Below are 144,179 nucleotides of genomic sequence, written 5' to 3' on the forward strand. Positions count from 1 at the left end.
GAGAAATACCCTATTTAACCAGGACGTGGCAGAGGCCCCGGGGAGAGGGGGTGCTTGCTGGGCACGCGGTGCTGCCCGGAGCCGTATTTAAAAGCGGAATTCCCTGGGGAAAAGGCACTTTCACCCTGGGCTGGAGAAGGAAACCAGATCCATGCAGGCGGTTCTCTTCCGTTCTGAGGAGAAATTCATTAAAAAACTGGGAAAAAAAAGAAATCCAGTGAATTCCATTCTATTTAGCTACTTCTTTTAAGGGGTTGGGGGAAAACTACGCCAGATGAGTGCTGTGAGGGGATAAATTACTTTTAATTTTGCATTGCTAACACACATTTCCAAGAAGTGAGTCCTGTAAATATTATTTAGCAGGAAATGAGTGTGGGGAAGGACAATTTTATGCTCATTTGGCCGTAAAAACGGAAGGAGTTTCTGTAAACCTCTCAAACGACTTCCTAATAGCCCGAAGAAGCACATTCCCGTGCGAGCGCCGCCCTTAGCGGTGCAGCGAGATGAGAGCGCTATTCGGAGCGGGTTTCCCCAGCGGCGCCCGCCCGGGGAGCGGGGCGCCCATGGCGGTTCCCAGCGCTCTTCCCGCGCTGCATCAGTCGCTTTCCTCCGAAAAAGTCCATCTTATCGCGACTGGCAGAGTTTTTCTCCAGCCGCGCAGGGCGTGCGAGGAGGCCCCGGGTTTCTAACCGGCGTAAAACCCATCCCAGCCACACGGGCATCGGGCTACCGGGATGCAAACTATCCCGGGAGCAATCTCGCGACTTCTTCGTGCACGGATGGCCCTTTCTGGTTAAATATGTGCTTCAGAAGTGCCGTATAAACACTTCGCGGGAGCATAACTGTGCGGGTGTAATACTTTGCATTGCCCCTCTACGCCCCGCTCGTTAGAGATGGTCCTAAACAGTAATTTTGTTCAAAATTGGTAGGCATCCCTTTTTCTTCATTTCACAGGCTCATAAACCTGGAATATACGGATTATGTTACAAGCACAGGGGGGGAAAAGCCCGGAGGGAGGGGGGAGAAGGAGGAACTCCTGCAAAATGCCAGGCAGATATCCCGGCCGGGGTCTCCGTGATAAATCAGCGCGCGCTCCCGGCTGTGCCGCCGCGGCGGGCGGCTGTTTCGGAGGCGATTCCCGCAGGAGGGCTGCCGCGCAGGGACGGGGGCAGCGAGCGGCCGAGGACGCGGCTTGCGTGGGAGCGGGAAGGGGGAGGCCGACCCCTGCCCAGGGACCCCGTCTTCCCGCGCCTCCCTGCCCCGGCAAACGCCCTCGGCTGCAGCAGCCTCAAGCCTGTTGCTTGAAATCATGCGCGTAAAAATATTCTTCCTTCTCTGTTAATTACAGCCGCTAATTGAACAAAACGTGCTTACATCTCCGGTGCTGCCGCCATTCCTGCATCGATATAATTCATGCTCGCAGCCCATGATTTTTCATTTTTATTTTTTTTTAATGTCATTACACGGTAGGGCAAAGTCTTCAGTTTTAATAAAAATACAAATGCTAAAATGAAATGGATTAATATCTAATTTTGCATCTTCATTTACATGATGTGCAAAATTATCTTAAAAATTTGTTATGGATGAAGCGGCTTTCCACCGATTTCAGCTTTTTTCATCCCGGAGAATGTTAACATAAATTGTAGCATAAATCATTGCCTTGTAGAGTACCAGAAGGTGCATATAAAAACCCATATCTTTACTGCACATATTTCCCATTAACCATAATCTATTAGTAATTGAAGTTCATTACAAATTCTTGTAGACTTTATTGCTATCATGCTGCATGACATGGTGAACCTGGCTTGCATAACAAGAAGTCCTTGCTGGGAAATATCCTATTAACAATGACAGTGCATTTGTCATTGTGATAATAAATCCAAGAGCTGCCTGTAGATTATAAATTATTGCGGCGCCATTTCCACCGTTGTAGTTTAAAAGTTTTGTCAGCACTTCCATTTTAAACCCCCGTTTTCCAGGGAGTTATAACTTGACCACAAAAGCCTGCAAAGAGCTGCAGCTCGCCTTACAAGGTCTCAGCCCCAGAGTATGTTTCCTCCCCTAATACGATTCATATTTCATCCACATTAAAACCTTAGCAGCAGAAGGTATATTCATGGCAGGTTTTTTTCTTCTGCATTTGCATAGCTTCTAATTGGAAAAAAAAAAAAAAGCCATTTGACAAGCAATTTGTCCGTAATCTGTCTAAAGATTTTGGTAGAATTTAAAACTGTAAGAAGACGGAGAGATGGGGGCGGGGGCGAGCCGAGTGCTCCGCGGTTTAGCAGTTGAAAAATCCTGACTCCTTATCTCCAGGTGCCATGGACTTCAGCGAGGCACTGGGCTAACTCTGCCGCTCTTCAAAGGAGAAACTAAAGCGCAGCGATGTTACCCATGCGCCTTGCAAAGGCGTTTTGAGGATTAATTGATAAAGCTGAAATTCTGGCATCCACTCAAGTCATCCTTCATCATGTCTATGCAATTCTTTGAGCTCTGTATAGGTCTTAAGTGTTATTAAAAGAAAATTGCCATAGAGTTGGACTTTAAGTGTTAATTATGACTCAAGATGTAAATGACATCAGGTCAAATCTTTCACAATTTAACTCCGTAATTGACTTTGGCTCGCTACGCCGGGGATATCTATCTAGCTGAATGCATTTGTCTATCATATTTCTCAAGTGCCTATAGCAATGCATCTAATTAGATGGACGTGGCCATTTATGCCTCAACTATTCCTAAATATTGCAGGATGAAGGCCGAGCCCTGCTGAAATCAGTGGCAAAGCTTTCCCATGTATCAGCAAGGCCAAAATAACCAAATTAACCACTCCTTGAAATCCCTAAAACTATCTGTATCATAGTTTCCCACCTAAATGCAATATAAGGACCTGGTATGTTTGAGACTATTAATGCTAGAAATAATACATTTTGATGGTTTTATACCAGCGTGAGTCCACAAAGGTGGCAATGAGATATCTTGTCTTTTGGTGAGGGTGAAGAGAATATTTGCCAGCAGATTTCGTTTCTTAGTTTTCTTAAAGCAAACAAAAAAAACATTTTTGGAGGCTTTCTCAAGGAAGGTTAGCATGAATCCTGGCGGAGATGAATTAGTGGCCAGCGTATAGGTGATCTTGCCAAAAATGAATAGCAATGCAATTTATCATACGCTTCTGTAATTTGTCTCATGACTATATATTAGATTAGATAAAGACAGATAGATATGTGAATTGGATGGACTGGACTAACACTGCAAACTTACTCCTATTTTTATTGAGGCTGACAGAAGGACATCTACTGCCTGCCTTGCAATCAGAATTTGGCCTCACATTTTTAATTTGCTTTGAAGCATGATCTTGTCCAACAACGAGGAAAAAGCTAACTTGACATTAAAGAGTTTGTTGATCATCTCTGGTATTTCATTATTCAATATAAAGTTCTGCCGTACATTCACATTCAATCATTTTAAAATCGTTAATATAAAAAACTGTAGGAGCTTAAAAATAACCGTAGCAAGCAGCTGTGAAACAGGTACAAACAGCCACTACATGCTGCACTGTTTTCAAGGTAACAATGCAATAGTTTATTTTGTCCACTTCCAACAAAATCCATACTTCAAAATCCACTTTTCATACCAAATCGGTCTGTCTGTAAGACAAACCGGCTGCTGCTCAGAGCGTTTACCTGCACACGGCAAAAAGATGTGCTACGCTGCCTTCAAATTCGGCAATGTCGCTAGCTACCTTCTGCAGGCTCGCTGCAGGACAGTGATGGATACCTGTTCTCCTGCACCGCTTCCCTCTCACAGCTCTCCGTCCTGCTGCTACAATCGATCACGGATTTTTCTATCAGGCTTCATGTCATATTCGAATAGCGAACACGACTCGCTGTGAGCAAACTGCTTCGGAGTGCACCGAACGAAGCTCGGCCGTGGAGCCGCTCTGAGCACGACGGGTTTGGGCACGTCTAGGGACACCGTGCGATAACGGCACGTCGGTAATATGCTTTTATGTTACGGGTTTGGATTGGGGCTCCGTGACTACGAAACCTGCCGCCGCCATCCCGGCCACGGGGGAGCTGGTGTTTTAAATAGGGAGCAGCGCCCTGCTCTTCGTATTCCCTGTTCTCAAAGAAATTGCAGGTTCGGAGCGCATGGGCGAATCCGGCAGTATTGGCACTGCTCTTCTAGCTGGGATGCGAGTTACGAAGCCGCACCTGGCTTTTGTGTTTGGCGGTTTATGCGTGCTCTCAAGAGCAAAACGGAATGAAAGAAGAGCATCCATCTCAGGTCTGCATAGAGATAAACTTTGAAGATTCACATCCTAGCCATCCTAGAAGAACCAAATTGTCAATTCCTTACTTTAAAAGCTCTTTGGGGATCACTGGTTGCTTTCGTAGCACCTAGCACAACTGAGCCCTCATCTTGGTTGGTGGTTTTTTAGGCACACCTAAATAAATAAATAGCTTTTTTTCTTTTTTTAAATGTGGAGGAAGGATCATTACTGAGAAGAGGACCATAAGCAATTTGGAGCAGCGATTGCAGATGCGGGTGCATCTTCCTGCCTTGTCAATAAATAAACAATCATGATAGTCCCACCATTTAAAGCTTGTTTTAGCCCAAGCTGAAATGGCTAGAGATGGTATATAACACACGCCAGCATATAAGTACTGTTTTCCATTTTATAGTCTAAATTTCTTCTGCCTTAATTTCATTCATTATTCCTAATGATGATTGGCACCTAAGCAAGGGCAAGCGTTAGGCTGCCGAAGGCGGTGCTGGCACAGCCCGCGGGCACGAGACCGGTGACGTCCCGCATTTAATCACGGCGCAGACACAAGCAACGGTGCGTTAGTATGATGCTTCCAAGCAAATTCTGAGTAAAAGGCTCTTTGCTCTTCATGTGTATGCAACAGGCTCTCTCAGGCTCTGTGATGGGAGGGCGGATGTTGAGATTGCTTGAAATTACAGCGCTCTGGCAAACAAACTGCAAGAAGGCTTGGGAGTCAGGAGTCACAAAGTCTTTCCCTTGGAAGCTATTACAGGATGGGGAACTTTCCCAAAATGAGACAAGTGAACTGCTGCTCGGACAGACGTTAGTTACTGTCATAGCAGAAGGCAAATTACTGTTGTAAAAATGCAAATATTGCCTGCTGGGCTGTTGTAGCACTTCTCCATAGCGCTGCATGGCTGGCACCCGGTAATAATACGGGATGGCAGAGGGGTAACAGAGTACGATGCTCAGAAAAATGCAGGGAAAGTTTGCACTGAACGTGCAGGGAAAGCTTGCACTGAACATGCAGGGAAAGCTTGCACTGAATGTGCAGGGAAAGCTTGCACTGAACGTGCAGGGAAAGCCGCACGTCTGACAAGGGTTTGCAACGCAAAGGGGTTGGGAGGCAGGACGAAAGCTGCCGCCTCCTCTGCGGTTATGCCACGAATGCACTGCAACATTTTTCAGTGCTTCTGGTTCCCGAGAGCTGGGTCCCTCCCGGCCACTCCGTCCCCTCTGCCGGCCCTGCTTGCAGACTTGAGTAGAAACCATGGGTCAACCAGGCAAACGCCCGGGGCTGGAGAAATGCGGGGGTCCCACCTCGCAGCTGGAAGGGGGCGGCCGGGCCGTGCTGCTCGCCCCGGGCACCAGCCCTCCGGGAACCGTCTGGTCCCGGCCTGGGAGCCCGCGCGGATGAAACGGGTGGCCGAAGGTGTCGCGTTGGGTGCCCGGGCCAGCGAGTCTGAAAGCCGGGATCACGACGAGCGCTGCCCTCTCCATTCCCAGCTGCCTGCACCGGCCCTTCCAGCGCCCGCTGATCGTGTCCCAGCACATGGCTCGTCTGCGCTTAGGAGCCTGTGTCAAAGCCAGCGGTTATTATGGGCTGAGCAAGCGCATTTCCGTTCGGAAGGCAGAGTTTCTCCAAGGCGGAGTTATTTCTTTCTGTTTGGCTTTTAGCTAAAGAAGGAGGCACTGTAATTTGATTTCTCACGTATATATGGCCGCATGCTCACGTTAGCAATGCATGAAAGTATTCGCTTTCTTTTGCAGTTGAAAAGGGCGGATGAAACGTTAGACATGCTGGGAAAAAGAAGAGGAATCAGTCAGAAAGGGGCTTCCTAAAGGAAACAAAGCTGGTGCTGCGTCTGCACCGCAGTATAGGAAAGGCGGCAATCCCGAGGCCTTCCCAGGAGAGGCACTGGCGGGGGAAGCGCCGCTCCCAGGGAAGGGCTTCCTCTCAGATGCTGTGAAAAGCAATTAAAACAGCCTTAAAATAGGAAGGCTGCTTCTACATTTTGTTTTTTCTGGTGCAGTGGGAGATGCCGAGCGGCCGCTGGCCAAATGTCCGACAGTCCGGCATTTAAGGTGTGCTGCCTTATGTTCATGTTACGCTACCAGGCAGCTAAGGGACTTTAGTGGAAGAAACGGGCGATTCCGGGTTTAGATGTACGGCTTCAAGCCTCTGGTGCTTTTCAGTCCCGACCCGCTGGAGGTCGAGGTCCAGCAGCGCGTACTCGCTCGGGGAGCAGAGGAAGGCGATGCAGCGTCCTTGCGCAGCGCTGGGAGAGAGCTGGAGCCGGAGCGTGTCGCTGCGGTGGTTTTAATGGAAATAACACGCAAATCCACAGGCAAGGAAGCTGCGTGGGAGGGCCGGGGCGGAGGGCGCGATGCGTTTTGGTGTTGCAAACCACCGCACTGCGCCGGCCCGGGCAGCTGCCGCGTCCCGGAGAGCGTCCCGGGGCCCGGCGGGGCTGGTGCCACCCAGGGACACACGGCCAAACCTGTCCTGGCCCCGAGAATGTGAGCAGCCGAGTTTTTAATGAGGATTTGTCCTTTATGTTCCTAGAAACCATCAAAAAGTCATGATGTGATCGAACGACTCAAGCCTACAAATTGCTTCCAATTTTATTTTTATACTTGTTGTGGCCCTCTGTTAATTTATAGCTAGTCAAACAATAAATAAAGCCAATCTTACCATTTGCATTCATCCGACCCTATAAAAGTGCTAATTTTAAAAAGGTTACCTAGAATTGGTGCGAAACTTTGATTGCTTGCATTAGCATATTTAAATCCAGCTTAGAAATGGTTTCTTTTCTGAAACATGCATTTTGTTAAAAGCTGTTTAGTGCCCATAACCATTCTGCTGATCTTCTCAAAATATGTTCTCCTTATAGGCCAGAGCTAACCTGTGCATATGGAATGAGCTCAGCTTAATGTTGTGTTAAAAGCGTTTGGTCTCTAGAGCAGTCACTCCTCTTAATAATATGTAATCATATGCCATCTATTTAGTTTTCATTTAACTTGCCCCATGAAAGCAATGAATCCAGTTTAATTAAATGTTCTTTTAAATAGCGAAATGACACTGGTTTTAAAAAAAATCTATACACCATAGTCTTAGGGCACCCTCAAGATATGAAATCCTAATAAAGAGGAGGTAAGATGTACAGCTAATAATAGAGGAAGTTTGACATTTGCTGTGTAATTTAGCGAAACAAGTGCTTCCTTGCCAGCTTCGTGTAAGATCACAGTGGCTGCAGTGCCGTTCAGTGGAAGACGAAGAGCCATTTTCGTAAAAATGCTAATAAACGGCTAATCCGAAAATTGGGCTGGCGTGTCGCAGAGGGACGTTGTGCATCTGTAACGAATTCTGCTGGGCTGCGGGTGAGAGGGGGTCAGCTCCAACCGAGCATCCTAACCTGGGGGGAGGGCAGGCTTTGAGGACCTTTTCCAAACCCCCCAGATAGCCCCTTTCACTTTTACTCCGCTCAGATAATTTAAGCCTGGTCTAACCCTGATCAGCAAGCTTTTTAACTCTTCTGTTTTCAACGGGCAGCGTGAGGTAGAAGAGGAAAACAAGGCAGAAATGTGCGGGAAATGTTAATTTCTTTCCCTTAGAAGAATCGGGACCTTTTATAAAGTAGGTATGAGAGCAAGGAAGAAATAAAGACACAATGCATCTAACCCGTTAGTTAACGAAAGTGCTTGCTAATGTATGCAGTGCACCTGGATATGCCCATTCAAGTAATTACAAAAGGGAAAAGCACCAGGGAAACAGGCAAGCATGAAGACAATAGCCATTAGAAACAATATTAAATTAAGCACGCCTTCAAGATCTACAAATTCACTGATTAAATTGTGCAGTACAAACCCTGCCTCGACTTCACTTAGCTGGAGTCCTGGAGCGAACCTGCAAAACGTGAAAAATGCCTCTTGACTCGCATCGAGCTGCAGCCAGAGCTGGTCCTAGCTTTGCTTAGTTTTGTTTTGCTTTTCAAGATGGAAAAAAAAAAACCTTCTTGGCAGATCCCGGCTTGCCGAAAGCGTCGCACTCTCCCTGTCTGAGCAAAACAAGGGCAAGAGAAGGGCACCTCACGCCGTGCCGCGTGAACCTTGGCTTTATGCCCACCAAAATCAGCCGGCACGGTCTCATTGACCGAGGAGCCCTTGCACGTGGCCTTTCGGGAACATTTGGGTGAATTTGGCCACGTTGCAGTTTCTGCCCCTTCTGGAAATTCCCGCCGCTCAGCACCGGACGGGAAGGGACTGGGCTGCCGCGGCACAGCGCTTGCTCTGCCCCCGTGATCCCCGGGGACGTGTGGCGTGGGTTCGCCTCTCGGTGGAAAGAAAGGGCAGAAGAAAGCTCAAGAAACACCCAAAAAATGTGACAAAACAGCATCCTCTCACTGAGAGAGGAGGAAGGAGTGAGGACAGGATTATTAAGAAGTTTATTGGAATACATGGTTGTTTACGACCATTTACCTATTTTTGATGAGGTTTCCGAGGCTAACGGAAACTCTCCTGCTTTCTCCTATTTTCCTAGAGATCTTCTAAATTTGATCTGAACCAGCCAATTCTGACTGATTTTGTGGTGCTAAACATTAAAAACAGCACGCAGTTTCCATATCTTCATGCTAAGAAGTGGGTTGTTGCTCGCTAAAATGACAGATTGGCTGTTGGGGGAGAATTGTGATTTAAAAATTGTTAAAAGACTCTTTTCTAGCAAAGATTTTATTGTCCCCCCACCTCCATAACCAGGGCCCCTTTCTGTTCCCAAACCACCAGCTCACTGGGAAACGCTCCCTCGCCTTGCCTTGGGTCCCTACCACTTAGAGCAGCTTTATTCCAGCTTTCAGCTTTATTTAGTGCAAAGAGAAAAAGGCCTGAACGGAGATTATGCATTTCTGCTTCTGTCCACTTGGCCGCTCTCTGCGTTTCTCTAGTGGAGGAGGTGCTTCGGCTTTGCTTGCTATTAGGGAACGCTCCTAATATCCTTCCTCCCCCCATTTCCCCAAGCATTTCCAATGAGCTAGAAGGCAACAGCGAGGGCTCTCGAGGTCAATATTTTGGGAATAAGTATATGTAGTGGAGGCCTTACCAAAAATCCAGATAGATCCCTGAGAAGCGAATTGGTGATGGCTCCATCTTGGTCATATCCTAAATGACAGACGGAGTCGCACAGAGCCTTTTCCCCTCTCTAAGCCCACAGACCTCTCACAGCCCTTTGCCATTCACATTCCCATTAACCGGTGACCCCTGCACTACAAGCTGTAGCACTGACACGCTGGTGAGGGGATAGCGGCTAGATCACGAGTGGTAGGACAAGCCCCCTTGAACGGTGGACGCTGTCAGCTGCTTCACTTAAAGGTCTTGAATACAAATGGAAAAACACCCTGAGTGAGGAACAAAAACGCTGTTCCTGCAGCGAGCACGTTCAGGAGGATAGCTTTTGTGCACCGCTTTCGGTTTTGTAATTAAGACTGCAACAGCCTATAAAGTGACACATAACATATTAAACACCTTCTGTGTCTTAGAAAGTGCAGACTGGGTTTTACGAATGGAGCCTCCTCCGGCCCAGCTGCCTCAAGCCATATGGTCACTCTGCTCATAGCCGAGCTCCCGCACACTCAGAACCGGAGCAGGACTGCAGCCGGGAGCCTGGCACGGGCAAAGGGCAACGGTGCACGCGAGGGTGAAGATGGTGCTGGTCAGACAGGCTGCTGTTAGACGTGCTTTCTCTTCTAGCATTTATGGACTTGATTCAGCTACTCAATTTGTTGCATGTAGAGCAGCCAAAATAAGCCTATACAAACTAAACAGCTGAGAACAGATGAAAATAGAGCTAATAATATAGTCATTAGGAAGAGAGCCAAAGCAGAAATTGCAGTGGCTAGTGTGAACGAAAAAGTCAGAGAAGGGATGGGACCGTCTGGGCTCTGCGCTCACAAGGAGCACAAATACTGCCCCAAATGGCAGCTCTCCGCAACGAGCGGCCGGACCTGCTGGCCTGGCACCACACATCGCCCAACAGGATCACGCTCAAGTCCTGGGCAGTTTATTCGCAGCCTTGCTTGGGGGCGGCAGCCAGGCAGCAGCGCTCTCAGTGGGTAAGTGTAGTAGGTATCTCTGGGTACAGAGCAGTAAATTCATGTCACCTCAGAAGACAGGGCACTGGCTGCTCTTACAGATGTGCAAGTCAGCGCATCTGGGAGCTGCTGATTTGCAGGCACCAAAACGGGTTGCAATTAAGAGAGTCGCAGCCGGCTGCTTGCGAGCAGCAGACTGACCATCGCAGAAGGGTCGGCGATGGAGATGGAGGAGATGGACAGTCTAGGACTGGTGTCAGCAGCGAAGCGTAGGGTGAACGGCTGCCTTGTCCAGGCGTACGGAGGTTGTAGTCCTGGAAACATAGTTCAAGCCTGGTGCATTTTATAAGGCAGCCTCAGTGGCAGAAGTGGTTAAGAACAGCAGAGCAGTCAGGGATATTTTACTGCCGTTTGCTTGATAGCCAATGTTTCTGATCCATCTAAGGTCAGACAGCGCATTTCTTTTTACCCTCAGGTGGAAGCTAATGGTAATGCGGCTCCTTGGCTTCCCATTCACAGCACTGATTTTGAAATTGTGCAAAGAGGCTGTGCACATCCTTAAGCAGAAAACTTCAAGTGCCTTTTTGTGTTGAGTGCACTAGAATTTAGATCTACCTCCAATCCAAAACTGAAGGAAAGTCCTTCCAGAGAGCAAACACAGGGCAATTAAATACATACCATGTCATGTAATAGCCTTCTGCACAACGTGATCAAACTATTCTCTTTTATACAAGCATTTCTGCTATGTTAAAAATGCTGTAGAGCAAACGATGCAAGCCCACACTTCAAAAGTATTGATCAGAATGATTTCTCTCTTCTCCTCTTGCCTTCAGCTTTCTCAGGTGGTTCCCATCCAGTCTGTTGCATTCTTAAAATGAAAAAAAAAAACCTAATTTCTTAATCACATGTTACAAAATGATTGTGATTTCCCTCAATATCTCCTTGTGCCTCTAGGGAAATATAGTCTAGGCTTCTTTCTGACATCTGTCTTCCCTAATCCCCTGTGCACACCCAGGCAGAGGATTTATTTAATGGTTTGGAAATGTCCACCTCTTCAATGATTTTTGCTTGCTTTGTTCTCTTGTTGCTGGAGGAAGAATGTTAGAAGTTTTCTGGTTTGTTTTTTTTGTTTTTGTCTTTTTAAGTAACACTGTGAACTTAAAAATCAGACTTGCTTCTGAATAACTTTTGTTTACAAGTAGCACCTAAAACTGCAATAACAGGAAGGAAAATGAACTATATTCATACTCCCTGACTTTGTTCGCTTGAAGTTGTCAGAATTTAAACCTCTGCAGTTAATTTTCCTACTTATCTGAGGCATCCATATGGCCTCCATCAGAAGTTTCTTAGCTCCTCGCAAAAGCTCCAGTTAGAGCAATAATTTTCTCCACACGGTACAGATGGGGAACAAAGATGCAGAGACTTGAACCGGATTTAAAAAACGGTTTAGGTGTCTAAAGCTGAGAGTGGAAAGTGGCAGTTCCAGGAGCTCTCAGCTATGAGCAGTCAAGAGGAGTTGGGTGCCTGTTTTCATCTTTCGCTACCTGAATGCCTGTAAACTGTAGCCCTCGCTGATGTACCAGGTTCGTCCATGAAGCCTGTGGCAGGTTGAACCTGGTCGGGCCCAAAGAGCTGGCTGAGCCCTGGTTCAATATGAGGCAAATGTTAAATATAGAGAAAAAAGACCAGAAAAGCACCCCCGCCCCAAAAAAAAAAGGCTAGGATAATTAAATAGATTTTGAGTGCAGTGTTGCTTGCGCTGCCTGTGTTACTGTGCGGGTCCAGGAGCTCTCCCTGCCTATGCAATTTATAAATAGCTAGCCTGCGGAAAGGCAGCAGAAGCGCTTTTCTAAAGAGATGCTCTCAGTGTGAGGGCTAGGTGAAAGGCGAAAGATTTCTCTCTTTCTTCTTCACTTCTGGCACTATGCAAAGCAGAAGGCTCCCATGCCAAACCGTTTCAATCCTTCTAGCTTTATTACCAGCCTTAGGGCTGCGTCATCCTGGACCTGCTGCAATCCAGTCTGGTCTCGCTAATACTTCTAATATAATATTTATAACAGCCCAGGTTGAACCAAAGGCTATTTGCACCGACAGATGCCACAAGCTATATCTTTCCATTCCGTTTTATTGTTTGGTAGCTCCTGGCAAAGAGGGAGAGGATTTGGTAATGAAATGCTCCTTCTCTGCTTTAAATGCACAGGAACATTTTGCTGTACTGCCAATTTGTTAGGGTGTAATCAAGTGGTTGCTGCTTGGTTGTCAATATATTGTAGAAGGGGTGAATATGATATGTGTCTGGTTTAATTATCAAGCTGCAAATGCATATCAACTTTCAAACTTGTAGCTTTGGGGACACGTATATTGCTGAACAAACTCATCTGAGATGCTGTGGGCAGAGGACCTTATTCTGTAATAGAGGTGTAAAGGCTTTTCTTCATAACTAAAGATAATGAGTTCTGCAGGACTATAAATAGGTGAAGAGCTGTTTTGCAAATAAAGCCTCTCTTTGATATTTTGCTACAGCAGAGCACTGGGGAATATTCTGCAGGGAACAATCTTCTCTGGGCAGATGGTTGGACCCAGACACCTACTAGATATATCCCATGTCTAGTTTTCATGATTTATATAGCATCACCCCTTGGAAAAGCAATTCTGAGAGGACATTATGATTCTATAATAAGCCAGTGTACAAGAAAAAGAAAAAAAATGCCCATATAAATAAAAATATCCTTGATGGTTGGAGCTAGCCAACTTCTTAGAACTCTTCAGCTCAAGACTTGGCTCAGTTATTCAGATTTCTTTCTTGGCTAGAACCAGACAGAGCTTTGTGTTAAGTGGCTGATTAAGCAAAATGACAAATTTCCATGGGAACATCAGTGATTTCTGGGAGAGGCGAGAAAAGCCAGAGAGAAAGAAGAGGGGCGACGAAGGAGGACAGACACCCAGGACCTGTACAGGAGGGCTCTCTGCCTGGTGCAAGAGCTGAGCTCAGTCTCTGGTATGGCAGAGTAGGTATTCAGCGTCTTCTACCCTAGATATCCGCCCTAGCCAGTGGGCTATTTATTAACTATCTCTGGGTGAGAAGGAAGTCTCCTATTTTCCAAAAATCCTGCTTTCACCCTGTCATAGAATGAGAAAAAAATGATGAAATGTCAAAGATAATAGTTAGAAGGAAAACTGAGACCATGATGAGAAATGGTTGGAGAAAGGTAGTTTTAATGTTAACAATTAATTTTAAATTGAACTAACATTTTATTTGAAATCACAGACTAAACAGAGGAAGACAGTAAACTCAGTAAATAGAGAAAAGTTCTGAAAAAAATAATATGCCACCTTCATATATATTTAAAGCTACGCTCTGTCCTCCAACCTTGATCTCTCTATATAAACACAGTCTGGAAAAAAAGCTGAGAGCTTTTCAAGCACCGTGCACAAACAGAGTGCAGAAACTTGTCTGTTTGTTGTTTGTAATCCTTCTTAATGCGTGTACAAGCCTATGATCCATTGGTAAGTCCTACCTCATACTGTGGCTCTTTGCTGCAAATGAGGTGTGCTCATCTAAGCACAGCTTAGTTTTCTTTAAGGTGAGTGTCACCTGGAGAACTGGATCCCCTCAACTTGCGCAGAGTTAACCTAAGGCCAGAGAAAGAAAAGTACATCCTGAATGCAAAGCAAATAGCAATTACCCCGATACCTCTTTATTTCAGCAGTGAACCGGAGCTGTATTTGTTCTTGGATGGTGCAACTGTTCTCACTTAAGCCATGGGAGCACGGGCTACAAAAACTAGAATTTCCTTGCCCAGTGGAATCCGCCTGGTGTATACATTACAGTGTGAACTGCTTGAGTGCCGTATGGGAAAACAGCACGTAACGCATTCTTGGTCATAGCCAGCCAGGCTGATTCACATTACCAGGAAACCAGGAAACAGAGCTTCTCTCTGACTGATTTTGGTCAACTATCATTTTTAAAAAGCCTCAGAGGTCCTAAAGAGGTCTCTCCCACTCCTTGCATTTCTCAATTTGTGTAAAACCAAATGGAAGAAAAACACGGCAGAAGGTTCATGCAGTTAAGCTCTAGATTGACTTCATCCACCTTAATGCTTTTTAATCACTCTTTGAACAAAAGATTTAGTCTTCATAATCCTCCTTTTGCTCAATTTGCTGTTCCTTACTTATATGAAATCCACTATTTGTTTAGTTTCCCTGATTTCTACCCCCCAAATGAGTTTGCAGAAGAAAAAAAATGGCTAATATCACAGGAAAAAATGAGTTTCAAGAGTACAGTAAATTCCAAATTATAGTGGTGGCTTTTGTTTTGTGGCTCTTTGTTGGAAAGGTGCACCCAAAACTACATGGAGCCCTTTTCCCTGGCTAATCACTGGTCTCTTCCTCTTCTCACGATATTTTCCTTACGCAGAAGCAACAGTACTGTGCACCTGCCTAACAGAAGCAGATGACAACCGAAGTGAATCCAAATGAGGAAAAAGGGCCAAAACTATCAAACGCTGACATTTCCCCTCTGCTGCAGGCATGCATGGGGAGAAGCTGGTTTTCGGAGCAGTTCCCCTGTGCAGCTCTCCTGCACCTTCTCCTGCAGGCATGAGACCACCTGGCTGTCGGGAAATGCCGCAGCTTGCTATGGGAAGTGGATTTATCGCGTGGAGTCCGGTTTTGCCTGGGGGTGAGGGAGAAGAGCGGATGCCACTTTAAAATGTCCTTATAAATCAATGTAAATAAGGTATTTGTTTTAAGAAGTCACCACTCCGTGGCTTTCCACTGGGAAAACGAGCCCCAGATGGCAGAAAAAGCTACGGCAATGAATTTCTACAAGTCATAAGATTTGTGTTCCTGCGGGCTGTCGCAGTTTTAACTGGAATCATTAACACCCTTACGGTTTCCTCAATGAGCCAGGAGTGCAAAGACCTTGTGTGTGTCCTGCATGAGCTGTAAAATTTCTCTGGGGTTGTAACAAGACCAGGCTAGCTACAACACGCAGCATCTCCCGACCCTTGTCGGACAGCGGCGTGCTGGCGTTACTTGCTGTGAAACTTGTCCCCCTCTTATTTCACTTGCCCCCTACCATTCCCTTCTGCATGTAAGGCTGTCCAGCCCAACGCTGCGGCCTCGTTTTGTCTCATTATTTTAATTTCTCTTGCTGGCTGAACACTGTCGCCTGTTCTCCGGGCTCTCCCGTTCCCCGGCTCAGGGCTCTCCCTCTTCCCTTCACTCCCGGCTGTCAGAAAGGCAGATCGCAGCTCTATCAAGCACTGGAGTTTTAGTTCATACGGGTTCATACAAACGTCTGTGCTGGTTTTGATCCTTTTGGGTCACGGCTTTGAAATTCGCTCCAAAAGACCGGGGGCAATCACGCGCGTCATACGGCTGCGTGTCAAACGACAAAACCCACGGCCACACGGGGCTGCAGGGAGGAACCGCACGGCAGCCCACGGTCGCTCGGCAGCACGGCATCGCTGCTCTCGGAAGCTCGGCAAATCTTTCGGCAAACTTGGGGCACCCTGCGCCCCACTGCTCGCCGCCCTCGCCCTCCTGCAGACGTGGCTTTCTCCAAGCTGCCCACAAAAACTTCAGCTGCAACTACTGGAGCAAGAATGCAATCAGACCTTCAAGGCTAACACAGCCCTTGTTGTGAAAGACCGAGACTTGTTTTCTAGAGACGTTTTTCAAAGAAATTCCTACTGGAGGCTCTGCTTCCTGGCAGCATCTGGTAGCATTAGCAATTACCACCACTTTCCAAATCTTTGAGCATATTTTAGGCTACGCGTGCTTTAGCTTGACTGCAGCAGAGCTTGCCGAATCCAGTGAAAGCAGTGGTCTGGCTAGTCCCGCACGCCATGCCTGCCTGGGGTCACCGAGCGATGCTTCAGGGGCCCTTGGCCGCTGCCGCACGGCTTGCTCTGACCACCTGCCTCCTCCCTCCTCTCCCAGGCAGACTCAGCCCTGACAAACGAGTGTTTCTTTCCTTTCCACAACGTTCATCTCTGATTCGTGGGGCCTCCAGGTAGGTTGAGGAGAAAGTCATTCAACCTCAGTATTTGGGCTCTGCAGAGGAATACGTTGATGGCTCTGATGTGGGCACCAGCTCGTTGGGCAGGAGAGCCAGAGCCCAAATCACCTCTCAGCGCTGGCCATGAGCCAAGGGGAAGACTCTGGCGGCAGCGGGCACCTGTGATGACCCGGCACAGATGCTCCTTCCCGGGTGGTGACAACTTCCCGTTGTTCCTGCTGGGCTCGGGGATGTAACTCCAGGGGCTGACAAACCTCATGAGATGCAAATCCTTCTGCTGGGCTCCTCCATCTAGTTCACAGCTATAATTATCTCACACCTTCCCTGTTTTCTATGGCAGCAATTTCACCCAAATCCTGCTCTATTCTGGATTTCAGCTGGTATGTTTTGAACAAAATGCTTTTGACTGATTTGCAATGCCCAGAGCTATCCACACTCGCACGTTTCCTCGTTTTCATGATATCTATCTCAGGTGTGCTGTAGACCTTCTTACAGGAGAATATTTGCAAAATAAAAAATTAAATGCACTTTATCTGTCTTACAATCTGCAAAGCTAAAAATATATCACATCTTCCATTAGTTCCTCATTTAAACTAAATCAAGTCAATTAAATACCACTCTTCAGATCTTATACACTATTATATACTTGAAAACATTTATTCTCTAAGCTGATCATAAATAATAATAAGTGCAAATTAATCTAAAGTACTCTGTGAAGTTTTATCTTTCAATTAAACAATTTCACTGAAGCCTCTTAAGAAAACTTATTACTGTGCTTCCTACTGCTCCCTAAGGTCGGACAGATGCAACCAAACATACATAACATGCCAGATGTACGTGAAATCCTCTCACAACCATTTTTTGCTCACGAGAAGCAAAAATTATGCCCTTAAACCATGTGAAGGAGAGAAGACCATACACCTAGATTCAAACTCTATCTAGATTCATTTGGAAAACTGGAACATGATTTCCTCTGAATAACAGACACAGAGCCCCAGGCACTTTTATATGTTCAAAATTAAACTTACAACTGGCATACATCTGGCAGTGATCCTGTACACTAAATCCATTTGGTTGGCCAGATGGCCTGAGACTTGCAGCTTTTTAATCTCACACACAAAGCACTTTAGGCTGGAAAAAATAATAAATACAACATAATACAGCATCATGACAAAATGCCTCTTTTATTGGTTTTGGAGCTATAGGTACGGGAAAATATGGGGAAAGCAAGTATTGTTTGCACAACTTACTTCCCCAAATATGTCATACTCTGCAAGTGCTTCCTTTTTTTCTTCTGTTTCTAATAGCTTGTTTGTCATCGGTGGAGGACAAGCGACTCCTTAGCTAGGAGGCTGCCTGCTGCAGGCAGAGGGTGGCATAATCTGCTGCCGCTCTCCTCCAGCGAGGAGGAGCAAGACTGTGAGATCTTCATACCTCTTTCATTCCTACCCTCCCCAGCACAAGCATCCCTTGCTGTCTTTCTGCATTAAAAACAGAAGCTGCTTTAAGATATGAATTTTTTTTTATACTGTCAATATCTTCAAACAGCCGAGGGCTAGAAAAAACAAACACTTCATTTACTTTGCTCTGAATCTGAGTTTCTTTTTTTCAAAAGCTTTTCTGTGTGTTTTTTCAGTGAAATCTCTTCCTCCCATGGAGGTAAGCAGGACCTGCAGCCTTTTTTCCTATACGTCACTGATCAATTCCCACACTGATACTTGTTTCTTTTCTCATGATCTGTATCCCATTAAAATCGATGAAAAACCTCCCACTGACTTCAGTCTATGTGAATAGACATCTACTAAGACATCATGCTATCACTTTGACTTTCACTTATCCTACAAATCAGTTAAATTTGTACTCTCAGAAAGGCAGTACCTTGCTAAGAGTTTGCCTTCATTCCTTGGGAGTTTTCTACAGTGAACGTAGCAACGTTACCCAGCTGCGTGAATGAAGCAGAAATTTGAGCTTGCTGCTTCAACCTCTCAGAATTACCCCTGTGTTCTTGCACTGACGAAGTCTACATTACCTTCAGGTGATCGCTGGCCACAGACATCCCCTTCTCTACCCTCTCTTTGGTAAGGTTAAGGGACCACCTCTTGCTTAGGCTTCTAGTATTCACTGTGCAACCGATTCACTTGGAAGAGCAGGTTTTAAGACAAACAGATGTCTTGACTCTCTGGTACGCTTCATCTTTCCAGTGATGCCTTTTTTGCTGGCAGCTTCAAAGGCATCTTAGTGGATAAACTGTCTGACCTACTAAAAGGACTACAAAGAGAATCCCCTTCTCAATTAATTCTTGTCCTCCAAATTCATACTCAGATTTGTTTCTGAGCAGCTTTCATTTCTGTTAATCAGCTAAGACAGTTTTAGTTCCCTTGAGTTGTTGCTTGGCTGCAAATCTCCTGTACTGTACTTTTCCCTATTATTTTAGGAAATGTTGCTACTGAAAAGACCGAGGCCTGGACCTCAGGTGGAGTGAACCAGCGTATCTCCACTGAAGGAAATTCTTCTGAATTCACTAAAGTTGAGGAAAGCAGATCTATGTCACCCAAAGCACCAGTCCTTCAGTGTTGCAGAGATAGCATGCATGTGTCTTATGGCCTAAGCACCTAGTCCGAACGTTGGTTTACACTCTTAAATTCCCTACCATTTTATGAATAAAACTAGCTTGAGGAAGAAAATTGCTCTACACTTTCATACCCAAGTTCACACAGGAAATCAGGACAGAAAGTAGCTGAATATAATCAGAGATGTTTACAGCGTACATGGACGTTGAGCATCGCCATCGCTGCCTTACAGATGAGAAAGCAGAAGCCGAGAGATGGTTTCACCCAAGGCCATGAAGGGAATTAAAACTGGAGGTAGGAGAAGAGGTTAGTGGTCTCTCCTGCCCAATTCTCCACACAGAGCACTGGACTGGGCCATGAAAGGAAGAGGTGTGGTTCAAAGTTGAGATCTGTGGCTTTGTTACACGAAAACACACTAAAAATATACCGCAATCGGGCCACTACCTGGAGTGCTTACCTGGACCATCTAAGGCCTGTGGATAAAGATGTGAGCTCAGAAACAAAACCACTAAATAAAGGCTGCCTCTTGTCCGAGGTATCCCCAAAACCCACCTGCAGCGTCTCACTCACGGACAGTCTCTTCAGCCAGGTCGGCCGACACTCAGCGCATCGGGAAACAGAAGACTTTAATCTGGATGCCTAACTGCTAATTTCTAAGCCTAACTTTAGCCAAGCAAGTTTGACAATCCTGGCCTCTGCCTTTAACACCGTTAGTATTCTGGAGGGTCTATTGATGATTTCATGCCAAATCAATTTTGGCACATTAAAGTAATTTGTCCGAGATCCAGCACAAGAGCTTTCCTAATAAGTCAGCTCTCAGGCTCTGCAGTGCTGGCAGGAAGGTAATATGTGCCTGCACAGGTGCCCTCAATCTGCTTTAAAATCTTCAGAAAGATTTTGCTGGAATTAAAAGGATTTTAAAACATACACTTTCTTTTGAACCTTTGCCATTTATTTTAACTCCGAGCTCTTTGTTGTTTGTTTCAAGGTAATTTTCAAATAAAAAATTAAAATTGGCATGAAGAAAAAACGTTTCATCTTGGAATTAAAACCTGCCTCCATAATTTTGCATATACCTGTATTTGTGCTCGTGAAATTGCACATTACGCTGTCAAAATGTACACTTGCAGAATAATTTTGGACTACTTGATGTTAGTAAGGCAATGTGCTTGTCTGAACACTGACAGTGCACAAAAAGGCAAGAACCACCAAAGCATTCATCAGCGTCCCTTGTGTACAGCACATACCACCTACTTCCAAAATATTCTAACATTTCACCCCACATGCTGATTCACGTAAATGTGCCGACCCCTCCCTCTTATGTTTGTAAATTATAAATCTGTGAGATGAAGGATCGTATTAGCTGACCTTACGGAAAATGTTATTTACACTTTATTCAAGCTGTGAAAACTTGCAGTGTGAAGTACAATGTTTCTCCCACCTTTGTGTTTTAGGTGATATGGGAAGTGTCTGGTTTTGGGGAAAAACAGGTTCAGAGGTCTGGTAAGTACTGACAATTGCCAGTTCTAAAGAGTGCAAGAGTTTAGTTGCTCTCTGGGTTTGATACGTATATTTTAGCAGTCACTGATATTTTTTTCATTGCAGGATAACAGATATTTCAGTTAGGAAAGAAATAGCCAGTGATGCTAAATTGCTTGAAACAGGAAGCAATCAGCTCCTTAACTGCTAGCTCTTTAAACGAGCGTGTGAGTTAATATTTTGCAACACAGAGACAGAGTTGTCCAGGGTCCATCCAAAACAGCGCTGCCCGAATTCATAATGGCTAACCGTAAAGGGAAAGGAAAATAAACACTTCTGCCTCTTTGCATTTTTTTCTCCCAGTTATGGCTTTTACTGTCTATCCCTCTTTATAGGTCTTGGAGAGCGCCCCAGACCCAGCTAATGGGTTTTGGTCGGTCAGCGCGGCGGTCGGCTCGGGAAGGGCCGCGGCGGGGGCTGGTGGTGGGGAGGCCACCTGGCTCTGCCGGCAAAACGCACCAGAAAGTCCCCGGCCCCCAGCGCCGGGGCCGGTGACGCCGGGCTGGGGGCGACGCCGGGCCCCCGGAGATGTAGGAGCTGGCTTTGGCTGACAGTCTTTGGGGTGACTCAGATCCGGTCAGGCGGCGTAAAGATAACCTTCAGTGCCTCCAACGCTGCACCAGTCCTCGGGTAACGGACCCGGAATGCAAATGTGTGTTACAGAAACGAGTGTTCTGCGTGGAAAAGATAAACCTCTTCTCACCAACGTAACGCTGTGTAGGATGGCTGAAGAGTCCTTTGCAAGCGGCCTAAAGATAACGTCTCAGAAACGAAGGGCACATTTTTCATGCGCTAGGTAAATATACACACGGGCGGCTTTTCCAGTTCTGGCGCATTGCTTCTATTTTCTGTTTCACACCATGTGAATAAATGTTTCTCTGCTGCAAGTTCAGGACAAGCTTTCCAAGGCAAAATCCATCCAGATGGTCACCAGACAGAGGGAGGAGTCTCAGATTTCTCTTAACGTTTTTTTTAAACCAAATAAATTGTTTTCTACAATGTTCTTCTCTGATGGCGCCTTTTCTGTTATTGCTCACAGCATTGATGGAATAAGCTGCTTTTGTTGATTAAAGCCCTTGAATCCCATAGGCAGTTAAAATCCTATCAGAAGGTTCATCTTCTCAGATGTTCTTTTTATGTTCTTTAACTATGCTTTCTGAATTCGGCTTACTATTTCAATCCTTGTAGCTAAGCCTTTCATTCTGTCTTCATATAGTTCTTGGAAATTACATGACTACTGTATGCAGTACACATTTACTTTAAACTAGTATCTATATTACTGTTATACACGTATGTGATGCCCCCAAATTACATTGTTTGTACACTAAACACATAGTAGGTAAGCAGATAGACATTTGACGAATGCTCCCTATATTATTCCTGGCTTTATTTCTTCAAAAACAAAACAATCACCAAGTCTTTAACCCTCCAAATCCTTCCACTATATTGTTTGAAATATTGCATTTCTTTTCAGACCAAATGCTTTTTTCTCCTTTTTCCGAAACAATCACTTCCATGGGCCCAGGTGACACTCAATTTGCCGCAGGCTTGCTTGTCACAGAAACTATACACCGCTTTCTTCCCCCTCCAGAAGCAAAACATAGCAGGTGAGAGCCACCACTCAGCGCATGAGCGAAGCATCGATTGCACGAAGAGCATGAGACCTTCGGCTACGACTAGCCCAAACGCATTGCTTAAAACACTACAGTCTTCATCGCAGCCCAGGCCCCTGGATCCTAAATTGCTGTGCACAGTTGCTTTTATCAGGGAGCGTTATGGCAGGTACCGGTGTATTTCAGGGCAGGGCATGCGGTGGGGGCGGCCGAGGACTTTCCCGTCTGCTCAAAGGTGGATCAAAGGTGGTGAGACAGATTCGGTAGGACCGGGTGCTTGGGGCAGTGAAACAGGGACCAGAAATATCCCTGAGACGGTCTCTCAGGTCCCGTTTCTTTCGATCAGCGCTGATCGTTGCACAGGCGATGTTACTGACGGTCAGTAAGGCCTCTTTGCCAGGGGTTTTCTGTTCAAATCCTATTCATTAACTAACAGGAATTTCATTTGAGGGGTAGATGGGCAAGACTTTTTCTAGTGAGCTATGGAAAAATCACATGGATTTTGGTATGATTCATACTTCCTTTGTAATTTCTTCCTTAGAACCAACTTTTGATATGCTGAAGCATGTGAGATGGTCAAATAGCTGTTTCATTTCACTTGGTCATCCCACTTTGTAATATATTCCACATGTAGCTTCAGGTACTGGGAATTAAAAACGACTGATGACTGCCGGTGTGAGCTGGATCCAAACCCCATCAAATTCAGGTCGCATGGTCTGGGGATTTGGTTACGATCGAGGTAACCAAAGGACTTGAAATACTCAGCTTCAGATTCCTGTTCCATCCGTGTGTGACCTTGGGGAGCACAAAAAGTCTTTCTCTGCCTCAATTAAATGGGGATAAATATGCTCCCTACCTCATACACTTCTGAGGATAAATACCTAAAAGATGCTGAGGTGCTCAGATCCCACAGTAATGGAAGCAATATAAGTACAATAGATTCATAGTCTTTCCATTAACTTTAGATGAGACCTTACAGGCATTGTGTATTTCTTGCAATGTTCACTGTAAGCAATTATCATTATTTCCATCTGTTCTTTCTCTGCCTGTGTCCTTTAAAAATTATGGCAAAGGCTGATGAGGTAGAAAGACTGTATGCTTCAGAAATAAACAAAATGAACCAAAACCCCTACCAAAGTATGTCTGGAAAAGCTTATACATTCTCAGAACTCTGATATCCAGTGAGCAGAAAAGTCACGTATACATTGCCCCCTCCTTCAATTCTGTTTAGCTGGTGCCAAATATCCTGTAACTCTTCTCCCTATATCTAAAATCCTAGCTCTTGAGGAAAATGGTTGCAGGCTTTTGCCTGCCAGAGGTTACTCTGCTTCTATGGAGGTTTATGAAATGACGTTGTGTCTCCTTTAAAACACAGCTCCTGGGTAACACCACGGTCAGAGACTCCAAAATATGATCAACATTTAGGAATAAATTCACATTTATTGCATATAAGCCTAGATAATGTGTGAGATTATTTTTGTGTTACATTCTGAGCAAGCTTTAGCATGATTCAGGTATCAGAGAAAAGCACTACCTCCAGCAAGCAGCCTGGGAAAGCCTTTCAGAGCGGCATTTGCCTCGGTCCTCTGCTCGCCCTCGGCGGGTCCAAAGGCCGTTGTAACAGGACAACCAAGGAGTTATCAGTCCTGTGTCCGAGATGTTACGGCTCTGTTTGGGAAGTGGAGAACTGCTTCTTCAGATTTGACTCAAAGTAGCAGAAAATCATTGTCGATGTAAAGCCAGGCAGGAGAAGGGGGGACTCAGCAAAGCTTTGAAAAACTTCTGGAGGCAATGATGGGAACTTAAATAATCCCCAAAATGAACAAAGTAGGTAAGAGCTGGGGGAACAGTTCATTTTGCTTCCAGAATGACCTTCAAGTGAATTCAGCATGATTATGAGACTGTCCTTCCTACTCCTAAATAGGATGTTGTGAAGGGCCAAGGTCATATGCTGAACATTTCAGGAGGAGCAGAGCTCAGGCCCGAGAACTTAAATGTTTGTAATTGCCAGGGTCTTTCACGTGTGGATTTTAGCTGTGTTAACATATTTCTGGAGCTTGGGTAAGTACATATGGGTGGTAAGTTATACCCTGTATATAAGTATACGACCTAAGTATATGGGTGGGAAGATACCTATTACTGTGCAACCCACTCAGCGGCAGAAATGTTCTTCAAGACAATTCAGGAAATCTGTTTATGTTAGTGGCACAGCTGATCCTTAAATGGAGACGTACTCCCCAAGTACTGGCACGCTTTGACTTTCAAAACATTTTTAGTCTTTCATGCTCAGAAAAGGACAGCGTCGTTGACTTCCTTGATAAGCATCACAGACTAACAAAAAGAAATTTGTACCTGGTCCAATATGGTTGCTTTAGAAAGCTCTTACCACTTTCCATATTCAGTCAATGTGTACCAACAGGTTGTTACCTAGGAAAGTACAGATTTGTGTCAAAGACTCTTCAGGGCAATTTCTGCATGTATTGAAGAGGTTCGTCCTTACATTCTCAAATGATTCAACCAGCAATTAAAGTGTTAAAATTCTGTATTCAAAACTAGCAAATACAAGTAAAAGAAAAGTCCATTTGAAAATATATTGCCATCTGTGTGTGGATAGGCCTGTGTGTCTGAGAAATGTTATAGAGGTTAATTAGAAAAATTATCTCATCAGAAGAAAGAAATCAGGTGTGTGGAATCTCTGTGCCTGAGACACGCTAATCTCTCCTAGCTCTGTTTCAAGTGCAACTGTGATCCATCAAAGTCATTTCCTGTGCAATCCCTCGAGGACATCAGAAGTTTAGCCAAGTGTGGCAGTACTTGCATTGCACCTACAGTATTAATGAAAATGGGTGTTGAAGCTGCTTCCTGCAGCAGTGTGCAATAAAAAATAAATGCAAGGCTGATGTATTACTGCAGTTAAATACTGTTGTCCATGTCTGAAGAGGAACTTACATGTTCTTGCTCTCTATGGCTTGTGAGCACCTCCCCTGAGTTAAAAAAGAAGTGATGACTGTTCTCTGTCTCCTTTGTCATTTGATTGTTCTCACTCTCCTTCTATCATTCCTCATCACAAGGGGTTTGGAAATGTTTGCTTACATTCCTAAAAAAATTTTTTCCTCTAATGAATAAGATGGATAGCTAGACAGTACAGGCAATAAGAGGTGCACTTTTAAGAGGGGATTTTAAAAGAAAGGTTGGTGATATCACTGATTCTGTACTTGGGGAGAAGGAAAATATGGACAAAGCAATGTCAATGTTTGCTTGGTTTGCATCCAACTACTTTGTGTTTTCAAGTGGTTGGTCATCAACACTGATACTTTGCTGGTTGTTCAGGTCAATGATTTTGAAAGGTTCATTGTTTCCTTAGAAAGTTTTTATTTGAACAAAAAGTCACATACATGATTCATTGTTCAGCTCTCATGCAAATAGGTCGTTATGTGGAACCAGATATAACAGCAGCCAAACATTTTGTTTTCAGCTACAGTGATATTTCTCAATATTCTCCTTTGGGAGGATTTTGGTGTTTCTAGTTCCCAGTCTTCTCTGCCATCATTCACAGGACTTGTCCCTTTGACTGCAGTCACAGAAGAGCAAGATTTAGCCCTAGGTTTCTCCTCCAAGAGAAACAAACTGTAAATTGTTGGGTCCTTTGTTTTTATCTTTGCTTTCCTGAGAGTGGCCCTGTTCATCGGATGCAGCCCCTTGCCCTCTCTCCCTGCTCAGGCACAGTCCCTCACAGGTGGTGGGGAAGCGAGCTCCTAAGCGCCAGCCTCAGATCAAGAAGCAACAAAATTGTCAGCCCTGAGATCTATTTTTATATTTTGCTACACAGTGTCACCATAAATAAAACAAAAAATCACTTCTGCAGCTCTCCGGCTTTCTCCCTTTATCAGCCGTTGTCCCTTCTGCTGCAGCAATACAAAACAAGCAGGAAAGAAAACAAATTAAATTACTCTGTGGTGCATGGAAAGAAAATGCCATTTAGCCCAGAATTCCCACTGGAATTGCTAGGCTGCAACAGGGAAAAAAAATCTAGTAATATCACTGCTGCTAAGTGCAAGATAGCACCACATGGCTGTTGTCTCTCCCGGCCAGATGCTGCAGGAAGGAAGGCACCAGCATCGCCGCCCCGTCTGAGCCTGACCCCATTGCAGGGGCTGAGGGCAGCCGCGGTCCTGGGGGAGGCAATAATGGTAATACCACTTTAGGCCTATTGTATGAACAGAGTTTGGTAGCTATATCCCTTCCTTACTTACTATTACTGTTTCTACTTCTGTTCCACTCCTACTGCCATTACCGGGAGCCACGGTAGCACAGCGAAGTGAAGTAACCCCAGGCCATCGCCGGTTCCTTCCGTCTGAGTATCCCCAGCTGGTCTGCACATGCTAATTAGCTGCCGAAACGACAATATCAGTTTAGCGGTTTGTTTAGTGACCGTAATCCAGCAAAAGCCCCTTCCTCGGGTGCTCGGCTCCCCGCTGGGGAGGAGCCCTGCTGAGGCCACGGGCCCCTGCCGACCTGCTCAGGGAGGAGGGACCTGGGGACCTTTCAGAGGAGGCGGTAGTCTGGGACTTCCGTACGCCCAGTCACTGCTGGCTTTCTGCCTTCATCACGGCTACCTGCACCCTTTATAGATTAGATATACCTGCTCTATATGGATCGTTTATACTTACATGTAAGAACTGTACAGCAGAGTCATCATCACTAGGACAGGACGTTTCCTGACACAACTCAAAATCTTATTCATATGTAAACCTGCAAACCTTCAAAAAACTGTTTAAATTGAGCAAGAAATACACTCCATTGAACTAATACATAAGTAAGTGTGCATACCTTTTTAAGAAAATACCTTTTTTTGTAAATACTTCTTGGTATTCAGATCACTGGTCAGACACAACATACAGGCTGGAATTCATCACCGTCAGAGCAGTACCGCGAGTGTAACACAAGCTGCTGCATACGCTTACCAGCAGCGCTTTAAAAGGTTTTCATTTTCTAGTTTACCTTGCATGCGACACAGATTGACCTCTTAAATGTTTTTTTTTTTAACCCCATTTTGTTTCCAGTATCATTCACAATTAGAGACCCTCTTCTCTGCCGCAATGTGTTTATTTTGTTCTGTGCTGATTTGCATTGTCCCTAATGAGCAATTAACAAGATGTCAATTAATCATGCAAATGGGAAGAAACAGATATTCAGATGATTGCACTGTCTGGAGCTAAGACCTGGGACTTCAAATAGTTTGTTGTTTCTTATTTGGTTCATTTTTTTAAATAATTTCCATAACTTTCTGCTTATGCTGTTAAAGATAAACATGTGCTCAAGACCTTCATTGCATCAAGGTCTTACTGGTCCTGAGAGGATGCATTTCTGGCAAGACATATCTCACATCAGATGCAGAAAAGCATGCACATGTGTAATGGGCCCGGTGCCTTCAGACAGCACGAGCCCTCCTGCGTGCACCCTGCCCAGATGGTCCGCACATGTCCGCACACCCCGCTTTTCCCAGAAACACGGTACCTCGTGGGAATACACAAAGCTCTCGGAAGGGATAACTGGCATTTTGTGGACGTGCTGGAGTTCGTGTTGACCAATACAAGGTATGTGCAGAGCCTAACACGCAGTCAGGCTCATGCTTTGGCAATCACGGAGCTGGCTTGGAAATATGTTCAAGACATCAGGACAAAACCCTCAACATACACATGGACAACATTGCTTGGCAGTAAATGCGGACGTGCTCAGGAAAGCTTAAACGTATGTTATGTGTTATGAGTTCTACTCACAAAAGAAACAAGCAGCAAAATCAAGCCTGTTCGACCACAGTGCTGTTTTGCCATCACAGAAAGAGACTCAGAGCTTCCATATTCAACTATCCTGGAGAATTTATCAACGATAACTAGGCAATTTCCCTCACGCAACTGCTGACAAGAGTAAATCCGGGCAATAGCATGGGTTTAGGAGACTGGAAAATCAACGAATGTTGCCTATGGCGAATAAGACGTGAGCTCACACGCAAACTCAGCAGGAGCGGCGGCGGTGCTGACGCAGTTTCGGGTGGCAGGCTCTGCCTGCTGGGGCTGGGCGGGTGCGGGCAGCCCAGGCTGCTCGGGCTCTGCTGCTGTGTTTCGAGGGTGGCGAGGGAGCTTTGAGATTAGGGAATAAACCCCCGGGGGTTTAACCCAGCGGCGAGCCGGCCGGGGGCCGAGCGCACCCAGCCCGCTTGCAGGTGGGCTCCTCCGCCGCCCCAGCTTCTCCCGCGGGAGGTGGCTCTCCACCGCCACGGCGATGCTTGCAGGCACCCGCCGTCTGAAAGGGAGCACGTCCCCGGGAGGACGTCGAGGCGCGGGCGCATGGTTTCCTCGGTGCGGCATGGCACGGCGCAGCGGGACTGCGCTGCCCTCGTACGTCCTCTCCTCTTCTCTCCGCTGGGAATTTCCTCCTGCTTAATTTGATTTTGCAGTTCTGCGTTTTCCTGAGTATACTCATTGATTTTGCTTTTTTCTTTCTTTCTTTCTTTTTTTTTTTTTCCCTGGCAAAAATTATCCAGTGATTATTTGAAAGGCTGCGAAGGCATCTGGGGATTTTCTCCTACGCTGTTATGATTTAGGCTTGAAATTGCTTAATTGCTGTTTCCTGTACTTCTCATTTTCAGTTCCCTAATGACTGTATCAATTTGTTCCCTACTATTCCCAATGACAGGGCAGTGTTTTGTGTGCATGTTTCAACAAGACATTTAAAAATCTCTTTCCTATAAACTGCAAAAAATTTGAGCCTTTTGTCCTGGCTACGCTCCTTGGTCAAGTCGGGCCTGGAGCCTTCTCACTTGTGGCACCGGCAGCCCAAGACCTGACGGCAGTTGGCTAATACCTGAGTACCACTAAGCATGCTCAAAGTTTGCCTGTTGCATCTCTCATTTAATTTAAATGATTAATCACTGGTGGAATTTATTGGCTTTCTGTGAGGAATTACAGTAACTGTAATGTTATAAAACTCTTTAGGTAAAACATATATAGTAAGATAACAAAGCAACAAGGACAACGAGAGAGAGGGAAAGGCAGGAAAGCAGAGTCTCACTAACATGAGCAAGTGGGAGCCTTGGGAAAATGAAACAGGCATGAATCAGCTCACACTTATATGGGACTAAATTAGAAATTCCTCCCCCAAAGTCCGTGGTATTTTTCTGGTACAATGGCAGGAGGGAGTACAAACACAGCATGTGTTTTTACTTTTTAAGTAATCCTTAAGCTCGGGACAAATACCCTTCCCCTTGATGTGATTTCCTAAGATGAAGCAAGGACTCTCTTCAAGCCAGTTTTGCACTGCAGATTTGGGCATATTTATTAGCTTAAAGAGAAGGTAACACATAGATCACTTTACATAGGCCTAAATAATTTTCCTGCTGGAGACAAACTTACGTGTTTGCAGTGTTTCTTTTCTGTTGCCTTCACTTTCAAATACCTAATTCTGTATTTCAGCATTGAAAGATGAGGAAAAACTGCTTGTTTGCCAGTTTGAGTTTCTGAATGTATAAATGTTCATCTGCTACGTGCAAATTAGCTTTATTTCAGAAAGGATTCAGAGCTGTCTCTTCTGTCTGTAGAATTTAGGGAGTTGGTCAAAATATCATTGTTTTTAATTACTCTTGTTTTATGTTGATGGGCGTTTTAATGTAACATCAATCAAAAGCAAGTTAAGGTGTACTGATTTTACTGATCAAGTTCGGTGAATTTATTTCCAAATGTGAATAGTTCTAATAATGTATTTTTAAATGGATTTACAATACTGATTATTGGGAGAAGTAACATTTCAAAGTGGTTTATTGTTAGAATGAATCAAGCTTATTTACTATTAGGTCTCTGAACCATATGGTATACTTTCTAGGAAAGGACAAGCAGTAGCTGTGTCACCTTCATCGTGTTGCGAAGGAGACTTCTTTGGGTTCCAAGCACCCATAGAGGACTCAGCATATGTTCCTCCAAGAAACCTGCTTGTAGTTGGAAAAGGAAATGCTAACAGTGCCTTCATAAATTCTCTTCTCTCCTGGCTATAAGGAAGTCACTTTGAGCTTCTGAAGCCTTAGATTGCTATATGATCAAAATACCTTGCAGAAGCTGCTGATACTAATGGTCACTGATATTTCTTAATCATACAAAGACAAAACCAGGACTTGATGTATGTAGTATGCAACAAGCCTCGCTTCAGTGAGTATTAAGGCTTCCTTCAGAGGCATGACCTCTTGTTGATTTTTCATGAACAACAAACGTTCTGTTTTTATTACGAAAATCCTGTATTATGTTTATTATTTTTGCTCAGTTTGACTTCACTTTCAAAAATCATCTGCATGATGGTTTAATTCAAAATATTTGCAGCTTATTTGGTTACTCTGATGTAGTGCATTGGGTCAAAATATGCACCAAGCACTTTTTGTTGTGTTTGAGGCATGTTTTTAGAATTAACTTAGGGTGCATTACCCTTGAATTATCTGTGTGAGCTAAAGAAAGCAGATGCAGGAAGAATGTGATTATCTTGGTAATGTTTGTGAAACAGATGTGAGTGCTAGCGGTAGGATAAAGCACCCTTCTGTATTATTAATGTTGTTGCCACCGGGTTAATAATGCACTGCAGATCCTCTGCCTCCTTACTTGGACTACTGGGTAGATATGCTAAGAAATACTGTTAGAAAAGGTCATATCAGAAATATCTGTCTAAAATTGAGCTTACCCATTGATACACTGAATGAATTTCAGCTTCTGAGTCCTAAAGCATTTTATCCCAAAGGTGGGAAAAATTGAGAATCACATTTCTGTTTTCCTCTCCTTTTTTGGATTTATTTTTCCTCAATACGAAATATTCTAAGAGGACAAAAACAAGCACAGCCTAAACGAAGAGACCTGACTTGTCCAGGCTGCAAGAATTTAACCATTTCTTTCAAGTTTTCCATAACTTCGGTGATCATTAAACACAAAAAAACGAATAGAAGGCACATGGATATATACATTTCCCCCACTATGGCCATGGTCCCAGTCTTCAAGCCGTTCATTACTACAGGGCATTGTAACAATATTTGTGGGGACCTTCTCTGGAAACGAGCTGAGACTATGAATGGTCTTTAATTTTATGGAAGCTGTTTAAAGTGACGTTAAAGCATAACCTTTTAATCAGGTATCCTTGTGGAAAACTTTTCCATGGGCATAAGGATTCACGTTCTGGGTGCACGGAAGAAAAGTTTTCCTTTTATTTAAGAAAAATCTTATAAGAAACATAAAGTGCACAAGGGGTTGTATGCATTTGCTTGTAAGGAATTGAGTAACAGATGAAGTATGAAGCCAACCTCCCCCTGTCCTAAGCAATAGTCAGGAAGCGCCAGAAGTCCCTTACCCCGAGCATGACCCACCTATGCCCCATCCAGGGGCCCAGTTTGCCCCAGTAGCAGGCCAGCGGCCAGCAGGGCCATAGGAGAAAACGCCAATACATCCTGTCATGCTACAGTCTCACCAGCCCCAGGATCTGGTCTCACTCCCTAGGGTAATGCAAAATGAGTTGGGGCTGCAACCTATCTTTGCCTTCCTTCTCTTTTTTCCTTCCTTACGATGCCAGGCTACAAAACACAGTATCCGCCATCTGGCTTAGTCCACACGCAGGTAACGCAAAGGGAAGAAGTTCTTCGTCCCTCTCTGCCACTGTAAACAGACAAAACAGCCTGGCAAGCTAGTGCTGGGCGAGGCGCATCAGATGCGACGGTACGTGAGACAAACCAGGCACCTAGGGATGCAGGTACCCTAACGCTCGACCCAACGTAGGTTGGCATCTCTGGGTAAGTATCATATTCTGGGCATGATTCCCTCACAGATTTCATTCCCTGTTTGAAAAAAACCAAATTCCTCAAAGACGTCACACATTTGCCTACAAAAGTAAACTGGCAAAGGAAAGATAAAAAACATATATATTTCTTTTACTAGGCTTCTAGGGAATAAACATAGAGCTCTATCTTCCTCTTCAACACTGTAAGAAAAAGAATGCAAAATTTCCTCCTTGAAATACTTTGGCACAAACAACTATTCTGCACTATTTGTTTAGAAATCCAGTGGGGCTTCACCGAATAAAAGCTAGTATCTTCATACTGGTAGTTAAAATAAGAACTAATTTCATGCACAATTGGCAGTGCATAAGGAACTTCCTTGATAGACAAAGAGCAAAAGATTTTATGAGGCTGCATATGTATTTATGATTATTTAAGATTCTTGTTATAATGAGGATCCTTTAAGGAGAGGAATTTTGTATTTTAATTTGCATAAAGACAATTAAAAACTCTTTTAGAAGCAATTTCTCTATATATAAAAAGTGAGAACATAGCACCTTAGTGGCACAGACATCTGTTACTTAACCAGATGCCACCATGTAAACTCAGTCAGGCAACACCATCCACCAATCAGAAACCACCCAAACTACATCCAAAGCCAAAATTCAGCGGGTGACCGGGAACCTCAAAAGCAGGTTGAGAAATGATGGGCCTTTCTTCAATGTCCTCATTAAGCATTCTGTGACGTTTATTTGTTCATCGTTGGCAAACCGTACTGCGTCGTACGGCTCTGTAGCTGCTCCTTCGTATAAAGTTAATCCCCGTGACCTACAATATGCAATTCTTGCTCACGAGATTCATATCAAACGGGCATTAGCACTTCAACGCGTGAGATAGATAAATACCACTTCTTCGTTTCTCATTATAGCTATAGTTTAACATCTTTATTCTGGAGCTGATGTATCAATAGCTCTGAAAGAGATTAAATATTGCTTGTTTAAGTGGTACGTACAGCGATACAAACTCAGGGGACTGCAGTCCACTGCTGAGCAGTACTGGCAAAGTCGGGGACTGATAAGCCCTTTCTGAAGTTAGCTTACACTTTAAATCAGCAGTTCATGAAAGGCACTAAGAAAAACTATTATATTACCAGAATGGATGGCAGTACAGTTTATATGTTACACCTTGAAGTAAGCAGTAGGATTTTCAATCACTTGATAACCTTGAAACTGCTAAGGTATCAAATTGCTATCATGAATATTGTGCAGGCACAGAAATAACTCAGAAAGCTGCTTTTGTGAATAATAATGTGGGAGAGAGCAATGCTCTCGCAGGCTGGCGTTACAATAGCACCAAGAAGCAAATACACACGAAGGCAAGGCATGCACTTAAACAAGCATATTTGCATTTGACTATATATCAATCAGTTATCAGTACTGTTAAATCTTACCTGATTCACAGAGAAAATAAAAAGCCTGCCAAATATCTTTGCCATGCAGGAAAAAGAAACTGAAAGAAACTGCTTTTATATATGCAACTGAAACTGTTAGATTAAAATGCTCTATAGCCTGATAGGCATTACACCTTGAACAGAGTACTTTAAAAAATACGTATAGTACAAGTTCTTACATGTAGGAATATGAAAACCAGAGCAACACATCTTCCTGTTTTGCATGCAAGACATTTTAATAAATCCTGTGCCCTGATTCTGATTTCATTCACACTGGTGAGAAGCCAGAGGTTTACTGGTAAGAGAAATCTAAATCAGCCTTCCAGACTCCTGTGTTTACGTCTTGAGTCAACGGAGTTTATACCAAACTCCGCTTTTGTTCTAAAGTACAACACGGTTTTAGTCTGGTGGCATTTTCAGGTGACACAGCCTACTGAGATCATCTGACAGCCGTGTGAAAACTCAGTGTCTGGAGTGATTCATCATTGTGTCAGATTGTCCTGCACTTTGTCACAATGACTGACAACAGGGGAAACTTGGAAATAAGACAAAGATTCAGCGTTCGCTGATAATGCCTGCATTGTGATTAGAGAAGGAAGTGAGCGTGTGAGGAGAATGTTAATTCTGCCCCCCACCCTCAATTTTATACCGCTTTTGCTTTCGACAGCTGCGCGTCTGTGCTTACTTTCTTCATCTGGGTTCACTCTTGTGGCGTTCTTCAATCCAGAATCTTTTTTCCTGTTTTCTGTGTTAAGGAGCCATATTATTACAAATGCAAAAAGGCACAACATCATGCAGAATGATAAATGCTGTCAGTAGCACTACGCTATGCTTGGTCAGAAATGTTTCTGGGTGGACGTTCCCTTCCCTCCCAAACACTAAAGTTAGTAGGGTATCTCAGCAGAACTTGAAACAAAGGTAAAAACATTTTGAGTTGCAGTTCCAGGAATGCCGTAAAACCCAGGAAGGACCCATGTGAACGTGCATCTGAAGGGGGATCCTGTGAAACGCTCTTATAAAAGAGATTGGTGAGAAGGTTTTCTTTTATTTTGGATTGACTTGCAATAAATGTTTAAGATAATTGCTAACTCAATAGGGTATTGACACACAAACAACGAGAAAAACCGGTTGCAGCAATTGTCATGCTCTAAAGCTCCTCGAGTTTTATGAGTGTTCACAGCAACAACATCAAAGACCACAGACTCAGCTGCCTAATTAATTGGGAGGAAAAGAGAGGCCAGTTCAGAGCGCTCCAGCTGCCAATGTTATTTTGCTGGGTAAAGAACAGGAAAACAGCAGCAGCAAGAACCAGCAAGTGAAACATCGCTGCCTCGACCAGAGGAGCAGATGCAGCAGAACTTCCCCCGTTCCTACGCGCGAGGGAGGAGCAAGCGGCCGTGGCAGATGTAGCCTTGCCGGCCAGCGCGGAGGCACCGTTTCGGTCGTGGTTAGAGGGCCTCTGAGTTATGTGGGCAACTGCTGGTGTTTCTCATGGGGAAGGCGTCAGCGCTACTCGGAAGACAAGGCGTGGGCAAGCGCTGAACCACCACCTTTGCCCTGTCTCTCCTTCCGCTCTGCCTTTTTTGCTGCTTTCCCCAGGAAAAGGTTCACGAGGGAGGCTGGTTTAGCAAAAAGCAGGTTTGGAAAAGAAAAGGTGCATATAGGTCTGAGTGAGACAGATGAAGGAAATGCCATTTTGTCTCCGTTTTACAAATGGAATATTGCAAATTTCTCCAAAGAATATTCCTTACCTGGAAACACAACAGGTATGTATAATTTCAGGGCTCAACCTCACAAACAGCCAACTTAATTTGAAGTGCTCTGTTGTACTTCAGATGCTGGGCCCTTAGAACTGAAAATAAAAAAAAAGAAATTTATGATGGAAAAAGAACGCTCCAGTTATTTAGTTCGCACTAACAATATATTTTTCTTTAAGCCAATAGTAAGTTTAAATATAACACCCTGAAGAAAAGATGGGCAAACCTCACGCCGGCCAGTACTCCACTGCAAGCCTCTGCGGTGCCTCCAGTGTTTGTGGTGTCTTGGTGAGGCACCCCAAGACGCGCGGGCGAGCTTGCAGCGCAGCACCGTAGTTGTCGCCCATCTAATCTTATTTCCCCTCTCACCCCCGCACGTACAGATGCGGCTGTTGGACCAGCCCTGCGGGCACTGCTGGTGGTGCAAAGAGCTGCACTGTGCTGAGATCTGCTCTGCTGCGTACGCCTGCTTTTAGGTGAAACCAGCTGAGACCTAGTGATGCCTCGTGACCTTTTCTTCCACCACCTATGGGGTGGCCACGGGCATCTGCAGCCCACGGGGGTCCATATTGCTGAATAAGTGCCTATTCCCCAAAACACCAGCAAAATCCCTCTGTGTTTAGGAGTGCCCTTCCCAGGAAGGCACCCAATCCAGTTGATCTCTGTCAACGGCAGTGAAAAAAATAGCTGGTAACACCCCGTAACGCCGTCACTGACCCCTCACCACCAGCCGCGGGTGGCTGTGGAGCACGAGGGAGGAGGTGAGGATGGATAGTACGGGTGTCAGTGCACTGCTCAGAGCAGTGGAGAGAAAACGGGGCCTGATTCTGATCGCGCTTATGCTGATATAAAACTGGTAAAGCAGAGACTTAAGCAGAGTCACTCCGTGACCAGCGTAACCGAAAGAAAACCATTCCAATGTAAAACAACAAGGAGGCACCAATTCACTTCTAGTTATAATGGTTTCACTGTGTGTTGACTTGCACGTGAGCACACCTGTGCATCCTTTCCCTGCAGAGGAGAAGTCCTTGAGAAGGTTTTGACCATTGGGACTGCCGGGGGTGCTGGAGCCCGGAGCCGCCTGGGCCCCCGTGCTGGGCTGGGCATCAGCAGGACGAAGATCGGCGGGGTTAACAGCATGGCCAGCCTGACCCCTCTCCTCTGGTTGTTTGTGGGTGCAGGTGCCCCTTCCCAAGCTGCTGCTTCCCAGACATCTTTTCTTCCACTTCCCATTTCTCTTTCGAGCTCCCGCAGCTCCCCCAGGTAAAGCGAGGTGAAAACTGAGGTGACTTAGGTGAGCTTATATGGGAGCATCAAAGGTTTTTACTGCAATTGGTTAGGATTTTGTTTCTAAAAACATGGACTAACAGCTTGAAAATGTTTAATGAATTGGTACATTAATTTAAACTCAATAACACATTTCCATCCCTAGCAGTAATACTGTTCAGTGAACAAAAGTATACGGTTTATTTGCTGAAAATGGTTTATTTCAGGATGGTGAGCGAGGAGGCAAGAAAAGGTGAGATGTTAAAATATATCTCCACAATAAATGATCCATAGATGAGAAAGATGCCAGAAGTTATCCATTAAATAAAACATTGCAGGCTGAGGGAACGAACGACTTTATTGACATTGAAAAATATCATAATTCACTTCATTTTCTTTAAAATGACCAGTAAGACAAACATATTTCTTTGCTCTGTTTCTTTGGCAAGATGAGTTTGAACCATCAGCTTAAGGTCTCTGGACCTTTAGCTTGTGACAAAGGTGATGGAAGATGCAACTTTCCTGAAATGTCTTAACAACCACAACAACATCTGTCCATGTAGATATTAAAGATATAGGCAGTGAAACCAATACAAATCCACCATAAGATTACAATCTAAACAGCTGGGAAGCAATTGCTATGCTCGATCATTCTGGTGAAATTATTGCTGACCTTTGTACTACCCATTACGATTTTTTTTTCAAGTTGTTTCTTTCTTATAATTAACATGTAGCATTGAGGACAAGATTTTTTTTAAAAAAGAAACCTTCTATATGGATTGCAATTATCTTTGAAATATTTTAATATTAAGAAAACAGCATAAAATAAAAAGCAGTTTGATTTTTAATGTTCCAGTTTAATTAAGAAAGTGTTCAAGTAATTTAAAAATGTACGCATTAAAATACCAATTAAGCTTAAGGCAAGTTTTCCTATTAATTTTGATGACACCAATACAGGGGTGTCACATAGAGGTGACCCTTTAGAAACAGTTTATTTTGAGTATTACCCTTGGCTATACTCATACTGAGAGAAAATTAATTAATTTATAAAGAAACTACACCTATTTTGTTAATCCCAACAGGCTGAGCCTTGAGAACTATGATGCAATTCTCACAACAAATAGCTTAGGAGATATAACCTCCTTTCAAGGTTTTAATTACAATTTTTATTTCTCAGCCATCCACTTTAGGTGGCCATCATGTTGAAAAGTGATAAGACTTTAACATAATTTTACTTTTTCAGTATGAACACAACTGGAATTTACAGTTTGAAATAAAGAATATTCTAAAGGGCAGTAACTATTTTTAAAATGTGTTTATTGTTCTTGTTCTGTACTGTTGACTAAGTGATAAATGTAACCTTTTAATACATTAAAATTTAATTATTGCCTGAAAATCTAAGGCAGGAATACTGTGAGTTCTTTCAGTGGTGCCGTAATATTCACAAAGCAGCAGTCCATATATCTGGTCTGAATATTTACAGTTAAAATTTTGTGGCTAGCCAGGCACATTAAAAGGCTCAGAATAGATCACCTTCCAGGAACGGCTACTGGCGGTATCCTTACGAGCCCGGAGAAGCTAATTCTTAAAGTCAGCCTGGTTATGATGGATTTAAGTTAAATTTATCTCATTTCATTTTAGATCTCAAATTGGTTAATGAAGCTGAAATATGCTTTATATCAGGGAAGTCACACTGATCTGCATGAAGAACAGAATTTATGCTGACGTTTGAGTCAAGTGCAAATACCACCGTCGCTTCTTCATTACCGAGCTAACTGGTGTGATCTATTCTGTTCAGCAGGACTCGAACAAAATGTCAGGTTCCTAAATGAAGAAGCTCCTGTCTCTCTGCAAGAAATTACCTGATTGGTTAAAAGTACTTCAACCTTTATTTAATTCAGGCCTTACGAGTGCTCTTTGGCACAAGCTCTTGGGATCTGATCTTATGTCGCACTTACTGAAACTCATTTAATTATTTGCAGCTGAGGAAGGCAGGCAGCTAGCTATCACACACAGTGAAAATCTAATCCGCTTCTTTATCAGCTTGAACCCCAAACTGGGGCAGTCGGTTAGGATGCCTGTATTTGCTTCAGTAACAAGCCTGTTAGTACATGACCCTTTCCTTTCAGCTGGTTTTTAGGGGGCTGATTTCTTCCAGAGGTTTAGAGGTGTTTCACCAGCGCGTGTCCATGTCGCCCTTCAAAGCCCTTCTCCAGTCTAGTCCTGGAGATGCTGGAGCAAGGCAGCACGGCGCACAGCAGATGAATCAAAGCTACGGTCGCGTGGGCACCTCCGGCTTAGTTCTCGTCGGGGATGAGATATATTCAGAATATCCCCGAAGCTCCCTGGGCTTCCAGAGCTTCCCCCGCTGTGTCACAGAGGTCCCCGGGGACATCGGGGGCTCCTCCTAGCCAAGGGGGCAGGCGGCGCTGCTCCCACTATTGCCCTCCATGCTCAGCCAGGAGGTCATTAATATTAGGGCTGCAAATATCCGCAGTGGTAGTTTCAGTTGCCAGATTAAATGAACGGAGCAATGCAATTGCTTCGGATACTCTGCAAACTCGGGCAGGCAGCTCCAAACCAGGGACAGGGTGTCAACACCACCACAGCAGCTCAAAGGAGCTACAGCCCCAGCATCGCTAGAGGATGGATTATCGCCAAATTTTTATTAAGACCAAACACCTGCCACAGAGTTGTAACTGTTTTTCTTGGATCCTTGACCACAAAAAAAAAGAAAAAAGAAAAAAAAAGAAGTATGCTATGTATTAAAGGGTGACAAAAAAAGAACAAGAAAACACAAGAAAACACAGATTTTACCCTTATGGACAGAACATGAACAGTTTTGATGGAAAGCACATGCAGAATATGGGATTCAGCCTAAGGCTAAAGACTGAGAACCAGTGACTTTTACAGCTGTAAAAATTGGCTTTATGGCTATCATTAAATTAAAGCGTTTCTACACATGGGGGACTTTTTTCACCAGGGGTTGCATATCACTTAGCACTATCGGTCAGCTCTGATGTGCTGTCATCATAAGACTTCTTACTTTAAATTTTAACATAGGTAAATCAGAAACATTTTTGAATGAGGATATTCAGTACTGGTGAGTTTTACACTGTGCTGGTTAGATTTATGATAAATTCTTATGTATGCGATTCTCTTTTTATAAACACCTATCTGAGCAACACAGAAAATATATGGCGTAAATGTTTTCTTTGAAAAGTTTTGTACGCTTCACGATTACATAGCTTAAGAAGTTTAGAAGCCTTGGGCAAGCAAACTAAGTATAACAGGAATGCTTAAGAATTGTTTGTATGCTTGATTTGTTTTACAGTGCATTTGGTCTTTAGTTTTGATTGGATTGTCGTACTGAAACATGAAGGGCATTTAGAAAGTAAGAAAGTGAATAGGATACATTTGCAACTATATGCCCAAAAGCAAGATCTTAATGCCAGAAGTAAATTATAACAACTTACATTACTGATGACATACATTATAATTCAAAGCTTGGCAAACCACATCAAGGTTGTTCTTACCATGATCTGACAAAGAATGTCTTTAAAGCCTTGTGTTTTTTAGGTTTACAGTAACCAGACTTTATATATGCTGGGAATTTCAAAAATAAAAAGCAAGCATTGCCAAGAGATAAACCTAATTTTCTAAATGCTGTTGAATCTTTTTAAAAATTCAAATACTTATGCCAATAATCATAAGAGTACAATGGTCCCAAGTAAGAGATTTCAGCCATCATCTTTTACTACAGCATTTTAGGGTGACCGTGAGGAGTCGCTTAGGGTTATATCTATAAAAGGATTTAGGTATCGAAGTCTAAACTTGTTGTCCAGCACTGAAGGTTTCCTCGATGTGCAAGCACTTCTGTTGGCGATGTGAGATGTGCAAACGCGTGCAAGTTTTGCTTGTGAGCAGTACAAAAGCGAATGAGTCTTCACACTCCCCCAGAGTGTGGCACCTCTCCCCGGTGTATATCCCAAAGGATTTTTGGCCTCAGTATTCCCCTGCAGAAACCATGCTCCCGGAGGAGGACTGAGCACAAGCCTCACGGTGCAGCTCCAGACCCACACGGAGAAGGGGAGGAGATAACACCCTCCTCAATCCCTCATCCACACAAAGACGGCTGCACTGCTCAGACCAAGGTCCTTTACAGCTCATTACGCTGACTCTGGCAGCAGCCTAGGGAAGCTGTAGGAATTCTCTGTGAAGCTTATTATACAGACAGGAATGTCAGTGTATTCCCCCTGAACACGCCTGCAGCTTGCAACGATTTGCAGATCGTGGACTTCCTGGGTAAAAGGTGACTTCTGTGCGCTCCCTAGCCCTCAACAGATTTCTCTCCCCTGGGTTTGCCTCGTCTCCCCTTGGAAATGTGTGAACACTTAGCACCCACAGCCTCCTCCAGCAGGCAGCTCCACAGTTTAATAACACGACTGGTGAAACAACTCCTTTTGTTTGTTTTAAACCTGCTGCTGGGCAGCTTCGTTAAGATTCCCTACCTCTTGTTTTGGAAAAGGGAATGGAAAATCTCTGCTCACACTCTCCCTGCCACTCTTGATTTTATAAGTTTCTGTCATATCCCCCCTCACGTTCAGCTTTTTTTCCACGCTGAAGAGTCCCAGCCTGCCTCCCTGGTAAGGAAAGCCTCTCCAGCAGTTTAACTCATTCATCTCACATCTCACGCCTATCTGGTTCAACACCTGATCTCCCCAATGGGATCAAACCCCGAGTCTCCCATTACGTTGACCTGACACCAACTTTCTCTTATGGGTAAAGAGAACTAAATGCTCCACAGTGTTACACCGATTACTCAGAGGATCAGGGACCTTTTGCTCCGATGAATGAGATTCAAGTTTAACTGCACAGTGAATGATAAGGAGTAATATGATTGCTCCCAATTTACTCTGGTGGGAATGGCTACCACTTTAGAATCAGGCCCACTGAAAAAACAAAAATAAAAATATTCACAATCCTTAAACATAATGAGCCTGATTTGTCTTCATTTCAATCACAATCAGTCAGAAGTAACTCCACCAAAGGAAGCCTGAATGAAATATTAGATTGTATATTTAGGTTAACAATGGCTGAATTACTTTAGGTTTAGATTTTAGTGCAGGATTTTACTAAAAAGAGATCCATGCTATCACCGTGTCATGGTGTTGAAATTGCAAGCTCCTGGCATGAACACCATAACGTCATTGCACCAGCCCAAAGGAGGCAGCGGCTGCGCTGGAGCTGGCCGGAGGACAGGCTCTTGGAGCAGGGGCTCCCCAGCCCCTCTGATGGGCTGCAGCGTATCACACCGTGATCATAAGCTCTTGTGGCTTTCTTTAGTCTGCTGCAGCTGCTTGGAATCTGCCTGGTTTTGAGCAGTTCATAATTCCTGAAATTTTCGCTCAGTCCAAATTTAAACCTACTGTATAATTAAACTCCGCAGGGTTTACATTTATTCTGTAAGTGTTTGCATGCCAGACTAGACCTCTTCTATTTAAAAGAGCACAAAAGATTTTCTATTTCATACCAGCTCATCTGAAACTGGAAAATTTCAACTAATCTTGTAGTACCTGACTCCCTTCTTGATTCACTGATGCATCCACTATGTAACTGGAAGGGCTGCAAGGATGGGAGGAAACTCTCTAAAGAAGTAGCTTGTCCTGTCTGAGTTCTTCTTCTCTGCTATTGCACCTGGATATATCAAATGCGTGTTTCTTAATCTAAAAGTTGTCCTCAAATGTTCTGTGAGCCTGTACATGACCTCTTCTCTGATAAGTCTTAATAGATATCTTAATGGTAGAGCTACACTTATTTCAGAAAAATGTAGTGCAAATCACTTCAAGTCCTTCCTTTTTCTAAGAAACATAGAGAGGTGACCATTCTGGTTTTATTTTCTAACTCTGTGTTTACTCAAACAGCCAAATCTGGTATCCTCAGCACATGAGAGAAAATTTTCCTTTTGAATCATTCTGAGAGAAAACTTCATGGGCTTCAGACTCTGAGAGGATGAAATATCTTTTGGTTCTCCAAACTCTGTGAATGATTCCATAGGGAGAAGGAGCACAAACCTGGCAACATGAATACTATCACCTGCTTTCCTGAAAGATGAAAATACAGTGAATTGCCTTCGTCTTTTCTTGTTCAGACTTAAAGCAGCAATTACTAACAGCTTACTAAGGAAATAATGTTTGGTGATTTATTGCTATATGACAATTTATGTAAATGCATTGATGGTCATACCATTCAATTATCACTGAAGTTATTAGACCAAAATGTAAGATTTTCTGATAAAATCTTCTGCATTAATATCTAGCCTAGTAGGTAAATATGAACAGACAAATACTTCTTCAATATACTATTTAAGCAGGTAAAAGCTCCTGAACTACAGTTATCCTAATGACGCGACAAGCATCAACTGCCCTCTGAAGCAGACTCCCATAAATCAAAGAAGTAACCTGCATGATGTGACAAATTTATGATTAGGAGAAAACTAACATATTTGAACTCTGGTATACAAACATGATCTGGATCTAAAATATTTGGATTTTAGTCTTTCTTTTAATAATGAGCCAAACTGGATCCAAACTTAAGGGAGCATTATACTTCAGACAAATTTATACTGATCACAGAGGCTACGAACCAACTTTGAGAGCCAAAGCATTGCAGGCCTGCACACTAGGTCTTTCATCTCTGGAGACTCTCTTTCTCAGGCCGCTTAGAAGTTCATTTAGAAATCTCGGTCTTGCCAGTTGTGGATGCGTCCCCAGATTTAATGTTAGCTTGCAACTCGCGTGACCAGCAGCCTCTCTGCCAGAGGCCTAGAAACAGACCAACACAGATCTGCAGGTCAAGGAGGAGAGCTGTGCAGGGAGCTTAAATCATACTTGCCAACACCATGCCTGCACCGTGGCTGGTCACCTTTGTTTTGGTGACAAGTACCAGATTCCTACAACAACAGCAAATGTAACCAGCCACGCAGTCCTGGAGGTAGATCGGGAACATGCATGCAGACAGGCAGTTGCTAGGACTCTCTGTTTCTTGCTAAGAGCACATTACAGTCTTTATTCTTCAGCTGTACTGGTAAACGGTCAATTTATTTAGATGACCCCCAAGCCCTGCGTGTCCCCTCCTGCGGATTTCAGGTGACTGGCACAAATGACGGACGTTCGGCCAGTCTGTCTGGAAGGCCCAGCTTGGCAGGAACAAGCAATGGCTTTTTCCTCCCTTCTCTCCCGGCTACTCACGTCCTCGATGGGAATGCTGATCTGCGAAGAGGCTAGGTTAGCAGCACCCAGGCCCTCTCTACAAACAGCAGGAACCCACCTTGCTTGCAATTTATAGGAGAAAGCATTCAGCCTCAGAGATCGTGTTTACTTTCTTGTATTATCAAGGAGTTTGGTAATGAACATGGATGTCTGCAAAGATCTAGTAATGATGAAAAGGTCCATTTGTAAAGGACAAGAGCCTGTATCCTATCTGTTCAATCTTAACATTTTCTTCAGAATCCAAAGCATCTCTCTTACCATCACACAAGAAAGCAACTTGCAAAATGCATTCAGTTACCAAATTGCCTTACGCAAGCATTGAATTCTTAAGAGCAGAACATGTCTTAGGAGGACCAATTTAAAATGGAAAAAACACAGAAATCAGAGGGTTTGAAATTGAATAAGATTAGTACAAGATCAGAGTTATGCCACCTAGGATCTGTCAACATTTATGCAATAATAACATATATTCTAAGTTCAAACTGGAGTGGAATCTGAGAATCCGTTGGAGACTTTTCATTTTTACATCTGTAAGTTTTCGTCAATGTAACACTGATACACGTATGTTTAATAAGTGCATTAAAAGCTGAGTCATAACAAAGCTGTACACTCTGCCTATTCCCCCAAATTTACCTTGATCACAGAAAAAAGAGAAACCATGAAGTTTCCCTGGATTTAAATAAAACTAACTGAAATCAGACTCACAAGTCTACTGCAGAGGATCAAAACTCACAGACTGAAACTTTCCAAAAGAGGAAAATGTAACAAACACTGAACTTACTAAACCAGATTTACCAGTCATTTACTATCTCGTATATTGATTAGATTATAGGCCTCAGGGCTGAAGTTCATTGATTTGGCATTCTGCAAACACTCAGAACAGTTCTTACTTCCATGCTAATGCAGTTAAACAGAATTATGGAAGGAAGGGGTGTGACAGATGAAAATAAGTCAGCCCATGCCTTCACTGACAGGAACATGGGCCAACCTGAACTTCTTCTTAGCGGAGGATCTCTGTTTGATGTCTGCCTTACCTGTTGAAGGTGTGAAGACATCCAAGTCTTGGTAGCAGTTTTGTTTAGAAATTCCAAGTGTCCTCTACAGAAAACATTTAAAATATGGCATCATCTTCTCTCTTCTAAACAATGGTTGTCCTAGAAAAAAGTGATTTTTTTCCAAATTACCATATGTTGATATCTGAGAAATTATGATAAAATCCTCTTCCAAATACTCAAAAATATTGCAGTGTTTCAGAAAGCCCAGTTTGGCAATTAAGAGCAAGTATGGATATTTAAGCACTACACTGTGTCCGATACACAGCTGATGATAGCATTTATGATCATCAGCTAGCTGGAAAAAAAGTAAAATTCAGTTTCATGGCTGCCCTAAAACACCCATGTTTTAATGTGCTTTTTTAAAAGAAATGCAATTTATATTTCCACATTCTTTTAAATCTAAATTATATTCCTGCACGTTCTTTGAAAGCAGAAAGTTGAATGAAAGGAAACTAATTTGGGTATCTTGCTGTGGGAGAACCTGCAGCCTGAACTCAACCAAGCTGTTAGACACTAGAGAAAACACATGGGAGAGAGCCACAGGAAACGAAGCTTCATAAGTTCCACTGGTCACAGAATGACTAGTTTCTCTCTTAGGATTAGCCCTTATAGAAATGAATGGAAAAGCTGTGAGAAACTCCAGCAGGTAACTAATTACACAATGCGAAATTAAGCATAGCCCATCAGATATGTCCTCTACCCCACTCTGAGTGTGAAAGTGTACTCCAGTGCCAAAAAAAGGCAAAAAAATTCAAGGAATCTCCACGTCTCCATTTGTTGGCTGAAATTATTCCTTTTAAAATAATGTGGCAAGAACTGACATTTTGGCGACTAGATTAATTGCTTTTACCCAACTGTAAATGCCACTTGCACAGGGAGGAAAGGAAGCACAGGCCAGATGCAGAAAATTGCTCCATTTGCTGGTAGTGTAGCTATTTATACGTTGACAAACAGTTGTGCCAAGAGCAGATGGATATTTTCTAGTATTAAAGAACTGCTAATTGTTTGCTGCTGTTTCTCTCAAGTTCATGGGGGAAAACCATTGGTGTTCTGCAGAGCAAGGCATGAGGAAACCACTTCAAACCGTGCATTTGGCAAAGTGGCCCAGCACCTCCTACGATGGCATTGAAGACACCCTGAAGCAAGAAGATGCTCAGCCAGATGTCAACTTAACAACTATCAGTAAGGCATGACCACAAGGAGCAGCACTTTCCAAATCTTCTGCAAGTCCTTCACAAAACTGTAGAAATAAGGCAGAAGCATTCACTGCAGAGTCTGATTAACAGCATGTCTTAGTCAATATGAACCTATTAAGATTTTTTTAGTCACAAAGTCATTTTGGCTACCTGTGTCTCACCCACGTTTTAATTATATTGAAATATAAACTTGCTTATCCTAAAATGCTGGATGATATCTATTTAATCTGACAAAGAAAAGGCATCTTTCTGTAAATCTGTGTATAAGTTAGCTCACCACTGCTTGTTTGTATATGAGGTTGAGGTGAGCACCATCTGCTTATGACATACTGAATTACATTAGAGTAAAATGTAAAAAAACATGAAGGCAGATAAAGAGCAGGAAATGCTTTTTGCAACCTAAAGTGCTCTTATCTAGCTTTGGTTAAAAAAAAAGAAAAAGAAAGAAAGAAAGAAAGAAAGAAAGAAATTCAGTACCATGTGTCTTGATATTTTTATATATATCACTACTAAAGTACAATTCAGTTAGCTTAAAAAAGTCTCAAATCTGATTTATCTACAAGACACACTTCACAACACAAACCAATTTTGCTGTAGTAATACCATGTCAATATTTCCTGACAGAAGACAAATGTTGTTATTATTTTGCCATTTCTTACCTTTGTGAAAGTTTAGAATTTTACAAAATGACTCTTCTTTACATGTCAAAATGGTAAGTTGTTGGAAAGAAAAAAAAATTGAAGCCATTCTTACATCTGTTGACAGTGATGGATTCTGCTGTTAGGTTAAAAATGATTCTGGCACAATATTGACATTTCAAAAAGTAAAAAGTAAACCATGTTTTTAATGGATACATGCATTTTTCCTATATAAACTGAGAAAGATAAAGTAAAAAATAAAAAAAAAATTAACAGAACTATTTTTATTTTTGCATCCTGTGGTATTAAAAGCGATTTATCTGTGTGTCATCTGCTGGAGCTATCTGTGCAAATCTGTGCAACCACATATTCTTCTACATAGTGGTGATCTGATCCTTGGAAATAGTAGCTTTTCTTACCTTTGGATTCATCTTCTTCTCTCCCTTCTACTACATTATCAGGGACAAAACATAAAAAGCCATTATCTCTGCTTTAACTGAGAATAGAAGGAGGCCATCTCCACTACTGGTTTGTCTATAGGTGTAATTTGGGCAAAGGCTGGTTGACTTTCCCAACTGATGTCCAGAGGCACAAGAAGTACCTCATCATCTGGTCTCAGATAATAAATTTGAGTTTGTCTCAGCCGGTGATCCGGTGGTAGGTGATAATGCTATGGGGGTTGTTGCTAAGAAGGAAGATCAAAGGATGGCCCTGAGAGACCTGTCCAGAGTGACCCAAAATCAGTGTCAGTGCTCTCCAGAGGACCAGGCTATGAGTAGCCCTTGGCATCAGTACAGCTGAACTAGTTCCACAAAGGGCTGGTGAGCTTGTACAGCAGGAGAAAAGCTTGCTTTAATAAAAGTATCAGGGTCCTGATGTTGCTCCAATAAACCAGACCTCACTGAGCTATCCCAGTCAACAAGAGTTATCTTACGACAACATGTCATCTCCAAATGGTATCTGAAGCAGGTGGTCCTGTCACCCCTGATGCATGCCAGTCACCCCTAATTCATGCCAGAATTAAAGGAGATGGGAAAGCAGCTGTATAATATCCATACAGTACTTGCAGAGAGAAAATGGAATTACTTCATTCACCAAGTTAGCTACTAGTAAATTGGTACTTTACTTGACTATAAAACATCGTCAATTTTGACCTTTGCAGAACATTTCATGACATGAACATTTCAGAACACGAATCAATCCAATTACTTGTTAATCTAGCCAGGTTTCAAAAATATTCATCCCAATATCAAAAATTAGCAAGTGGCAGTTTATAGATTAGTTATGAAAAGTCCAACACTGGTGTTTGGTATTTAAGCCTCAAGAGCGCTAAGCCAAGTTACTGGTGAGCTGAATGCAAAGACATGACTTCAAATATGGGCTGAATAACAAATACAAATATGCAGTTATATGATATCTATATTTGACTAAATTATGCTTCAAAACGCTTTGGGTTTGAGGAATAGCAAGACCCCAAAGGCCATCATGATCAAATTTAACCAAAGTTACAGTATTTATAAAAAAATACACACATTGTTTTCTTCAGAGCTCTACTGATTCATTTTAATTACAAAAAAACAAAGGCAAGGAATACAGTGTATGTTTTATTTCAAGCTAAAGACCACAGAACGAAAGCATAAACATTTTTACTTATCTAAGGACCAGCTGCACTGAAATCAGTAAAACTATTTTTGCAGTTTTATTTATATTGCAATAGCTATATTGGCCTAAAGCTAACGTGAAGGAAGAATTAGGCCATATATTAAGTGCAACACATTCTGTAGTTCACTTTCATGTTGATTATTTTGGTATGTTTCCCAACTTCATGCTGTGCAAGTAATTGTCGATTATTATTTTACATTGCAACAACTATATGAATGATCTATCAATTCTTGCATGAAAGTAAATGTAATCTGTATTCTGAACTGTAAAAACAGTTTTATTCATTTATCCCTAATCCTGTGCGTTCTATAAGCAGAACACAATAACTGTTACCTTAAAAATTACCTGAAGCTTAATCTGAAAATTGTACAATAACACACAATTACAGTATTTTAAAGAATTTAGTATTATTATTTTCTGTTTCCCGTATTTATTTCCTTCCTCGAATTGGCAGAATGTTCCACAGAGTAAATTGCATACATTCTTAGATGTGAGCTGGGGAAACGGTAGGGTAAGTAAAAGGCAGTGCATATTTCAGTGCATATTCCTTTAAAATTACTGTGTTTCTTTCCTTCTTTATCTTCCACCAGAGAAGCCAAGCAGATGATTCTGCAAAGACTTATATCGCCCTTTAGTTTGAACTATGCCACATACACACATATATAACTATAGTCTGTATTAACTCAATGAATTCTGTATTGAATTCATTGGCAATTTCCATTTTGTTCACGTAAGTTTTAAAAACAGAGAGAACTGAAACACTCTTTTTTATAAAGTAACATAAAAACTGGCAAAGTGACTCACTTGCTGCTGTAATACACAAAATCTTTCTCTTTTCCCAAGGTGAATTCGATTAGATATAGGGATTAGGGGGGTCTTGTATTGAACTCCTAAGCCTTTTCCGTATCTTTGAAGTTACTTGCACGCAGTATTTTGAAGAACATAGAACTGTGCTAGAAGCACATTCGTCTCAGTAGCTTGGGATTTTAAAAGGCACCTAATATTCATTTTCCAAAAAAATTTTAGCATGAATTTTTCATGCATCTAGATATGAAAATGTTGCTTTCTCTGTGCACATAACAGGTTATTAGAAAACAAGGCAGTGTGTCTGATTCCTTTCTTAAACCTGTGAAAAATCACATAGAATCACTTCTTTCTTCAGCCCATTTGACTGAACATAAAATCAAGATTTGTGCACAGAGAACTACACAGAAATTAAGTACATGCATTTATTTGATACCAAATGATTTTGAACCATTTTAGAGCTGAGACAAGTATATGCCATGTATGATCATTTTCCTATTAAGTTATGATTCTTACCAATTACTCTTCATAAAATATAATTGTGATTGACTATTTTCCTGTTTCATTTATTTGTAAAAAGCTTTTTGAAAAGCTATCTAAGAAAAAAGGGAATACTATTCACATTTTCAGAGCAAAAATGTGGCTGTGCTCCCCATTTGTTTTGCTTATAATCCCAAATCCACAAAATCAAATTATTGTTTTGTATAGTTTGATTTCTACTGCATATACAAAATGCCATTTAATTCCTCTACATAAAAATTATATATACAATAAACCCTTCATATATACTTGCAATTTTAGTAAACTAATATATATTTCTAAACCTCCCAAGTTAATGTTCTTCACTGCCCACCAATCTTCACCCATAGCTATGTAGAAACCTATTCTCTATGACACGTGAAGCAATTAATTCACACTGCCAAACACAAGAGGAATGTAATGCTTTTTCAAATATCAAATCAGTCCAACTTCATTTATACTTAAATGATTTTTCTGGTCCCTCTTCATGTAGATACCTCTGCAGTCAATTAGCATTGTCACTTTTAATCTGTAATATTCAGATACTGGTCATTTCCCATTAGAGTCTTATTAAATAGATTCTAATGGTCAGACAGAACCTTCTGCAATGTAATATCTGAGGAGAGAAAACTGACAGTCATTATGCAGCTGGCATTTACTAAAAGGTTAGATATTACAGATAACCTTAATCACGAATTACATTGCATGTCAGTGAATTAGCTCGTAACTTTACAATTCCACCTAAACAGCTAAGTTTTTAATTCAAACACTTTTAGACCATTACTCAATTAAATTTAACCATCTATGTATTTGTTTCCTAATTAAATGTTCTTTAAACTTTAGAGCACTTCTTTCAAGATTCCTGAGACTTCGGGAATCTTGCTGTATGTTTCCGTGGGTGCATGAGACTGCAGAGGAACAGAAATCACAGGGAAGCACACAGCACCTTCAGAACATCACCAGTGAAGCCAAAGGAAAGTTTTCTTAATTGAAAAGAAGAGAAAAATGCCTAACTTCTTCCTAGTGATTGTTGTGTAGCCTTGTCAAGGAATTCCTTTGCCAGCAGAGGATCAGTTTCATATCGGTTTAATGGGACTAATTCATGGTGTGATGGTATAAAAGGTTTCAGCAGCGGCAGCTAGAAAGAGTTGACTTGTAAAGCCATAAGGTAGTTTTGTAGGCTGGCTTAAATGAGTGATAATAAAAGTCTGAAATTACATCAGACTTTTATGTTACACATTTGACAGACAAACCTATTTGAGAGCTTTGGATTCTGCTCCCTATAAAACCATAGTCCTTTAAGCTGCAGACACATGTCCTCTTCTGGATCCAACTGTGCTGCCCCACCTGCTTGATGAGAATCTCTTATTATTTAAGCTGCCCATGCTAAATGATTCATTTGGAGCAATCACATGAGCAGCTCAGCCAGCAGGCTGAAAGGAAGATAACTTCTGGTAACACAAGCTGTCACCAGCAGCTGGGCAGTGACTTCTTCAGATGTGCTACTCTTCCTTGGTACAAAGCTCAAAAGAAACCGCTCTTTTTCAAAGTCATCTTTTCTATATGCAAAGATGACAGAGCTTGGAAGTCCATTTTCAAGGAGTTTGCTAGAAGGCACTTCTCTCTGTCTCATGAAAAAGAGGGGAGCAAAGTCACCGCCTTTTTTCAGTTTTGCTACAATCAGCTTCAAACTCAACAGGTTCATTGATGGACTGTGGGTTCAGACTTCTCACTGTCTCCAACTCAATACACACCTAATCTGAGCAGAGGACAAGGATAAATTTTTTTAAAGAAATCTCGATATTTGGTGAGATTTTTGTGACAGATAGATTCAAAAAAATGATTCTGTAAAGCAGCTGAGGACTACTTTGAGTGTAAATAAACCCAGAGAAAACAATGTGTTGGTCAGGATGTAGATAAATGCAGAAATCAATATATCTCATCACATAGCCTTCAACAGTGAAAGTTAAATCAGGACATAGGAACCTGGTGATCAAAATGCCTGATCTGATGTCCTTCAAAGTCAACAGACACCCATTGGCTTAAAGAACAACAGACCAAGTCTAATTGACCAAAGTGCTTGGCTTGCTGCTGGCTTATTGGTATAAGATCATGACAGGGATTATTAAACAGTGGTCCATATATCAGCAGTACATGAACCATTTCCGAGGGGTAAGAGGAAGCAGTTCCTGAGTATTTTGTTAAGGCACTCATGGGGATGATGGTAGGTGTAGATAGGATGGGTAGGGTTGGGGAGGATGTGGTTGGGCTGTAGTTTTTGGCATGTCTTCTTTTAAGAACGTTTATTACATGGACACCCTTCTTCCTTGAAATTTTTATACACTACATAGCCAGTTAAGGAGTGTCACATACCCACAGTGACCTGTCTGCTGCCTCTTGCTTACATCTACGGTGACAGCTCTCACAGATATCTAGCCTGGATCTTTCCTTGAAGAGAATGGCCATCACAGTAGCTGCTAGCCCCATGTTTCTCACAGAACTAGCTTCTTGCCTGTTCCCTTGAGAAGAAGGACCATCCCTTGCCCTGAGGAGATGCCCCTGGCAGATGTTGCAGGATTAGTGAGTTATGGTGAGTTATGTGTGGTGAAACGTGCAGAGGATTTGCCTTTGCACCTAGACTGTGCTGTTAAAGAGCTATCAGTAACACCCTGAGTCTGAGATAATCACTTTTTAAAATCTTATAGTTCTGGTTAAAATACATTCCTACCACAATTTTGGTGTTATTGTTTCCCTTGGGCAGTATTTTATTAGTAGATATTTGTAACTTAATCTCATTTTATTTACTATGAGGTCCTCAATGACCATAGTATTTTAAAAAGTATTTTCTAAATGTAGCTATCCTCAGAACATCCCAAATGGAGCAGGATAAAGCTGGATAACACCATTATTTCTGCTTCTATAATAAGGGAGAGGGGCTGAGACAAGGAGGAAAAACTAAACGAGTCAAGGTCAAATCTGTGGCAAAATGGGGGAACTGACCATGGATCTTCTAATCCCTAGACCTTCTACCCATTGCAACTCTAGAAAATAAATCATGCAAGCAAAAGCTAACTCTCCAGTAACTAGGTAGCATCAGTCACTGTATTCACACAATATACATTTTCGTTATATAACTTTATGAAAATATCCATTTTGTCTTCAGCAGTGCATGTTTTCAGGTTCTTTTTCTGCTAAGATTTGTTTAACTGATTGCCTGCCTGATCAGTCTTACTGATTGTTTATCTCTAGTGGCATAACAGCATGCACAGAGCTATGCTGCAAACTGACAGGGATTTCACTGTATGGAATAATTCAATGCCTCATTAAAAAAGAGAATTAGACTTGGCTTCAGAGATTAGTGCCAGGAGAGTTTTGTTATTTTACATTCTCGTTGATGCACACTGTAGGGACACGTAGCATTGATCAGCAAGACCTGAATCAAAAGACGCCGCAGATGTCAATGTAAACCAGCCTATGCATGCTTTCTCATGGGTCACAGAAATTTGTGTGTATTGGTTTATTGCTGAAATTCCTTCTGAAATAGTCCTGTTTACATAACATTCAGGCTAAGGAATCAACCACCCAGAAGAGAAGAAATATAGTAAAAGTTGAAAGCTCGGCCATAATTCTGCTCCTGAAGCTTACATGTCAGAATAATTCCTGTCAATCTTTATCATTAAGACATTATACTATCTATAATGCAATGCAGTTTGCTATAGTCTTCTGTATGCTTTACAGCTAATGCAAAATACTTGAAACCTGATTTGATTTTATGTTCCAGTGGGATCTACTAAATAAAACAAACTAAAAAAGGAGAAAAAACAGGTCAGGAAAGCTGGATTTTATTTACCTTATCCTTACTAAATTGTTGAATAACTTCAGGCAGCCTCCAGTTCTCTTCTTCTCTGTCATGTGGATTCCCCAAAACTTCCTTTCGGTGGTGAGTAATAGTAGCTCATTTGCACATTGAAGAAGTCATTGAACTAGTTTGTTCGTGTTTTGAGGCTCAGATGGAAAATGCTGTATAAAATATTTTCCCTGCATCCTTATAAAGTCTGTTTGGACCTAGAAATGAAAGCTAGAAAACTGTCTAATATCCTGACAGCTTTCATTTCTGGGTACACATGAGAACTGGGAAGAGAATATGTATGAACGCTTTCTGACAAGGCTTTTGATATAATAAGGCAGCCTAACTTTGGTAGCTATGGGGACTGAATCAAGGCTGAGGGTCCTTCTGTTAGGCTGCCCGCAAAAACAAGAGTTGAGAAGGGAGACACGCTCCAGAGATATCCAGCTAGCTCTTTACAGGCCTTCTGGACAGCAGTGTATCATGCTATGTACAGCCCTACTTGTTAGCAAATTTTGTCCCTGCTGCGAAGTCCACTCCTTTCTCCCTGTGGAATAAACCAAGACTCCTGCTATATTGCTGTACGGAAGAAAGAAAATCTCTGCCCAACGCCCTCCATCCTGCGTGCTCATGAAAACCAGAACACATCTCTTCGTGTACAAGTAATACAAATATTACAGAGCTGACTATAGGGAATTAGAATAGGAGACTAAGCTCTAATACCCATTAACAAATAACCACTCTTTCATTAAGGTATGCAACAAGGACTGCACAGAACAGAAAACCATGGTGATTTAATATAGATTTCTAGTTGGAATGTTACGATACCTGTAGAATATTTTAGTAAATTACTGATGTCAGTTGTATTTCTCTTTGAGACTAGGGAAATAGGTTATTGGCACAATAAAACATCTAGAGGCATTTAAAATGTCAGTCTAATAGCAAGAACCAGTAAGGCTTTTAATTACCTTCTGTGCAATTTTTTTAATTGCTTCAGTGGTTGCAGTGCTTACTGAATTCCTGACAGAGCAGCTGAAACTGACTTAAAACGTTTGTGAAGCTCTTAGAAAAAGTGCTAAGAAATGTAATAGCTTTCCAGGGAACTCTGTGGGATCTTTTAGATGATGCATGTGAGGAACTCTTGTGCTCATTTTGTGACACGGGTAAGAACGTTCTGCGTAACCTGCCTGAATGGATATCCACACACGTGTTCCCCTTGCCCCTTGGTGGTGGCTGCCCATCGTGGAGAGCCAAACTAGGGCGCTTCGCTTTAAAGAGAGCAAAACCTATCCCTCATATTCCAGACAGCCATGCGGGAAAGAGCGGGGGGTCACAGAAAAGGATGAATACTAGAAATAGTCCCAGGAATCTGGCAGATCAACCAGAACTTACCTTTATCTTGCAGATCCACTTGCAGATCTTGGGATTGAACTTTGTTTTTCCTTCAAGAGAGAAAGCTATTCTAATAATGGGAAAGAAAGTGCATGAAAATTTTCCTCTAATAAAATTTAATTTACAAATAAATAGCATACCCCACCCAAGGACTATCCACAGTAGTCACTGAGGCTGACTTGCAGAATGACAGGTAACCAAGTGAGCCTGTCATTTTTTTCCAGCAGAGATTGGGAATGCCCATTCAAGCTGGAAATGCTACCTGGAAACCAAACACCTTAGAGGTCCATGCGTGGCTGCAGGTCCTGCTACCCGTAGCCAGATCTGGAAATGGCACAGGACTGGCTCTTGGGAAGCACTGGTGCTCTTCACCCATGGACACGTAAGGCTGTGTCTGCCCAACCCTTCTCATCAGAGACAAGACCAGGGTGCCTTACCCCAGGAAACTGAGCACCGTTGATGCTTCCTGGCCGAGGGAGGTTGGGAGTGTGAAAAATCACAGCAGAACTTCAACCTATGGCTCTCAGGCAGGGCAAAACCATATGCTTTCAGGTTTATTTCATACTACACTGCACTCTGTTAATAAAATGGACTTCTAATCCATTCGAAAAACCGCACGGGGCACAGATCCATCTCACAAACCTCTCCTTCCCTCCTGGGGTTTATCTTGATTAGGCTGTAAAAGTGCATCATTGAAAAGGATTAGCTACCATGTTCTAACATTTTTTCAAAGCGTATTTCTACCCTACAAAAGCACAGTGGTATCACAGCCTAACAAGCATGTGGTTAAAGGGAAATTTTTTCCTAATAAAAACAAGTATTTTCCACTCTTGCACACACGAGGAGGTGTAGACCTTAATCACACAACCGGCACATAAACTAACATTATCTAATATACTCTAATAAACCTAGTCAGGACAAACCCTTGGAAACACAATGACTATGAAGACACGTTATGGAAACAGGAAGGAATAAAATATTGCCCAGTGCAGTGTGTTGGGTCTGGTGGACGTTTAAAGGCATAAAATAAGACTATTCATCAAAAACTATTGGACTTCTTATTGACATTTCTAATTGGAAAAGCTGTGTTTTTATTTTATTTTCTAGCTATTAATTTCTGTCTTTCATTGAAACTGGGAGGAAAACATAGACACCAGGTAAAAATGTACTGGACAGCCTTTCTAGACTGAGGTTTTAGTTAAATATACAGAGTAGTCCTTAGAGTGAATATTTAATAGCAATTCTGAAGGTCAGCTATAGTCAGTAAACAGTTCTATAAATTATTTTGAAAAATTCTTTTGATGAGTCCTTGCAATAAATCCTTTTTGTGTAAACTATAACATATTCTACAGGGTCCTCTCTGATTTCATTTATACTCACATAAATCAAAAGAAAATCCATTGAAGCCAATGGAGTTACACTGAAAACAGAAACTTTCCATTTGATTTTTCTAGGAAACACAAATTCATTGCATCAACTTTTCAGGAGTACAGTGCTAGAGAAACATGTGTTATTGACCAAATCCATGAGAAGATCTTATGCTCCGGTAGTCTAATAATTCATCTTTACCAAATACTTGTCATAATTTAAAATTGTTTATTTAAAGGGGCCTTCCATATTTTACAGAAACTGGAGAAACTGGATCAGTATCTTTAGTTTAAATCAGAGTGAGATAATTTGATTTAAACAGGGTTTTGTTGATACTTTAACTCAGAACATGGAAAACAAATTAGAAAATGCAGGGCTGGTGGTGGTGAGGTACTCTTCCACACTAACAAGAAGGTTTTAGAATATGAGTGTCTCTTTGTGGGACATATTTTATCCTGCCTAGCATACCACTGTCTTTTTGTATGTTTCAATGCAGAGACACTGTTACATGCACATACCAATAAATACAAAGAAAAAGCCAATATAATATTTTATGTACACAAAATGCATCATCATCATCGTAGCTAAGGAAGTCTGGTTGTGTGTGGATTATCACATCATGGTTAATCAGAAACTCTTTTTACAACAGGTACGATTTTATGATCCCATTTAAGTGCTCCAGCAGACAAGTGCTTTTTCAGAATGATTGGGTCTCTCTACTTAGCCAATTATTTTCATGAAACGTCTAGGAATAATCATTTATTCCTCTGTCAACTTTGGCTGGCCAATGTGTTCAAAAGTTTTTAGCAGGTTAGCACAGAAACTGTGGTTGCACAAGCCTTGTTCCAGAGGATCAGACTAAAATATCATTGCTTAATAGCAGGCAGATGAACACACAGAAAACCACCAAGATCCAAGTCTGACTAAGACACACGCACTTCCTAGCACAATATCATCCACGTCCGTTGCACAGCTTGACCACATGCATTTAGCGTGGACATTTCTGTGAAAAAGAAATGCAAATTGGAAACTAAATTTTTTCTTTGTTTTTAATCAGAAGCATTTTGGTTTCCTGTTGCCATTCTGTTTTCATTAAAACTTGAAACATTTTTAAAATTAGGTAAACAAAAATTTTGACAAATCTTAGAAAAGAAATCAAAAACTCCTGCTAACAACTTATCAGCTTATATGGAATGAAGATTCGTCGGAGGAATAGACATCAAAATAAAGTGAGCAAGGTATGTGAAAAGAAATAGGAGAGGACAGTAACACCTTTACAATGAGAAATAACATTTAAATGTGATAATTTGGCTTATTTTGTGCTATAAAAGTATCCCTAGAATCTTTAACAACTGTGGGAAAAAATTCACATAGTTCTCCCAGATATACGGTTCATTATTTTAATTAGGGGTTCCCTCTCACGTCAGAGAAAAGTACAGATCCATTCAATATTTAAGTACTGTGCTATAAATTTATATGGTAAGAGCTCAGAGGACCCTTAAAAAATAGGATAGGTTAGAATAATTTTTCATACTTAAATTCTGAAACTCATTCAAACACCATAACCAGTGTATTGGAAGGCTGTGTTTTTTATCTGATACCACTGTTCTCATTCATCTATCAATTTTTGTTCATTACCAACTTCATAACATAGAATTTTATTGAATCATTGAATAATGTTTTCTATATTCCTCCTTCTGATTAATGTGTTTACTGATGCAAAAAACAACAGATATTAGTTTTGAGAATACAAAACACTACACTGAATTGAGCTTTACTGCTGGTTCCTTTACCTAAGTGTCTACAGATAAGGAATGAAAACGTTTGCTTCCATTTATCATTTCAACTACAGAAGTCCCAGTATCCTATTATATGCAAGAGGTTTCACATTTGAGACAAAACTTTAATTATCAGGTTGCTGCTAGAATTGTGATATATTCTCATGTAGTTATATTATCTGAAATCTTCTAGCAGCATTTCAATGTTTTAATTATAACCAACAATCAGACCTTTCATTTTACATCTCCAGAACATGGCTAAATACAGTAAGCAACAACAAATTTTATTATTGATCTTTAAGGAGGTGTCCAATGTTAACTTCTCTTTACTCTGACACTCGTTCTTATTTCTTTTATTCCATGCAGTCTTTAGTCTGGCATAGGACAATACAATTCATTGAGTATCTAATAAATTTAATTATACTCAATGGAAACATTTTTTGAATCCATTCTAGTACTAACAGACTTCTGTAAGCCAAGTATTTACTTAAAAAAGAAAACTCAAAAACTGGAAACTCCACAAATTTCAATTCATTCCATGTAGTGGAAAAGGAAGGTAATTTTCTATTTTCAATTTGTACATTTTGATGAACTATTTTCTTCCACAGGTTCCTAAACCTGAGATTATAACTTCAGGAAGTGCAAACCCAGCAGTCCTGGGGCAAGTTACAATCAGTAAACTGCAGAGCTAGTCTTCCCATGGGTGCAAGGGCACAACAGGAAAAAAACAAAAAAGGGGATGCCTTAAGATTTATTTAAGAAAGAGGCAAAGTACCAGTTTAAAGTTAAATAGAAAGGTGAATGGGTCTTGAATTATTATACTCTACACTGTCTACAACCAAGGAATAGCAAACCAGTGACAGGAATGCAAAGACAACAGCTCTGCCTGTGAAGTTGGGCTTATAAAAACACGTTGTAGAATAATCATACCGTGAGGTACTTTAAACCCTTCTGCAGCCTTGCTCTCATTGCAGCGCCGCCTCACCCTCCCTCACCGGCCAGCCGCGTGAGCACCCTTCCACCGAGACCGCTTTGGATAACGAGGTTTGATGGTGGTACAGACAGGGTCGCTGTGCACCTAATTGACCTTGCGAGGCAGCACCAGTTTCCTTTCATCCACTGTTCAGTTGGTGCTGTAAGATCTCTAACCAGCTCGACAGCTGCAATTAACCTCTCCAGGAGCTACTCGGATTTGTCCCTACCAGGTGATATTTAGCGGGGTGACTTGCTTTGTCCTTAACCCTTTCTGTATTGGCCTTCCCAGCTGTTTACTGAGCTGCCTTCTTTTTTTATTAGTGGCCCTGTGACCTCCAGAGTTACAAGCAGTGAAGGCTGCAGCAGCAAGCACATCCAACGGGGAAGATTAGCAGCCGTCAGTCTCCCTGGGCAGAACTGTGCTCAACCACCTCTAATTTTCTAGGACTGTGCAAGCTCATGGTTCACAATTGGGTATTGCTATGAGGAAATCCGAAAGGCAAAAGCAGAACTTTATATTAAAGACACAATCAGCACTACATCACAAGTTGTTCTGTCCTAGTTTTTTTCTTTCATTACTCTTGCAGTATCATTGTTGGTGTTTGAGATTCGAAGAATACTAGCTGTCTAGTAACAGTCATATTGGAGTCAAAGCTATACTTCTACATCGCTGCCTAGCTTCCAGCTCATACCAATATAGGTTCCTCCAGAAAGTATCCCTTTCTCTGATATTTTGTGGATGCATATGAGAACTGATTGGAATAACATATTATTAAATGTGCATTTTGTTTGCATGTGGAATTTTGTCTGAACTTCCTCTTGGTTTTCCATTTTCATCATCTGCTTTCAATAGCAAATTTTATTCACTGAATCAGAAGATGATAGAATGAATTCAATTCTTTTTTCTCTTTACCCTTTTCCTGTAGTTAACTTGAATGATTATTCTATTTTTCTCTGTTAATGAAGATTAGATTAACCCTCTTCTTGTTCCAGGTTGCTTTGTGACCACCTTCTCTAGCAATTATAACTTTCTTACTTTGATGTGAGTAGTATTATAAACAGTGCTCTAGATAATGGCCAACTCTACCATATGGAGCAATAAAAACGCCTGGATCCCCTTTTGATTTATACTGTGTAGGACTAGTAATTCAATTCACTCCACTACTTGATTTGTTTTTCATTGCCAGTACACACTGGGATGAATACTTTAGGGATTATGTTAATGCAGAAATTCCCAGATTGCTTTATTTGTCTAGATATCAGCACATTTTCCTTTTTATGAATAGCTTTTGTTTTTATGGTTTATTCATTTACCTGGACTGAATTTCATTTGTCATTGGTAGGTCCATAATCTAGATGTCTTCCCAAATGAGCTATACTGTACGCAGCGGCTTTTTTCTTTATACACTCAGTTGATGTTAGCATGACTACTTGGAGATCCAGCTTATAATTAAGGGGCATATTCAGCTGATGCTAACTACAGCCTTCCTCTGCATGGGTCTGTTATTACAATCTGTCACAATCTGACACTAATGTAACATTTGTATTTCAGCATAAGGCTCACTCCAATATTCATTGTAAAGTCTGAATTTGTGACACACAATCACCAAGACTACTTCAGCTAACTTTACCTTTCACCTTTGACTTCAAAGTCCCTTTTGGGCTATTAGGAAATGTCCTCTAAGAATTAAAAAATGATTATTTCTATGCCTTCCTTAATGACCAGGAGACCAACAGTTTATAATTCTTACTGAACTGCTAGACCAGCAGTTAGAAGTCAGGTTTTCACAGACCTCTGAAAAAAATGTTAGAAAAATCAATTTGTTTGACAAGAATTTGATACTTCATCCCTAATTTTATGCTGAGCTACTAAACAGTGGCAAATTGTAAACATTTGCAGGAGCAAATAACCTCCAAATTTCAGGGGTGGTTCTCTGCTATTCATATTTGTCTCTGCTGCTGGAAGGCAACAACAGTTCTTATTGCTCAGGCTGTGTCCTTTAATGGCTTTGCCTGTGCATCACTACTACGTGGATCGTTTCACACATGAGGTACTTCCAGTCATTTAGCAATACATCTGGAAGCACTGTGAGCAGCAATGTTTGCTAAGGCAACTGCACCCACACGGGAAAGAGAGAGATTTCCACATCCTTGAAATGTTAGAGTGAGTAAAGCATACCTTTCTCATGCAATAGTAGGAACACATAAGATCACTGAAGGGCAATATATGGCAATATTAAATAAATCCATTAAATAATAAATTTAAGCAAATTTGTGCAGATAATTCCATTCACCTGCAGCAGAACATGTCTACCTATAATCAGACTTAGCTTTTGGGTTCATGAGCCTCATAACACCAGGAGAATCAGAGCACAAGATACAAAAAGGTAGAGAATCAGAACCACCAGTTTCTGAGAAGGAGATGCAGCATGAAAATGGCCAGGATATAATATTCAAAATATCCAGTGAAACAGAAGCAGAAAAAAATAACCAGATCACAATAAGCTGCACTGCTTATTTTCTATACAAATATTTTCTTTTTTTTTTAAGTAGCCACTCTCCCTTACATATTCCCTACCTTCTGTGCAATTTTTATTGTTATTATTTCCAGCATGACTTGCAGCTTCCAGGAGCAGAGCCTGGAATAGCCACTGAGGCTTTTTTGCTGAACAACAAACTATATGAAGAATCAGCACTGTATTATCTCTACAAACATGTACTCTTCCTTAGTCATTTTGCAGTTCTCAATCTAGTGGATGTCAGGGTATTTAATATGGCCCATTCTTCACGGAGAATAGTCGTCCCATTTGCAGCTGTGAGATTGATAGTGCTGTGCGCTATCAATCCCAAAAGCTCTGATGCAGGCCGTGGACCTCAACCAAAAGATTCCTTTCTGTGCTATCAATCTCACAGCTCTGTACTCTCTCCAAGTCTTAAATCAGGCTGGTTGATATCTTTCCAGTTTCTGCATTCCTGCATCAGCAGTCTGGCTAAACAGGGTCATCACTCACTACCTTTGTTTCAGGAGTGGTTACAAACACAATATCACTTTCTGCAATGCTACGTTATTATTATTGTCATTACTATTTATTTATATAACACTAGCACCCACAATGTGATAGGTGCTTTCCAAACCTCGAGAAAGCCACAGACTCTCTCCCCCAAAGTGGACAAGCCATACAGAGACTTTCTGTTATATGTAGGACTTTCAGTCCTAGACAGCACAGATAAATATCAGACATCAGTTTTGTGTTGAATAACAGGCAACTGCAACATTTGCTCCGTTATGGATGTTGCCATCTTTAATCCACTGAGCTCTGAGGCACCACAAAAAGTTGCTGTATGTCAGAGTGGAAAGGCAAACATACCCTTCTTTCAAACCCACCTTGCGCTGTTTCCTTTTGGAGGGAGGAAAACTACTGTATACTTTGTCTAATGGTCATTGAGAGGCCTCTCAAACTCTCTCAAAAGGCCTTATATGCACTGTGCTCGTATTTTCGTGAAGAAATCCTACGTAAATGTGAATGTTTCAAAAATTATTAAACGAGGGTTGCTTGCCTCCTTTTTACGTGGCTTGATTCAAATTTTTTAGACTAAGTGCATCTATACGGTGTACTTTCTACAAATAGGCACCCAATAAAAAATACATTTAGAATTTGAGTCTTGGGAGGCAGAAGAAATCTTCAGCCAAAGGCTTATGGCTCACGTAAAGAAGAGTGGAAATGTCCCTCACGTATTCAAGTCTTAATATAAGCTGATAATTAAACGCTCTACCATTATTGTTGAATGTGGATTTTAAATCCTTAAAATATGGGAATGTCAAGTCACCTTTCCCACTGAGACAATTTAACAATTGAAATTTATGAGCCATACCCTTCATTATGACTTCCGTTATGTAAGGGGATCTTAATTTTAAGCCCATTCCATTTTTCAGTAGTAGGCTGATGAAATAGTATGAACCATAGCTTTTACAGAGCTTTTCCTGTACAAAAATGACTAGATAATATCCTACATTAGTACTTGGGTCTACGCAGTGTTACTTCTGTGAATCAATCTCTTAAGTCAAAACTAGGTACTTACCACCTAGCTACTTAGCCTGTTCTCCGCCTTAGCAGTACAGGAAATAAAAGAGTACAGGGACTCAGCCTAAAGCCAATGACACTGCCGAAAGGACATAAACAGCAGCAAGAACAAATGAAGCATCAGCATTTCTCCCTGTGTGGCTCGACTGGACGAAGTGAGGAGCCGGGTCTGCACCCACCCCCGCTCAGGGGGCCCCTCGGTGCAAACCCAGGAACGAGGGAGCAGTCAGTTTACTCAGCTGAACCAAGCCAGATCAGAGATGCAAGTTACAGAGAAGCACTGATGTGACGGTTGTTGTATTTTTCATTTCAGTTCACTCGTCCCTAGTTAATATGCACCAGAAGCACTTCAGGACCTGCACCCTGCTTGGAGTGCTGAGATGTATGCTGTAATGAGAATCCATAATTTAGTGGAGGCTCTCTGTATTTACTGTTCCATTTTTGTAGCCCATAAAGGCTGTCACGAAGACTGAGGCCCCACAGCGCTACACACTGGGCAAAACAACTCCATCTGAAGGGTTTAGTGTCCAGGCAGATACAGCAGACCATGAACGGAAAAGGAAACAGAGGAAAGAAAGTGAAGACAGTGCAGAAGACCAACTCAATAAAGAGTTGGAAATGATACTCAAGGCTCCTGAAAGGCGATCCACTCTTCTGACTGGGAGATGTGCTCTTAATCTGAGGATTACAGAGGTATTTGAAAAGATGTGTGGCTTTAGTCCTGAAAAAGCATGTTCTATAAGAGGCAAAGCAGTAGCCTGATACATCATGGGGCAGAGAACATCAGGCAGATGAAGCTGGTAACGTAAGGATGAGAAAACAGGGACTGATGGAGGTGGGGAAAGGTGGTACTGGGCTCCTCTTATGCTCCTGTGGACAGGGGCTTGAGAGGGATTTGAGTGTGAAGTTTGCTTCCCTTGGCGGGTGGAAGAGACGATGTCAATGCGTACGGCGAGGCCCGGCGTGAGCGCACTCACCTGCTCGGCTCCAGCCAACACAGCGCCCGCCGCCCTTGGGGAGCAGGATGCTCACGCTCCTGGCTGCACAGACAGCCTGAGCTCACCAGCCCCGGGAGGAACAGGCTGAGCCATGAAGAAAGAGGAAAAAAGTATGAAAAATCTCTGCAAAATGTAAGGATCAAATGGAAAATTTCGGTAAACAAAATTCTCCACCAGAAAAATATTCAGGCAAACCAAAGAAAAATCTACTTCTGATATGGGTAAGTTTTAAAAAGAGTTTTTGTCGAAACTGATGTTTTCATGTAAAGACACAGGTGAAATTAAAATGGAATATTTCAAATGGCCCAAGGACTTGGGTCAAGTGGCCTCAGCCAGTGATGTTTTTAGTTACCAACGTCCTTTATTAATCTCTAACCCACACTCTGATTTTGTCTGATTAATTTATATATGTAAAGTCCATGGCCTTCTTATAAAGCCAGTTTTTGTGGGCATTATCTGCTGCAAATACTTAATTTATTTCTCATTTTCAAGGACAGACTTCTTTATTTTAAACTAAACTTCTTTTCATTCTAGAAAAGATCCATTCTAGGCACAATTTCAGTCTGCAATGAATGTATTTGGTGAACTAATTTATTCCTTTATCAGAATTATAATCACTTATTTTTTATGCAGACAAACTATGCTTCATGAAAAAAGAATTGATTTAACTTTCACTGCTTATAGTGTGAGACTATAAAGACACTTGTATGAATCTTACAGTAATATCTTTACAGAAGACAGAAATGAGGATATAAAAACCTGAAATACAGTTCACTTTTAGATTTCAGTTTAGTAGAAGTGCACGACACTTTATCAGTTGTATAAGTCCTTCTAACTAAATTATGTTACACTGATGATGCTATTAATCATGCCTACAGTATTCTCCCCATCGTAAGAGATATCTCATATCTACTCAGGCTCTACTAAAGAAAAATACCACATGCTCATCCTCTATTAAAGAAAATTAATGGAAGCAAGCTAATTGCTAGTAACAGTGATGTGAAATCCAAAACATGAACATATGCCAAAAACAATTGGGAAAAAATGAATAGTAAATTCTGTCAGTAAAACTGTTCTGTTTTTCAGCAATAAAGCAAACTAAACTATAAAGTTACTCTATAAAGCTGTTAATGTAACGTAAATCAAGGCCTCTAGAACCAAGGTCACACAAAAATTGGAACTTCCTTAAGAAAGGAAAGCAAAGTAAGTAAAAATTCATATTATATGGAATATACTGTCTATTGAATAATGGTGGCCAAAATGAGGTGAGAGAAGATATAAAACAACATACTGGATATGAATGGGACAGAACACTCATCAGTATGCAAAAAAAAAAAAATCTGTTTAAGGGAAGGATAATTTAAAGGCTCTTTCAACAAAAGCAAATTAACTACACTCAATATCAGCTTCAGCATTGCAGTCCACCCTAAATATTAAGATATGCAGACAGCAAATAGCTAGTATTTCTTCCCTCTCTACTGCAAGTGATGCTAGATCACAGAGAGTTTAGAAAGGGTTTTAAAATCCATTTGAAAAGGGTTACTAAGCTGAATGAAAAATATATATTGTTGCATATTGGCTTCATTTTGGAGGGAGGGCATTCTACTGTATTGCAAAGTATGACCTAAGTGTGTTATTTTAGATCTGAATCCCCCCAACTGTCAATAAAACTTCATTTATTACAAAACTATGACTTTAACTGCAGCGATTCAAACGCCTCTGTGTGAAAGCCGAAATAGCCGAGGCGGTGCTAATGGAGGCCAGGACGCGCGCTGTGGGTAGGCGTGTGGGTACAGCACCGAGCAGGCCAGGGAGCGCGCATCACCCCCCGCGCAGCACGGATGTCCCTGCAAAGCGCTGGTGCGCTGGGTGGCCAGGGGACACCTCGGCAGGGCTCGTACCCACATGCAAGCCCTGCAGGATGGCCGTCCCCGCTGGGCGGCAAAACACCGCCGAGGCTTCCCCAGGGGGACTTTTCTCCACCTGGTGATTCAAGGGCCAAAGCCCCTCCGGGCAGAGCGAGCGCCATGGTCGTGGCAGCTGCTGGCGGGGCTCTGTCCCAGCTCGTGGGTGCTGCCGGCTCCGTGCCTTTCAGCTCCAGGCACTTTCCCGGCACCGGCACCCTTTACCCTGGCTTTGCAGAGGGCCCCAAGCTTCTGCCCTTAAGGATGTGATTTTATTGCCTGTGAAAAGCACTGGAGTGATAGAGCCCAAAGCTGAACCACTCTTCGTGTAAGCTGGTGCAGTCTCCAGGCTGGAAGCTGTATCGGCGAAGAAAGCCAGCTTTCCCCCTGCTTTATCCTATGGTTTCCTCCCTTTTTGGGTACTGCTCCATACGCTGCTTTAGACTCTGTGAGGGGCTGAAAGAGTGGGTGCAAATACATCTAAGTGACTCTCTTGCTAACTTACATCACCGCAGAATTTGTTCCTTTGTGTCTAATATATTTATAGAAGCTGGCATTGTAACAGGCAGCTAAGGAGAAGCCAAATGAAAGCATACGCCACCAATTTATAACCAATTTACATTCCTTCAGCACTTTCCTAAAATCATCTTTAAATTGAGCCCCTTTTCACTGATTTAAATCATTCAGGTTGAAGAAATGCTCATCATTTGCCTATAGCTTCTGTCAACGTACAGCGGTGTTTTCATACATTGTCATCTGGAATAGCTGAAATTATTTCAGTAAACACTATTATTTAATTTTCCCATATATTACCATTGCATTAGGTCTGAAAGCTCATCATGTTTTTCAAAGCAAAAAAACCCACCAAAAATGGCACACAGGGGCTCCCTCTTCCAAGACTGCAATAGTCAAAGGAAACATGATTTTTTGGCTTTTATGCAATTTATCCTGCTGCATTCACTTGGACCATGATGCAAACACTTTAACTTCAATGCCTAATAACTGCCTCTGTGTATGTGCTGAAAATTTTGCATGCAAAAGCAGAAAGAGATGCATCATTAGCTTCTGCACGCACTGGAACAAAATGCCCTAAGGAAAGGATCTCATGAATTTACAGTTGACATGGTCAAAGACCGATGGCTAAAGAGCACCAATTAACCATTTAACAACATATTGTTGTTGTTGTTTGCTTTAGGCTTTTTTATGTGGACTCTGATATAAGTGTGGGTGTATGCATCTCTGGGCAGAATGTGAATTAGATCAGATAAAATATATATCAGCTCAACAGGGTGCCCCAAAACACCCACCAACCAACCCATCTATTACTGCATTTGCCATCTTAAGCAAATTCAATTTCTTTCTTTGTGATAAAATAAGCCAGTTCAAAGTAGATAACATCTCACAATAATGAGTCCCAAAGCTGTAATTTAACACAAACCTAGCAATTCTATTATACAACACATCCAGTTCATTAAAAACAACAAGCCAGCTTGTATATGATCTGTATCACCACAAATCAAATATCAGCAAAATAAGCTGCTGGGAAATGCATGGTCCAGTTGAAAAAAAAACCCAAAAACCTAAGCAATATAATCACCTCAGAAGACAGTCAATTTAGGTTAAATGTTCAGATGAAATTATGTTTAAGAGTCATTAATGCAGAGATAAAAGTAGCTCTCATCCAGTAAACTTAAAAGATCTTACTTCTACCTTGTATAAAATAGCATATTTGTGGTAAATATATTCATATTTAATGTATTATTCAAGGTATCTTTGAGTCTGTTCAGCCAAATGGCTCATAGTATCAGTCTGGTTAACAAGTATTAGTTTATTTACTGAAAATCTGTGTAAAAGACAACAGCAACCCATTTAAAAAATATAGCTGAAATAATTTGGACTCTGTCCTTTATTTTATGAGCTGTTGGGCACCTGGCAATTTTCATTATTTTTAACGAGATGCTCCAAAACCTTTTCAAAATATGAATACCTGGCACAACAGTATCCCAGCTGAAACACCTTACGTATTTTAGCATTCACACCACTGCAAAGCTACTAGCTGTGTTTCATTATACTTGTTTCACTTTATTTAATGGGAAGAATCTATCAGGTTTAATCCTGATTAAATATTTTTAAAATTACTCCAGGCTCAATAAAAAGCAAGAGATGTAGCTGACAGGTTCTGTTCCAAGTGGTCAATTCTAGTTTTAAAGCAACAATGTATAACTCTCTTTTTAATAGGTTTATGTTTTTAATTGTACTCTCCAATCTAATTTTACAGCTAATAGACCATTCAAAATGTTGTTAAAATAGTATATATATTACTGTAGCAATTTGGTTACTGCCTTATCATCCATCTACCAAAGTGCCCTCAATGTTTTTACTGCAACAGCATCGGAACAGCTCATATGCCGGGGCCCAGAGAAGGCCATCTGGGCAGGGTGATGTCACTTGGTCAAGGGCTGACTTCATATCCCAGTTTGGGATTCATAAACCATACTGACTACACAAAAACCACACGGACAGCAGCAGCAGCAGCAGCAGCAGCACACATCTGGAAGTGCAAAAGCATGCAGCTTAAGAAAGGGAACGCTCCCTCTCAAACCAGGCTCTATGCCTCCTGAATGCACATGCGCAAAAGGGAGCCTTCTGACTGTTAAGATATACAGCTTATATGGCCATTCCCCATCTTCTGCAAAGAAAAAGCTATAGCTGTGTTATTTTGTTTTTCATATACAGGAAACACAGGTCCCAGCTTGGTTTTCTAAATGCTACAAATTGCAGTTTTGCATTGGACCAGGACATCACAGAGTGCAAAGCATGACTTGTACAAATCACAGCCAGTGATAGAAAAGGCCATATCCACCCAGCAATGAATCCTGGTCTTAATTATGTGTCATCAGGCAAACACACATTCCTTGCAATAATCTAGGCTACATTACACCAGTTTACAAGGAAAATGAAAAGGACAGTACTACAATCACCACAACAAACTGCCGGCATGCCAAATTGAGTGAAGCTGTGCCTATTAAAAACTTATTTCATCCTTGCAAAAATACCTATTTTACATTACTTTATCATGATTCTGTAATGGCTGAAGAGGGACTAGCGTTCCCATGTGACAAACAGGGACATCAAGAAGCCTGTAATAGTCTGGCTATTCAGTGTGTCTTCTGCTGCTGCGTGTCTTTGTGCCTTGAGAGCAAAGCGGGCCAGAGTATTTGCCATGCTCACGGTAGTGGTTACCCGTACATAACTGGGAGAAGAAAGCTGAACACTGTCTTCAGTGCCTCTCAGGTTTGGTATGTGTTATATAGCAGGGCTGGGAGAGTCCTCACAAAGTCTTAGCTGAGCAGATAAGTATTACAGATGCTTAAAATCAACAGCCATTTCGGTACAAACAACACAAGCACTAACAGAAAGGCAATATGTTAATTAAGGCTTAAGCAGCTGGGACCCTTGGAGGAAACATATTACTGCGACTTTGGCAATGCATGAGAAATTCCTCTGCCATAAAACTGCCTCCAGAGGCTCCGGGAGGGACGAGCAGCAACTCATTTTGTGTGAGGAAGAGAAGTGAGAGGCACCATGCATCTTCCTCCACACAGATACCTGACTCACGCTCACCGTAAAACGAGTAACACCAGGCTGCATGGAAGCCTTAGTGTGTGTCCCCTATATCTTGGCACACAAATCCCACCAAAGGAGACCCTAACAGCTACCAAAATCCTGAGAGATTGAGCAAAGTGATTTCCAAGTAGTTAAAGATTAGCCACCCTGCCACAGACATCATAAAATCAACAGCAGTTCATCAGGCAGTTTCTGTAGTGAGATCCACTATCCCTAAGACTGAGGTCTCGAGGCAATGGGTAACTTGAAAGTATTTGTTTTCTTTTAATGCAAAAATCTAAAGATTAGGTCCATACCCATCTGCACCGGATACCCAGAAGAGAGGTAGCACTAAGAGAAAAATTGTTTGATTAATTTGGGACTTGAGATAGATTTTTAAAGATAATCGTTCTCACTTTTGGGAGCCCTACTGTGCTAAATAGCTATGTCCTGTCTTCAGAAGGGACTAGGGCACAGAAAGCCAGATCTTTTAAAGGTACAACTTCTCGTATCTGGGCTTGAACAACTACTTTTAGGTGTTAAAGGTATAATGATAGAAGGTTATGGTGTCTATATAAAACAGATGGTGGAACAGTGATGCTCTAGACTGGAGACAGCCAGAGACTGGAAATTCAGAACATTTTTTTCTGAATACATTTGTGGAAAAAAGTACAAGAAATGAAAACACTAAACTTTCATTTTGCAACCATCAAAACCCCATTATGGTTCAGTGTTACCAAACGTTCTCAAGAGCCTTAAAATTCTCTGAAACCCCAGCAGTGAACCAGAAATGCTGGGCTTCCCCAAATACTCCACAGTCAGGGAACATGTTAGTCCTGGGTTAGTCCCCTGTGCCCCAGTAACAGACATTTCCTGACAGGCTCTGATGATGCCAAGAAATCATGAAGCCTGCATGTGCTACCAGTCCAACAGAGAGGATGGATCAGGAAGACTCTCTGCTACATTTTCAGCTGGGATGTTTTTATTTTATGGCAAGTGCCTTTTCTCCTGGAAAATGATTCTGATGGCAAGTTCCCAGCCCTCACTCCACTCTTATCTGGAATGCTTCCCTGATGGGAAGGATGGACAGTGAGCAAACTCCTGGAGGCTTGGAACACTTGGGCTCATAAGGACATATTCTGGTAAGGACTGGGCTTCCATGGACTGGAAAACATCACAAAATGCACTGAAATATGTCAACTGTCAGGCGCTGAAGAAACGGACACCTTCCCCTTTAGGGGCATGCGGGACATCAGTGTGGCTACTAAATCAAGTTTCAGAGACATGGTCAGTGTTCAACAGCTATACACTGAGTCAAGTGATTACTTGAGCCATATTCTAAAATATTTGCCAGTATGTAAGCTGCAGCAGCAATAAAACGCCCCTTTGTTGAACTATTTTCTTTTTATTCTGCTATTTTATGCTTACTATGTAACTCTGCCTTCTTCGCCATAAAGAATGAATCAGGATCCGAAATACTGATCCTAGATTTAACAGCTACCACTTGCTGCCTTGAATGCACAAGGCTTCACTGAATGTCACACTTTGCAGTACTGCTGACTTGATTCTTAAGAGTTCAGTTTGCAGCAAGGGAGCTTGTGGGTGAAAATCTTATTATCATAAATATATACAATTCAGCAGTTTACTTGGTTTTAAAAAGGGTCTTAAGCCTAGCTCATTACACAAAACTTGGTTTAGGCCAAAACAATTACAGATCTCCCAGTAAACTTCCAGCTGCTGGAAGCAGGGGTAGGGGGAAGAGAAGGGGGACTAAAACCAGTTAAAAACAAAACAGACTTCTGGCACCAAAGGATTGCTCTTCCTCTAAACAGAGGATAACAGTAGTTAAAGAGAGGTGCTGATAAATACATCATATCCACAGTACACACACACAGGTTTCTGTACAATGCTTATACAGGAAAGTTGCTCAGTGTCATTTCTGATTCTTGAAGAACTTCTGTTTAGCCGATCTTCAGGCAATCAAGTGATAAGTTTGCAAGGTTTCAACACCATTTCATCCATCGGCCAGTACTACAAACCCACAGCAACCTTGGAACTCAGAGAATTTCTTTAACCACTTACGTACGAGTTTTTCTGAGATACATCTTCTACCAACTATGAAGCATTCCACCTTAATGCAGTCTGTACCCTGAATAACAACATTTTAGCTCACTTTGACACAGATACAGGTTATATAGCACCAATACATGTATCATACTAGTTACTATATCTGTAGCAATCAGTAATTTTAAGGAGTACTGTATTTGTTGTAGAAGGAGGAAAGTGAGAAAATATTGTGTAGATGATATATTCCAGGGATTTCCACCACACATACAACTGTGGATTTGCACAGATACCTGTTATGTCACACTGTAATTAAATTATTTTTTGGAAAATAGTAAGTCATAGCACATTTGGTAAACCTACAAAATGAGGTGACCAGCAACTACAACTATTTTGGCAATTTAACCTTACTTGAGAGAGGACATAGAATCAAGGCAAGCCTTTAGATATGAAACATGAAAGTCTAATCCCGAAACAAAGTGTATGCACCTACTGGTTTCAACAGAAGTTGACAGACCAGTTCCTACAGCACAGTAAATTATGCTGGAAATGAAATGAGAAATTACCAGTTTTCCAAATTCATTGGGAAATGATATACAGTATCAGGTATTGCTTCTCAGGTAAAGCATCAGCCCTCACCTCCAACTCTGTACTACAACAGTCACCAATGAAACTTAATTGCTGACCAAAGAGAAGTAAAAAATGAATCAATGATTAAGCATGAAACTGCCAGTAGGCAGGCAGGTAAGCAGAGATTCAAAGGGAAGCAGTCTTTTCACACGGATTAGCTTCACCTCCTCTTGTTTCTCTCTGCTAGCATACCACAATTAATACAATATGCACCAAGAACTTGAAATGTATAATAAAAAAAAGTCAAATCTTTTTAGTAGCTAGTGCTAAAGTGCGACTTCACTTGGAGCAAGGCATGTAAAATCAATATCAGACTCATATTTTGTGATTCAAGTAAATGTTAATTTCTTTATATTTATTTTTTTTTTTAGTATCTTTTTTCCTAACTGCTTCTGCTTCTGAAAAAGGCTGTAGAGTTAGAATACAACATGGAATTATTTTGCATTAGTACCATGACCTCCCGGTGCATGCTTTATTCTGTTTTCTACCAAGGAACTTCCTGGCTTTTTCTTGTTTTCAAGACACTGATGGCTTAGCAATTCCAGTGGATACCTGTGGCTGAATGTAGATGACATTGCTGTGATGGGGGTGAGTAGCCTAGTCCTCAGGCCAACATGATGCTAGAGCCTGGTTTGGTGACAGAGGCGTGCTATGCAGCAGAGTCCAGGCCAGCTTTTGCCCTGCTCGTCTACCTGTGGCTGCAATTTCCACTCACCCTTCCTTCTCCCTTCCTGGAGGATGAGGGGACCCCAAGGCATCTGCATGGACCTGCCTACAAGCACCCGATTACACCAGTGAACATCTAACTAAGGTTAAGTGAAGTGAGTAGGGATGAAAAATGTTAAAGCAGTGTTGCTTTCACTTGCCAGCACTTGGAAGGGAGTGTTGGGGAAGAATTTGCTGTGGCTTTTCAAAAGCTCTCAGTGGACTCAGCAACACCATGTGTACACTGTGTAGGCACAATTTGCCTGTCCTCATGCAGTGCGCAGTCGTATACCTGATAGGACAATTCCACAAGTGGTTTAATGCAGTAAAAGCAAAATATATTTCTGCCTGTAAAGCCCTCCTGCACCAACCAGCTCAGTGAATTTTGTATTTATAAATTGTGATCTCCTTAATTCTAACATTGAGGATTTCCCATGCTGTACACCCACATCTCCTCAGTTACAGATACTCTTAGAGTATAAGAGAAAGAACTTTAAAATACAGAAGCACTTTCTTTCTTTTTTCTTTCTTTTTTTTTTCTACACACTTTGCTTTCAGATCTAGTTCTCCAGCTTTTACTTGATCTTGTCTATGATTTGATTCACCATGTGGCTTAAAAATAAGGCTAAAATTCTGGCTATCTCTATGTTTATTGCTGAGCTAGGCCTTTGAGAGAATTGGTGCCTCAGGGAGAACCCGACATTGCTCAAACCAAACCCACAGATTTTGAACTCACTAAACCTACCAAGATTAAAAATCCTGTTCTCGCATGCAATTTTTAGTCCCCAATCTCTAATAGCTAAATGCCATCTGAAAATAACTGTCCATCTCATGTCACTTCTCCCCTCGGCATCTCCAACTGCTCAGTACAATTACCAGCTTAGTACATCTGCATCTTGTAGTTGTTCTCAGGATATCCCTCTTCACCTCATAATGGTTTGTTTATAGCTTGGGCTAAGCCTGCCTGGAGGACAGTAGTTTGTAATTATTTTTTTTATTCAGAAATATTTGTAACAAATCTTTTGCCTGAAAATTTATGTATTGAACCCAATTAAGATGTACCCCATGTACTTCTGTCTCTTCATAGCAACAGTACTGCTACAGAGAAAGAATAACTATTGCAGAGAACAAAAAGTTTCCACAGTGCTTCCTCTTCACAATATAATCATGATTATATTAATGTAGTGTCATTATTAAATGAAAATCAAGAAAACCTAGGCCTGTAAATGTTACTTTGTAGACAAAGAAAACCTTATTAGTGTTCCCTAGCTGCTGCTGCAATTCTTTCAGAGAAGTTTTATAGCTGCAATATATATTCCCTGCCTGCTACTAGATTTCTGTCTTGTTTATGGAATTTGGATGGTGTATTAGATTAAATTCTTCATCCTGCTTCTTTCCAGCAAGAGAGATCCCAGACAGATGAGTTGATGAAAATAAAGCAGAATAGAAGTAAAAAACCCCCTAACATTTAAGAATCAGAATTTTGTAAACACCCACACTTGTATCACGTATCAAATTCTCTGCTGATCTCTGCTGAAGTCATCTCAGGAGCAAGAGCAAGGAAAATGTGGTCAGGCAGCTGCAAGAGCTAGGTGTTATCCTGAGTCCTAAACTCAGAGCCTTTACACCATGAGACTGAGGCACCAGAACTGGAGATGTGCAGGCATCTGGTTCAGGTTCCTTCATCCTCCCCAGCTCGTCTGAATGATGAGCCCTGAATCTTAGTATATATGGGGCGGGAAGCTGCTCTCTGCATCTCCCTGGCTACCACCCCCAACAACTTGTCCGCGTTGTCAAGAGACAAGCATGCCCAAATTTGCCTGAACTTTCTGCCTTAGGAGCTGGGGGCAGTGAAAGCGCAATGGCTTTTCCGGTATTTGGCTTGTTAGCCGCAGTAATTAGCAGGGTCCCTGCTGAACTCACTGTCTGGAGGACAGGAAATCCCTACCCTGATTTTAGGACTGCTCTACCAGACGTGTTATAGCAAAAAGCAACAGCACAAATATCTCAGGTCTTTCTTAACGATAACAAATGTGACAGGTTCAAACTCACTCAGAATAGCCGGGATCATTGATTAGCTGTCCTTGGTGCCCTCCAAAGGCAGTATAACCCCATACAAACGCCAAGACTGACAATATGAAACAGAGGAAACTATATTTAGAAAAGGGGGAAAAAATCAGCTCTGGCATACACAGAAAGACAACATTTACATGAATAAAAACTGGTGCTGTAAGGAACATGTTGAGCCCGTACCATCCCCCGAAGTGACAATATCCAACAGGCAAACATCCCTTCCTCCATCCTCCTGCCTCCCAGTGCAGTCTGATGTACCTCCCCGTGGGCCTCTCCCACTCCAGGCCTGCTCTCACCCTCCACACTTTAACGAAGTTGAAATCTCTAATGATGTCAACGTATGTAGTAGCTAAATGGTAGGGCCTAACTATGCTGCTGCTCTTTCCAGTCAAGAAGACCTTCTAATCCAAAAGAGTCCTCGACACAGCCCAGTGGTGCATGGTTTCCATTGAGTAAAATCCACATCAAGAGGATTCAGTGCGTTTGGTCTCAAATGTCATTCCTGTCTTACACAGTTTATTCCCACTAACCAAACAATTCTGAAATGCGTAGTGACTCCTAAGGTGCCATGGGAAGAAGTGAGGCACACACTTTTGTGAAATGGAGCCTTCTCCAGAGCAGATGGGGGAAGGGAGCCCTTTCCTTCCCCCTCCAGGCTCTCTCTGCATCTGGTGGACAGCTTATGTAAATAAAATAGCTCCATGGCCTTCCTCCTAGTTCAAATGGGAGAAGACAGCCTCTTTCCTGCTAGTGTTTTAAGCTCCAGGGCTTACTTTTAAACCCCGAATAACCCTACTGAGTTCAGTGGAGTTACACTAGCATTGAAACAAAGGAATCAGAATCTTTGAAACCTTAGCACACCAGTGTTGCTAGCGTTATTTTATTTATTCAGGTCGTCTTTCCAGAAAACATCCAATTTAGATAATAGCTAGTGGGAGAAGCAATCCCCTTTAGGGATCAGCAGTGGTTGTTATACGATTTCTCAACAACTATTTTCTCAGCAGCACACAAGTCTGCTACTGAAATGCTACCTTGGTAGCATATGAAAGTACAGCTTCCAGAACTACTTAGGTCTATTGGAATTGAGAAAATACCCAAAATGCGAACAAAAGATTCATAAAGCAAGATTAAATCATTCATAACAAATGTATACACTTAATTTGGCCTCTTCTTTTCTTGGCTAGATTGTTTCTTTTGAGCAGAAAAATGCCAGGAGACAGTACAGCAATGCACCCCCTAATACAAAAGAGGGGCTGAAAAAAGCTTTGTGTATAATAATTGCTTTGGCTGGGCTGCTTGGCATGTCGAGGCTGTAGCACAGGAATTCTAACACAGCTGATAGCACACAGGTCCCTGGTAATTCTTACGCTTCCACCTGTCTGCAGCACCGTCCTGTCCTGGATGCCAACATACATTTTTACAATTAGAGCTAAAATTTCTTCTTTCTCCAAGATTTTTAGACTACTATTTCTGTAAACAAACCCAATTAACATAAATTGGGAAAACCCAATTAACATAAATTAACATAAACTCTGCAATTTCTCATTAGCTGCTTGTTCATTAGTACCTGGGCCTGAATTGAAGCTTATTTTTCTGTCAGCGATCACAAAAGCTTAGAACATGTTTAAGGAACACATCTGTAGATTTAGCTATCCTCCCACACAAGATCAATTTTCAGTGAGTGCCCAGAGGCTAGCCACTCTTACAGACCAGGCACTTCTCCAGAACCTCATCTGAAGACCAGCTCTGGCTACTGCCCACATCTCAGGCTACAAAGCAAACATCTCAAACAAAGAAATAAAACTTCCTAGTTTTGACTCAGCATTTTGACATGAACCTTGAGTTTGGAGACTGCAAGTGCAGATAATAAATCCGTTTCCCCACGTTTATTAGTTCTGTTTGTTGTGTATAGTATTGATGGCTGTCCTTTTTTGGCATTCTGCTCTAAATCACTGTCAAATACTTTTTAAGAGTCTTCATTATATTTTATCTTCTGATTTCACAAACAAAACAATTTCTTCCTGACAGCTAATAAAATGTCAGCCAGCCTTACTTGCTCGTATTAGTGCTGCGTATCACAATATTCGACACTGTTGCACAGAAGAGGCAATCATATACTGTGATTGACAGCAAGGGGAGTGGGTTCCTCTGTGTATCCTAGATGGTGCTACACTGATGAAAACAAAAAGTATGTTTTGCAGAATAGACCCACCTACACTGATTGCTCTCAAATCTCCACAATTGCTCATCTCTGGCAGATCTCTCAGAGCAAAGGAAAGACACCTTCCACAGTTAGTGCTTGGCTACTAATTCACTCTCTTTTGCCTAAACTCATACTATCATTCCTTACTCTTATTAGTGAGCCCTAGTAGACTAGGACCCACGATGTTAGACATTCTAACAGATTTTAATATAGAGATGGCTTTTCTACAAAAGAGCTTATACTTCAGAAGAAAGAAATTATTTTCAACAGAAAAATGCCCAGCTGGGGAGCAGCTCTGTGGAAGATACCCCAAGGGTTGCAGTTGACAGAAAAATGAACATGGGCAGCAAAGAAGGCCAATGGCACCCTGGGCTGTACCAACAAGAGCACAGCCAGGAGATCAACAGAAATGAATATCACCCTCCGCTCAGCTCTTCTTAGACCACATCTAAATACAGTGGCCAGTTTGGGACTCCCAGTACAGTAAACTGGAGCGAGTCCAGTGAAGGGCCACCAAAACTGTCAGGAGATAGAGCATCTGGCCTGTGAGAGGAGGCTGAGGGAGCAGAGCTGGCTCTGCCTGGAAATGGGGCTTTATCCAGCTGGGTAGAGTCATGAGCAGCCTGGTCTGATCTCAGAGCTGACCCTGTTTTGAGCAGGAAGTTGGACTGGAGACCTCCTGAGGCCCCTTCCAACCTGAATTACTCTGCAATCTTATGAAACAGCCAAACAAAGAAAAACCTTGCCAGCAACTTGTTATCTATTCTTACAGTCTCCTTGGCTTGGCTTACCAACAAATCTTACCAACGGATGTTGAAAGCTTCAGAGGCCTCTGATAATTCAAGCTATCACACTGACGTATATGTGCAATACACTTTCAATTACATACTTTCAATTACACATTAACTCATGTATATCATGTCCATATCTGCAATATCATGAGAGTAACAATGATTTTACAAACACCTTTGGACTCACAGGGATACCCTTAACAATTTTATCAAAATCCTTGGCATTAACACAGCCCAACCTTACAAGCATCTTGACTTGCCTCCTAGTATCAAAATCTCCTCACACCTTCTAAGCACATTCCAGTCCAACAGATTAAAACCTCTCAGGACTTCACTGTCCTTTATGAAACTAATGAAAAGCAACAGCCTTCCTCTTATTATATTCACCAGCAAGTATGAAACGCTTAGGAACTCTTTTCTATTTAAATCCACTAGCAACAATCTTGGAATGGTCAATATACAGTTATAGCCCAGCACACTAATGTCATCTGAAAAATAGTTTAACTTAATACAGCTAGCTATGAACTGCAGGAGCTGAGAAGCAGGCACACTGTCTATTATACTGCTGTTGTTAGAGGCTGTTGATACCAGCGAAACTTTATTGATTCACTAGTGGTTGAGCTGATAAAAACATAAAAGTTGAAACAAATAAACCCCAGCTCCCACAGACAGTAGGACAGACAGGTCAGGGCAGAAGCCTCTTTATATGAAACAAAACTTGAAAGGGATTGATTATTAACCAAGACCTATTTCCTTTTTCAAAGGGAATTAAACTCATAGCTGTGCATGTATCTACATTTGGACTTGTATAACTGCAGGTAAACTTGTAGGAAAAGTTATAGTCCTTTACTCGTATTGCACAACTAAAGCAGCACATATTTCATGCGTAGACAAGATCTAAAATGTATTATTTCCATAGTCAGCTTTCCCAGCGAGTTTATTTGTTAGAACTATCCAAGGAAGGGAACATGAGATAGGCCAAAACAAAATTTAGTTTGCTCATTTGTGTGAAAATGAATGTGAGAGAACATACATTCACATATGGAAAGGGTGAGGGAATTAAAACGTGGGCAAAAAATTTACCTCCCTAGCAAGAATCTAAGTTGCCTACGAAATAGTATGGAAAAAATAAATTAAAATAAACAAGAAGTACAAGCAGGGTTATTAGCACATGGACCCTCACTTCATCAGTGAACATCTACTGAATTCTTATAAACAAATTTGCAACTCTGGGTGATCCCTTCACTGCCTACTAAATGCAGAATGAAAATTGTCAGGGATGGCCACAAATACTAGACGTTTGATGAAAAAACACAGAATAGTCTTACAGTGCAAACTAGTTTGAAAGAAGCTGACAAGAGGCAAAGGTTATGCTTTCACATCAGTGTTAGTCCAGAGTAATGCCACTGAAAGCAGAGAGTTGCATTAGTCCTTGTGCCTTCTTTGAAAAGCTTTAAAAAGAACTACACAAAAATAATGCAGATTATGAAGTTTAAAAATTATTGGAATAGAATCAGCAGAGAGCCGTTTATGAGCAATGGCAAACAACAGGAGGTTCATATTTTTTCTCAGGGGCTTTGGGATAAAACTGATTTTGGGGAATGATTGATAATTTCCATTGACTAGCTCCACTGTCTTGCACTTGGGAGGACATATGCAACCTCACAAGGAACAGACTAGAGCAACAATCTCTGTGATGCTGCTGCTCTTGCAGAGGAAGTATTTATCATTTTAGTACTTTTCTTAGTGGGAAAGGTTGAGTTAATTTAAAGAGAGAGCAAGATTGTTGCTATTCAGCAAACAGAATCTTTTTTCCCTTGCACCCGTGCAATATTTTTCACAGCCACGCTCAATAAGAAAGGCTTATAGCATCACAGAAGTCACCATGAAACACTGAGCAACTATACTACGCTCAGTCATAGCACCAGATACACATACAGATCAAACACTGTTTGCATGATCCTCTTTGTTAGCAAAGGTTAGTTACACCTCTTGCACTTCTAAGGTTCTTGGCTCTTATCTCTAATTAAGCAATAGCTCACCCAGCTGAACATGGAAATTGCACTGATAAAATCTTTAGAAGTCAAACTTGCAAGAGCAGTTTTGATTTAAATTACACAGATATCACTGATTTTACTTCAGGAACCCTGCGAGCAGAATTTGCAGTATGTTATTAATAATGAAAGGATTCAGAAAAGATTTGACATGGAATATGAAGCAGGGCAAGCTTTGCCTCTTGGGACATGATCTCTGAGCAACAGATTTACTCCAGCATATTATCTGAAAAAAGGCCTCATATAAAATCACTGAAGTCAATGGAAAGACGCTCTGTATATCAGACTGACGGATGAAGAATCAGACTGCTACAAACTGTGTTAGTTCCCCCACAGCTGAACCCTTCCTGGAGCAGTTACCCAGCGCTGTGCAGCTCCATGGCTGACATGTAGGGGGTTATTAGGGATGAACTGCACAGTACAGAACAGTCACTCACCTCTTCCCCAAGCAAATGCAATGCTCCACCTAACTCATTAACAAGCCGTTTGCAGAGACTGGGCAAATGGCTAAGCGAAGAGAGCTCCTGAGACTTTAGGGCTGGAATGGGGAAATGGGAGACACCCAAGGACTAGAGAGATGGATACCAGACTTATAAGCCTGACAGATCCTAAAAATAGGTGGCAATGAGGCCCATAGTCATAGCTTTTTGCAGTAAGGAAGCTGACCTGTTGACCGAGTTAGGTGCTGTTATAGTCCAAGCAGGCAGGAGGTAGGTGAGTCGAGATGACAGGGACACTGCTTGCTTCCTGGGAGGAAGTGCTCTGCCGGAGCTGGGATCATTTTGAAGGGCAGTAGTCAAGTTCTCCTTCACCTTCACAGGACAAGGCTCTGGTGAAGGAATTGGGGCACATGGGAAGAATATCAAAATGCTTCTCCAGCTCCTCTGACCACCACCTGCCATGCCATCTGCTGCTGCTGCCAGGACCACCTGGGCAAATCACCGCTTGGATGGATCAGCAAGAACAGCAACCAAAGGAAGGGCAGAGATGACATATCATCAGCCTGAAGCCCCAGTGGCCTCTAGAAACTGCAAGCAGAACTGTTCCTGCTCTTATCAGGTGTACCGCAGCCATCAAATACACTGCAGTCACCAGAGATGAGTGAGTGACATTTGACAGCCCTGACATATGTTATATCTCCATGCATAATTGTGCTTTTTTCATACTCCAGGTGAGATGGCATGAGTTCAAATAATGACTTTGATTCTCTGGCTGTTGAAAATAATATTTTCATGTAACTGTTATAGTTAATATAACTGTCTGAACTTTGAGAATACTTTTAATTCAACAAGGAACATTACAAACCAAAGCTCCCTGAACTGGTTTGCTTTCTATACGCCTTGCTTATTTACATCAAAGACTTCATCAATTTCAGTGACAAGACTATGATAAAAAAATATTATAATAACCAAAACCAACTGTTAATTACTTGAATTTCCAACTAAACTGAGATTATGTTTCAAAATTACTATAATGAATAGGCTGTCCACCTCAAAGGCAAACTGGTACATTTTATGTCCTTAATCTGGACATAATTTGCTTTATTTTGCAGAAGCACAAAATGCTACTGCTTGCTAACTTCCCAACATGTTTGTTGAGGCTAGAAAATAGCTGTTTGTTTGCTTTGCAGCAGAACAGTCAGATGGTATGCTGTGGCTAAATACTAGTGCTGTTTGTATATGTACAGCAGGTGAGATAGTAAGTTTGATTACAAAATTGCTTTTAACCACTTCTGCAACATCACCTCAATATACAGTTTTGAGTCAAAGGACACCCAGCTTGGATAACTCTAGCAGTAGTGTAGCTCAGTTTTTACATGTATTATCAAGAGCTAAGGCCCTCAGCAAAGTACCCTAAACTTGCACACCAGGAGAATTATGGGGAAGAGTGTCTGAAGTGGTTATTTAAAGCTCAAGGAACTCAAGCTTACAAGAGAAATATCTTCCAAGGCCCAAGTATCTCTTCCTTCCAGTTGTCTAGCTCAAAGTGACATGCTTCCTGCTATATAAAAAATTAGGGGCTACTGGAGGAAGAAAAATAGTTTAGTTCCATGTTTGTCAAGGGGTCTGATCCATAAACAGGGAGAATAAATAGTATGCTGCTATAAAAGATAAAATACATACAGCCTGAATTTTGTGACCAGTGTTGGTGAAAGATAAAATTTTTGGAATAAGAAAAATGTCAAACACGAATCTTAGTCAGAGCCAGGCTTTTCTAATATTAATATATAATAATAAAAAGAAGTAATTTAAAGTTACATAAGAGTTACTGTGGCTTTTTGAACAGGGTTGTTATATTTCCTCCTTGAAAAACAGCCGGAGTCTTGTGGTTTCCTGCAAGCCCAACACTTGTAGACTTGCCAGGTAACCACATGGGAAACCAGTTCATGAAACCTAAAACTGAAAAGGAACCAAGCCAATAGCCATATGGACAAATTGCCACTTGAAATGCTTTTACAAATCTTGGTGTCCCTTTGGAAGCCTGGGTTGAGTGAATTCTTCCTCCTGATCAAATACCGTGTCAGATATCTACAAGGTCAAGCCTTAGCAGGATTTCTCAAGTTAGAGAGAACTCTTTGACCTTAATTCATTTCCTTTTTAGTATAACAAGTCCAGTGACTATCAGAATTACATTGCACATACTCAAGTATTAAATGTTTGCAATAGAGTAGTCCCAAGGGAAACTAGTAAAAGGCAAATAACATCAAGACATGATGCCATGAAACACAGTGGTCTACAAGAACAGAAGCATAGTGACTTAGTTTGATACTGAGAGGTGCTTCTGGGCATCCTTCCAAAACACAATATCAATTAGCAAGTACATCTAGGCCATGATTTCACAGTCCTTCAGTAATCTTCAGATTCACAAGAGATGCAGCAACCTTGACAGATATTACATAAGATTCACTTTTTTTTTTTTTTTTACAAAGAAAGCTGTCGCTTGTGCCTCCCAGTTGAAAGGAACAGTAAACTACTAGAACTTTCTTGCTTTGTCTCATCTCATTAATTTTGATTTCCAGTGATCATGCCCCATAAGACTTCTCCATCCATGGAACAAGGGATGTCATGGTTTCTCCAGCCAGTACTAAGAGATACAGATGTGGCAGAGAGTACAGATTAGAAGGAAACACATGTATCAAAGTTCCTGTATTAGTAGTAATTTAATAATAAATTTATTATTAATTTAATCTAACTGTCCATTTTCTCCATTTTTATATTATTAAACAGATCAAATAGTGTATATCTTGAAAATGCTCTGTTCCATTGTGGTTTCTTTACAAATATGTTTCTATTTCAGTGAGGTCACAGAGCACATAAAATTTTCATATAACTGAAATGAGCTGTGTAGGGTAAAAGTAAATGCCAGCAGGCATCTAAATATTGTAGCATCTGTTATATTTTACACTCTGTGACCACAAATCTTATAAAGCTTCACTGCATTTTAGCTGTATTCTTCACAAACTATTGAAGATTGATGGCTAGTGTAATTGCCATATCTGATATACTATCATTTTTAATATACTGAACTACTGAAGCTGCCCCCTTTCTTTGTACTATCAACCTATGTCTATTTTATTTTTCCATAAAGCATATATTGTCCCAATGGTCAATTACATTACCATCAACTAACACTTTTACTCACTGTAGTATTATCTTAATTTTCATTACATTCTGTTATATATAAGTACAGAGAATAGAGAATACATGACAGTATGCAGCAAGATAAAACAACCTTTCCTTTTATAAACAGCTAATTTTATGTATTTTAAAGGAATTATTTTTTTCCCTTTCTTTTTGGTTATTAGCTATATTTTCAAGATAACACTGGGTCAAAATGGATAATGCTGATGAAAACCGGACTTCTGAATTTTAAATGCATTTTCACATTAAATCATCCAGCAAGGACAACACTACCTACAAATATGCAAATTTGTAATCAAACTGGAAATCACTAAGGCAAAAACCACAAGCTGGAGTTTAGAATGAGATCAAGAAACCCAATAAAATACAGTTACATGCATAATGAATAGTTAGAAACACAAAAAAACCAAGGGGATATCAACTACACCATCACTTTTCCATCCATCCTGTTGGCTCAAGATGGGTATGATTTGAAGAAGAAATTATTCTTAAGGACTGAGCACTAGCACCTTGTTGATCAAGTCAACAAAAAGCTTAACAAAAAAAACCCAGAAAAAGTGCATTTCCCCAGCTAATAAATTAAAGCACTCATTTGTCTTCCCCAGCCTGGTCCATTACTCCAAAGAGCACTCCAAATATGTACAACTGTCTTTGCATTCATTTCTAATTAAACACAGCATTTCTGCTAGTGACAAGAGCACAGTGGCAGTCATAAATATCTGTTGACTTCACCACTAAGAGAAAGATTTTCATTTTCAATAGCGTGTAGGTTGCCAGTCAGTTAGAAGTTCTGACTCAAAAACATCAGGAGTTTAAACCAAGAGCCATAACCTGCCCTTTCATTAGTTGTCTGCATACAGGATACACTAACTTTAGTAAATTCCTACAATAATTTAAGTTAAAAGCTGACAGTGGTAACCTGCATGTGAACCCTTATTCACATCAGAAGCACAGCTGGCTACAGCTGAATCCCCCATGGGAGTAATGATTTCTTGGTTTGCAAGAACATGCTCATAGGGCATGCTCCTGAGAGCATAAATTTCTGTAGATACTTTTAATACACTCATCTTTCTCTCAGAGGGTATGTAAACGTATATTAGCACTGATGGGTATAATATATTCAGAGGAAAGGTGTCAGTCTTTTGAGCAACAAGCCTACTTCTTTTGCCTCTTTAATAAATGACTCTGTGAACAGTATACAAAGTCACACATTTCTCATTAGCTGAAAAAGCAAAAATGCTTCAGAACAACTACAGAACTACTAAAACGTTGAACATCTGCAGAGATATGGTTTAATGAACAAAGACTATTGAAGGCACTCACTGTCCTAATTTCCACTAAGTTGACAGATAATGCCCCAAAACTGCTTTTCAGATCCAGCATCAACTAATAAGCTAATCAGAGCAGAACAAACCATTTGCGTATGACTTTAAAATAAAGAATGGTAAGTATAGTTATGCAACATATGTAGTGGGCTTTTTGTTTTTAAACAAGAGAATGATTTGTTTTGCTAAAAATGCACACACTTATGCTGAATAGTCTGTTCAGTATAAAAATACCCAGATTTGTCTAAAATTACTGTGCATTTTGTATGAGCTACAATAAACTCTACAGTTGTGAACTCTGGCCAAAATTCCGTTCAAAGTCTGTAAGATGTAGCCTGAGCCACACAACTCTGCCATTTAGCCATTGAATTTATTTTCTTTGGTGAGCCTCAGTCCACCCATCAGTCTAGATCAATAGGTGCTTTCCAAAAATGTTCTTTAAAAATGCTCCACAGTACAGTTCAGTATATTTTCTGCAGTGGCTAAGCTTTTCTTGATAGGAGAATTCTGTATCTGGTTAACAATGCCTACTGCATGACTCAGTAGAAATATTTTATTAGAAATAGATGGCAATAATAAAGACTTAAAAGAAAGATGATAGGCTTATTTTTAGCAAATACTGAATCTGCAGCCATGATATTTCATGAGCCCTGTGGCTTATAACTTGGAAAGTGATCTGCAAATGTTTGAAGAGTTATTTTGACGTCTGTCTTCTGTGGTCATTTGCTTGAATCCTCTTTCCTTCACATCTATTTTAAAATGCAGGCTCCTTGGGGCAAAGACTGCCATCTCCTTGGCGTTGTATGGATCTTGCACAATGGATCCCTAGACCAGCATTGTGACAAGTCATAGCATGATTTGGGACTTCAGTGATAACATGATTTAGCACAAATCACACATTAAATATTTAAACAGAAACAATTCTAAATTATAACAATTTTTATAGTAATTAATTTTTAGTAGGAGCCATCTATTAAAATATAGGCACAAGCAGGCATGCAACCACTTAGTGGGTTCACCACTATGTTATCTAGGCACTGAAATTATAGTATACTAAAGATAGTCAACTCAAAATTAGATTGATGGCAATTAAAATATTAAATTAAATTAAATACATTAAAACAGAGCCTGTTAAAAAAAAACACAAAAACTTACAGCATTGAACTTTCAAATCAAGGCCATTTCTGTTTTTTAAACACAGAGCCAAATCATGTAGCTCACTTTATCTCTGAGCTATTTCCAGGCAAGCAGGTCACATTAATCCAGTCAGACTGTGTCTGTTCTCCTCAATGACATGGGCTGCCCAGACAGATAAGGTATTGGGGACATGAACCATGATCATTCACCTCACAGAAAGAGCATTGTTTATCATAAAAAGCACAGCTCAAGCAAAGGAGCTCTGCTTACAGAGAATAAGAACGTTAGCCACTGAGTTAAATTACCATGGATCTCTAGAAAATGGCTGAGATTATGAATTAGATGTGCAGAGATCTTGGTTATTATTTTTGTCATAATAATTCCCCCATCCAGTTCACTGCGGAGCTGCAAAAACAGTCATGTTGAACCAGAGGAAGGACTATATTTTTTGGCAGCACTACTGGCTTATGCCAGCTTAAGGTCTTTGTGAAACTACTGCTCCAGACTAAAAAGCCAAATTTACTGCAGAAAGGAAGGTACTGAAGTGAACGGCTCCACCCCGAGATGAATTTAAACGATGGTGTCCACCTGCTAATAGCTGGTTCGGAGGCCTGGAAACACAGACACGCTGGCTTACCTTAGCAGGCTGTGGCATTTCTGGGAGAAATTTAAAATTTGTATTTGCATTGCTGACTCTATCAGTTATAAGGTAGGCATAAATGCTGATCTTTGTACTGTTTTATGCAGAGGGTGTATAAATATGTAAGTGTTCCAGTGAAAAAGTGGATCGGCTGTGCTGATAAAAAGATTGTGTTGTAAAACTTGATTTGTTGTTTGAACAGGCCAAACTAAAGTCTCCTGATCACTGTGAAAGGAGATGAAATACATCCCTCTGGCTGCTGAAGGATAACTCCCCACCCTGGAGGAAGGGAGCTCTAGGAATCCAAACATGAACCTGGCGCTCCCGACCTGCTCCTGAGTCAACATGGCTACAAATGCTATTAAAACACGAAGTTAGCATCTCACTATGCCAGAGGATTGAGCCTGGGACACACAGCTAGGAAAACCTAAGGTCTCAGATTTGTCACTGAGTTTGGGCCAAACATTTAAATTCTCACTGTGTCTCCCCACTCCCTCTCCTGTAACACGGAATTAATAATTCCACTAAATTTCTTCAGAGTACAACAATGAGAATTAATGAATTAGTGTTGGCAATGTATTTCAATGACAGGAAGCACTGCACAAGTGTTAAGTGATCTTGCTGTTATTGATAAGCCTTAAAATCTGTGTACAGATGGCGGACTTGGTGTCTCAAGAGCTAGGAGTTTTTATAGAGAGACATAGATCTTGTTAGAGTTTATTGGGAAACAAAGCAGAGTGTATGAAGGTCTTGTCTGCACTGCCATGTCGTGAAGACTTTATTTACATGATCCCATCGTTCTGTGGACAGATTCAGCAGCTGCAATAGTTAATGCAGGACTAATGCGATTCTTCATGTGTCTGTCAACAACTCCATGACCTTGCTGGAAACCGAAGTAGGAAGCAAGTTAAGAAATAATGTTAACAGAAGAAAAAACATGGAGAGAAAAAGTGGGAGGTCCTTCTTCAGACACGAGAAATCGCAGTACATTAATAGTCCCATTGGGAACACTGTATCTGACCACTTGATGTCAGACTTGACCCACATTTCAATCAGCTTCCAGGGTAACAGAAGCTTCAAAGGAATTTGATACAGAAGTTACTACACTTGAACAATTCAATTTGAAAGACATTTCTTTGGAACACAAGTTGTGGGAAGTCAAATATATGAAATAACATGAAAAGCTCTATTTAAATCTTGACCTATTCAAAGGAGCTGAACAAACCTCCTCACAGCCAAAAAGGTCACATGGTATTCAAATCTTAATTATATTGAAATCCTTATATCCAAGCATGTCTTCTGTTTTTAGGGAAGCTTGCAAAAGCCACATTTGGGCCTGCACATGGCACAGCTCTCTGGAAATCAGCCAGACAAAAGTCCCCCAACCTCTTGGAAATATAAAAAACAGATCCCCTTTCAGTTCCAAAATACACTGACCATCTCTTTGAGTAAATACTAAAGCATCTTATTACTCTTTGCAAGGCAAAACATTCTGAAGTTATGAACCTACACTTTCCTCCAGATGAGGCTGTGCAGGTGACTGATCTCAGCCTGCCCCACCACCACTCATGATGGCCTTCCTGTCAAAGGTCATCAGCTTCTGAGCTTCTTGCTTGAAAATATAGAGCATGTCCATTGCTAGAACATCATTCCTGATGCAGAAATACAGTTGAAAAAAATTGAGAAAAACTATTCATCAGCTTCTAATTTGAGCAATATAAACCAATTTCTCATTTCAAATACGTACATTTAAACATTAAAAAAAAAACTTTACTGCCTTAATTTCTTTTGAAGCATTTAAACTGCTTAACAAGGTCAGGTCCCTTGGCCTTAAACTAGATCAACAAAATGTACACAAACAGGCATGTGAGGGATGACAGTAAATAGCTGCAGAGGGGATTGCATACCACCAGGCACCAGAAGTGGTAAACTACAAAACTGTAATTTCCAGAAGACAGCTACCCACAACCTAAGACCCCAGTTCAAGAAAACATTAACCAATATTGCTTAACTTAATCATGTGCTTAAAGTTGCATTGAGTTCAATGAGACAGAAGCATTTGCTAAAAATTACACTGGTGTTTGAGCGATTGTTGCAAGAATGAACTTCAAAACATGCTGAAATAGCATTCTGAATGGTGTCTAGGTCTTCACAGAGACGTGGATATCAAGAAACTCACAGTGGATCATATAAAGAACTGAAATAATATCACACAAGGCATAATGGCATAAGGCAGCAGGGAGAAAATGAACAATAAGGTGTAAATATAAGCATTTTTAACTGGATTCTAACATTATTCATGCACAAAGACACCAATCCAAGAAAATATTTATACACTTAGAAGTTATGTGTGGGCTTAGATTTCAGGGGCTTTCATGGGGTTTAACCACTTAATTTTACAGATGTCAAGGTTTTAGTGTTCTAAATTCACCTGGGCCCTGAGTTCAGGATTTTCCCCACTTTTCTCAGCTAAGCTTGCTTCCTTCCTTCCACTGCATGGAATCAGGAATACCTGATGATCTGTGTATCCTTCGACACTGATGCTATCTTTATCAGAGCATTCAAACCACCAGCATTCATTACCACAGCCTCAGTGACTAAAATTACCGTTTTGAAATATGCAGTCCCATTTTCTACTCTGTATACCAATTTTCAGCAATCATAAAAGACAGACCTTTCTAGGATCCAATGAAGCAATACAATAATCTATATTCCCCGTGCAGAAGCAGAAAAAACATGAGTGAAGCAGTATAGTATCAGCAGAGCATAACACATCAAGCATTAAAAACAAAAAAGAAGAAACACACATTTAGTGTGAATGATTGTTAGATAATTAATAATCGCGGGAATACTACTGTCTAAACAATTACATTTAAAATTAACATGTATTTAAAAATAAACATAGGAACAGGTGGCTGGGCAGTTAAAAAGTGGAGTGATCTGATTTTTGAGTTATTAATTGCTACTTGCAATTTATTTTCTCCTTGCTTTTTTTTCAAAGTAATCTTTTATCTTATTAGAAGTAGCATGTCAAGGTAAATGTATCGTTTATCAGCTTCCTCATGGAATTTAGGAAGGCTGAAAGCATAATGTTTTCATATCTCCTAAAAAAGAGTCATCATCTCTCTCTGAATTTAGATGACCACACAGCAGAAATGGCCCACTCTACTGGAACAGAGTATTTATCTGTGTATCTCAGCCCTGCTTCTGACTATGGCTATAATTCTACATTTTAGAGGAAGATGCAAAACTACCTATCATACACCTTTTTGTGTCTTATTAAACTATGAGTTTAATAAGAAGCAAAAGAAGTTTTTTCTAACTTGTTTGACAAACCAGGTTTTACTCTGAAGCCTGAAAATGAAAAGGATCCTCACCAGCATTGAAGTCCTCCTAAGGTGCTTAGACTGATAAGTAACAGCCTTTGGAAATTTCTGATATGAAGCAACTGGAGGTAACAGTGGCTACATAAGACATACAAATTCCTCTCATTCCCTCACAAGCTCTCTCCTTGGATGTCTTTAGTTTATCTGCTGCTATATTAAAGCTCAGCATAATTACAGACTCCGACAGAGACTTCCTAATAATCAGCAGCAATGCCACTACAACCAGTCAATCTGCAGACATCATTACAAACCTATAACCATCTGCAAGCTCCTCTTCCAGACAACAGGAAAAGATCAGATGTTTCCCGAATGACATCCCAGGCGAACCTTACACAAGCTATTTACTGAAGAACTGCTCTGTTTCTCAGTTTGCACATCGGCTAAGATGAATTTTCTGCCTCCAAGCCTTCAACCTTGCTGTGCTGCCACTCTGTTGAGCTTGACCCTCATCTGCATTTAGGGCCTGTGCAGCATCTTACAGCCATTTCCCCCAAAATGGAACGAGCTGCTCATGGGGTGTAGTGCATACTTCATTTCCACAAAATTCAACACCTCCAGCAGGCCACTCTGTTAGGTACCTAGTAATGGCAAGCTTCAGGTACCTGAATCTGAATGAAGACTCCACAGTTACACTTGGTCATCTGACTAGAGATTAGCAAAATATATTTCAAGCTCAGCACATGTGGTTTTCTAGCAAGAGCCATCACACATGCCTGGGCAAATCCCATGAGGCTTTCGTAAGTGAACATACCTACTCTGCCATTCAAAAACAATGGGTTTCATTTATAATAGACTGCCTCAGGAAAGTCTCATCAAGCCTAATGAAACAAAACAAAAGGACAACCCTGCCTTGGATTCAATCACCCTCCATTTGGGAAAACAGGTCTGATTTTTCATGGATTAGACACACCTAGATCTCTTTAAAAACTTCAACCTCCAAAGTGTCCGCTTGCTGTTTTAGTGCTCTGGGTCCAAACATGGGGCCAGGGCTAAAAAAGCTTTTGCTCTCTTGAAGCTAACAGCAGAGCTCCCCCTGACTTCAGAGCTAAGATTTCATCCCAAAGTTACATCCTCTCCTCTGCTCTTCCTTCTGAACATCTGCTGCTCTTCCATGATTCAGACCGATCATGTAGCTACCGGTACAGCACAGGAACTAATTCATGTTGGTTGGCTAGTTTCTGAGAGAATGATCTGCTGTTGGAAGGCTGAAGGTATTCCCCTCCACTCTGTAGGGTGCTGACCTTTTTTTTTTTTTTTTTTAATCACAAATGGTACCTCTTGTCAGAATTTTCATGTTGGATAGGACAAGCTCTCTTAAATGACCAATCTGTAGATGTCAGATGGTGCATTTTGGCTATGAAAAGGAAAAAAGCTTGATCACAGCTACTGCCAGATATGCTTGGAATGGTATTCCATAGTAGAGGCAGGGTAAATCTCACAGTCTAAGGCCAATGAGCCAAAATGCATGTAGAATCTGGATAGTGCATACATTTTCTCACCAAGGCTCAAGTATTTTCTGGCCCTTGATCAGCTAAAGACTCTTTGGCGCGTGAGGCACTACAACTGCATTTGATGATTCCCTGTAGTTTCCAGATTCATCCTTGTACCTAAGTGTGGAGAAAGCATGGAACAGACCAGAGAGAGATCAGGATATGACTTGTTTTGTTGAGATTTGTTTCTCAGAATTTCTGACAATAAATGAAGTGCAGGTTTGCGTGAAGGTAGCCTGGGGTCAGTGGGATGGAGAGGGAGGAGATTCTTTCAGGAATACTAATAAATGTTACTGACTGAAACAATGAATCATTCGTAGGTCATGTGGGTTCTATGAGATTGAATTCATAGTTCTTTTATACAGGTGGCTGAACAGATGAGAAGCAAGCTAACTCATTCCTTGGAAAGGTCAGGGCGACCATGAAACTTAATTCCTTCAGAGCAAAACATAAACCCACTTTTTCAACCAAGCCTTCCTATAATAAAAGGAGGGAAAATAATTATATACATGGGATTCATTCTATTTTGAGAATTCTCAAATTGGGGAAGGAGGGGGAATCCTTATATGCTTAGAGTTTGGCATATGCTTACATTCTTTTTTGGATTAAAATCCAAATCTGAAGCACCTTTGCAGTCAGTGTGATTAGGCAGTATAAATTCAGTGCAAAAGAAAAGTCAGACCAACTAGGTTCTGCTCCAGAAGAGTGAGGAGACAAAAAAGGAGCAGTTTCAACTGAGAAGGGAATGATTGTTGCGTTTGTCTTCCAGCGTAAGATCTAAGGGACATCAGATGAAACTAGCAGTCGCCAGATTCAGAAAACAAGATGCTACCTTCTACAATGAAGTTAATCTGTGGACCTCCATGTTAAATAAGGGATCAGATAGATTACTTGGGTTGGGGAGGATAGAGAGACAAAATTAGTGGCTCCTGACAGAAAAAGTCATCACCAATCGCTCAGCTGTAGAACATAATAAATAGAACATCACTTTACTTTTGCCCCATTGCTATATTCTTTCATTAGTATCCACTCGCAGCAGTGGTTAATGACAAGATATGGAGTTAGTTGGACCTTTTCTCCTGTTGAAGACGGCTGTTCTTTTAGTCTTAAGAGGTAACGCAATCCTCTGGATAGTCCTGTTGCTACAATTGTCATGGAGTGGCAAGGGCCAGCTGCTGCCTAAGGGAAGGAGAACTTGGAGTCAAGGGTGACCCCAGCACAGGCAGTGCCCTCATCCACCCAGGAGCAGTCCCACCAGGCCTGAACACAGTGGGAGAGCCAGGTGCTGGTATCAGGGTCCATCAATGGTCCCAGACAAGGCAAACCATGAACCAGGTTGAGGGTCCATCCAGGGACCCCCATTAGGGACAAAAGGAGACAGAGCTAGGGACAGGACTGAAGACAAGGCTGTGACATGGGTCCAAAGTCCATGCAGGAGATAGGGCCAAAGACAGGGCTGAGGACAAGCTATAACATACATCCGACGTGTACATCTAGGAAATAAGTTGGTTAAAGCATAGGTACCAATGGCCATCCAGGAAGCAGGGGCAGAGGCAGGGCTGGAGGCAGACACACCTACAACGTGGCTCAGGCAGGGACTGACAGCCCCAGGCTGGGCTGAAATGTGCTCCTGGGCCATGGGCAGGGGTTGGGTGGAGGCTCCTGGTGAAGCTTGTTAGGACCATTGAAGTCTGTTAGTACACTCAGGGCCCTGACAACAATTCACACAAAATGGTCGGCAGTAGAGGTTTCTTTTCTGCTTACCTATGATCTTTGAGGAATTCTGGCCAATTGAGAATGACAAGCTTGCACAAGTCGCTGCACTAGACATGTGTAACTCTGTTGTGACCCAGTAACATTTAACATACGCTTTTCTCATATGCTACTGTCCACACAAGAGGTGAAGCAGTTCCACAGAATTCTTTCTGCACAGTTTATTCTAAAACGTATGAATGTATTTCAGTAAGAAAATACATACAAGTGAGAAGCAATAGGACAATTGATTCTTTTCCTCAACTATATCTGTTGTTTTTATGAATGCATCAAAGAGTTTGTGGGAGTAATTTGGGGGCTATGGCTCATTTGCCAGTCATCAAAGTCATTCTAGCATCAGTGCTAATCTATTTGTTTAACTGACTTCTTTTGCTGGGAAAATAATTAACAAAGTGCAATCAAATAGAAACCTGCCAAAACATAATTTTGGAAACACAATGGTTTTGTGCTGAAAATCTGTGAGATCCTGAGGAGGAAGTAACAATTTGGGGGTCTTGATATAAACTGTTCTAACATTTGATCATACTATGTTTGTGTGTGCTAATGAACAGCAGAAAACCCAGCAGGCTTTCAAACTGGTTCTTATTTCCAAATAAAATAAGTTAAAGTAACTATACTTCAGTAAGCAAAACATTTTATGTAAAAAGTTGTTTAGATCTAGAATACATGTGAGGTACTAGTTATTTTTAGAGGTATGAATTTTTTTACAACCTTTGACTCAGAACATCCTACTAAAAACCTCCTTTCTAAAGGATGAAAAACCTGAAGATGTCTATATTATTTAAACCAGCAATTAGAACCAGATGTTACTGCACTTTATATTTAGACACCAAATTTCAATAACTTAAACAGAAGGAACATTCTTGAAGGACAGAAGGAATAATTTCTAAATGTAATTACAGCATATTGTTTTGATTCTCTCTCATTAATTTACCTGATTGCAAAGTAAAATTAAATGAAGTTATATTTAAATTTAAAATTGGACCTGTGAGTAATGTAACATCTTATTATGTTACTGTGTGGGAAAAAATAGTTTTAGTGTATATTTTGCATTTCATTAAGCAGCCCATGTCCTGCCTAAGGCTGCTATGGGACATGGAAAACATAAAAATGTTATAACATTAAGAGTACAAAGTGCATCACAGTTATTTTGTAACAACCCCCCCCCCCAATACATCACAGATGTTTTTCTGTAACTCGGATTGCAAGCAAAAAAATAGAGTATGCTTAAGAAAAACATGTGATGTAGGTAGTTGTCACTACATGCGTTTGATAGATAATCAGACTGAAAAGTTCACACAACTTGCCCAGCATCACAAAGACGGTATCAGTGCTGAGCTAAAATTTTCTGTTAAGACCCCAGTCCCCACAAGAAGGCAAACTGCAGTAGCCTAGTCCTTGTGACCCTCAGGTACGATGGGCTGATTCGCTGCTGGATCTCTGGGGACACAGAGGATGTATAGCTTGCACGCTTGCACTTCGGAGCTGCCTCCAGACAAAATGTCTGCCAAGAAGGGAAGGAAGCTTGACTAAGTAGCAGGAATCTAATCTGTCTGCTTGTTGACAGCACTTGGCTGGGAAATACAACCACTCTGAGTAAACAAAAGCATCAGTGTAAATGGTCCAATTCTTGGCAGTGTCGACAAAGAAGAGAAGATAGGAAGGCAGCCCTTCAGGGCTGAGTGAAAGGCAAATGCTGGAAAGTTATATTTCATTTGCAAGTACGCATCTATAAAAGACTAGTCTCCACAGCTACCAACAGCACTCACCAAGGTTTATAGCTTTTAAAAATTAAAAAAAAACAATATTCATGGTTGTGTTCACCATGCACTAGAATCTAGAGCTACAAAAGTATTGACACCTGTAGTTTCATTAAATTCACACTTTGCAGACGTGACCTCCGGATTACCTCCTAGCAGTTGATCTGTCCTTGTTCTGGAAAGCTTACTGCCTAAATCCAGACAACCAGACAGAAAACAGACAGGAAGCTCCAAATACCTATACAACATTTTTCTTCCATGAAGAGAAATTGACACTTTTAATCTTAAACAACTCACCCTTGTTTTTCAGAACAAATTTTCTTTCCTATTACCAAAAAAATAAATGGCAACAGGCATCCATGTCCATAAGACTGCTATGAAGACTTATATGTAAGCACTTTAAGCATTCCTGTGCACTCAGTTTCACTGCATCTGTGGCAAAATGCTGACTGCATGCGGTACGATCCAATGTTTCAGGGTTCAGGGACTGAAAAATAACTGCACATTTCACCATGTTTTTAATATGAGTGCTAAAATCTGGTTTTTTAGCTGCAGTTAAACCCACAGGCGAAATAATATGGTCAGTAATTCAAACAAAACCGTCACTGACTTGAGAGGAAAAGCTTGAAAACATTTAAGGAAGTCTGTTGGCCTAAGACCTGCAGACCTTTATTCATGAGGCTTATCTGTCCCATTGAATGAATGGAATAAACCACATCAGTAAGAGTTAACAAAATTAGTGTGGGTCTCATTAGTTAACTAATTAGTGTGGGTAGTTCTCATGTGAGAACTCTTCTCACATGAATTCAGTACAGAGTAATTCTTTTGATTTCCTTAGAGTTACACTAAACTTACCTTAGTGAAGGTAAAATATCAGAGTGTAGACCTTTGATACCAGCTCACTGTATTAAGACCTAGAATATTCGGAGGCTTTTCTACCCAAACATCATCCGTCCTTTAAAAATCTTCCTTACAAATTTTACACAAAACATTCTTTTGTCATTTCTCCTAACATTAATTAGTATTACAGACTTTTCTGTCATCATTGCACAGTAGCATCTTAGGGTCTCCAGTATATTACTGGATTTACCTACCAATACCTTTGGCAAGAAGGAAAGAGAACTAACTTTCCCATTTGCTGAAGGAAGACACAGAAGTCTGCCTGACTGCATTTCCTTAGAAACTCTGAGGTGGTATACATCACTACCTCTGCCATTCTTCTACATCTTCTCATACCATCTTCCTCTCTCCACCACCAAAATCACTTAATCAGAAACAAAGCTCTGAACAGGATTGAGGGAAGAAGTAAAACAGCAGTGTGGACACAGCTGCATCATTCTTCTCTGTGGAAGAAGTTCTCATGTATATGGGTTCTCTCCCCTTGTCATGGGAGCATGCTCAGGCTCACTGTAAATCAATAGAGAAGGTAAGCTGAGCAAAGTGCAGGGCTAGGAACAAACAAAACCTAATACCTCTAGTCTGCTGAAGGTATTTGTACAGGCCTAAAAGTGCAGTATTATCTGAGGGAAAAACTGAAGAAATGACACCTAGGTGATCAAAAGTGTCAGGTATCCTTAAACTGAATTTGATCTTCAGGTTCGATATTCTGAATGGTTTTGCCTATTAGATCCCAGAAGAAAAGCTCCAGTCTGATTTATTTTTAAAAGACCAGCCCATACAAGGAAATCCAGCTGCTTATACTGGGAACCCCCATAGCTGAAATGTATATATAGCCTGACATTTTGTTTTAGGTTTTATGTATTATCCTCTCCTTTGAGAGACTGACCATTTTTTTAGGTGGCTGTTAGCTGAGAGCAAAACTCTGTCTCCAAGCAATTGCAATCTGAAGTGCTCAGCTGACAGATATCTGTTTGTATTTGCCTGTTATATGGGGGGGGTCATCAATATGTAGCAAATTTAAGAACTAAGCCTTGGTTCAGTATTTATTCCTTTCAAAAAAAATATGAAGAACTTTAATAATCTCTTTCTCACATTTATAATCAATTCTTTAACCATTTCTATTTCTCAGGTAGGCTTATTTAAAGTTATTTCCATTTCTATACATTCGTGTAAAGCTCTGGCTCTCTCTACTTGCAAGTCTGCTTGAATTTCTGATAGGTTTGCTTCTTACTTGACATTAATCCAAGATTTTTTGTTTTAAATTTGCTTATGATGTAGCAACTGTATTTTAGCTTTGATCCATTCCCATTTGTTCAGGATCTGGCATGCTTGCACAAGAATCCCCCCTAATCTCCCTTTTGTTAGTGATAGAGGACAAATGTGATCAAACTTTCTTCATAAATTGTGTCTTAGTTACTAAATCATTTTGGATTGCCCTCTGCTGCACCTTTTCAACGCCTTCCTGTAATGAAGTGGCTAAAACTGAGCACTGTTTTCTAATGAGACGAGTAGTGTGCCAGAATAATTTCTGCAGCTTTATACTCCACCGTACCAGAGATATATTTCAGAAACATGTTTGTTTTTTCCTTTTTGTTATTGTTACCAGGAAATAGTGCTAATGTTTTCCTCTATTATCTACAGTCCCTTCTAGGTTTGTTTCTTAATATGAATTCCATGTTGTCTTCACATTTAGACTGTAATCTTTATGCTTATTCTTTTGGTAATTGGCTACATTACTTCACATTATGCTGCACTGAATTTTATGAGCCACTTATCCACCCAAAGGCCAATAGGCTTGTGTTATAAATATTACATTTCTGCTCATTCCAAGCAAAGTTGCTATCACCTGTGTTTAAATCCTTAATCTATTCCACTCTCAAAACACCTCTGAGAAGGGTGAGCACCTGCAGTTAAATGGACTAGTCGCTACTCAATCTCTCTCATAAAAAAAGAAAAATATCACAGAAAATAAAAAACAAAAAGAAACAACCCACATCATCTATGTAAGAGCAATGACTCTCCCAAAGGAGTCATTTAACTGTCAAGGGAACTTCCTGACTTCTTAGCTGACTGCAATGTAAGTTATCACATTTCATGAAATCTTGTCGTCTACCAACATCCATCACTGTCTTCAGTTCCCTCAATAAGTCCTTTAAAGGATCCTTCTCCTCAGGACTCCATCTCCCTGTAAGGGTTCCCCTAAAACCCTATCCTGGTCCCTTTTTCTTTTCTCTGGGTAATTATATCTGTAAACCCAAATTAAAATCATCTCTTTATATGAACTTTATATCTTTATATCTCTTTTATATCCAGGTAGCACAGGAATCCACCTCTCTGGTTCATACGTGTCGCTTTCAGTCCACAACAATATCTTGGCTTTTTTCTCTGATATCTCCTCATAAATGGAGATATATCTTACACTAAGTATGACTAAAATCTTGCTGTTAGCCTCCTTACTCCACTAGACATGATTCTGCTACTCCTTTTCTTGACCCTTGTGATTTTTTTTGCCTGTCACTCAAATGCAGGAATTATCAACCCTGAGCTGGGAAGAGAAGCCTAAGATGTGTCAAAGTCTTGCTGATTCTTTTTATGTAAGAACTGCGAAGCAGCTTTTTCTTTCCAATAACATGCTAAAACTCATGCAGAATTTTAGCTGCAGCAATTATTTCAACAATTTTTTGATCTTGCAAATATAAGTCTTACCTCTTTTATATCTACATAAGTCTTCCTGCTTCTTGCTGATGCTGCTACCCCTCACTTTTTCATCTCTTTGCAAGTCCCATTTCTTGGCCACATTAATTTTAAGATACTTGTTCTTATTGTCATGCCCTTCATGGCCTATCTCTCACTGGAAATGACAATTCCTGCCTCCACTGTCTAGACAAGCCACTCCCTGCTGCCACCCCAGTTGGGGTGGTTTTTCCCTTACCATCCATAGTGCTATGCCATTATCCTTAAAACTACTCTTATAACACTCCTTGGCTTGACATCTACAATGGACAAATGTTAGGCAGCTGGTATGCTGATACCATTTGCCTTCATGCTTATCAACTGTTCAGTAGCTTCTTTGCACTTCACCATCTGTCCATCTCCATCTGTTGTTTCCTGTCTTATACTTTGAATGTAAGCTCTGAGAGTGGTGACTGTCTTTTAATGTTTTTAATTTTTTTTTTTTGTTCACATAGCAGCTAGCACAGGGGGTTCTGCTCCATGACTGCATTTGCTAGGTACTATGTAAAACAAATTACTCAGTCATCATGCCAGTGGATTATACTCTCTGCAAGGAGCAAGCATGCAGCTGAGGGTGCTCATGGACATCACGTCCTTTTGAACCTGTAACTAGCAATCATTTCCTTCTCCCATTGCTCCCTGTTTCTCTGTTAATGTGCGAAAAGATAAAGCAGAGAGAAGGTAGACAAGCTAGCAATATCTGCCAGTCTTCCTACTCCTTTCCTTTCTCTGCTTTTTTAACTATCATCTCTAGGAAAGCAAGCTCAAAAATCATTTCTTCACTTCCTCATGAAAGAAGTGCAGGAGAGGAATTTGAAAAGAGTGAGAGCTGGTACAGATGACAGAAAGGCAGTTCTGGAAGAAATGAAATGATTAGCACTAGCATGATGGTCAGATCATCTTGATAAGAGACATACAGAAAAAAACTGACAGGAAGAAGAGCTCTGAAGGAGTATGGCATTCAGGGCTAGAAGCATGACTGTGAGAAGCAGTGAATTGCACAGCACAGCAGGCAGTACCTCAGGTATACAGGCAAGAACAAGAGGGAGAAGACCAAATTGAAGAAGGTTAAAGCAGGCAGGGAATAATGAAGGCAAGGTTATGAGTTGACTGCATGGAAAAAGACACCTTTCTTTCTAGACCTCTGAAATTCTTACAGAATGCCATTACTGCTTTTAAAGTAAAAATCTACCACATATTCCTAACCTCTATCTCATGTCACAAACAAAAAAGAATGTTTATGATTAGGAACACAACTATTCCACTCACTAATGCAGAGATCCTAAGAAATGCCAAGCACCTGCTTTGAGATACCAGACATCCTCTAATGCCACTGAAATAAGTCAGGAGTTTATGTAGCACCTCTGAGAAAGTGTTCAGTATTCTGCAGGATTGGCCCTCATTCCCTTCTTTTAAGCCTGGAGATAGGAAAAAAAACCTAAGCATGACACCAGATGTGATTCTAGCAATGCAGTTTTTACCCTCAGATAACTTTAGGCACTTCAGATGGTGCCTTTATATTTTTTATTTTTAGACACACATTTTATATGAGCAGTGAAATGACACATAGCAACACCCTACCTTTTTAATGAAGTGTTTATCTGTGTTTACCTTTTCAAAGACTATTTATTTTGCTACAACTTATGAGTTTGTATGAAAAGTTAAAGAAAGATTCAAGATAAATGTATTTTAAGCCAATAAGGGAAATACAGCTGAGTGGTGTTTAGGAAAGAGATTTATGCTATATTTCATATATTGATCAGCACTGATAATTTAAACACAGTCTATCTGGTGACTTAGTATTTTAAAAGACAGATCAAAAGCAACTATTTAAAAGAGCAGTTGCTGGAGAACTTGGGGACTGTCTTCAATCTGTATAAAATAGCACAGTTCCACCAACTTCAATGGCTTTACACTGATTTACACAGCAGAGAATCTCCTGCTCCATTTTTGCAAGAGATATTAAAATGCATGCAGTTGATTGAATGTGGCTTAATACTGCTAATCCAGCTGCCCTTGGCCTCTCTATTTTCTCTGCTTAGACTTTGGAGATACTATGTAGGTAAGCAGCATTAAACTAAGAGTTCTTCAAAGAACTGGACAGTATTGATTGGCAGATGTTTTAAAGCCATTTCTATAAGTATCGTGCTCTGTTAGCAATAGTTTCAGCCTAATGCATACTAGCTCAAACTCAGTGTATCTCCTCTGATGCTAGTGAAATTATGTGGATATACAGCAGTAGAAGGCTAGCTTCTTGTAAGCATAGGATCTACCTTTCAGGATCAGGGCCCACCTTTTATTTCAGTCTGCTATAGAAGGGTTCCTGGGGAACAACATACAAGTGTGAAAAATGTGCACTTCGGGATGCTGGGGAGTGATCCCAACATGCTACTGCTGACTTACCTCCAAGTACTGAAAAAATTCCAGTTTCCTTCTAGACAGAGACACCCTATTGCATTGAGAATATTAGAGCTTGCTACGTCTCAGCTCTTGATTAGGAAATTAGTGCTGCCCCCTCCCTTCTTCTTCCTAAATTACAGCAATTGTACCTGTGAACAGGTGCTATAAGAAACCAGCATCCATTAGTGTATTTTCTAGTTTCATGATTAGCTGATACAAAACTGTAATGTAATCAAGTCAGGATTCATTTCTTTGATTAGCCATTGAAATTATTTCATGCCTAATCAGATATCTGGCTAGTTTGTCAGCCTTCTTTATGGTGTCTTTATTTCTAATAGACGGTCCAAATCCATTCACAACAGAGGATCTGATTTAAGTATATGCGTAGGTGTCCTCTGACTCATCTTTGAGAGTCAAAATAGACAGATGAAATAACAACTTTGATGTGAGCTTATTACATTCCTCACCCAAAAAAATGCAATTTTAAATTATGAAGACTTGTACAACTGTTGGATTCAGTCACAGGATGAGACTAGAGACATTAACAGAGAGAACAGAGAGAAACAGTTTATTGGAACAAGCTCTCTGCCTAGCTCCAAAAAAAAAAAAAAAAAAAGTCTGCAACAATACAGATCCAGGCTAAAAATTCTTTTCTAAGTCATCACAAATAGGATCTTCACTCATAGTTGCCAAGATTTTTTACATTCTCATACCTTAAGATACTTATCTTTGGCAAGTTTTCTGTATAGTATCAAGAAAGTCTTTCCTTAAGACTGAAAATTGTAAAGAACAGATATTCTTGCAGGTCTTAGCTAGAACCAGTGATCTGACTGTAAAAGAGAGAGATGAGACAACAAGTAGCATATGCAGTTTGTTTTGAAACAAGGTTGTTTCCCAGCTTGTAACTTCTCTAAGTCTGTACACTGTGAGTAGGTTCAAAATCAATACACAAGTTAGTCTTTGTGAAGCTTTCTTGGGGATTCTTAGAAGAGTAGGTGAAAATGAGTGAACGTTCTTGCTCCATGGCTCTTTCCCTTCCCAGCCTCCCTCCAGGAGAGGAGACTACTGTAAAGAAATGCAGATCTTGGTCAATGTAGCTCATTGGCTGCCTGGTTTGGGGACCACCACTGCTGCACCACCACTGTTAAGCCAATCCAAGGAAATCCTAGAGCAAAATCCATTTCTCCAGCTTAAAGCTATGATTTTTCTGCCCCAGACAGCTATTTTATTTATGTCCAAAACCAGACCCACTCAAATCAATAGTTAATTTTCTATCTAGCTTATTATTTTGGTTGTTCTATGACTTTTCTATGAAGTAAATTTCTTTCTCACCTTGCTCTCTTCTCACACACTCTTGGGTTGCTACACTGCAACATACATTTGAAAGAAGACTGTTTCAGACGCTATGTTACAGAAAAGTTTCTGCATCTCATTAAAACTCCGAGATCGAAAACTTGCCGTGCAGGAACATGAAACTGGTTGCATTTTTAACATTGCTGCAAGAGCTGGAATTCTTTTAAATACTAAATATCCTAAAGTAGTTTTACCTCATTTTCACAGAAATTACTTTGAGTTCACAGTTAATCCTGTTTGCTTCAATATATTTTTCCAAATAGTCTCCAAAAAAAAAATCACTGGGTAAAATTACCATTTTCTCTTCTTGATTCTCCTAAAACAGGTTCCATCAATCACAAGTAGAAGTGGAGGCATTTTATAAGCCATAAACATTGCCTTAAATTGAAACTTTGCTGATTGGTGACAAAAACATTTTTGCTCTTCTGATTTCTGATTTTCTCATCAATTGCTGCTATTTAAAGCTAAAAAAAAAAAAGCAAAATGCAATTACAGTAACTCAAATAATTTCTGAACTTACAGAACAGAACTATCTGGGGTTTCAAGTTCAAAAATAGATAAATGAATATAGCAAATATATGATTTTTAGATATTATAAAACACTCTACTGGATAAGTCTGAGTCTAAAAATGTAAATAATTTAATTGTAAATTTCAGCCTTTTAAACACAAACTCAGTTTAAAACTGCAACATCAAAGGTTGTTTACAGCTTTCTATGTACAGGGTAACACTACAGTCCAAAACCCAGCTGAATCAAACTCAGGAGCAAACTTCAGAGTCAAAGACTGCTGTCTTTGAATACCCTATGCTTTCAAGTCCAGGTACTAGAGGCAAAGAATATATCAACTATTTCCGCAATCACTCTGCTTATACAGAAGTGGCTTTCCAGCCTCTGGTGATGAACAACTAGTTCTGTACTAGGCGTAAAACTGTAATTATGATTTCAGAGTGGAAGGAAAGAATACAAGAGTACTCTCAGGCTAAGAAAATGAGTCTGGGGGAAACTGATAACAAGACTTGCCCTTAGAGTGGGCTATAGTCAACTCCACTCGTTTCACTCAAACAGCAGTTTGTACTAAGCAGCTCTCCCTCCCACCCAAACAAAATCCAGCTCACTTCAGTGGTATTTTAGAAAGGATTAATTTGGCTCATAGTTTAAATTAAGCAGAATTCTAGGTTAAGACATTTCTAGAAAAGCTTCCATCATCCAGCATGGACAGGATAAAAGTCAGGGCTGGTGTACTGACTGTTTTACTGTTTTCAGAACAAGAATCAGTTTAGCTTTTTATTATTGTTGCAGGTTCTCACTGCCATCAGCCATTCATTTCTACTTCATTTGTTGAACGTTTATGTCCTTCATGGTTAGAACAGGCCCATACAAAGGCAGAAGATGGGACCTTCTACAAAGGATTTCTCCTCTCCCCCTCACAGAAGGAACAGAAAACTGGCAGAAGTAGATCAGCTCTAGGAGTTTCTCACCTTTGTCACTTACTACAGTTCCCTTCCTCTCCTAGTTGTTTCAAATGCCAAATCACTGAATCACTTGGCTGTCTCTAATTGAGCAGGATGGAAAGAGAGCCAAGAAAACTGTTTATTTTCCCCAGTATCAAGTACTAATACAAGACAATACAAAGGATTGGAGTTATAATTTTGATTAACACTTTATAGTCCTGTATATATAGGCTGAGTTAGCTTTCTCATCTCTGCAAAGCTAATATCAACAGAAATGATTTAGTACCTCTAAAATGAATGAATAATTTCTTGCTGACATCAGTAGGCTCATTCATGACTTTAGAAACTAATTAAATGATAGTAGTGACTGATTTAGTAGTAACCTTCCTCAACACTTTAAAAAGGGCTCTTTTACTGTGTTTGACACCCAGTATAGGTGAAGTGCTATTGAATAAGATGGAGGCCTTCTGTAATTTTCTAAAGGTAGCTGGAACTCCCTCTGCTGCTATCTGCTACTTGTAGGTTGCCTATGATCTATTGCTGCCCTAGTGAAGCACAGGATGAAGATTTAGTTGTAACTATGAACATAATGCGATGAAATGAAGTACACAGTCCCTGAATCAGGCTAGAATAGGATAATGTGTTCACAAAAGTCATGATTAGCCCAGAAGACTAACCTTAAGCAAAGGGAAACTTCAACCTGAGAAGGCCATAGAGGACAAAGACCACTTGCCTGATCATGATGTGCGTCTGAAGAGGAAGGTGGGACGTCTTTAAATATCTGCTTTAGGAACTTTTTTGAGTGACTTACTGCTGATTGCCTCTTTTAGGGATCCCTCCACCCTCCATTTAGGTGCTTCAGTTATCCCAGAGGAGAAAGCTTCCATGAGATCAGAGAGAGCTGAGTGTCCCTCACCTCAGCCTCTTCCCATAGGAAGAGATTATATTAATTACCCATTTTGGGTAGAGAGGACTATCCAATCATCCAGCTTCTATGGGATGATTAGAGTGGTGGTCCTGTCACATTGCAAAGGAATGCAGAGACTTCTTCCTCTTACATTATGCAGACTCTGATCCCAGTGCCCATTAAGCCAGTGGGAGTCAAAGCAGTGATCAGATGTGATCATTTTTGGAGTCATTCATAGGTCACTGATCACATTCAGGGTAATCCAACCCCTTCATTCATTTATTTCAATAGCCCACCTTTTAATACCCTAAATCATATTATAGGATTTCTCTTTCTGGGAGGAGGGAGAGGAGTACAGTTCTTCAATCTTTATGTGGAAAATTATAAGCTATACTGAAATTCTAAAGGAATGAAGAGACACTTATAAAGAGAGGTCTAGTTGTCAAGATATTAAAAAGGGGGGGGGGTAGAAATGAAATCAGTGACATTTAAAAAGAAAACTACAGAATTTATTCAGTTTGGCTTTGCAGTCCAGCAGCTTGGAAATGACAGCTCATGAGATGTTCTGTAACACAAACAAATGTACCCTCAGGGCACCATATATATTATTGATCCTCAAATAAAAAGAGAGGAGAGTGAAAAACATAGATTAGAAAAACTCTGAGAAAACCTCCATTCTAAGTTTTATATCAAGTCTTAAAATTAATGCAATGGCAGATATGTATTTGGAAAAAGCACTTTGGAACTTCTGACACAGCACCTTCATAACTGCTGCAGTTCAACATGATATTGTAATTCACAGAGAATTCTCATAGGCTTCAGCTAATGTGGGCACTAATTGGAAAATTCAGCGAACAATGGAGAACTATAAAGAAGTTACATTTCAACATACAAATAGTGTCCTGAGAAAAAAAGACTTCTATAGAACAGTAGCACAGTGTAAGCTCTACAAATAGCTTACTATCCTGCAGGGAAACTCAGGGGAATTCATGCACAGTGTTAAGCAGATCTTAATGGTTTGAGTTCTGAAACAAAGGAATTGAACAGAATTGTTACAAAACCTCCTTGTGGCCTCCCAATAATAGCAAGAGTCAGAAGATAGCAAAAACCTTAAGGAAACAAATTCTGAAATTATTATTGCTAGATTTGGCCCAAATTACATAATTTTATTTCTAGCTAACTTCATTCATTTAATTGTGAGTGCCCACATGGTAGTGTTTGTGCATGCCTCATCTTTTATTTAAAAAAATCCAAAGCAACTCCCCCACACACAAATCCACACTTTTGGTTAATTCATTGCTAGCTTACTATCACCCTTAAAAAAAAAGAAAAAACACTCTTTAAATGTGGTGTTAGAAAAGCTGAAAAATTTTAGTGGTGGCATATAAATTTCTGTTTTACACAGCACTTCATAGTGTAACTCAGAAATTCTACTATCGACTGCATCCTATGTAACTGAGGCAATTCAGATATTAAAAAACAAAATCTACATTTTTAATCAAGTGGTATAGTTTTTTATGAAATTCTTGCCTTAAACTGGATATGCACTACCCTTTTAAAAATCTCTCTCTCTGTGGAAATCTGCATCAAGAACCTAGGACCCAATCCTAAAGAGAAAAAAATATATATTTTTTCTGCAAGACTCATATGATAATGAGAACAGAGACTAAAAATAGTCTCCTACTCACTATTAATAACATTCATGACTTTTCATTATTTTTGCATTAATAATTTCAGAGACATGTCAATTGGAGTTACATTTAAATTAAAAATTAAATATACTTGTCATACATTAGGTAAATTCTCTATGATTGCTCAGTTAGATTTGTTTATTTGGGAACCTTTTTAACAATATTGTTAAAATAGGCTATCAAGTTGCAAATGCTAGAGCTATGAATAATTATTGTGAAAATGCATAGTGAATTACCTGTTATTACACATCTTACATCACAGAGATGTTATGCAGTTTATATTTGGCTGAAGAACACTGTCAGAACTGAGGCTAAACAGAAAATTGATGAGATTTCAGAAAACAGAATAATAAACAAGAATATAACAAAACAGACACTTTAAATAATTTGTATAGATAAAACCCAACTTTTCAAACAGGAATACGTCTAAAATTAGCATTTTACATTCAGATTTTGGAACCTAATGAGAAATCACCTGACTTGGAAAGGTACCAAAAATATACTGGTCTAGTGGAAGCTGATATTTTTCAGTACCATCAAAAAACAGGTCTGATCTATTTAGGAGTTTGCCATTAGTAATCCACAGTTACAAAATCTGGAAACCGGCCTATAGGTTTGCATCTCTAATTCAACTCTGCTGTCTTCTCATGGAATCTGATAATGTTTGCCTTTTTGTTTTTTAAAGCTTTCCTTCCATTATATGTTCTTTGACTGAAGACATTTCCCGCTTCAAGAGATTTTCTTCCTGTATTTTCTACGCTGACAGCACACTGTTAGGACTCCAGAAATCAGCTATATTATTAAATGATTATTTATGTATGAGGTCATGGTAATTACCATTCCTAATGCCTTGCATACCCTAATACCTTCAGGCTGGTAATCTTTAGCATGTCTTCTTCCAGCAAGTGTTAAGAAGCTTATGCTTGAGAGTTTCAAACAGCCTGGAGCACAAGACACAATCCTGTTGCATTTCCAACCTCACTTTAAACCAGTGTGCTTTTTCAGCTTCAGTTCTCACACAAGTCATCATTCCTTCATATATACCCAATCTTTATAGTAAGTCTGCAGGGTTCTATCAATTCTCAGAAACAGTCTTTCCATACTGAGTAATACACTTGTTTAAATTTCAAAAAACCCTACCCACCTATCAATTCCATACTCCCAGTCCTATTTGTTTATTCTTCTCAGCAAGACCATCTGAAAAGCACAAGCATCCTCTTCTGAAGCCAGATACACTTTCCTGCAGCTTGTAAGAGCTGTAAGAGTACCCAGGCGTATTGAACAGATTTCTGTAAACTAAAAAAAAAAGACCTATTCTAGGAAAGTAAAAGACTAATAAGAAGGATGGAAAGAGATAGGGAATTAAAGAAAGAGAATAATTGGTAAATATGAGTTGAAATCATATGTATGAAGGTATGTGTATGAAATACACAATACAGATTTCTGCTCCCCTTCTTGAGCAACAAGAGAATTGCTACTACTTCACTCATCTTTCTTCATTATATGTGCATTGGACTTGTCTACATTACTTATGGGCATTAATCTGTTCAAGTTCAAGAAATCCTTTTCATTTCGAAATTACATCAGGTCCTGAAAGTATCTAAATATCAACCCAAGCAACAAAGGATCAGGAAACTTTGTACGTGCTTCCAGCCAATGTTAGGGCTCACCTATAAACCCTCTGCCACACCTTCCCCTCCCAGACTTGACTCTGTGGGCGGTTGTGGGTACCGGTGAGTTGAGAGCAAGTGTTTTTATTTTAATCTCTATGAGCCACGCAGACAGAAGAGAAACTCCTGCTGCTGGTATATGCTGCATCTCCACTAGGAGGCTCTGCTGACACAGCTATGGAGGAAGAGGCTTTTTTCCATGCAAAGAGCAGCCCGTGTCTTTATTCCGTGATAAATTAGCACCAGCTCTGAGCCCTCCCTCATCACCCACCAGGACGAGTCTGCTCTGGATCACACATAGGCGCATGGCTGTATTTCTGCCAAATTGGTACGTGAGTTTATGTTAGCTTTAATCTTTTAGGTCAGCTTCATGCAGTGTTGAGTAAAAGATGACATCTGATCTAGCCTGAAGCCTGCCAGGAGAGAGTTGACAGGTCAACGTTTTCTTTAACAAATTTGTGCCAGAAGACCAAGTTCACACAGGATCAGTGATTTGCATTATGAGTAAGGTTCAGTTTGGATCCAAGGAGCCAGAAGCTCCAGATTTATTGTCTCATCAGACTGCAGTTACAAAGGCATCACCGATGTTTTGAGCAAACAAACTTGCTCATCGTGTACTCGTATGCCAAGGGACCATCTCTATCGGACCTTAAGCTCTTTTGTGCCAGAGTAAATTTTAGATGAATTGTCTTCCTGAGCATCACTGCTGGCACAAAGAAGGCAGTAAAGAATACCTGGGTGGGAGGGCATACCCCAGAATTGATGAGCTTAAGGCAATGTGGATCTGCATCCTTACTCACTTTTTGTAGCACAGACAGTTTTAAAAGTTCCTAATACCCTCCATCCCACGCATTTCCTCCCTTTAATTATGTTGTTGCAACTCTCCAGTTGCTCTGCTTAGAAGGAACAGGCAGGCTATGAATGTCCGAAGCCAGTTTTGCCTCCAAAGAAAGCATATTTCATGTTTAAGCTTTTAAAATACAAATAAATCACAGTGTTAATAAATATAAGGCTTCAATACCTGTATGACTCACCTCCAGTTGTAACTTCCAATCTAAACTTGGAAAAATTAGCATGACTGTGAAATATTTTCACTGCTCAAAATTTATGATCAGTAAGCATTATATTGAAATATTATTTTCTTTATTGCCCTAATGACTAGTTTACAGCCTTCCTATCGGCTCTTACTATACCACTCAGCCTCTCACAATCTCTCTCAGGAGAAAGAATGGCCTCATCCAAGTACCTTTTAAATCACTGCTAGCATTTTAGTCTTACTTTGGATTTCGTTAGAAGTCTGACTCTACTCCCATTAAATCTCATTATTAAAAACTCATTTACTTCAGTGAGATTAAGTGCAAACCCATCCTCCACAACTGTAATCCCTTTATTTGCAGTGTCATAAGAAAACAGGTTGTGTGATCAAACACTTAAAATTCTCAAATGAAAACAAACAAACAAACCGACCCACCAGAGTATTAAGCTTTTTGTTAACTGAACAGCATTGTTTGTTCTGGTTCAAGCACACAACCAGAAGCATCTCTTCAGCTGTTCTGAAAAAGAAGGTGGGAGCTATCTCTATAAGAGCGCTTTACTATCAAATCTATACTCACATACCTTGCCCTTTCCTTAGAGCAAATGGCAGCTCACACGAAGTATGATCTGAGCTCATTTCATTCTCTCCTTTCAGTTGGGTCTCATGACCATGAATACACCACATTTTTACATTATCTTTTATGTAGATTATTTATAACATTTTATGGAGATTACTTACAACCTTCTCAAACACTCCATATAGTATGGGCTCATCAACCATTTTTAGGCCTCCACACAAAGAAGTTTTAGACTCAGTTTTCTCGGAGAGTGTTACAGGTCCACCCTAGCACACCTAAACAGCTTCCAGATCAGAGCAGCTTGTATCCCTGCAGTTCACAGGGCAGGCAGAGCTCACCTATGCCTGCTTGCCCTTGATTATGGCAGCAGATCCTCAGTCACACGTCAGGACTCCAGCGTGCTAGCCACCGTGGAAACACAGATTAAACAGCTCAGCCCCCAGTCCTTGCCATTTTATCACTACAGTTCTCTCCACCCAGATGCCGAAATCCTGTGATCCATTTTGCCCTGTTTAAAACTGAGTGCGTACTCTTGTGAGGTCCAACACCTTCTTCACAATGTGACAAGAATGTATTAGCTGGCTGTATCTTCTCAAGGCCCAAAGTGCCAGTGCGAGCTAATCATTCATTAGCTACTGACAGAAAAGTTAAAGATGACTCTGAGAGATTTAGACATTTCCTTCCTCCAGCTTTTGGTTACTATCATTTTGCTGGAGGTGACAGCAGGGTCATGTTGCAGTTTCAGAACCCTGAATAGGCTAATTTGGCAACTTGCCCCTGCTGAAATGGGAGGGCTGCTACCCTTTTTCTCTTCCTTCTACTTCTTACTGTGCTCTCCAGCCACTGACCTCATACTGATTTGGCAAAAAACACTGATAATTTTCTTCTTGGTAACAGTTAAATCTGTTCTCAAAGGAAAGAGAGAGGTGAAACCCAAGAGGAAGGGGCAGGAGCAGGACTTCCCCTTTGGGATCAGCAGTCTCTCAGAACTGTAGTGTCATTTAACAGGTCATGTACACACTCCTGAGCTGCTTCAGCACCAAGTCCAAATACAAGTTAAAAGTGTCAGCAAAAAGAGACTTACGGGGGGGGGGGGGAAAAATCAGCCTCTGGGCTTTGAGGCAGATTTTTCTGCTGCCAGCAAGAACCGTACCCTCCAGCAGATGGGCAGAATGAATGACTGGAGGAAAATGTGGCAACATATTTTAAAATGTCATAAGTAGATGAGCTAGAGCTCATCTCATCATGCTGTCAGGACACTCAGAGCATTCTTCTGTTCTTACTTCATAAAGAGTTGAACAAATTGCACAACTGAATCTGTCAGCTGAAACCAACCACGTCAATCAAATCTGCACAAAACCACACAGGAAAGCAAAACAACATGTTACTATTGGGATAGCACCCAAAAGCTTCAGTCATACCCATTTCCCTGTGTCAGCACTGTACTGTACGGACTGCACTTTCAACACACATGGCCCCTGATTCATAGGCAGAGATGACTGATCTTGTGACAGTGTAGAGATTCCCGGTCACGGTAGTCTACAGTGCTCCGTTCTGAAAGGCTTCTATCCCCATTGCAGGTGTGTGTGCATTTTACAGCCTTCCTGTGTCATGGTAATCCAAAACTGGTGCCAAACTTCTATTAAAACACTGGACTAAAGACTGCTAAAGCTACAACTTCTGCATGAGCTGCCAAGCTGTCCCTGCACGTGGCAGGAACTCACAACAACCATCCCAATGTGATGCTATAATTCCACACATAACTTAGGGCAGTATAAGCTGACGTGGTCTCCATATTCTCCACATTTTCAGCCTTCCATTTCTGCTGTGCTTTGCCTTCTCTCTTGTGCAGCACAAACACTTGTGTGGCCACCAGGTAAAGCAGATGGGGGACTGAAAAAAGCCTTTTAAGTTTTGCTGCATCATATTTCAATCTGTTCTTTTTGACACACAACTGCATAAATGCTGGGTCTCTTCTGGAGGTAGCTTACAGAACTACTTGGTAAATATCCCTGGTCATATATTAAAAGCCTACAGATTACTTGCAACCTGGGATTTAGTTTCTGTGATAAACAATAATCCAATTCATACATGAGAAGCTTTACCAGGCTTACTTCAGAAGCTTATTTGTGAATTTAAAAGCAAAGAGCCTGGTTTCAGCTTGAAAGAAACGAGGCAAATTGTGTCTGGCTTGGTATTCCTTTCTAAAAGTTTCACCATGCCTCTCCAGCTCCAAAGAGCTGCTCAAGATAGAAAATAAGGAAAGATGCAAACAACTCTAGTCCAGAGCCATGTTAGTTATTTTTAGACTAAACAATCACACTTCTAAATAGTCAGATGACATACTGTCTTCCAATGTTCAAAATAGCTAAATACTTGTCCATTTTAAATGAATGGGCATTATAGATATTTATAATTCTCACCTTTAATATGTAACTCTGCACAATATGTAATTTTGGAATTCTACAACTATACTTTCATATTTATGCAAATGAGCTCTTAAGTGTACTGCAGCTGTTTCCTCAACCACATAAAGTGTTTGCTTGTTGCAGGAAAACATACATAATTACATTAGGTTGGCTGCCAAGAAATAATAGTCCTAGAAGTAAAACCTATTGATCAGACAACTGGTACATCACTCTGCATGTCACAGCACAGCTGCTGTTGCTAGAAGCTGTGGGATCTTTACTTTGTAAACTTTCCAGCTTTTCATAGCTTCATGCCACAGTTTCTTTGCCTGCAAATAGCTGGATAGCTTAATGTTGTAAAAACAGCACCCTTCATTTTTACATCCTGAAAGCGGCAAATGCTTTAAAAAAGCGCAATTCTTACAACTTCCTCTCATATAAACGTGTATCTTTCGTGTGCATAGTCCACATGCACACACATACATACTCTGTATTATCAAGTGGATTTTTAATGGAGGCAGTTATTCAGCAGAGGGTTCGAATTAATTTTGGACTCTACAAATCACTATAAGAACTTATTGGTGAGGATGGACATGTTTCAGACATAGAAAGTTTGGCTGCTCTTCTGGGCACAAAAGCTGCTTTATGGTCACTGGGTCTCTCTCAACACTCAGCCACCAAAAATTTCAGAGGCCAGCTGTCCAATAGCCAATGCAGCCATGTCAACTGTTCTACCTACTTGTTGCTGAAAAACATACAACATAGTGAGAGCTTATGGTTCATTTAAGTGAGATTTCATAAACTATGACTGGTGTTTTGTTTAAAAGTTTACTGTATTATTTGAATCTTCTCTTGATGCCAATGGGCTGAAACAAAGCACAATCAGGTAACAACTCATGTTGATCCTGTCATTTCATTACATCCATTCTTGGGTGGAGTAACAAGCAAAACCTTAGCACCTTTGCAAGCAAACTGTGAGATTGTGAGGTTGGGTTTTTTGGCAAGGACAGGCAGAGACTGCCCATCAAAGACAAGAGAAGGGAGAAGATACAAGAATGCATAGGAACTACAGATGTCTGTCATCTGGAAAGCTGAGACAGGGTTCTAGCACCTGCACATCAATAGAGCTCTTCTCTCTCATACAGAATGCCCAGGCAGGCTAGTAATGATCAACAGAATCAGAGAGGAAAAACTGATTACTGCTGCCATCAGATATACCTTTTATACACATAAGTTTCAGAGTGACCCATATCACAGCCTCTAACTCACTCTTTTTTTTATGCACATCAAATGTTTTATCTGCTATATCATCTCATGACCTCAGAACTAAGGAAAATAAAATGTTCACTGCAGTAAATGAAATTCTCATATGTGAGCTATCTGCCTATACTTGCAACCTTTTAACCTCTATAACCTCCTTCTGGTTTCTGCACTGGTGTGACCATGAAGGCTGAGGATGTAAATGCCCAGCTTCTCAAAATGATTGTCAAATTGTAACAAAACTCTCTAAAAGAGTCAACACATAAACACATATATATTGCTCTAGCTGATTACTGAATGTCTAACTGCCACTATCAGATTTAAACTTTAACAATTACTTTAGGAAAATGCTTGATATCTTAATTATTCTGTCAATTTTAAAGAGAAAAGAAAACCGAATAATATGCTTTTTTTTTAAAGCCCTGGATCTTAACTGTACAGACATACATGGCCAAGTTATAGCAGCTACAGTGACTTATGCTCTTTATTACAGATAGACCTTCAGTTTGTTTATAGTTTTATCAGATGAAATAAAAGCTTTGTCAGCAACAGCAGCTCTTTAGTTAAAATACACAAAGAGCAACATTTCGTCATGGCTTTGCCTTCTATTTTCTATTATCCATATGTCAAAGCCTGCCCTCCCTGCCCCTCTCCAAAAATGAAGATTCCTCCTCGTTTTCTCACAGCCTTGGACTTCCCCTTTTATCATAGCCCACAAAACTCTCTTACTGAATCATCAATCTAGTCATGGGAAGTTGGATGTACCTCACACTGGAGAACAGCTGAGATACAGTGAAAGGAGACACTTTCTGCACCAGCTGAATATGTTGCCTTATCAGCACTCATAGCCCCTGCCCGCTTGAAAATGAAGGACTGAACTTGAATTGGTGATTCATTTTACTACAGCTGAGCCACCAGCTCTGTTCCCACATTATATTAGTATTTTCTCTTGGGCCTGTTGACAGAGCTTTGCCACCCACTCATGCGAACGGGCTGATGAAGTCTGGCTCAAACGTGCACAGCAGTGTGCAGCCCCTGGAACAAATGCAGCCAGCTCAGATCTGCCGCGTAGTCTGCGCTGCCTAACAACGGAGGTATAGCTTTAGCAATCAACGAGTCAAAGCCTGCAAACCTCTGCTGAGATACTTGCAGGCACACTGAGGTGAAACACATCTAGCTGAGACTTGTCGCTGGAGTCACATTCTGGTCAAAAAGGGTGCTCTGGCCTGCAGTCTGCCCTGTTTCGGACAAAGCAGGCGTGGAGCTGTGGCAACGGGTGTGCTGCCAGTAGAGCTGGGCAATGCCCGTATGTCTGATCATCACAACACATTCATCTTTAATTAAATTCAATTGTCTGCTTCTAAACCTAAGTAGCTAGAAACAAGGCCTTCCAGGAATTGCCATTTCTGCTGAAAAAGAAAGTGCAGTTAAGCATACTAGAAAAAAAGGTAACTGCACAGGCACCATTTTCTTCTTTTAAAGAGCAGCTGATACACAAAGTTTAAAATGAATACCAGCTTTTTGAAACAAAGTTTGGTGGCGTGCAGAGAACCAACTGAATTGATCCTAAGGATTTCACAATCCCAAGGAGGCATCCCACAGCACACTGTAAATGAACTCCTACTCAACCACTAGAGAGGAGACAATAAAACACTCATTTACAACACTGCGTAACATCTGCAGGTAAAACCAGTCCCTGTGAGGACTCTCTGAACCAAAAGCAGCTGAGTTACAGATGTTCTTGCAAAACAGCAAGAGTGTTTCTAGTTGAAGCCACCCAGTGCAGGTGAGGCCTAAGGTAATGGCAATAACATAGGAGAGAATAACATAAGAGAACCAGTCCATGAGAAATTGGTCATTATCTGTGGTTAGTGCCTATTTCACAGTAAATAGACTGAGGAGGAATTGATGGTTAATATTCTCAAACTAATAATGATCTAACCATGACTACAGTAATTACTAGATCTATAGCTTTACTCAAATGGCAGTAATTTGCCACTTTAATAAAAGCAACACATTCCTTTGCTGGAGCCTGGACTGGATGTGTCCCATCAAGTTTAGTAAAAGACTGCATCATTACTCCAAATGGGAGATCCATTTTCTTTAGTGTAATCGAAATAGAAAAGCCAGCTGCTGTGTGCTGAGAACTGGTATCTCATATGTGTGCAATGGGAAACAAAGAGCTCTCAGCAGCTTCTAGCATCAAGCCTAAAATAAGGGCAAGCACAGAATCTATACCTGAAACAAAAGCATCAAGCAGGGCAGAAGAATTAGAGCAATGGGAAGTATGTTATAATCATCAGCTTTAGCCCAAAGACCCTCTTGTTTTCTCTTATTCTCTTATTTGGCCTATTCCAATTCCTAATGAAGGAATTTCATTGACTTCACCGGAAATTAGCTTGGGCCTTGAGTCAAACTTGTTCACTTTTACTGCATGACACAAATTTAAGATAGCATGTCCTTAAATCCATTCCCACTTTAAAGTTAAGCACACGTCAGATTATTTTCTCATGGGGATCCTGTCCCAAACTGACCCCCAAACACCTTATCAATTTTCACTGTGACAGCACTTGAAACTTAGATTTTTCACTTTTGACTTCAGATAATTTTGCGAACAGAATTGTCCCTTCAAAAAAGTATACTCACTTAACCAGAAGATGGAAGATCACTAACAGAGAAAGAAGTGGTTAGTGACTCTCTTGATCCTACACATATCCTCATAACCAAGAAACAAGAAGCAAGAGCCCAAATATATCAATTTTACTTTGAAGGACTTACTAAAAATCATAGGACTAAAGAAGCTTATTTTTCTTGGAGATGATTTTTTTGGCACAGCAATATCTGACATCAGTGTAAGGCCAGGGAAACTTCCTTAGTATGCAACAAAGTGCCCAAAATCCTGTACTAATTACACGTATTGCCATGTAATTACACATACACTAATTACACGTTTGGCAGTAGGTAAACTCCTCTGCATATGCGAGCAGCCTGTTAGTCATTGTGCAAAATGCAAGGAGCACAGATCAACAACAAAGCTCAAATACCACATGAAAAAAAAAGAAGGAAGGAACCTATATAACTATAACATCAATGGCAAAGTGATCTGATCCCTCTGCATGTGGTAGAAGAAAATCTGCAGAAGAAGAACCAAATCCTTCTCTAAACTCTCATCTTTTTTGAAGCCATGAATACTAACCAATGTCAACGTAAATGTTGTCAGGCACTCAGCCATTATTAAAAAAAAAAATTCTCTAAGAAGTACCTTCCCCAGGTTTCCCAGCCCAGTCTGTCCACTGTTAGCCTGCACACTCCTTGAGACAGGAAGTGTCATTTTTACTGCTTCTTACAGTGCTAAGCACATTACTGAAGCTTAGCATCTGCAACTATGAAAAGCGAAGCAATAAGAAATCCCACCGTAAACTCTGATGTGGGTTGCAGAGCCCAGTCCTGCTCGGAAATCAGGAAACTGGACTCACAAAGTATTTGTGAAGGCTGTTAAATAAAGCGGCAATGACGTTTAGGGCTCATCTACAGGGAGACATATGGAAAAATTAACATGTTTTACTCAGGTTTATTTAACTGCATTAAACCTCTCCATAGATGCTCATTCATACTTATAGAGGCTTTAATTTGATTTTGACTAAGGTCTGTCAACATAAGAAAGTTAGTGTACAATAAGCTGGGCTACAAATTTCTGGATCTCTGGATACTCTGCACTCATTCCCCATGTAGTGATGAGATAGCTGGGTCCATGTATATGTCTGTGTGTGTGTATATATATACATATATATTTGTATTTATATCTATGTGTATGTATACACACACACAGACACAGACACACACACAAATCATGCTCACACAGGGAGCTGGCATGAGGAGTAACAAGCATGTCATAGATTCACACTCTGCAGAACAGCACTCTGAAGTCTCGGAGGGCAGTGATACAAGTCGGATCTTCAGGGTATGTGTATCTTTGTCATCAAACTTTAATCCAGGCATTCTCTGTTGCTTTTGTGCCCTCAGCCACTTCAGACAGCTTTTCCTCCATGTAGCAAGGGGATTCTACAGACTGACATTCACATATTAATATCTAGGTTCTACAGGTGACAGTACTGTATCACCTAAGAACAGAATTAAAATGCCATCATGCTGGGTGCATCTGTAAAGCAATAGAGAGAAAAACTGTCTCATTTCCTGCTGTTGAATATTTATATTGAAGTAGTGACCAGACTCCCCAATGAAGTTTGGGGTTCCACTGTGTTTGTAATTTTGTGCATGCCTGGAGGAAGGAAATCCCAGCCCTAGGACATTTATCTGCGCAGAAGATGACAAACTCCCCCAAAATATCTACCTCTCATGAGCCACAACCCAAATGACAGCACACTTTAGCAAGCCTGAATATTCCTCTTATATACAAGTTTTAAGACAAGCTATAATTTTCATTTCAACTTTAACTGTTCTTAAAATACCTAAATTGCCTTTCTTCCTGTTTGTATCCATTTTCAGTGCAGCTTCAAATGTTGTCACTATCATAAGAGCTAGAACTTAAAAGGCAGCAAAGTCTCATCTGGAAGATATTGGTACCAACATAACCGATGATACGGACTCTGGCACTGACCATCAGATCAAGATTGCAGACAGTCAATATTAATCCATGATATCAGAGTGTTATTTACAAACAAATCTGGACCTTCCTAAACAGGACATGATGAACAAGGTATGCTCAGATTTTATTTGTCAGCATTGTTTTAAAACAGAAACCACAAAAACACACAGTATCAAATGTATGCTGGTCTGCTTAAATACGTCATCCCTTGGACTAGAGGAAACATAGTATGAACCTTTTCTCCAGGACCATATTCACAACAGTCCTATTAAAAAGCAAAGGGGTCAAACACTTTTATCACATTATACTACATATTCAGCCACTCTATTAGAAGGACTGATTGGATGTACTTTGCCAATTCAATCCAATTCTCAAGCAATACTCTACTTCCTTGCTATTAAAAATCTCAGCCTTCCAATCTATAATAACTGGAATTGGAATCCTCTGTCTTTAACTATAGCACTTCCAACTGATTTAATCAGTCTATTCATATTTCTTGCTGACCTGATTTTTCTCCCCTTTCACTTTTAAATAACCTATTGACTTGAATTAATCTTGCAGAGGGCTTGTAAGACTAGGAACTCACTGAGTTTTGAAAGCAAGCTCTGCTAGCTCACTAAAGGCCTTCTCACACATCTATTTTCAAGAAAGGTTAAATGCCTAGTGACAGACATAGCCAAGTGTCATTAAAAAAAAAAGAAAAAGAAGAAAAACACACACATCCCACCACACACACAAGAAGAGAATGAAAGTGATGGTTAAAGGAAATATGTACCTGAGAAATTGTTTCAATTGAAGTTAAAATTCGCTTGGGGGAAACTGCACATTTTTGCATAAGAAAATTAATCACACAATTGCTATGAAAATAAAGGGCTGACAAGGTCCATGTGTATAATACTTAGCTCCTTTAGTAAGCTTTCTTGCTTCATGCCGTACTGTAGACAAAATACAACTATGCACTGCATCCACAAAATATTTAACCAGCTACAATTCTCAAGCCTTAAAAAACAACGTGAAGTTATTTAACAGGATTTTGATCCTGGGTTTATACTTTTCTCCTTGTCTTAAAACTGGAGGATGTTTACACAGCAGCTATGTCTACCAACAAGGAGTCTCTAGTATGATACAGACTCATGCTGTGCACCTAATGCAACCTTTTGGGCTCACTGAATAAAAATATATTTCAATTGTGAGAGATCAGATTGTGAACTGAGGGCATTTCAGGCTACTGCAGATTCTTGTGAAATCCATATTCATTTCTTCAGCTTAATTGCCCCCTCTTAACTACACTAAAGTGAGGAGAGAAAGAGGCTGTAATTTCATGACATATGCTGAACCTTGGTCGTGTAATAATTAAGCCCACTAGGAATATAAAGTCACAGACATTTTGTTATAATCAGATACAAGTTTATATATAGTAGGAAAGAATCATTTCCCTGCAGTGAAAAGTATGGAAATGAACATCCACTGGTGCCCAGAAAAATATGAACTAGCTCTTTACTCTTTTTCTTAGTATAAGGGTCATGCTGTGGAGTAAAATACTGTATTTCAAATACAGTGGGTATACTTACCATTTCTACCACTATTTTATAGATATGAAAATTCTCTCAAACTGGGATCAAGAAACAGCATGATACTACAATACTGAACAACTTAATACAGCTGTAATACAAATTCCTACTAAATATGTTTGCATTTCATATAGTTTTATGGTTTCAGGCAGTGGTTCCCCAAATTGTTGTGTATGGATCATTGTTAGTCTGCTAAGTTATGTTAAGGGGCCTATGGAGCTATTGAACATCTTCGGTATTATCAGTTAAGAATTTGATAGAAGTGAATGATTATCCCCGAGAAACTTAAAGGCCTAACATTGACCCATAATTACACATTCAACAATTGACCTCTCAATTATATGGAAATATTAACAGAAAAAAGCATTCTCTCTACACAGAACAAGGATTCAGATTTCAGCTGAAAATAGAAAAGGTTATAAATGGCCACAAGCTAAACTTTCAGCTAGGGAAAGACACTCATCCAATTACAAGAAAGCTTCTTGTTCCTTCCTGAGATTAAACCATTTGACTGCACTATTAATACTACCACAGCAGTATTTTCTAAAGAGACAAAATACAGCACTTTCAAACAGAGCAGTCCAGTCCTTTTGCAAGGGAAATAGTGCCAGTCTAAAGACATAGAAGGCATCACTTCAAAGCAGAAGCAGTATTAACAGGTTTTTAGTCAGTGGTTTTTGCTAAATTTTCCTCTGCTTTGTTCCTGTTTTTTAACAAATTTATTTATTAATAAATTAATTATAAAATTATTTAAATTACAGAAATTATAATTAATAAATTTAGTGTTTATTAATAAATTGTTTTACAAATTATTAATAAACTATTAAGAGCTTTAGGAGCTTTTGGTATGAAAAATATTATGTAACTATTGTGCTAAGACACAAATAAAACCATTTTTTTTATTAGCTGCTTGGTTATATGGTGTTAGATAAAGAAAGAACAGTCATTTTAGCTGGAGTGACCATTGCATTTAATAAGTGTGCAGGTAAAAGATGTTTAAGAAGACAAATACCACATTACAATAAAAGGCATAGAATCTTTATGTTCGTTTCAATAATTCTCCTCATCATAATCCTAAAGCTGTTGATAGCAGCAGGTATTCTAAAAACTATGTAATTACCTCTCATTTTCCTTTTTTATGCTAGTATTTTGACCTTTGAAAACTACTGTAGATTTAGGAAGTGATTATATAGCTGTACTGTAGTTTTATGCCCAGTATCTACTGAAAATATTTGCAAATTTAAAAGAAATAATTTTCAACTTTCAGTAGCAATCCTATTATCCTATTACTATTCTTACTCACCATGAAACTGCAAAGATTGTGTGGCCAAATTTTCTCTCTTGCTACTAGATAAAAACTGAATATGAAGCTGCTGAAATGATCTTGCATTATGAGCCTTTAAAAATGAAGTTAAAATGTTATTTACAGGTTCAGAAGAGGAGCAATAATGAACATTTTTTGGTTTTAAAGCTATCTGGTCGCTCATGCAGGTTCTTTGACAAAACTATTTCAGTGTTTTAAATGGCATTGAGAGTTCCATGCCATCAGCTGTGAATCTGAGAAAAGGAAATGCTGTTTTTTAATCAGCACATGTATTAAATCCATATCAAATTTTCCTTTAAGTAGTTTATGTCAGTCAATACGGGCTCAGTGTTTTCCATACTGCACCAAACTAAAATGAAACATTGCATAATCAGAACAAGATGTGAATGCATTTTGTGCAAGGATTTGACAGAAAACCCCAGCTGCATATTGTCACAGTGTTTTCACAAGTGTAAGGTTAGAGGACCAAGGGAAACAAAAAGCAGAGGACAACAGAAATAAAAAGGGGAGGGAAAATGAACATTAAGGAAAGATTCAACAAGGCATAAGAGCACTCAGGCACTAATACTGTAGCATCCAATTGACTGGCAAACCATCCCTCAGAAGTATGCATACAGACTCGGAGAAGGCTGGGAATTTCGTTTCTTGATGACTGCTACCGTTGGTCAGGCGGCTTTCTACCATCCTTACCTATAGAGATGCCCTTCACAAAGATGGCAACTTTTCTCTGGAGGCCCTTCCACAGTCTAAAGAAACCTCCTCCATTTCCAAGGGTTGCTCATCTGCAGAGCTTGAAGAAGCCAGCCCCTTTCCATAAGTCTGAGCAAGCCCCAGGTCCATACCCACAGGGGTTCAAGCTCCTTCGGACAGCTCCCCACCAAGAGGATCCCTGTGCAGCTACTCTTCCCCTAAGTTTTACAGCAGTGTGAATACTGCTGATTGTCTAACAAGACAGTGCCAGTTTCTGGCATAGCCTGCTCCACATTTGACCTACCCGACTGCCATGCTGTGCCTTGCCCTGAGAAAGAGAAAACCACTAAGGTCAGGACCATTACCCTGCTGATCTGAGGAAAAGGGTAGCTGAACAGGCACCGTGTTAGGACCTAAACCTATCAAAACAGGGAGTGAAGAGAAGCAGCAATTTCTGGTCAAGCAGATTTACCACATTACATGCTTATGATTAGTTTTAATTTAGCCTAGTGAGGTCTAAGCAGAAGTGATAGCTCTAAAGAGCTGGAAACTGAATCTAAAAGTGGAGGAATCAGACCACCTTTTGAACAATGATCTTTCCACTGTACTAGATTAATTTATTATCTGTATTAAATTACACCAATTATAGTTAACCGAAAACATAGCAGGGTTCCTGATTTGTGAAGATTCAGGTTAGTTTCAGATGTACAAGATATCCTTCATTTTCCAGTGCAGTTACTACCTGAATTGTCAAAAACTGTTGGATCTAAAAAAGGGGCACAACTCCTCCAATTTCTATTTCTGTGTGAAATGTGTATCCTATTTAGTCCATGCTCCATGTCATGCTCAGGCAGAGCAAAGATTTAGAAGAATGAGAAATAAACTCATGCTAAGTCCTCAGATATTATAATTCGTCTTAATCCATTTGGCCTGTATTAAGTCTGAGTTTCTCATGAAGGTCTGGATACTTTATTTTTGCCTCTCATCACAATTTAATGCAGACTACAGATATGACATCAAGAAAAATCAAACATTTTAGTCTATATAAAAGCATTATAGCAATATACACTCAAGGATGCACTTTCAGTATCATGTTTGACTTAGTACAGCTAAGCTATAATTTATTTGCAATTCCAAATAATTAAAACCACTTATGACCAATTTGGTACAACATTCTAAGAGTCCATGAGAGTCCTGTTCACTGCAATGATACAAGGAAGCAATTTTTGCTGTCATAATAGTCATCTCTGGAGGACTTGTCTTTCTAACACGTACAGATCGTGTAATGAGAATTTTGCTTGCCACTTGTGGTTCAAAGTGAAAATTGAGCTACAGGAACAATGGAGAAAAAAAAAAGTCAGGAAAGAACCTTGGCTATTTTCCAGTTTTAGATCCCCATAAGCATTCAGATATAATTCACTTTCATATGTTAAATTGGAAAGGAGAAGATTTGAAGTTTCAAAGGCCAGTTTATCTTCTTCCTAATCTAACATGCTCATTCCCTTTGCAATGAAACTCTTACTGTTATCTGCTCCTGTCTATTATCACAGCATCCAAGTCCTCTCCAGTGTTTCTGACCTTCACCTCCACTTGCTGCATCTCTCGTTCCAAGCTCCTCTAGGGAATGCCAGCTCTGAACTGAAACATACAGCTGTTTCTTTGCAAACTCTTCTTTCAAAATCCACTTCTACTGTGACACATACAAGTTAGAGGTGACTCATAACAGGTCTACCAAAGGGAATTCGGGAAATATATGATAATAAAAATAGCAGTGGCTTCTTTTACATTTTATTCTTCCTTTCTGCTCTTCATTGGTTAGGTTCTTAGGGCATGTCTGCGCTGTACAATACTGCATGACACAGAGATGCCCGAGCTACTACTGAATAAGCCAGCTCTGTGGGACAGAGCTAATTAGCCTAATGATAGTGCCATGCTAACAGTGTTACATAGCTTTAAAGAATCAAGTCAGTATGTCTGCACAATGCTGCACTGTGCCCCATAACTGCACCAGATTGCTCAGTGATAGCCTGATGATTTCTGTATCCATCAGAATGTAGATTTTGTTGGGAATTGTGTAAACACAACTCCACTAAAGTCAGCAAAACCTCGTAAGAAGACTTATTTGTAGGTCAGCTTTTTCTTAAGGTCTTAGGTGTGTGCAAATACACACTTCTTTCTTGTGAAAAACTCCTATTTTGGACTTTTGTGCGCCCACGTGTGTGTGTGTGAGTGCGTGTGTGCATGCATGCTGACACACACCCATATCTAAAAAAATAAATGGTTTTCTTGTGTGTGTGAAGAGAAAATATATTGAATACTGAAGGAAATCAAAGTGGTAAGTCACCCAGAAGTGGGTGACTTCACGTGCCTGTGTATGAACCAGTTATTTGGGCAGACATGGAAAGCAATTTCTTGACATTAAAACATTTCTTGAAACCACTTCTGCAACAGAGACACCTCCGTTTAGGTTCTTTCAACACTGCAGAAATCTGTATAGCTATAAATTTAAGTTCCATCTATATTAAGAAATTATCAAAAAAGTATTTCTATACATTGCAGAATTACACTGTACTATGCAAATTTTGCTTTACACTAATGAATAGAAGTCCACATTATGGCTTTGTACAAATATAATACAGACAGAGCCACAGGATGCAAGGAAGCCATTCAAGAGCCCAGGCCTCAGCCAATAAGTCTTGTAGACCATGATCTGTAATTAAGATGATGCTCTAAAATTAGCAGAATAGAAAAAAAATTAAGAACAAGATGAAGGAAGCCATTAAAAGAAATGAGAAGTCAAAACTAGGTATATTAAAGTTTTTCGACCCAGCTTAGAGACCACTAGAGTGTATTACATTTGACTAACAAGAAGTACTTGTAATCCAGAAAGGAAAAAAATAGACTAGACTAAAACCATATGACTGATCAATAAGATCAATATAAAAATATAAATTCTTCAAAATATAGAAATCTCCATCATGACCAAGTCATCCATACAGGACAAACTGCAGATAGTACAGATGCAAACTGAGAACTCAGAAAATCTAAGAAAGCACCAGAATTCAAAATGGTGAGACATACAATTTACCAGACTCTTTTAAAGTAAATCAAAGAAAGAAAGAAAACACATGGAACTATCAGAGTACAAAAGAGTGCAGCTAAGAAAGATAAAGTCATTACAGATAATAAAGGATTTGATACACATTCATGTATCAAATACAGCTGTAGTCATCTAAGCTGTTTGTTAACACTTTACCACAAAACTCCACCCTTCCTCTCCCAGCAAAACCTCTGATTTGGCACACAGCCTTGTATTTTAGTTTAAACTGACAGTGAATCTAGGCACTTGGAGCAAGACAGCTGAGGTCTGGCAAGGCGCTATTCCCTCAGCTCTGTCAGGGAGACCAGCAGTCTCCCACAGTGCCCAGGGCAGCCCAGGATATTTATGTGTATCAAAACTTACATATCTTTATATCCCTTCAAATAATGAGGGCACCCTTCTGGGTGGCAAGGATGTGTTTTTATTCATAAACTGTTACTGGGCAGGACATACACAAATAGCTGTACCCATTATCTGGAAGGAATAATACTCAGCAGGAGAGGTGGGTATTTACCACTGCAGGGTACCCAGCAGGGCAGCTGGGGCCTTCTCCAGTCATTTGGGCAGGGGCTCCAGCCTCGGCACGGAATACCTCCCAGGCTCCGCTACTCCGTTTGTTCGCAGCTAATGCACTGGGCTTTAAAGCACCTGGTGCTTCCCACCTAGCGAAGCAGAACAGAGACCTCGTTGTGCACTTCAAGGCACTAACTCACGCCTGTAGAAGCTGCTGGTGCACGTGACCAGGCACAGCACGCACCAACCAACCAACCAAGCAACCATCCGCTTTAGGAATAACTGTGTGGGTGTGACTGACTTCCAGCCCTGTTGCTGGGGTCTCTAAGATGGCCCCTTTGTATGTACAGCTGCTGCAGCATCACTGCCTGTTTTTGAAAATGTAAACTTCCTAAATTAAATGGTTTATATATAATGTAGTGCAGTGAAAATCAAAGGTGAATTCTGATTCACCGCATATCTTGAATTTTTTCAGGATAGCCAGTTCCATAAACTACATTTTTATGACATTCTCATCCTTGACATTTTGGCTTCTATTTTTCCCAGGTGGGATGTTTAACGACCAATTTCCAGCATGCTCCAAAGTGACTCAGGCATCATTTCTGCACCACTCTGATCACCCTGTCACAAGTTCTCACTCACACAGATCTAGACACCCACCTTCCATCTCAGACTGGGGGCCGTATCTTATTGGTTGAAGAGCAAGAAAGCATTAACAGTAATTGCAGAAATGTTTTTCCTCTGCACTAATTACAGTGACATCAGCATTCTATTAACCTTTAAATTACTGGTATTTTTCCAGGAGATTGCTGTAATGAATAACAGTTAAGAAAAAGGCTCCTTGAATTCAATGCAGAGAAAGTGAGCAAGAAACAAAGGAAGGGAAATGTATCTGTTGCCAGTACAAATACCTCCTAACAGCACTCTTGCATTGATGGACACCTCTGTCTCTTACAGGCCAGATTCGCAGCTTGTATAGATTAGCATATCTTCACTGACTCTGACTACTGGTGGCCCAGTAGCTATAAAACACAAACAGTGCTTTCAGTCCTGCAGTCTCTTGAGAAAAAACACCTGGAACTCAAAGTGCTAAATGGGGTGCAGTAAGTACCTAGCAGCTGGAAACGGTGAGCAGCTACTGTCCTTTATAGGCTCCTGGACAGACAGAAATAAGCACTGTTCTGGGTTCATCTTATTAACAATATACAATGGAATACTCTCGAACATAAAAGAGAAATGTTTTCCTTCCTTTTGTGTTACTCTACTTTTACCTATTAAAAAGCTGATACTTATTTTTATTCCATTGATGGGATTCTTTTATTTTTCTGCAGCTGACCTCAGAATGGAAATATCTTTTTTAGAGAAGCTAAGGAAAGAAGAGTTAGCAGAAGCAGTATTTTATAGAACAAGTCAAATGAAGTAGTTGATGTACTTTTTGTGTGTTCTGAAGATGATGTTTAATGATTTAGGGATGTTTAGTCAGAGGAAAATTTTTTTGTCTGTCTAGATTTTTCCAAGCACTTCATTCCTTCAAGGAAGCCTGTGAAAATAGTTCCCATGAGAATATGAATATCCAGGAAAAATACAGAACCATTCATGCTGATATATATATATTTTTATTCTGTTGCTTTTGGCAAAAGTGCCTGTTCTCTAAATATGCCTAAGGAGCAGGATATACAATGGCAAGCACTTCTACAGTGATGTAATAAAAAAATCTGTTTATAGAGGCATATTCAGAGGCTTGGCATAGGGAGAACACAGGACAACCAGCGATGGAATAAAATAACCCTCATACTCAGCTAGAAAGAACCTAATCCATATGATTTCTCATGGAAATTATTCTCTTTTTCCAAAGACAAGAATAACTTTCATGGACACAGTTTTTATTCCAGTTTAGAATTCTGCAGTGTCCATTGTAAAAGCAGTAAGAAACATCGCTTTGGGTTAAGTTTTCTCTGGTTTCTGCCCTGATTTTTAGATAGCATTTATGTGTATCAAAACTGTGAACTTCACCCAAGCTATTCCTGAAGAAATAGAGTTGTGTAAGAGAGTTCCCACTCAAAGAATTTTTTTAAACTAGGTTAAAAGTCAATCCTTACTTCCTTTTCTCAATATCTTTTCTTGGAATTGTTCTACTTTGTGTAAATAATAAAAACCATTGGACCAGATGAGTTGGGTGCTGTGACAACACAACAGAGTCTCATCTGAAACAGGGACTCGAATCATTGATCTGAACCAGGCAGGGGAGGAACTTGAATCAGCTTTCTTCCCTCACAGTGTGACAGACCCACCATGCCACGGACTACACTGGATTGATTCTCTCTGTCTGGGTTTAAAATTTCAGGCAGAATTTCAGGGAAAGCATTGTAGAAAAAGAGCAAAAGAAGAGAAATTGCCCTTCTCAAAGAAGTTTCATCATTTCTCAAAAACAATTTTGTCAACTTAACAAAATATCGTGACCAGCTCAGCTGTACCATTTTCTAAAACAGACAGGAGGCTTCAGGACTATGATATTCTTTTTCAGAAGTCTATACCCTTAAAAGTCTTAATCTTGCTTAATTTCATTGAGGGTGAGAACAGTCAGCTGTGTGTTTAATGATGAAAATGTTTTTATGAAAGGGAAGGCTTGTAAGCTAAGACTTTAAATAACAAGTTCCAACCCAGAGTAAAATTTTATGCCTGAATTATAAACCTCCTGAAATAGAAAATGTAAGGAAAACCCACAGGCTATTAATCGTAGCAGTGCCAATACATTAAGATGAATAAGGTTTTCTAAAGTCATAAACTAAGCAACTTCAGTTCCTTTTACCAAGTTCATTAGAACTGAATTCTTCTTAGGTGCATTTTCAATAAACATGTATGCTGTTTTAAGAGCTCCCATATTGGAGTCACTCACCTCTGCCAAGGCTCAGAAAGCACTAAGTTCCTAATGCCACCAAAGTAATACTGCTGTTATGGGCTCCACTCTGCCTTTGGCTTCCTAAAATCTTTGTCTGACCTGTAGTTGACTTGCAGTTCTAGGGAATTTCTTATTTCCATGTACATCCTTCTTATTCTAAACTGGCTGAAAACAAGAAATTAAAAAGGTTAAAGTGGATTCAGAGGCACTTATTAATGCATAGATGCATGCATTTATACCTCCAATTTTGTGGGGGGAAAGATGAGCTCTTGTATTTCTTTCACTTCTTATATTTTAAAGAAGGCTTTTTAGAAGTAGCTAACTTGCAGTGATATGCCCAGATATTTCTAGGCATATAAAATACAAGCAATGAATACAATCACTCCTGTTGGCAGGAAAATGCTTTTTATGTGAATCTGAATGGCAAGCTGATGAGAAAGACTAAGAAGACATAATTTTAAGGACCCAAGAGGTAGATCCCATTGTTACCAGGTGCACGCTGGTGTTTCTCTGCCTGTGTCAGTACAGAGAACAACACCTTTTTCTCCATTTTTCCCCATACAAATGTACAAACACATAAGCAAAGCAAAAATATGCCTGGTATCAGCCACGTAGACAGGCTAAGAGATATCCTAAGGCCACATTGCACAAATTGTTCAACGACAGGCCAAAGGAATGAGCCAGAAAGGAAATGAAACCAGAACTGTGGTGGATGAGACTTTTACCATGGTAAAACAAATTATGACATTGGAATTCTTTCCAGATTTGTTGTTATTCATTCTGACTCAAGCCATGACTCCACAAACATTAACACCAGTTCTGTACACTATCAAATCACTTTGCCATACAGATTTGATCCAGATCAGTCATGGATGCAGTCTGCACTTCTGATAAATTATCCAGACCAATGATAATGTTTATGGTAGCTTTCTAATAGCTGCCTGAAAACAGACAGTATCTTAAGTAGCGAACACAGTTTATGCAAGACTGGTGATTTGCAATTGGAGCGCAAGACATTTTCGTATCTGGCATCAAGAGTCCAAAAGCAAAATTTACTGCATTGTGAAATCATCACCCCAAAAAGAGGTTGCTTTGTTACATACCCTCATAACAGCTCCACCACACATTTCTTTTCCCTCAAGTCCTTACAGACTTTCTCCCCTCTTACTTTAGTAAAAATTAATTTTAGTATTTTTTATAATTTGCTGAATTACAGGAATGTGTCCATTTCTTGAACTCTCTTGTGTTTTAGAAATTTCAGTAGAAATAGAAATAAGATTACATTCTTTTCTTTTCTCAAAACATTACTAAAATATTGTCTTCTACTATTTTGAAATAAAATTTCATGAAACTATTACAAGTGACTCAATGAATTGACTATCTAACTATGTGTACTGTCTAACTGTGCAAAACCACAAGGATAGTGGCCCTAATAAGAAAATTTAGAAGGTTGCTGAAGAATAAGGAATAGTAGGGAAGAGTTATGATAGGACCCCGCATCAACCAGAGCTTTTAGGCAAATCTGTTTAGATTTTCTTATTACAACCCAGAGTGAATGGGCTGTAGCTCTCTGGGACAGGATAGGCTCATGCAGCTGAACTGGTATCAGGCAACAATTTAGTACTCTGTGTCTGTGGAAGAAGAAGATGCTCAACGCTGACTGGAGCCAAAGGGAAAAACAGGGTGTTAGGAAAGATAAAGACTAGAACAGGCACCTAGAAATTGGAATTGAAAGTTACATAAGCAACCTTAGCTTGTCATTTCATATCTTGTGAATGCTTGATTTTGCTCTGCTGAAGCTCTTTTTGGGTAGCTTTGTGTGGGCATGGGGGGATGTCACCTGTGGAACAATGGTCTCTATCAGTTGGAGTAGAAGTGGCAGGAAAGCTCTTTGGTTTCTATTCACTGACCATACCACTCTCATGGAAACTCCCACTTACCTTCTTTATTCTTCTGCTTCCCCATTTATAAAACATGAATATCGCTATTCACTTACCTCACAGGAAGTCTTACTGACTCAGTTAATGAAAATGCTTTGAGACACTTAACTGAAAAATAATAAATATGAATCTTCCTCAGGGAAAAGAAAATAAAAACAGCAGATAGCATAATTACCAACAAGAAGAATCACAGGAAAAAAGAAATGAGTTGTAAAATGGTCATTTTTAAGGACTCTTTGCCAAACTGTAAAGGCTATCACCCATGAAAGCATGTTAGAACTGAGTTCACATGAAAGCACAACCCTACCCTACAGATGATCACAGATGACTACTGAATAGGCAGCCGCCAAGGAAGTTATGTTTATACTTTATCATTAGATCAGAAAACACTGTGTTCTCTTTGAATTTTATCCATATCATGCCAGAGCATGACTAGATTTTATCGATTCTTGTGCGCTGAGGTAGATTTCCCACAAACAGTGAAAACTCCCAGGTAAAATCCACATATTTTAAGTCAAAGGTTGATTTTCTTTAGCCTTAATTAAAACTAACCTATTGTGTAGGGTCTTATACATATTCTGTCTTCTCAAGAGAGACAATAAACTCCCAGTTGTACTGTAGTTTGGAGCTAATGAGCCACTGAGCCTCGATTCCACCTTGATACACTATGGGCCATCATGTTCAGCCTCGAGTTCCCTTTAAAGCATTTCTTCCCTTTGTTCTATAATAGTATTTTAATTTTGAAGAGAGAACTAGGATAAAAGAACACGCAAAATTGAACTAATGATGTACTCCAACATTTCGTTTGTACCTGTACGGTTGTTTTGGTATAACGTACTGGATTAGAGTTGGATGGTGTGTTTCTGATATGCGAAGACAGAGAAAAAAAACAACCGAACTAGAAAGGTTTATAAATTCTCAGATAAAATGATATATGATTCACTTGAAAGCATCTCTCTACAGCTCAGAAGCTGTTCTCTACTGTGACAGATTGAAAAACTCCAGTACAATTTGTCTTTTCAAGCTGTCCCTGAAAGAAGATTCTGGGGGAAGTTTTTCAAGTGCAGAAACATGTGCTGTCTTCTTAACATTCAGTTTATATCCAAGTTATAGAACTGAGAACATTTTATAACCTGTCAGTTTTAATATTTCTCCGTCTACTTTTATAATTGTGTCACTTGTGAGATGTTGTTAGAACAGAGACTGGGGATTGTAAAACTGTGAGGTGTGAAAGCAACACACAGAGGTCTTTGTTTGCATAAACCTTCCAAAACAGAGGACTGGCAAACTGTGGTTCTTGCAGAGGGTTTGTAAACTCTGACTTTGTCCTAGCTCTCTCACCTGGAAAGAGGAATCTGTTCCCTATTCCAGACCAGTGAGTTCTGTCCCCTACTCAGTATCAAGGCACATTTTTTCATTATTGTGGCACGTTTTTTGATTCCCTTGGCCAAATACTTACACATTTGCCAACGCGTTAAACAGAACCAAAGTTATTTGTGATTTCAAGTCAAATTTTGTCTAGGTTTGTCTAAACAATGGTAGGAAATGTGAGAAGTCAACACATTTTGGAAGAGCTGAAACATTCTGTTTCTATATTATACAACTGTTTAGTTTTTGCTTTTCATTAGTAAACAAAAAAACTTGCCATAAAATAAAAGAAAAAAGTTGGAAAAAAGATGAAATAATATAATTTCCTTTTAGAAAGGAATTGAAACATTTTTATTGTTGGTCAACCTGATGGATCATCTGGGATTGTTTGTCTGTCTGTTTTGAAAGGCAGTTTTTTTGGAGAGGAGGCCATTTCTGTGCCAGATATTAAAAAATCCAGGCAGTAATATATCTTCCTGTGAGGAATTTTTTTGTCCACTGGTCTCAAAATGCTGCAATTGTTCTCTTGGTCACATATCTCCTTTCTAATATGGTTGCTTATCAGTGTTGCTGGAATAAAATCACAGCTCCAAAAACCAGCCAGAGCCCAGCTGGTCACTGGTTTAACAGAAGCAACTATAGCAAACATAGCAGTCAGCTCTGGATAATACGTGCATATGGAGAACCTTGGAGAGAATCTTGTCACACCACCTAGGTTCTTTTGCTTAGAAGTCTCTGTATGCGCCTGTACGTACTTCAACTTTCATTTCCTTTAGGGAACAAGCACTGGGATGCTTTCTTTGTCCACACAACTTTCAGTAGTAGTTGCAGACTAAGCATTTTTCTTCCTGACTGTTGTCTGTTTCCTCTAGCAGACACATTGAACCGCAATGACTACTTTCTCAGATGGTCTGCCTCTTCTGTTTCCTGGCTCCTTTACCTTGAACTCTAGTGTTTCTTCTGCACTAAAGGCTATTAATGTTTTGACCTTTTCCACTCTACAGCCTCATTCTGCCTCAGGTCACAGTTCTCATCAGACACTTTTATTACCCATTCCAGCATTTCCGGAGTTATTCCCAGTAACAGTGTCACTCATTTGATGTCCTTGTTTCCCAATGCATTAAAAAAAAAAAAAAAAAAAAAATCCCAACTTCATCTTCATTTTTGCATCATTATTTTCATGGTCAGGTCTGTTTATTGTAAGATTTAATTCTTGTTTCTGATCTTGTGCATGGTCTTTTTGGTCTGGAAATCCAGGTTACCAGATGGCCTAAGTCTCTGTTCATAGGTGTTGCATAATTGTCTTGTTAATTACATTTCCTTCCATACTGTGGGTATCCTGATCTGCTCACTGACATCAAATTTCATCTAGTGAGTGCTGAATAGTAACAGCTCAAGCTTTACAGTCAAATTGTTCCTGTTGCTTTATTTTAGGTAAGACGCAAAGATCTGCAGTAGTATACAAATCTGCCCTACACGTCTTAAGATTGCCCTGGGTCTACAAAGAGCTAAGAATGGTCTTATTAACCAACATGTCATACTCTGTAACTGTAATTTTGATATAAACTAAAGTGTACTATCAAGAGCATAGGTTTAATTTTCTCTTTCAACATTGTCATTAACTGCTCCCAGAAACCCTTCTGGCAGTTCTATACTCCGAAGTCCAGGGGTCAAGTCCTCTGGGACATCCCTTATCTGCACAAATGGGTTTGCACAAATTTCCACCCTCCCTGTGTGCCTCTTCTGATGGTCATGTTGCATATCTGTATTCCTTTACTCAGTAAACAAAGAGGAGAAGAAGTAATAATGTCTATTAAATTAATGAAATACTCTGATAAAGAGGCTAATCAAGTGCAAAACACTATTGTCAATATTATTTATTTCAAGAAAAAATATTGATAGACTTATCTTTTAAATAAGCCAACAGAAACACAAGGTCACTGATCCACAGTTTTCACAGGTAAATGTATTTGCCACTGATGAGGAACTCTCAGGAACTAGCTGCTTTTTAAGCTCCTCTTGTGATTGTTCATTTAGGTAGAAAAGAGTCAAATCCCCAAGCCTGAGTAAAAGGATTTGAGACAAGGTGCACATAGTTGTGAGATAAGGACTATCTATCTCCGTGCACATGAGTAGTCAAGGAATTACAGGAAGCAAGTGAAAGGCATGTTAACAGAGATAAACCTAAGTACCAGGGAATTCTTTCCCTTCATTGGAAAAGAGATCATGCTGTTAATAGTTGGGATTAGCTAATGAAAACTAGTCTTGGAAAGGATGATTATTTAAATTTTGCCTAGTATGAGCTTTCATGTGAGGTATTTTGAAGGTCAATGTACCAGAAATGGATAGTACTGATGGAGTAAAAGAACAGTTTGTTCTGTATTAACTGCAGGGCTCAGTGCTAACAGTCTTTCCTTGGACTGGAAGAAGGCAGTTTTGAGCTCACAAGGTGGAAGCTAGGGACACCATACAGTGAGTTTAGATAAGACCACACATCTGGAAAACTCATGGTTGGAACTAATCAGAGGGTGTGGTTCCTTCTGTTCCACATCAGAAAGGTGAGAATTTACATATTTCCAATAAAGGTAGGAACAGATTATTTACAATAGAACTGCTTCCTAGAGAGTTGGCTTTTTGCAGATCAGTATGTACATAGTCCTTAAAACAGTGCGGGCAAACCTTTATTAAAAGCATTATAAAACACATTATAATTCATTCTGACACCAGCTTAAATTTCACTTGATACCAATCTTCCATCTGTATTAATGGTTTGCCATCAGTGCCTAAAAATGTTCTTTATCTGCACGTGTGAACATGTATAGTATACTTGCTGAAAAAGTCCTGTCATTAGCTTTAGTTTTTCTTTAGGCTTTCCACCTTCTCAGACAAATTTAGGGAATTTATATGTATAGACAAAGATTTATTTTCCCTCAACATCTGTGCAGATACTCGGACAAAGATGAACACTGTTATAGCAACACAAAATTTTCCCCACTGTTCCAGGCTCTGAGTTAAACTATAATCCTTAGGTATGGGCATATGTGAAAGTTTTTTCCTTGCATAAAACCTTTGAATCAAAAATTGATGTATTTATTAGCAACAGATGATTTTGGTCATGAGTTACCGAGCTTGACACAAGAATTATCTAATGAAATTCTGTAGCCTGCATTCTGCAAGTTGATCCTATTCATTTCTTCTTTTTTTAACTTGGATAGATACGTACCTTTCTCAGGACCAGAAATAACGCCTAAGAAAACATCTACTTTTAACAGTTTCCTTATATCCATCAAAACATACCACCATAAATTCTTTTCAGCATAGTTCACAGACGTGCTCTCTTTTAAATGGCAGATGTGACATTTTTCTCCAATAAGTTTTGGGGAGTTCTTTTTTTCCTGTTGATGCAAACTAACCACCTACATACAGGTTCTCAAAAGAGGTTTCAGAGAAGCCACACTGAAGATAATATGTAGAAAAAATTAATGGTTGATAGAGTTTATGCTGCCAACAAAGACTGATCAAAGTACTAAAAAATGATTCTCTTTCCAGACATTATGGAATTCATAGGTGCCTTTGTAGAGTATTGGTTGAAAAATTACAACCAATTTCTAGAACAACAGGATACCAAAGCCACAAACCAAAAGTATTTCAAAAGACACTTTGACTAACTGAACTAGAGTTATCTATTGTGCCAATTGATCTCTGTTTCTTTCTGGCCAGGTATTGCTGCTGATTTATTTCTTGCTTCTCAAAATAAACTGATCATATTCATCAGACCTCAAAACTATCATTAGTGAGACATGACTCAGAGAACCTTGGATAGCCTCAGGTTATTCTACGTTTATGAGATCACGGCTTCCTTTGAATCTCTTCATTTTAACCTGCTACTGTTGTCTTCTATTATCTTAAAACTCACGGGACCAAACATATGTTTTAGATGACAAATCTGATCTTTCATGGTGAACTTTGAAGACATTTTTTAGAGTTTCATCCACAATTGCCAATGAATTTGAGATAACACACTTCATCTTCAGGTCTATGTTGGCACTCAGAAGACAATTCAAGGTAGTCAAGCAGGATGAACATAGTTTGCTGCTTTGTTTTTTTTAATTAACTACCTTATGTGTTTGTAAAAACAGCTTGAAATACTGAAACTCAAAGGATGTATAACATTCTAGTTCTTAATTATGCAACTACTGAAATGTATTTCATATCTATCTGGTCTTCATCACCAAGACTTATTATGGAACTATTATTCAAATGTTATTAATTTAAATACAATATGTAGCAACTGTTCCACACTCAGTTCCTCTTTTTTGCATATGACCATTACTGAACCACCTGTTATACCACTGTGGATAATTCTGTTGGAATCAATAGAGTTACTCAGGTGTAAAACAGCCGTATGAGATCAGTTTCTAAACTTCAAGTATGTATGTAAAGTAGCTGAAGCATACAAAAAGAAAGAGTCAAAAGTTGCTAAGCAACTCAACTCTGAGTTGCAAGAAAGCTGGGCTTTTAGTAGGTGCATACAAAAAATGTGGATTTTTTTTAAATTAATAAAAATAAATACAGAATGAAACCCGCAGGCAAATATGCTCTGTCATGTTGTATAATTACTGCAAGTCTCACACCTTTGCAAAACAATGGTGTCAATAGACTGTTTCAGAAAAAATATTGCTACTTTCACCTTTTGCTAAAAGTGTAATTTTGACCTTCTCTGAGCATAATATCAATGAGAGCTTACTACATAATTTTCTTCACCAATAAGCATTTGTGTTATGTAAATTTAGTAAAGCAGCTGAGAGCTAAAATCTCAAATGAAGTTTGCCTCCATTTACAGTATTGAAACATGATTCAGAGGCTAACAAACACTATCTTATCACTATATAACTCTTATGTCAGACAAAAATCTGACTCTGGATACCAGTATCTGCTTTAATCTACCTTCAACTGACCAGCAGTTTTAAGCTATCTATATAGATGGAATATCTCCATCACTGACTGATACACTCTACTTATATTACATTATTCATCTGAGCTCTTGCTATAGGAATAAGATCTCTCAAATCTCTGAATAAGATGAAGCTCTTTAGATTATGAATCATAATATATCTTAAGACACAAAATGCTTGTCATCAAGGAGAACACAACTAGAAGAAAGCATCAACAGTGCAAGACCTGTGCTATTGAGAACTGCAGAACTTAAGGCAAATACTTATGTCTAAAAAGACATTAAATCTAAATAGACAAACATATTACTGAAAATATCAAACTTCATGTAAGCATCAATCAACATTCTCTGCTTCAGTGCAGTATCCTCGAAATATTCAAAGTCTTGGTCTCCATAAGAATTAAATCCACCAATTTATTATAGGAATATATTTCACATCTTAAAGATATGTCTTTAGTATAACATCTACATCTGTACAGTTTATCTATTTTGAGAGTTCATGTGGGAATAAAATAGTGACCTGCAAACTTAGGCTCAAAATACTCTCCTCAACTAAAACTTTCAAAAGTGCTTATTTAAACTAAGGTTCCTAAAAAATACATCTTAACTTTTTTCAAGTTTATCACTTTAAAATAGTAATTTTAGTCTATAACTAGTCATTCTTCAAGCATGCAGATCGGTAAGTCTGGACATCTCAATTTAACAAAACTCTGTATTGTCATAAAATAGAAGAGCTGGACACCTAAAAATTTCAAATCAAGCATAATTTTATTAGAAAACACCATGGGGCTCTCCAGTGTTTTCAGCTTGTATTAGGTTTGTACCGGTATCCTTCAAATAATCCTGAAAGGTGTTTGAATTTTTTTTTGGTAGTCAGGATACGCTATGTACCCTTATTTCATAAGTGTTCACTGTTCAGAATGAACAGTGATTCACTTGTTACACAAATCTTCATTATTTCTGGAGATGAAATTAAAGTGAGACCACATCTTGTCTGCAAAACTCGGTAAGCATTCTACTTAGTAGAAGATTTTCCAATATAAATTCATACTTATTGCATGGGTTACATTGTTTTGATTACTATTTTTATCTATATTGCTTATTATCTGGCATAAATAGTACAGCACACATTTAAATGATCTTTACTTTGAGGATACTTTCACCCTCACATTTTAACTAATTCCGAAGCTTTACAAAGAATGGATCAATTATAGCTAATGGTGGTGAATAAAACTGTGTAAATTACAATTTTGGGGGCTTGATGAAATTGAAACATTAGAAAAAAAACAGCCAGTAGAAAGTTTGTATTTTAGGGAAAAATAATGAAGAAAAAGTAATTTAGTGTCAAACGAAAATGTTCTGTTTGATACATGGTAAAAACATGATTCATTTTAGGGTTATATAACCTCCTGAATGAACAGAGGTCAATTTTGGTATAAAAAGTGAAAACATGAACTATAAATAACCCATTTCTCCCCAAATCCATTTTTATACATATTATTTCATACAAAAAAATTGCACAAGAAAAAAGAGAAAAATATAACAAAACAGGATATTTTTTCTGTAAAATCTGCAGAATTGAACAAAATAGGCAATTGCATGTCTACCTCATAAATCCACATTAATTACATCAGCTTCACAAAAATCAATACATGTGCAGTTACCTGTCCTGTATATTTGGCAGGCATAAAATAGACATATATTAAAATGATACTGCTGTTTATTTTGGTCACTATTAGAAGTTGTATATTTAGTACTCCATGTTTAACACCTTTGCAAAAAATGTTTGGTTTGCAAAGTATCACAGAAGAGCTCAGTCCTGTAAAATGTTGAGTTCAGAGAAACGTTGGGCTATTACTAGCTGAAGAGACAACTGAGCCAACCCCTGCTACAAAACTCACAAGAATTTTGGGAATATTGATGCTAAGAAATATTCTCGTGACCAGTGCAATTAAGGGTTTTGTCTATCAGCTAGGATAACAGCCATTTCAAGAGCCAGCACAATAGAAATCTCAAAACCAAAAAACTTCTAAAATAATAAGTCTTACTTACATTCTGGATTGAAATGTGTTTTTTCCCCTTTAAATGTGACTTAGCACCCTGATCTTCATGCAGCGACCCCAAATGAAATGATCAGGTTTACTGTGACTATTTGTATCCTCTCTGAGCCAGCTGAATTATGTTCAGACAATGGTTTTACGTGAATTTACAAATTATGATGTCTGAAGCCCATATAAAATTCAGAAGTTCATGGTTGTGCTTTCTTATCTGAAAGTAACTTTTAAAGGATTTTTAAAAGTTATTTGCTAATGTATTGAAATGAGGACAAAGACTATACATTTGGATTCATTATCAAATTTATGAATATCAACCACAAAGCAAAATTTGTCCTTTCTTGTTGCCTTCTGGTATATAAAAGAAACCTCCACACTCTCTGAAGCAAAAAGTATCTAAAAGGGTATGCCCTGTTGTGTTTGCTTTTTGGGGAGCAGGAGGGAATAGAGGAGGAAAGATTCAGTACTACGTTTAAAAATACCAGAGTTTGATTTTCTTTTTCTTTGTGAGAGGAAAGGAATGCTGATTCGCAAAGAACTTAAAAGAGGCTTTCTCATCCTTTAGCAAGACCTGAAGAGAATATATTTAACTCACAAAAAAATCATCTTGAACACTAGAGAATCTTATAAAAATTCTGTCACATTCAGGAATGTTTTTAGTTTCAAGTTACAGCCTAGGAAACTATATTTTTAAAGAAATCTGAACAAAGCAAAATGGCTGTTGTAGTTCTTGTTTTTAATTATATACACAGCCAGCAGAACAGATTCCTGTATTTAGACTGCCTATCACTTCTCATTATGAAAAAACACTTCATTATACACGTGGGGGGGGGGAAAGGGTTGTTTACGTTGAAAGAGTTGTAAACATTTCCTGATTTGCAGCAAGGAACATGAACTTGACAGGAGTGGTAGTTGTCACAGATGTGTCTTATTGAACGTATCAAATAATAACACAGGTTTGCCATCTTATTTGTGATCTCCTCAATGACATTGCAATGGCTCTGAGAGGCCACAGTAAAGAGAGAGTAAAGTAGAAAGAACCTGGGACACAGCACACAGTTATTCAGTCATAGTTGTGGAGTTCTGGCAAATATGAATGAATTCAACAATATATATTTGCATAGAGAAAACGTAGGGAAAAAGTGGAAGATTTGTAGGAGTGGACGACTGAAAGGACGATGAGATTTTTGGGGATAAGAAACTGGTGATAATACACGTGTTAGAGAATACTGAGAAGGCACTAACAACAGATGATCAGTGATTTGCATCAGGACATTTTGCAGAAAAATTAATGTCATGTACTGCTGCAGCAATCTCCAGTGAGATCCCTTCCATTATGCATTGAAGAAATATCTATATGAAGATGTGATGCCTTATTTGAAGTCCTTACTACCTAGCTTAAGATAAGATATAACGGTGAATATAACAAACAAAACAAACAAAAAGAGAAACTTAGGGAGAAGAACATGACAAGACAAAATAACTTCCTTTTATTAAACTTTCTTTTTTAAAGCATCAGGCATTCTCTTACAGGTAGTAAATTCAGCTGCTGTTAACATATAAGCTTCCCTTGAATTAAAATGTGTTGCAAAGCTGACTAAAACTGTGTGGGAAAAATTTGCCCATCTTATGATAGTCAGAAAACTCAATGTTTTCCCATTTCACATTTTGGATGAAAATCTTTGAAATGTTTATTTATTTTTAATGAAACAAGAAATGGAAGCTCACACAGAACATCTGCTGAGCTAAGGCAAAGACTGGAAGATCCAGGTTCAAGTCTCCGCTAAAATTAATGTTTGTTTATACAAAGTAGAACAGTCTGAACAGGGAAGAATCCTACTGCGCAACAGCCAATACCTTTGTGGTTAAGGTTTTATCTGTGACATGAAAGACAGGAGACCAAAACCCTAATGGAAAGGACATCAAAACTCAGGCAAAGCAGAGACTTGAGTCTGACTCCTCCACCTCCGGTAGGCTCTTAGCTATAGCCACTGCAATACTGGCTATTTACAGAATCTCACCCTTCTCCCTAAGAAGAAATTCCATGTTTGCTAAAACCTTTCTGCAAAACTAGCACATATTTTCCACTGAAGCGTGCCGGTTTCAATACACTGACCTTTACAAGTGAAGACTCATTCTGTTGAAACATTACTGAATAATTTTAGAGCTGTATCACTAACTTGTAATAAATGAGTTTTTTGTTGCAGTGTAACAGGATTTATCTTTTCCTTTTCAGGAAGAAAACCTAGAAGCAAAACATAAAAAAAAGTTAAGGTGGCAAACTCAAGCTAAATTGGGTAATCCTTAATATCCTCAAATTTTAAATTCCTTTTACTTCTACTGCCAAGCCACACTATATACAGACTAAAAAACTTCTCTGCTGAAATTTTGTACACTTTGAAAACTGTCCATGAAACTGAGACTCATTTCAGCTAGACCAGGCTTTGCATTCATTTAATGCAAAATCACCCATATATCTTGACTGTACTTTTGCAGTGTCGTCTGCTTGCTCTCTTAAAAGTAGATTGGGTAGAATAAGATATTGTGGATTTACCATAGTTCCTCCAGAAAGTACTCTCCTTTGAACAACAGACAAGAAAGGAAAATAGAAAGCATGTGACACTATCAGTGTGATAGGTGGTTTGCTATTGATTTTTCTAACATCAGTTACTTAACAAAAATGATTAATATTAACTTGCTTAACAAATGAAATCAAATTATTATTCTCATCTTCACTTTATTTTAAAAAGCTGATTTTCATGATTTAATTTACTTGCGAATCTTGAAAATGTATTTCAGCAGTGCGTGTGTGTGTGTAATGCTGGCTTTCACCAAAAAGATCTCAAAGAGGTTTATTATGAATCTGTAATTAGGATATATAATTTTGCCTTTGAAATGCAGCTCCCCATCGGGTAGAGAATGACTTCCACTTATAACTTCATCTTGCAAATCACTTAAATGCATGTCTATATATGCAACTACTCCCCTTAAGTCTGTGGTACTGCTCATATGCCTAATACTGAAAAGAATCTATTTTAAATGCTCTGAGAGTTAACATCATCACTACAGCAGCTGCATTCAGACAGTACACCTCACACCATATAAGGTGAGGTGAGGAAATCTGGTCAATACCCTAAAATACATCCTCTTTCAAACAGTTAACATAGGGGCAAACAGGATTTTTATTTCTAAGGGTTTATCTAAGGGTGAAAGTTCCCAACAGTCTGAAACTTGATCACCCTCGAAAGAGGACTGTACTGCCTGCCCAGATTGGAATACTTTAAATCTCCAAATGCTAATCCTTTTATAACTGTATGTTAATATTCTTTCTTATTTCTGGCAGCATTTCTTAAATAAAATTATTCTATAAAGAAACCCTTAAGAATTATTAAGTATGGTGATTAAAAAAGTCCATCCTCAAGAAGGGATCCAACTTGATTGTAACAGAGGAGTATGAGGACCTCCCAGTGAAGGATGGCACCACTGCAGTACAGTAGAAGCACTGCTCTTTCCCAGTGGAAGCTGTGAGGAAAAAAAGTCTGGAGCAGTGTTTTTCATCTTTTTGACTTTAATCTTGTTTCAGAAAGTAACCTAGCTGCTTTCCATGAAAAGCTTTGAAAAATATGAGTAGGAAAAAAACAAGTCTCTGTCAGAAAGTAGTGTATTTTGCACATGCATATTCCTGTGGCCTGCTTCCTGGTTTGGGAAAGTATGATCTAGGGCATTGACCCTGGATTCAGGAAACTTTGGTTCTCTTGTTGTCTCTGGCAGAATCTTTGTTCTGTAAGTGCAGTTAATCATTTCACCCTGTCTTGTTTTTCTCTACCATTTTCTGTCCTGTCTAATTAGATTATAAACTCAGAACAGTGTTTGTCTCTTATGTGTTGTAAAATGTCTGGTATTAAAGGCCACTTATCTCAATTGACCTGCTAAGTGCTACTATAATGCAAATAATACTGATGTATCCTGACTTGACAGTATTTCACCTTAATGTGACACAAGAGGCTGGTATTATATGGTGCACTTTAATTTAGTTCTGAGAGGAGAAACAAACTCAGGACATGAAAATAGGAATCTGAAGGTGAATAGCAAAGAATAGGACTGGGCAGGAAAATAAATACAGCTTCTATTAAAACCAACTGGAGACTCCAGATCTGGAAAGTGCTAGCCGTTTTACTTGGCAACCACTTATGTGCCCTTCTCTTCCACTTGCCCACATGTCAAGAATATTATATATCTGAGAGGGAGTTAAAACTTTTTAGCCTAAGGGATGCACGCATTGCTGGCAGCCAAAAACCTCTGAGCTGTAATCTTACCCTTTATCAACTAACAGATATGTAGGTGTTCTTCACAACTGCTATCACTGACCTATCCTTGCAGACATTCTCTAGAACGGGATTTAAAGGTGATGGCAGTTAGTTACTATATGCTAAGTTTAACTTATGCCACTGCTTTTACTGCATGCCAAACTAATCAATCTAAATCTTAAGATTCCCACTACACATTCTTCAGTTATGACTAGGAATGCACCTCTGATTTCTGTTGGGGGAGATTTAGTCCTGTCTTGCGAGAGTGGAAAATTTTACTTCCTATTTGTAGTAGCTTCTCCAAGCATTGCACTATTCAGCTCACGAGATCAAGAATCCTGACAGCCTGCGTTCTACTAATGTCTCATAGACTGACAAAGGTACGCTGTGTTTTCTCCTAAGTGATGGGTCATATGAAAGGTAACAGCCAAATTCTCCTCCAAGCATCCTCTTCAGTTAAATGCAGTAAGTCTTAGCTGTGGCTCTAAAGTTTTTTTCCTACAAGCATTGGTATGAAAAAGACCCCAAACAAACAGAAAATGCTGGGCCATCCAAAAGCAAAGTAGAAAGGCTCTTGAAATAGTTCTGAGTGAACAAAAAGCAGCATGGACCTGTCAGTAGAGTTTTTTTCCCTGCAGGATGAATTATCCAAGGCAACGTGCCTCACTAATGCGGTTGTATTGATTTTGAGACCTTTGCTAGCTTAGGTATCCTTACACAGCACAATACTTTGTACACGTATTCCTAGCGCTCATTCCCAAGGGAGGTAATTAAGGTGTCAGCGAGACTCTTAATTCTCTCCACAGTTGGTATTTTCCTTAAAGCCCTGGCCCCTAGAAAAAAATTATAATATACTTTGCTTAAGTTTTATATACAACCCTCCACAAACAAGTTTGCAGTACTGTGCACAAAATTTACAATCGCACATTTTTAGCAACAGATTAAAAAGATATGTCAATGACTTATAGAAATTAATTCCACCTGGGCTAGGGGAAACATCAGAAAAAAGACTTTCAAAACTGTTGGATGCTGAATGTATTTGGGATAGAATGGAAGTACACAGGTCAGGGAGCTGTTCCATGAAGCACATGCAGCAGATGGCATGTAACATGGTGCAGTAGGTGCTCATCTGCGTATCAGCTAGGATGCTGAGAACCCAGCATCAACACTACACATGTGGGGAGTGGTTACACAGGACAAGCTGTCAGATCTTAATGCCTTTTAGAGGCTGGAGCTCACGAGTGTAATTTTCAGCTTTAGCTTCATCTGAAAAAAAACCTCAGAGGCTCCAAGTCTGCCTGCAGTGTGAACCAGAGTAGTAAGTAAGGATGAT

Source organism: Apteryx rowi, unplaced genomic scaffold (assembly GCF_003343035.1).
Source record: "Apteryx rowi isolate R43461 unplaced genomic scaffold, aptRow1 scaffold_8, whole genome shotgun sequence".
NCBI lineage: Eukaryota > Metazoa > Chordata > Aves > Apterygiformes > Apterygidae > Apteryx > Apteryx rowi.